General features: G+C 35.0%; 7 protein-coding genes and 2 long non-coding RNA genes across 10 annotated transcripts in view; 4 read left to right on the forward strand and 5 right to left on the reverse strand.

The window, feature by feature from the left end:
* The first annotated feature begins 38091 nt into the window (after window positions 1-38091).
* On the forward strand, window positions 38092-45489 carry LOC120344296 (uncharacterized). Its single transcript, XM_039413437.2, has 3 exons — window positions 38092-38524; window positions 43439-43654; window positions 43766-45489. The coding sequence occupies exons 1-3, from the start codon at window positions 38206-38208 to the stop codon at window positions 44536-44538; spliced, it is 1308 nt and encodes a 435-aa protein (XP_039269371.2). The 5' UTR covers window positions 38092-38205; the 3' UTR covers window positions 44539-45489.
* A 5105-nt stretch (window positions 45490-50594) lies between these two features.
* On the forward strand, window positions 50595-52350 carry LOC120343849 (uncharacterized). Its single transcript, XR_013475310.1, has 2 exons — window positions 50595-50727; window positions 51350-52350. It is a non-coding gene; the product is annotated as an uncharacterized LOC120343849 (long non-coding RNA).
* Window positions 52351-57164: 4814 nt separating this feature from the next.
* Window positions 57165-63592, reverse strand: LOC120344975 (alpha-tectorin-like). The gene is made up of 9 exons (XM_078113086.1): window positions 63440-63592; window positions 63252-63362; window positions 62083-62279; window positions 61180-61328; window positions 60973-61103; window positions 60298-60409; window positions 59579-59761; window positions 58483-58649; window positions 57165-57880 (listed from the first exon to the last, which is right to left on the reverse strand). The coding sequence occupies exons 1-9, from the start codon at window positions 63582-63584 to the stop codon at window positions 57687-57689; spliced, it is 1389 nt and encodes a 462-aa protein (XP_077969212.1). The 5' UTR covers window positions 63585-63592; the 3' UTR covers window positions 57165-57686.
* A 6502-nt stretch (window positions 63593-70094) lies between these two features.
* Window positions 70095-79942, reverse strand: LOC120344499 (uncharacterized). Its single transcript, XM_039413745.2, has 9 exons — window positions 79702-79942; window positions 78645-79029; window positions 77699-77863; window positions 77451-77508; window positions 76552-76784; window positions 75895-75984; window positions 74427-74556; window positions 73987-74047; window positions 70095-72184 (listed from the first exon to the last, which is right to left on the reverse strand). Exons 1-9 carry the CDS (start codon window positions 79764-79766, stop codon window positions 72037-72039), a joined length of 1335 nt encoding a protein of 444 aa, XP_039269679.2. The 5' UTR covers window positions 79767-79942; the 3' UTR covers window positions 70095-72036.
* Window positions 79943-80896: 954 nt separating this feature from the next.
* Window positions 80897-101411, reverse strand: LOC120345080 (uncharacterized). 2 transcript variants are annotated; one of them, XM_039414469.2, is made up of 16 exons: window positions 101389-101411; window positions 98780-98973; window positions 98329-98430; window positions 96959-96985; window positions 96138-96319; window positions 92378-92492; window positions 91415-91568; window positions 90417-90538; window positions 88964-89049; window positions 88425-88551; window positions 87213-87344; window positions 85679-85832; window positions 84524-84648; window positions 83883-83973; window positions 83395-83555; window positions 80897-82182 (listed from the first exon to the last, which is right to left on the reverse strand). In XM_039414469.2, the coding sequence occupies exons 2-16, from the start codon at window positions 98924-98926 to the stop codon at window positions 82126-82128; spliced, it is 1782 nt and encodes a 593-aa protein (XP_039270403.2). In that variant the 5' UTR covers window positions 98927-98973; window positions 101389-101411; the 3' UTR covers window positions 80897-82125. The 2 variants fall into 2 exon arrangements, with proteins under 2 accessions (XP_039270403.2, XP_039270404.2); XM_039414470.2 differs by lacking the exon at window positions 96959-96985.
* Window positions 101412-103189: 1778 nt separating this feature from the next.
* On the reverse strand, window positions 103190-109089 carry LOC120343848 (asialoglycoprotein receptor 2-like). Its single transcript, XM_039412868.2, has 7 exons — window positions 109003-109089; window positions 108151-108328; window positions 107469-107567; window positions 106066-106196; window positions 105388-105553; window positions 104670-104794; window positions 103190-103799 (listed from the first exon to the last, which is right to left on the reverse strand). Exons 1-7 carry the CDS (start codon window positions 109058-109060, stop codon window positions 103777-103779), a joined length of 780 nt encoding a protein of 259 aa, XP_039268802.2. The 5' UTR covers window positions 109061-109089; the 3' UTR covers window positions 103190-103776.
* A 4296-nt stretch (window positions 109090-113385) lies between these two features.
* LOC120344943 (uncharacterized) lies at window positions 113386-118400 on the reverse strand. The gene is made up of 6 exons (XM_039414286.2): window positions 118287-118400; window positions 117801-117859; window positions 117353-117368; window positions 117074-117124; window positions 116468-116691; window positions 113386-115816 (listed from the first exon to the last, which is right to left on the reverse strand). Exons 1-6 carry the CDS (start codon window positions 118351-118353, stop codon window positions 115622-115624), a joined length of 612 nt encoding a protein of 203 aa, XP_039270220.2. The 5' UTR covers window positions 118354-118400; the 3' UTR covers window positions 113386-115621.
* A 16237-nt stretch (window positions 118401-134637) lies between these two features.
* Window positions 134638-136685, forward strand: LOC120345038 (uncharacterized). The gene is made up of 4 exons (XR_005569811.2): window positions 134638-134744; window positions 135234-135369; window positions 135755-135822; window positions 135999-136685. It is a non-coding gene; the product is annotated as an uncharacterized LOC120345038 (long non-coding RNA).
* A 5891-nt stretch (window positions 136686-142576) lies between these two features.
* The window catches only part of LOC144422844 (uncharacterized), a 1672-nt gene continuing 69 nt past the window's right edge, over window positions 142577-144179 (forward strand). Inside the window, exons 1-5 of the mRNA XM_078112726.1 lie at window positions 142577-142677; window positions 143092-143384; window positions 143477-143563; window positions 143635-143864; window positions 144060-144179. The exon at window positions 144060-144179 is cut by the window's right edge and continues 69 nt beyond it. Of these exons, the coding sequence (XP_077968852.1) occupies window positions 142577-142677; window positions 143092-143384; window positions 143477-143563; window positions 143635-143864; window positions 144060-144179 (831 nt within the window). The remainder of the gene's footprint in view (window positions 142678-143091; window positions 143385-143476; window positions 143564-143634; window positions 143865-144059) is intronic.

Consider the following 144179-nt stretch of genomic DNA (forward strand, 5'->3'; position numbering starts at 1 on the left):
AATAGCTGTAGCTGCCACGCCAAAAATCTATCTATACAACTCAGGATGAGTGCTAAAACATGTGTAATGTTATTAACATTCATATATTGAAAAATTTACAAGATTCTTTTAAAAGTGTCCTAAATATTCCTATTTTTGAGCGGTTTAAAAGATTTTGGCATACTAATAGGGCGAGCATATGTTCACCATGTAAATCGAAGCGCACGTTGACGTCATGTGACGTCAGAATACTAGACAGGTATTATCGTAAATTAGGAATGATTCGATGTAACAAATAAAGGTGAAATAACAAATAACAGAATAATAAAGTGAGAAGAATGCCTAATCCTAACCACAAAGAAATACATATTGCATCTCTGGACCATAGTTGAAAGCCTATATAGAACAAATGTCAAGCTTCAATACTAAATCTACGTTGATTTTCTGGTACTCGCGTAGTATGTGCACCAGGTTAGGGTTGGGTCATAATTTCATTCCGATTTTTCTTATTTTAGTTTTATTACGAGTTCGGGGAATGTCAGTCAAGTGAATTTACCCCCGGCCCATAGGTTTCAGTCCCTTCACAGAACTTGATGTAAAGTAGGCGAACAAAATTAGTTACCTCCATATTGGTACACACACTTCTGGAGCGCCGATTTTCTGACTGACGTACCTCCCAAAACGAAGTAATTTTGTCTAACCTCGCTTTGGAGAATTCGTAATACGTAACTTTGTGCAACATGTAGTAAGAACAAAGAAGCTAAAAAACGGAAACCAACATCCAAAAGTTATTTTCTCTAAAATGTCAACTTTACTTCAAAACCAATCGCTGTATTTTTACATTTGTTGACTATTGAAAATGTCTCGAAAAATGTTTAAACAATTTGAAGAGCAATTTGATTATAGCATAATACTAAGATTCTAATTATAAAGACAGAATATCAAAATTTTCTCAACTTTTTGCGGTGAAAATCAATGAATAAAATTGACTTACCAAAAACAACAAATATATAAATATAGAGTGCTTAAAATAATATAAATACTCAAAAGCGGTTTCAGTATTTATGATGTATTTTATCTTGATTAGCTTTCATCAATTCACATATGCTATGTGCAAATCATTTTAATAACAAATTGATGGCCAAGATTTATTTCTGAAATTATAGTTTTAATCAAAACTGTTGGAATACATTGCCATAATCAGGGTGTCCATAAACTTCCTTTACGATTCATATTTTGTTATGAAGTCAGTTCTCAATATATCTTAACCAGGTTTGTTGTTTTTTAATCGGTAATTGTATAGATATTTTTACTGCATTTAATAAATACATCTGTGAGGGCCAAAACAATATATGGTATCGATAAATTCCCTTTGCAATTTTAACATTTTAAGACTTTATGTACACCATATATTATTAGGTTTCGAGAAACCAAATTGGAATAATTATCAAAATACCTTATTCTTTTGAATTTAGAAGTTGTTTCTTCGTAATCCTACGTCATAGGAAGAGATTTTGAGAGGAATTTGATGTTTTTCTACCTTTTTAAAAGTATTAAATGTGAAGTTTGTGTCACATTGTAAGAATACCAATCATAATACAGTTTCCTATAATTCCGGTAAAGCGTACTGATGACGTGTTAGGTGGATATACGGCTTAAATTAAACACAAACCTAGGAGAAGTTATTCCAAAATACATTTCAATATGGTAAAACACATATTTGCTTAAGGAGTTTTGTCATATGTAATCCAAAGTCTCTGGTAATATATTTGGAGAGCGTCAAAACATATTTTCTCGCTTCCAGGTGGGGCCTGTGACGTAATCAATGTAAATATTATGCTCCCAATTAGGGGAATCCGTCCGTCATTGGATTTCAGGTTCACGCTATTTAATTTTCATTTCATGATGGATTACGGAGACCACGCCTTTCATTGTCATGTAATAAACCACTTTTTCTTCGTTGACTGCGTCATAACAAAAACACTGTTTGAATTGTTGGATGAAGTCGGTCAAGCGCATTGAACCATAAACCTAACAAAAACAAATGAACAGTTGATTTATTTTCTCGTTCCTTTTATGGATTCTCTGGAACACGATGAATCATTTTATATTGGAGTTAATTATGGTTTAAGAAAACAAAACATAATAATATTTGGCGTTGTGAATCCAAGCGCAAATTCCATAGAATACTTTAGGTATTTTAAAAAATCAACACGACAAGTAAACAAGTAAACGAAGATACTAGGAAAAAGCGTTTTTGATGCGTCTCGAGTTTTTGCACTGACCTTTGACCCCACATAACATATACGTCGGGTACCTATTCCTGATTTCCGAGGGGTCATACCGCCACTGTTAAATGCGTTACTTCCAAGTAAAGGTTCGGTCATTTGAATATTAGCTTGTTATCAGTTTTATATTTATAGTGGAATCATTTTATTGTTATTGGCACTGTATATTAACTTTTCCGTCTTGGTATAATTTTAATAGGTATTTATGAGAAAGGCGGCACCGTTCTTCGCAGAAACCGGTTATTAGGCATACTGAACTAGTAATTTGATTTTTAATATACACATAAATATATAACGAGCGACTATATCAGGAGTTTAATGTCCACATATGAAAATAGACAGTTATTTTAGTCTCCCTATAGATATAATTATTCTTTTTACCTATTACGGTAATGATGTGATCTAGACTGGATATTAAAACCCCACTGCAGTATTAAATTATGTCATCCATTCTATCAGTGTTAAATATAACAAAGTATTAATTCTTATTCCGGCTATGACTGGATATTTTGGGATAGAATTTCCATATTTATCCTGTAGGAGAGGAGGCCATCTCAGTCGCACGGTGAACTAGGACCTCTCGTCTGATTACCAGTCTATGTCGGGCATGGGATAATAGGCAATGTTCAATCATTTTTTTCAGATGCATGGATTTTATGATGGAGAAAGCCGTCAATGACCATCAGATACGTGACAATGAAGAGCTCAGCAATCTTCTCGCCCAGAATTATGTCCAATGTGATTCGAATCCACAAACCCGCGCAGGATAATCAGAGATGAGCTCGTTTCCTGGCTTAACACGATGCGCCAGCCGACAATACATAACCCCTTCTTAAAGATTTTAAATGTTATTTGTTAAAACCCGACGCTAATTTAAACACGTTTTACTAGAGTTTCTACGCATATTAGCGGGTGCTTCAACTCTGTAGATCACTGTGTCGTGTGTCCATAGAAATTGAAATCGTTATGAATGTGTCTCCAGCAAAGGAGAAAAAACGGTCGAAGTATGGCGTTGTGAATTGATATTTCCAAAAATAGATTCCTTTTCGACTTAATTACCAAACTAAAGCACAACTTTCATCAACACACCCGTGGGTATGGCTGCAATTAGCCTCTGATACACCCAGACTTGAATTACCCCTTTATGTTTCCAATGCCGTTTCAGCGCTTTCATGCTACGAATTTAATGTTGATTAATGGATTGGTTTTTACGCTCCACTTAGTTACATGGAATTTACCAAGACGAATCATCATCAACTAATTAGTTGATTAAATTAAGCACTATAGCAGCAATAAGTTATTCATATATTTGGGTTATGTAAAACAACAACTACTCTGGAATTTTTCGGTCGAGGAAGCCAGTTCAAATAAAACGCTCTGAACGATACTGTAGTGTAGAGTAAACAAAACGGCACTGAGACAAGTTTATCGAGATGAAAAATCGTAATATTACAATATTACAACCTAAATCTGGGAAAACATCTCTCCAAATGTCGGAGACGCGGTAATTTAGTGCGATACACGCGGATAAAAGGTTTTTTGGTCAATGCAATATTTATATTTGGCAAACAAGCCTATATGACCGGAACATATGGAGAGTCAAACTTCCATGTTGGTATAATTTAGTCACGTAGATAGATACGCCCCGTCAGTAAACAAAACACCCACCTTACCGATGACAAGTACTGTTTAAAAGTATCAGCTAATATTAATCGAATATTTTAATCAGTTCCGTCACATACTTCACAATATATGGATTAGATTTTTTTATATTATAGTTGCCCTTCCCCAACAACCAATTTGGATTCACGTTTCACTCCCCACACGATAATTCTATTCCTGACGTGATTTAGACATTGGCGTTTGATTATAATTTAATAACTTCGGCGTGGTGAAAACTACTGACTGTCATTTGCACTGGAAGTAACAGTCTAAATTACCCAAAACATCTTGTAGTGACAAGGATTAGCAATATACCTAACGCGGAATTGATTTTTCGGAGTAATTTTGTTTCTTGTCCCACTAGGGCTACCGATCTTATTTTTGCCCCCAGAGTTAGGCCCCCATCATTTTATTCCGATTTACCTTATTTTAGTTCTATTTCGAGTTCGGGACTGTCTGTGATAGCCAAGTGAATATACCCCATGCCCACAGGCTTCAGTCCCTTTACACACCTTAATAGGCGAACAAAATTAGTTACCTCAATATTGGTGCACACACTTCAGGAGCGCCTTTTTGAACATATTTCCCCAATGTCATTCAGTTCTCGGGATGCAAGGTCAAATAAACAAAATTATAAACGACTAATTGGAATTACTTGGGGAGAATTAGTTACGTGTTAAATCTGTTTATTTGCTTTAAGATTCAATGCCAGACTTCTGAGAATTCAACGCGAGAATGTATACTTTATGACGTCGTCTTGAACAAATATACGCTGATTTATTATTCGTCGGCGTTGCGGGGGTTTATGTATGACCATCGCCTTAGTAATATTACACTGAAATATGAGCTGATGATATTTTTAATGTTACGTTGGTAACTCTAACTTATAAATATTAGAATGTAAGGTATTTGTTTTGACGTGTTCTTGTGTAAACATGACTTGCGCTTTCTTTGAATCGAGGCGCGTCATTCAGCCATTAACATAATGAGGATTGTACAATACAGTTGGCTTACAATATATTTTGTATTAGCTTCACGGCTTTACTATAAATCAGAATCTACGGAGATGGTATATTTATACAACGCCTTGGTTATTTGTTACAGGGTATAACGTATTCATATAAATGCATTGATTGTCCTTTGAAAGAGTTTGAATCATACCTTTATAAATTTTTCAAAGTAAATGTGGTCATTCCACACATAGAAACGATAAATACGTCCCATATTATTTTTCCAAGAACCTTCTTTGTCGATAAACCAAGGCAAATGACAGCTACACAATTTTTGTATAGGTTTTCGTTCTATAGCCATCGCCGAAGTCCCACATGCTCAATGAATAAATTTAATTTTAATATTTATTTTATTTATTTATTGATTTATTATTGAGATCTTAGGAATATTCTTAAGACTTTTGCGTCATCGACAGAAGTTACTTCAAAGATGCCACCATTTTTAAAAAATTGTTTGTTAGAAATGTACAAAAATATTCAAAAATATGAACAAATACATATATAAATATATATCCAGAAATTCTATTTAAAACTCCCGCAGTGATGAAGTAACTTGTGAAATAGCAATATGAATTGTCAAGTCAACATCACCAAGATGAATTTCTTCAAAACAGGGCAACAAGTCATCTTGAACGTCACAGACTGTTATACGAGAATAATATATTTGAAAGAAATGTCTAAAATAGTTTTATCACAAATACTTCGAAAAACAATGCAATTCTTTAAATGAATATACCGCGCCATAAAAACAATGTTATGTTCCGTATGAGTGAGTGCACCGTGCACTATCTAATGGTATCCGGTGAACTTTACAGCCCATCCGAATATTGATATTTGATAAGAAAAGTTTCTTCGGCGCCTCCCTTTCTGTAGATAGTCTTCAGAATCATGTTTCTCACGTGACGTGGCGGTTAGGTTTCTTTTTATGTCTTGGGCGAAGGTTATTTTCATTGTTTGATGATAGGATCGGGGTAAACAATCTATTGTTCAAAATTGGATTTTCTGCGTCTGGTCAAATATTTAACATGATTTTTACGGTGTTTGCCAATCCTCTTAGTCACGTATTTCAGGAATTTTGATATTTTGAAACGCTCCGTGAAAAATTAAAGTCGCGTGATGTCTCGCAAATAAAACTTTTATTTGGAGATTTGAAACGGAAATTCATTTTACGATGCTGTTAAAAATTCAACAAAATCAATAAACATTTACAAGTTATCGTGGCGTTCTAGAAGTATGTGAAGGTATTAAATTTTGTTCGCCTACTTTACATCAAGTTGTGTAAAGGGACTGAAACCTATAGGAGGGATATATTTACTTGGCTAACATAGACAATCCCTGAACTCGTAATAGAACTAAGATGAGGAAAATTGAAATAAAGTTATGGCCTAACTCTAACCTGATACACACACTATGGGAGTACCGTTATCGGACCCGAATGCGTAACTGAATTACTAACCCATTCAAAACACTTTCAATATATGATAGTCAATAAATAATATTTTTGCTGATGTTGAATGCAAAGGTGTGATTCGACCGAATCAAGCCTCTTAAATCAATGGTAATAATCAAAAAATGTCACATGCAACAATTTTTTAATAATGAAAATTATTATGAAGTCGAATCATGTTGTGACAATAAGCTATGTGGAACATAAACAGAAGGTCATATTCCAACATTAATTTAATTCAAAGATTTGCTCGATTCGAGCTCTAGGTAAGCAAAGTGGTCATTCCTCAAGTGGTACAGATCTGCACACTTGAATCAAATAGTATAGTAATCTTTATTCTTGCCTTGCGTTACACGCATATGATTCCACTTCCACAAAGGCATAGAGCAAGAAAAGGTAGTTAGTTAATCTTGCGTAACCTCAACTGATAGTATCTGCACAATACAACATTTATGTTTAGCGAACAAGCCTATATGACCGGAACATATGGAGAGTCGAACTTTCATGTTGATATAATTTCATCACGTAAAATCAATTTTATAAATTGTACACATTCTGCTTTCCTCCTTCTCCAATATTCTGGGAAATTAAATTTCCCATTTGCATTTTAAATCCGCAAAATATGATTTTAAATTAGCCAAATATGTGAGATTAAAAATTTTATTTTGAATTTACATATTATTCACAAACAGAACTAATGAAGGAGGCTTTTTAGATTTATTAATATCACCAATTGGTAGACTTGAATAATTTTAAATAAATTTCCTACGTAAAGGTTAGAAATCTTGCATATATTAAAAATTTTGTGACTGAAATAGAGCAAGTAATATGGTAAGCCTGGTACTCCCGCAGTGTGTGTACCAGGTTAGGGTTAGGTCATAAATTTATTCCGATTTTCCTTATTATAGTCTTATTACGAGTTCGGGGACGCGCCATAAACCTAGCAAACAATGACTAATCATTCCGTTTTTTCAATAACATTTGCCTCGTTTTAATCGCGTGAACAAAACTGAGAATTTGCAATCGAAACTGCCCTGATATTTGTCCAATAGAAGTAAGGACTAAATTAACTGTGAAAAGGCTACTCCCGTATAGTATGTGACCCAAGTTGCCGGACACCGGAACGTAGTATGTGTACCAGGTTAGGGTTAGGTTAAATTGGAATAAAAATATGGCCCAACCCTAACCTGGTACACATAATACGTTCTGGTGCCCGCCATCTTGGTTCACATACTACGGGAGTACCGTGAAAAGCAACTCATATTTAAGCAACTTTTTGAGGTGTATTATCGATTTCACTCGTGGGAACCGCAACATTTACTCCATGTTTTACAAAGACCGCGTCCTTGTTCAAAAACGTGTTTACATGAATAGTGAAAGGAGTGTGACCTTTTATACGATATGTTGTCAAAACTACGATGATCCGATTATACATCCGTATAGAATTAAAAGATATTTGAAAGCCATGAAAGATTTACATAAAAAAAGTAGTTCTTTTAAAAAAATGGAGGTACAAAATGAAAACAGCAGTACGCTGTATGTTGTGATCCGGTCTGACCTCTTATTAAGTTCATCCCGGGTTATGTTCCCCCAAATGCAATGAGTACAACACCATATCCATGCCAGACAGCAGAGAAAATATGGCGGAAATTTGGTTTATTTTCAGACGAATACAAATAGTTGAAACCGCTGCCGAGATATTTCACTCAATACGCAGATATTTTTTATGACGTCTCTCCCCCACACTAACATAAGTAATTACGTGGCCGTGTAACTGAGAATTGAGGACTTTTTTGGGTACTCCCGTAGTGTTTTTACCAGGTTAGGGTCATAATTTTATTCCGATTTTCCTTATTTTATTTCTATTACGAGTTCGAGAACTATCTGTGTTAGAAAAGTGAATATACACCCTGCGCATAGGCTTTAGTCCATTTACACAACTTGATGTGAAGTAGGCGAACAAAATTAGTTACCTTCATATTGGTACACACATTTCTGGAGCGCCATTTTTGTATATAAACGACCCCATTATTTGTGTGGTGCTATAAAATCGCTTAATAATCTTTTCCATATAACGCAACGCCGGTAATATTACAGTAAAGCATTCTAATCGCAGGGTAACGCGGATTTTCGAAATTACAGTCCAGGATTTACAACGTGCAAATTATACCGAGGCGACTATTGTCAAAATTACACTTTTACCTTTTCTAGGTCAATTTTTTTTCCACAATTTCCTCTCATTTTAGATTATTTTCGGGTCAATTGGGACCCAGCCACTCCAATTGATGCGCAAACAATACAATATAACCTATGCAATTTAAATAAAGATCTTGCGCTTTTCCGCACAATTTAGTTAAGTAGGGTTATTCGGAGGGTTATTGTGCGCACAAGGACTTTTACCTCAACCCATTATATTGTCAAAAATCAAAAATTATATCTCAAAATTGTAAATATTAGAAATCCAAATGATTTGATATTATTAAAAGCAATTTTGCGGCCTAAATTTGCATTATTTTAAATTTAAATGTAACGCAAGGGCCACTCGGGCATTTAGTTTAGGCATTTTTATTCTTATCGTAGTATACTTTAACTTGAACCATTGCACATGAATCTACCAACAAAAGGGGTAAATCAATTTGAAACAATCGTCAGGTCAGATGAAACTTTACAGAAAAACATTCGTGTTAATATGAAGACTCTTGAATCTAACTAAAAAAGGACCTTAGTTCTTAGTAATGCATCATTGCATTATACGCTTACGGATTCATTTGCGCAAAGTCATAGAAAGGTAGTTTGTATCGCGGAACCCCAAACGAACACTAATAGGATATATTTATGTATTAATCCAATCGACAGCGCGAAGTTTTACTATTGTAACCTTGTACGATCCGTAAAACAAATTATTTCTTACCAACGGTACTTCTGGGGGATATCTTTCTCAATTTTCCGAATCAACTCTCAGTTAAGATATATATATATTACCGTGCACTATGAGCTTAAAACGTAACTTTCAATGCCAATAAAACTACATACTGAGCATTTAAGCATATTCTGCTCATAGCACGTAGCGAAATGTCAAACTTTTTTTGCAAAATGTGTTTCATAAAACGTATACCTTACACATTGGATATCTTGAATGCTCATATTATGGTAGACTGAATAAACGCATAATACACATTTATTTGTGTTAGTAAAGTGGGCCAATTCTAAACATGGAGAAGAAAATTATTCATTTTCATAGTTCCTGAACAATTATAAATTACGATGACGTTATGTCATTTCAAATGTAAAAGTCTTTACTTTAAGCAGCATATGGGAGTGATTTAACTTAGTGGCTTAACAATTCTCACGCTGTTCATTGTATTGTCTAATGCGCTCTGTGAGTGTAAGCTGGTATTATCTATGGCATTCTCTCTCACCGTCGTTCACTAAGACATTTTGATATAATGCTTACAATATAGACTCCAGATTGAACAGAAAAAGTTGTTCATAGGTTTGTCCCTTACTGTGCTCTACGAATATATGGTCTTACTTATGGTAGTCTGTATTACTTGAACATTTTTTCTACCAAATAAAAACGTTTGTCCTCAATAGACTTGAAATATCCCCTATAGCCATCAGAATTTGCTCAAAAAGATATTTTATTGTCTACTCCTATAGGTATGCGTACAAACCTGAGATTATTTGGTCTTAAAAGTCACGTAATGGAGAATTTTATTTAGTCAGATTGTTCTTATGCCATTCAGTTATTCGCCAAATGTGATGTTTTAAAGTAACCCAATTTTGAGGATAAAAAACGTCTTAATGTTTAAAGAAAATTTAAGTGAGCTCTTTATAATAAGCAAAATATCCTCGTGGAGATTGGGATTGGTTTCTAAATAGTAAACATTATTTATGGACTTGCTTGACCCTTTAACCGATCGACCTTTTCAAACCGGAAACAATGTTTACGAAGGTTGTCATTATGCGTCACAATACTATTTCCCACGCTTCTACAATTGTAACGCAGTGACGTACATCAACGCGATATTATTACAACACAATACTTCACTACACTATAAATCGTGAGAATTCGTTTCTTCGTTCCAAAATACCATGCTCCGTTACCATTGGCCAGAGTTAACGCATGCATAATTTAATACGGCCCACGGTTGATACACTATAATAACACACATTAATGTGTATTTTCTTCTCGATTTATTATCAAGGGAATCCGCCAACTGAATACACAAAATAGAATTAAAATACCTCCCATGCGGCGTTTGCAAAGAACTATTTAAACCTCTTGATGACCTTTCATATAATTTGAAAACCAATTGGCATCGTTGTTTAAGCTCAGACTAAAAATCCCATTTTCAACTCGTGGTTTGCGAGGCAATTATGCCCCTTTCGATCCTATTTCTGAAAACAGCATTTTATATACTGTATAAGTTTATTTATGAGAGTGAAAGTATCATGACGCTCTTCGTTTTTGTCAAGTGTCTCCTTACCCCATAGGTCCCCTAACAGGGGTGTGCAACCTGCGACCCGCGGGTCAAATGCAGCCCGCACGAAAAACTTGTGTGACCCGCGAAGAAGCGCCATTTTTTGAATTGTGCGGCCAGCGAAACGAGTTTTTAATTCAATCTAGTATGTGCGAGTAGATCCAATTTCTTCGCGTTGCAATGTCTATATCTGAGCATGTGAAAGCGAACACACATGTCACAAGATCAATAGTCAAAATTTTTGTGTTTGCAACTACTAGAAAGCTTATGTTAAGTAAAGGTGCGGCCCGCGGTTTCATCCAGTTATTTATATCTGGCCCTCGTTTATTGAAGGTTGCACACTCGTTTGCCATAGGTGGTTGCTGGTTTCCATATCTGTTCGGTGTAAAGCTGAAAAGTGACAAAAAATGCTCAGACAACTTGGCGTCTATTTGATTTTCTGTCATCGGCCCTCTTGCTTTTATAGACATTAGGTCATAATTAGTATACAAAACAAAAAATTGATTCGTTTTCTGTTTGGATCGCTACGTCACTAACTGACAACTTGAAGTAAATTATTACGTAACACTCTTGTCCATGAGCAAAATAAACGCCCGTTTCGACGCCTCAAATTAAATGTCACGAAGTTACTCGTGTTGTTGTTTTTTCGCACATAGGAAGCGATCGAAATAGATGTAATCAGCTCCAATTAACAGGTCAAAATTAAACTAAATGTCAATGTATTGTCTGTTGTGCAAGTCTTGCAAATTGATTAAATAGCCTAACAATTTAGTAGTTGAATCAGTATTCCATTCAACGCGTGTTCGTATTTTAATGGAACCGTAGAATGCGGGTCTATATCGTCAAAAATAGAATTCACAACCGGTATGAATTTTACAATTACAGCCTCTTATTTGTCTGGCTCTTCTATTTCCGTAAAAGGTGAAACATATTTTTAAATGTGTCCTATTTATGACTTGTCAACTGAAGACCACGCGGTGACCTGTCGCAACCTTCTGTCTGTTGTAATCTGTCACTTTCACATGTCTGTGACGTTATAATTTACATTTAAAACGTCTTCTATCCGCGACATCGGGGATTTCAATCAGAAGTTGGATCTTGTTCAATTAGCTGTCATATTGATCGACAAATGGTTACGAACAGTATTTCAGACATATATATGTCATTGTACGTTTACTAGATATCACCTTCATTGAACGTCATGCATATTCGCTGAACTATAGAAAGTAATAGAGCAGAAATGACCTCTCATTACTTGCATGGGACCGTGTCAACAAAGTCAATTGCATTTCATGACTCGTTCACTGACACTTTCCTTTAAGTTCAATAATTTCAGCTCAGTTCATCACATTTTAAATCGAGGCGACCACTATTAACCGTATCCCAAAATTTAATTTAATGTAGTTCAACTAAACTTAAAACCGCATAAACAATTTTGCTCCTCATTTCTGAAACGAAGTTTTGGCAGTTACCCTGGTTTTTATTTCATATCAAGATTAGATCTTCCTTCTCTAGAACAACAATGTATCGTTTAAAATTTAAATAGACCATGAAATTGATGGAACGAGAGCGTATAATTGAACGGAATATAATCTTTAAAATTTTTATTCATTTCTACGATTGGAAATTTTTCTCTGAAACTGAGCTTGATAAACTTGGAATTTTATGAGTCTCATATGAATTCTATATTACCCTTGGCAGTTTTATTCAAAACATTGTGTATATTAAATGAATACGTTTTTCGAACTAGAATTGAAAATACAAGGAATTACATTTTTATATATAAATTTTTAAAATTATGAATTTTGAGGTACTCCCGTTTTTCCTTTTTTTAGTTCGATTACGAGTTCGGGAACTGTTTGTGTTAGCCAAGTGAATATACTCTCTGCCCATAGGCTTCAGACCCTTTACACAACTTGATATAAAGTAGGCGAACGAAATTAGTTACCTCCATATTGGTACACACACTTCTGGAGCGTCGAAAATTTTATCCGACGAGCAGACAAGATTGGTTGATTTACAGCAGCGTTGACATCAAATTACTCGCTATTTATTATTATCAGTGTTGATTCCTAGTCACAGAAGCATCCATAACAAATTGATTATAAACTATGAAATCAGTAGAAAATCAAATTCGATATATCCTTACATTGACCCTAAGCGCGTGGAGAGTTGTTTTGTGAAATTGATTCCTGTAAAAATATACATGTAACCGTATTTTTGGTACTTGTGTCGAAGACCATTGCCATGCTCGTCTTTTAAATGGTGAAATATAATTTGGGCTGGGCTGGCCCAGTTAGATGAGCCGAATTATTTACTTTTATATTGACATGTGTTATTTTCACTACGTGCTCAATACATTTCTTATTTAGGCTAAATATCATTTGTATTTCTTTGTATAAATACTGTTTTAGCTCTTCTGCGTGGGGAGGCCAGGGTTACTGGCGATGTACCGAAATGAAAGTACTCAAAGTCAAAATTAATAGAATACGCGCAGACATATGTCCTTCGCACAACGCTCACCCGAAACACACACAGGTTGTAAGTAAATAGTAATAATTGTAAGATATTGATAGTTGAATTATGTATGTCTGAAGAAGTCTGACCTTGGTCAGACGGAACGTTACAGAAATATATTTGTGTTAGAGTTGACTCGTCTATCACTTGTAAGAGAATTTGTTGTTTGACCAATGACGCAATTAAACATTACTTCAAGAACTTTAGACATGGCATCCAGAAACTGCCTTCAGACAAAAAAAAATTTAAACTGATGTTATGAATTTGAATTCAACTCGAGGTCTGTCATTCCAGTCTGTATTAAATGATATTTTCCTTCTTCTTGCGTATGTTTCACTCGTGACATATTGGATTTTTTTAAAGAGGAACTCCTATCAATATTCAAGAGAGATTTGTATAATCGCACAAATCCCCCTTTCCAGGGGACGCCTGAAAAGTGAATGGAAAAAAAAATTTGTCTCATGGAATATGAGAATGAACAACATAGCATTAACATTGTTCGAAATAAAGTTCAACTTCGAAAACGAAAGTTGCCTCATATCATATCAGTATTAATTTTAATTCTTCATATTAAAATCGACTTGGGCTATTGTTATTAGTGGATATAGAATGATAATTTCCTATATTGTTTCAAATTTATTTCACTTATTCAGGGGAAAATTTAAAAAGGCCAGAACCTATACAAAAACTTGTAAAAATAAAGTCTGAGTTATTACGCTTCACATATTAAGAATAAAATTATATTAAAATTATGGTTTCTTTAATAATGCAAACGCACACGTGTGGCTATAAATTATCAAGACTCCCATGAATCAAAATAATCTAGTATGCAAATATTGTTATTTCTATCGTAATTAAAAACGTTATTCACAGATAAATCACGTGGGAAATATATTTTTAGCTCGTTGCAATCACGATAGACGCACTGTGACAAATATAATCACATTACCTGAAATTTAGGGTACTCCCGTAGTGTGTGTACCAGGTTGGGCTTCGGGTACTGTCTGTGTTAGCCAACTGAATATACCCCCTGTCCATCGGTTTTAATCCCTTTGTACAAATTGGTGCTAAGTAGGCGAACAAAATTTGCTACTTTAATATTGGTACACATACTTCTGAAGCGCCAAATGTAGAGGAAAGAATTCTTACTCTATCTACATTTCTAATCAATCATCAACGAATTTAAACTGCGTTTTTATGTGACTTTTTTTTAGTGTTCGTGAATTCGCTCTGATGTATTTTAATACACACAGAACTGCATTATTTGCCAAATGAAGTTATCCGATTTTTAAATATAGGGTACTCCCGTATTATGTGTACCAGGTTAGGGTCATGCCATAATTTTATTCCGATTTTCATTATTTTAGTTCTAGTACGAGTTCGGATACTGTGTTTGTCAAGTGAATATACCCTCTGCCCATAGGCTTTCGCTCCTTCACACTTGATGTAAAGTGGGCGAACAAAATTGGTTACCTCCATTTTGGCACACATACACATTGGAGCGCCAAATATATTTTTATAAAAATATTTTAAAAAGTAGGACAATGAAACTGTTATTTCCGCATTGACAAAAAAAGACTTCAGGAAGAAATTCTTAGATTTGGTTCGAAAATTCTATAAAGGGTGTCCCAAAATAAACGAAAAACGTAATTAATACAATACCTCCGAAAATCGCAAAATTAAAACTAATCTGAGATGTGCTGATGGTTGGGCCCTATTAACGTAACTTTTGTAGCAAGTAGTAGGAAGTTTCAATATTAGCGTTAGTCGAATTCATACTAAAAAAATGATTGTGATAGTTTAATGTGTTTGGTTTTATAAATCTAATTTTTAATTTTAGGTATTATTTACATCCCGTAGAGAACGAATAATTCTACTTTAATATGGAAAAATAATTAGACAGCATTGGTGGGAGGACATTCTTTAGGCTAATTTGCATACATTCATTTTTAATAAACATTTCTTACGCAAGCTAATATTCATTCTATCTGTCATTGTTTTATAAGCTAGCCGGAAGCTATCTATTACATAAAATTTAAAAAATTTGGTCTTCATATCATAACCAGTTAGTTTAGTTACTCATTTTTTTTTTCACAATTTTCGGATATAACTTACTCAAAAATAAGGCGATTCATGTTGTTCTGCATAACGCACACGTTTACTACACGTAGAAGCTTCAGGTCGCGACGTATTTCGTTGAAGCAATGGCACAAACATTTTTATTCCACCCGGAAAAATTCCCTCCGAAAATACCATATTGCGTGCGTGAAAAATAAACATGTTCCGGTTGTCCGAAACGGGAAAGCTTTTGAAGGCGATACGCATTGTAAAAAGGGTATGTAATGGGCATTTCGATAAAACTTTATAAAATACTGATTAACATAAAACACGTTGCGAAATCTCGTTATTTCACTTTATAATATTTTATTTCAAATTGTAAAGAGACATTATTATATCGACATCACAAAAATGATGGACGCGATTGGATAATACTCATCCTATCTGTGTTGATATGACGAGAAAGAGATCTTCGGCTCAAATTCTGTCAACTCATCCATGTATCTGAACTCGGTATATGCACTCATAGGCAAATGGGTTTAAATAAGCAAAACATGTATACTGTGAATAAATATGGTGGTGAAATAAAAAAAGGTGGTTATATCATATTTGATTTTATGTAGCCGTACAATTTTGGGGTTTTCACCAAATAATGGTAAATTTGGAGTATATTAAACTTTTGGTATAATTAAAATTGGTTATATCAGAAACAAAAGCTTTCTTTGCCTCAAAATTACGTTTATAACAACATTAGTAGCAGTCATTCATTATATCCGACATGTATTACCATAGAGAAAGAACAGTTATATCAAATAAATTTGAATAACATATTATGATTTTGCCCACAAAACGGTCAGGAATCGGGACGGTTATATGGTCACAAGTGACATTTGAATGGCATCCTACGCGAAGGCTGTTGGAATAGATTGTCTTGTTGCAGCTGAACTTTCGGAATCCATTCAACACAAAATCAATTTCACAAAAAATTGATACGTCAGTATATTTTAAAGGTTGGTTCAGGTCAAAAGTGTTTTTAATCTAAAACACTCCATGAATAAACCTATTGTGGTTTATCACTGAAAGGCTATGATCAGAGAAAAATGTTGTATCCTACTAATGACGTATGAGTCAATGAAAATTGCGTTAACTGTCAATTTAAGGTCAGTTTGTCTGATCTATTTTTAGGGGAAAGTATGTTATAGTAACACGGTATGCTATAGAAAGAGTATATACTCTGACGGTTAGACTATGGTAAAACGGTATGTTTCCATAAATGATAATAATAATTCTTTTTTATTTATAATCAACTTTCATATTAACTAAAACATTTATTGATAAATTGAATGAAAAAAATATTCTCTCATCAAATTTTCATCCACTATTCATTCTCTCATGTTCTTCTATAAACTTTTTTAAGATATAATTTAGACTCTTTTCTCTCTAATATATTAATTACTGTTAGACTTTATCATGAGGGTCACTACTCGTTAACCAATATTGGTTTCTCGCGCCACCCTGAAATGCCATATTCAAGTATCTTCTTTCTATCGTTCGCATGAAGTATTTCTTTATAGTGAAAAAATAAATACTGATTAAGTGAAGAATATATTTCTCTCAACACAACTTCCCTTGTTGAAATAAAATAAGGAGATGAAGGATTGCAGAGTTCTGTTATATGTGTTTGCTAGTTAAAGCATCGCATGGATTGAAATAATCAAATGAAACAAATTATATCATTATGGGGTGCTCCCAAAGTATGTGAACTAACATGGTGGACAACGGAACGTAGTAGTGTACCAGGTTAGGATTGGGCCATAAATCCATTACAATTTTCCTTATTTTAGTTCTATTACGAGTTCGGGGACTAGCCAAGTGACTCCCGTAGTATGTGTACCTGGGACTATGAATTTAACCCTAACCTGTTACATATACTACGTACCGGTGTCCGCCATCTTGGTTCACATACTTCGGGAGTACCCATCATGGTATGCAAACAGGGAAAATGGATACGGTATTACGAGCCGGTCACCAAAGCAAGTACTAACCGAGCTCGACGTTGTTTTACCTCTGAGACCAGTCAAGAACGAGTGTTTGTGAATATCAAGTAACCAAATTGCACCCATTTAAAACAGTGTTGAGAAATGTTCAAACCGATACGTAATCACAAAAGGAAACGAATATTACGGACCGCGAAGCTAATTATTTCCTATTTGTATCCATATGGCCTTCAATTGAAGTTTAATCATAAACAGGAAACGCACATATTCTATTCCAATTAGTGAAATATTAAAATGAAAATAGAATTCTTTTGATAGGTGTATAAAGGATGCCACTCCCATACCCCAGCCGTTCAAACCAACGAGGATATCCCTTGTTTTTGTTTCCTCCCCAACACTAAATGGAAATTTTAAGAATTTATAATCAGCAGTGTCTTAGTAATCCTCTCGTACACCGTTGATATCAATATGACTTTCATATGAAATACCACAGATTTCTTGTTTCCTGTTTCAATGGCTTTAGCACCGACATGAGCAAAATATGGCCCGCGGGCCAAATCCGGGCTCTGGGTAATTCAATCTGACCCGCCTGATGCAGCCACAATCAAACTCACACTAAATTATGATGTTTCAGCTAAAAAATAGCTGACGGAATTTGTTGAGATTGCGATTAAATTTAGTTTTGGCACGAGGCTTATTGTTTTCCACTGTTGCTTTTGTAACACTATAAATATTGTTCATAAAATGTAACTTACGTCACAATTACATGGCCCGCCAGTCTAGGACCATGTCCCATGTCCCAAAAACTTTGCCCATCTCTGATGCTTGAGCATAAGAAGATGGCAGACGCGTCACCAAACCCAGAGTAAAGTGCAAATAACGTGAAATTCTAGTTGGTTTGTCGATTTCGACCGGCAATCAACTCGACAAATTTGATAAACAAATTATCAGCATTGACGTAATAAATAATTAGGACAAAGGAAAAACATTCTCCATCCTTACACCCTCAAATATTTGACCTCTAAACGGACGAGTGACCTTGAATATTTCGGTTATTTCCGTATGTCCTGAACTGCCCGGATGTTTTTCAAATTAATATGAACCAATGATAGACTTTGTGACATCCGATGTGTGTTTTGAATGACGTTTAAACCGGAAGAATGTAACATATGTATGAACATTATTTCATTTTCCGTGCGTTTCAAAATATTTTCTGAAAAATTCAAAATGTTGGTACTTTTTAACACTAAAGGTCAACGTATATATGCTCAAAACTGTTTCATTTCAAATAATTCTTTTAAAAATGTTTGTTTTCGGGAAATATGATTTTTCGATCATGTATAATGTCTATAAAATTCAACGAACACGTTGTACTTGGATGGCGTATATATGCTACGAACTATAATAGTATGAGTCATACATGTTTTCCTGTCGGTCATACAGTTCATAGTAGGTTTCCAAGTCAAAAATCATGTTATGCGGCTGTTATTGCACAAAAACACTATTTTTGATACAACTCAACAGATTATTTCATATATCCTGTTTTTCGTTTCTTTTGGCGTCCAATTTTGTCAATTATTTGCGACTTGCGAAAAAAAATGATACATAATGAAATTCACATTATAAAATTGACGTTGGATGAAAATGCTGCGGTAAATCTATTTATATTGTTTTCACTGGAAGACTGTTACTGAATTACAAATTTTCCATTTTTTTCCAGTATTAATCTAAAATTAAACCTCGCCTTTGAACATCATGTAGTGAGGCAAGTTTTAGAAGTGAAGTAAAGGAAACCATTTCAAATAGGCGGGATTTAGGTTATGCGAAACTTGTTTCTATTTCAAAGAATATAGAACAATTATCGTGATACACATTCCAGTTTCGATTTTGATACATATTTTCGAGGCCGATATTCATCTAATGATATTACTTGCTTGAGGAACAATGCACATTTGTATTTTGCCATAAGTCATTCCACCATTATGATATCATAATGTCAATTTTATAAGTAAGCAATGTGTCATCGAACGAACATGCACTTATTGTCTAGTTTGAAACGCTGCCATTGCAAATGCAACTGCACGGAATATAACAATCGAAATGTTTCATAACGAAATGCATAATAAAAATAGAAGGCATGTACAAAGTAAACAACACGTTTATGCCTTTACGCTTTCCAGTTGATTTGAAAAATTCTAAGCCTCTCAAAATAAAACCTACAAACCAAACGAGCAAAGACTAGGATAGGCGTAATTGTGAGCGAATAATATAATATTCTATTTCAGATTTCCTCAAGGTAGGACAGTTTGAAGCAAGAATGACGACTTTTGATTTCCCTTGTTTTGCATTTTTAAGAGTTTGAATGCACCCAAGATTCTAGTTTCCACACTTCATAACAAGTTGAAGCCAACGCCTTTTTCTGTTTCTTTGAATGTTAAGTTAACTTAAACTCGCACTTCGAATGTATCAATGACAAAAGCAAATGTTGAAATTTTGAAAACTATTTGAAAATATGAAAAACGTGATACTTTTTAATTTGGCAAACAATCATAGTTTGAATATCCACCAAAGTATTTCAAACGTTATCTTCATTCTCTTATAAGCTTTTACACTTTCATGAAATAGTTTTGCCCTTTTAGGTTGAAGATCTCGAACTGCGATTGCATATTGTAACACTCGTTGTTAGCAAGTCGTTTGCGATTCAGTGTGACGTATTTAGTTGTTGCACAGTTGTTTGGGAATTTCATTTTACATCAGATAACGATTGTTGCAACTTTGTACGAAACACTACACCGCATTGTGCGCAAATAATACGACATTGGTCTGATAAGTTACCGCGACCTCGATATGATATCATAATGAATTTACTGTCAAAAAAATTGGTAAGTTATTTGCAATTCCAAGTCATTGAAACTTTGTAATGTGAGAATGATAAAAGAAGAATTAACTTACTCTCTACCACACATGTACCACGAATAATTCTAAAGATGATATGGCGTTCGCTATGTTATTGAATGGGTACTCCCGAAGCATGTGAACCATGATGGCGGACACCGGAACGTAGTATGTGTACCAGGTTAGGCCATAATTCCAGGTACTAATACTACGGGAGTCACTTGGCTAGTCCCCGAACTTGCAATAAAGGAGGAAAATTGGAATCTAATTATGGCATAACCCTAACCTGGTACACATACTACGTTCCGGTGTCCGCCATCTCGGTTCACATATTTCGGGAGTACCATTGAATGAAAGTAAACAACCAGCAGTGTGATTAAATTCCTGATCCTACAAAACAGTTTCTTGTATCGCAATCAGCACGTTTTATAAGCTGCATTGCTTGCAAATAATGCTGCATTGCTTTACACGGGAACGGTACCGCGATGAAACTGTCGATGATTCGCCAAGCAACTTAGCGGGCGTGTATCAGATTGTTTTTATTTGCACTATATGATGAAAAGTAATATTTCTATTGTTCGATTGCAAAAGATGGCGATTGACGGCAATAAAGGATTTAAACGCTAGACCAAACGTTTTCTTCGCCAAAAACCCCAGCAATGACATTAACAAACCAAATGCTTTAAAAAAAATTGAAGTTTTATTTTTAGGCTTGGCACATTTTATACTGAACTCAACTATAAGCGTTCTATAGAGCGGTGATTCATTCATCAGACAAGCCCAGGTACAAGTTCCCGATATTTTTTTTCAAAAACATGATGATTTTAATGATTTAAATTCTTTTACTGTGAGATTCATTATGAAATATAAACTCGTTTTTAAGAATGATTCAAAACTTTTGTGTGTAGAGTTAAATTTAAAAGCTAATATCTTAATGATTTTAGTCTAACGTAGCCTTCAAATGACGCTTACGTGGCTCAACGCTAAAGTATTCACTGAGCTTACTTCCAATAGTGTGCTTCAAAAAACACGAAAATTCACTTAAAGGAAATCGTTAAGTGAAATGGTAGGGATCTGATTAGCGGACAATCTTTCGATCAGACGACATTTTCGATTTGGGAGAAATTCAAATCCCTTGGGACGCTTAAAAATTATTGACAAAATGATTTAAAGTCTGAAATTGTTTATAGAAGATTACTGTAAAATCGATATGAAAATACAATTGATTCTTGTAATTATTCAAGAGGTCAATAAACAAGATCATCAATCGCGATTGTTGTAAATGAAAATGCGTAATTAATCTTTGTGGTGTATCTCAGCGGCGTAATCAATTTTTTGTTTTGAACTTTTTGGTATCATACATAGCAATTTCGCTTTAGGATTCTCAAAACTCTTGAATATCTACTTTTCCCGCATCCAGCCGTTTCTGGCAGCTGTTACGACCTAACTTGGCAATTAGAAATTTCAGACCCCACTTGGAAACTCCTGGCTGCGACCCTGGTTTAACTCAGAAAATAACATCTAATACTAAAATATAAACGCGATAAAATAGCTCAATTGACATGTTTGGAGGCGTCATTTTTTTTCAATATACTCGCATTACTCGATTAAACTTTCCTGCTGATTAAAATATCCTGAAAACGATTCTGGTTGCCATGGATATTTCCACTCTAACTGCATTTGATTTCGTCCAAAGTTTGGTCAAATAAGCCTGGGAAATCGTATCTTGTGTTTTGTGACTATGTGTGTGGTAAGATATCTTGTAACACTCTTCCCAAATTCATTCATAAAAAATATCTCAATTCCCATGGGTCATTATATCCAGTCTAGTCTAGACGACTGGATATTTAGAAAGCATTGATCATATCGCAAATGAACAATACTGTAAGGATGCCATAGTATTTGGCTGAAACCAAATTGATTTCAAACAACATTAAATAGAATAATGAAGGTGAATGCCGCATAGGGATCTCTTGCAGAAAGCCTGCCAAAAACACCCCCTTTCCGCCACTCAAAATGAAAAATTAGTAATTATCCATGCAGTTACTATTTTCATTTATTAATAGTATTTAGCTATGCCCGGGTTAGACTTAGAGAGCGAGCAATTACTTTAAACTTGACAAGCACAATCTGCAGTATCTAAAACGTGGCGGGGATTCTTAAATTTCACATTTTTTGCATTCTTAGAAGGGGGTTTTCTACACAAGAGTTGCCAAATTATCCGAAATCAGAAATAGCAGAATGAAATGATATATATATTTTATATAAATCTATTTAAACTCACATCAGTTTTATCCAGTGGTGGCTTTAAAATTTTTTGCCAGCCAGTGCCATTACAAAAGTCATAATTTTCAGCCGGTTCTGTTACAAAAAGTCATATTTTTTAGCAAATAAACTGATTATTTTTAATTACTCCTTACTTAACATGTCAAAATAATGGTTAAGTAAGCACCAATATATCAAAATTCGAAAATCGAAATTTTTGATGATGTTGAGGATTGTCTATATTGCTGTATATATTATGACGCAATAATTAAATTTTCAGACAAACAATCACAAAAGGAAAATTTATACAATGTATAACTGTTACGTGCAAGCTTGATCATTTTACATTTTGAAAAAAACACGTGAGCTATTTGATCCCTAAAAAATGTGTGTTAGATAAGATGCAAAAATCCATTGGCAGTAGCCATTAACCGGTTCGCTGATCTTATAAAATTCCGTGAGACGGTTCTATAGAACCGGTGCGAACCGACTGAATCCCACCACTGGTTTTATTTTGTTCAAAGATATGATCTCCAAAAATTTAAGCAGTATCAAATGTCGAATGAACGATCAAGCGTCCAAATCTTTCCCAGGCTCTTTCTAATTTGGCCCAGATAGTCAGATCAACCAAGCTCTAGAGTTCAACGAAATCCAATTAAGTGAGAAAAATTCATTAGTAACGAATTCCAGCGGACTGTTCCCATTGTTATTCATCTCCCACGGGGACATATGCTTAAAACAAGATCTCTATAATCCCCAGGGAGAAAACGCATTATTGAAATTCAATAAATAGATTCTTTTGACCTTTGCTAAGTTTGTCTGTCCTCACTACGACGTAGGTTTACAAAATCTCTACTAATAAACAAATTCTCTCAAGCAAAATAGCATATCGTTTCCTGATAATCGTTCATAGTTTATATCAAAAAGCTCAGATAGAAACAGAAATTAGCTACATCTCTATGTGTATCTGTATACGCTAAACCCTGCCCAAATTCAATTCTCAATCCACACTTGAATCCACCATACAGAATCACGATGAAGGTATTGTTAATTAAATGTCTTTAAGCTGACTTTTCATTCAAAATAGTACTTTTAGCATTCATTTCCTGCAGCGCTCTCATAATCTCAGACATAAGATACCTCCTACAGGCACTAAAAGCCAGCAGTGGGTGTGTGGTAGGCGTAAGCTCTGATATAATATTAATAGATATATACATAATGGTTAAGATAAATCTCTTGCATCTTGGTTTTCTGTGGTAGTTTATACAAAACCATTTTTGGACATTATTAGATATATATTAGTCTTCGAATCAAATTATAATCTTATCCCTTGTTTGATTTTTGGTCTTTGTCATTAAAAAAGAACTGCATACAATAATAAAACTATTCGTAAGACTGTATCTAGGTTGCATCCCAATACCTAAACCGGAAAGTTGCCATTCACCAGTTCTCAAGAAAGTTTGGTCCTTTTCCATTACCAATTATCATTACCCGGGCCAGAGATTTTGCCCTGCATATAATCTCACTGTTCGCCTATGTAAGTAAACAATTACGAAAAGCACAAACTTTCATTAGTCGCCTCGTTCTCAAATTATTTAGCGACTATACCACGAACTTTCAGTCAACTGGTTAAATCTATACTTATCTCATAAATTACCTACTTTCTTCTGCTGTATGTGAGTTTACATTATAGGATCTCCAACAGTTTATTGCAGTAAAGTTTCCTTTCCTTATCCTGCTCTTTCTGATAGTCCATTATCATAAATACATTACTGATACAAACAATTTTATAACCACAGCTTGGTGTTGATGACATTGCCAGCCATTAGCACTTCGTCAACAAACTGTAAAACATCCTTGATAGTGACGACATAAACGCCCTTGTTAGATCACAGCGGGAAAAGTCAATTTACATGTAGACCAGACAGAATTGCTTTGATTACTTACTTACTTCGAGAACAAGCAATTTGTTCAAATTTAAAAAGTTGAAAGAGGTTTAGGTTGAAGGCAACTATTACTCGAAATGTTTTTTTTAAGTGAGACTGGCTTATACTCATGTTATTTTCGACAGCCAGGAGGGTCATTGTGACGCGCAGTTGGTCAGGAAAATGAGAGGAGGTGGTGTCTATGGTGGGCTTTGGCAATTTGACTTGCACAAATTTCGTAGTATGTTAAACTAGGGATTTATTGTAGAAAGCCCCGCCACTGATTCAAAAATGTGAGATTTGAGAAAAACACCCCCGCCGCATTTTAAAATAAAAAATTAGGTTCGGTTAGGGCGAGGAATTACGGTGCTTGAAAATTTAAATCGTCAGCGCAATTTGTATTCCCAGCCCTAAGTAGAAAATTACTATTTATTTTATTTTGAACTGTGTAGGCTTGTGTTTTTTGTCGTGGCTTTTACAAAAAATGTGGTAAGATGAAAATACCTCGGCAAATTATGAGATTGGTTGAATCACATACATTAAATATCGCGTATTAGAGTAAATGAAGTTGGCTTCTAGACTATCTGAATTCGTGGCCACCTCTGTTAAAAATTAGAGTGAAAAATGAATATATATGCGAAGGATCAAACTCCTAAATTTCTGAAATAATAAGGGATGAGGCACAAGAGACTGCGAAATAACGTTGAACCTAAATAAACAGCTTCATTGTATGTTTGCTCAAGAATTACTTATTGTTGTATTTATACCTTCCTCATTATTATCGAAGTTTTCATTAGAATGCAGCACAACTATATGGCTTTAATCTAGGATGTTAACGCTCCCGTTCACTGTACCATAAGATGTTCTTATAGCATTTGCGATATTGACAGCACATCACATAATCGCACTTGCATGGCACTCAATGTCCATCTGTCTTATTAAGCAAGTTCGCAGAAACGCAGACGAAACATTATTCATTAATCATATCTGTTGGTGTGAATCCATTTAGCACATCAGCGTGCTTATCATTTATTGTGTCGGTATGTTCTAGATTTGGATATATGCGGGCCACGCAAGAGTTGTAACTAATTATACCCGGAAGACTAAATATTCACTTGGGCCACACGTGAAATAGTTGATAATAAGACAGCAATAAACATCAATTCTACAATCTCCGAATGGATTAGGCGCCAAAGTTAACAATAATCAACTATGACGTCATATGACTTGTGTATTGTGATTTTCCTTGTTGTTCAATAATCCGATAATCGCAATGCGATTTTCCCGCGTCTTTTCATTTAATCCGTCAATATCAAATTGCTTTATTTTCCTGTAATTGTAATTACGTTGATAATAAAGCACGGCCTTGCTTGATTTATTGCAACACCAAGTAGTTTTCATAAGATTTATCCATCGCTCATGCTTGCCGATATAATAAGGAACAGCCTACTTTTTTCGGAAGGATAAGACGGTTTTACGACTTTGCAATTTAAGACGTAAGACTGATCGCTTTGTCGGCCATATCAGGATTCTTATTGAATACTAAGCTTTGATATTTGAAAAATGTATTTTGGCTCCGAAGGGATTTACCACCGGGCACGTGATTTAAATAAAACGAAACCAATGTCTTCCGCATGTAAATTCACTCCAACCGTTCGTAAATGAGCTGTCGGTTCTTGTGTATATACAGATTCTTGAGCACAGCTAATGCTTCAATACTTTTTTGCAAAGTGTTCGGTATTTTATCGCCCCACGATTCAAGCAATGACCGCTGTGCTATTTTGGGCACTCTAGAAGTATGTGTACCAATATGTTGGGAACTAACTTTGTTCGCCTACTTTACATCAAGTTGTGTAAAGGGACTGAAACCCATGGGAAGAGGGTATATTCGCTTAGCTAACACAGACAGTCCCCGAACACGTAATAGAACTAAAATAAGGAAAATCGGAATAAAATTATGACCTAACCCTAACCTGATACACACACCACGGGAGTACCATTTTTTGTTTGGGTTGTGGTATTTGTGTGTATTCTTTTTTGCACAAACTGTTTGGTAACTTTACAACCCCGCTATTCAAGTGCTGATATTGTCATTTCTTTTTTGAGCTGTGATTTTATACTAAATCACAAATTTTTGATGTTTTATCAGAATAGCATAGAAAATATTTATTGAATGCCAATTCTTTTTTGGTAGTTCGAGGGCCTCGCGCATATTCCCTGTGCAAACAATGCATACTTGCATCATATAGTGCGCTAGGGGCGTTTCGCAATCGTCGTATTTCATAATAATATTTTGATAACCGAGGTAATTAAGTTTGTATAGCGACAGGAACCTGCTAGGCGACCTTTACCAACAGTTACTTCATTTGGCTGCGAACGCTGCACCCACTGTACGATAAACATTGAGGCATATATTTACGGAAATGACTTCATGCGTGGCTGGAAATGACGCATAGGCAATCTGTTATTGTATAATAAGCGTATGGCGTAGCTATTCGTGAAGCCAGGTGCACGCTTGTTGAATACGGCTACATCAAGCATGGATTGTTGATGCTTTGGGTTAAAATGCGGCTGCGACCCATGCTTGACTTGTATTAGTAAGGTCGGCATGGCTGCATCGTGGAGGTGAATGCAGTTAACTCATTGACTGTATGCATACTATACATTTCGCAAGGTTTCGAGAGGCCATCGTAAAAATTGTGAAATACGTCAACAGTATTGCTCAACAAATTGTAAAGTGGTGCTAGAGTGGTTGTAAAGGTTACAAGGGTCAATCGCTATGATATTTCCGATTCCTACATACTTGACTGTACTAAACGTTTGCAATAAATTTTGAATTATGATTGAATCAACACAATCCTGGTTTGGATATTCTTGTTCTAACCTTTCTCAGGAATTCCAGATTACTTAACTTTTTCCGTGCATGCTTATACAGAGACTTTTTGTCGGTGAAATGTGCCGAATGAAAAGGTCACTTGTAGAGCTTACATCCATGGCTAATGGAAACAATTAATCGTCATATACAGGGGCATAATTGTTTATGTTACCATTTGAAAAATGTGAATGGCTTCTGTTTGCCCTCATTTTGGTCACTAAGGACCCCATAGCGCGGTCTTCTATCCCGGTTCGGACGAAATCACTCATGTATTGATTGTGTACATAGAGCGAATGACACACATCACGAAGGTCGAGTATATTTATAGAACATTACGAAATACTTGATACATATTAAGACAGGAAGCGTATGAAAGAATCAGTAAAATATTAAATTTATGAGTTTTAATGTTTGCCAATCCTCTTTTGTGTGCTAGTATTAGACATATGTGAGTCGTACCGTTGAAGAACGATCCATCACATCCCCATAGATAGTCAAACGTTTTAAATATTGCTATTTCAGTTACGAAGAAACGCATGGAAGGTCGGTTATTATTAGTGTCGAGTGCCAGGTTAAGTAAATAAAGTTGTCATCTGGCAGGCTGGGAGATAGATCTTGTGTGAATCTAAATATAATAGTGCGACTAAAATGAAGGATTATGGCCAAACATGGTGGCAGAGATTGTTCACTTCAGTCCAAAATTGTTCATATTGAAGCATAATTTCATCTCAACGCTTCTTGGGATGTGTATTGATATTTCAACACCATGGTTAACATGTCTATAAGAAATCATCTAACTGAGTTAGAATTGGGAGTTGATATGGTTAGCTGTAAATGGTTGTAAATCATTTTGCATTCCAGTGACACATGCTAGACCCATTTCTTGGGATTTTAAACTTCTGTATTATATCAAATCACTAATGTTATCTCAAAAATAACTTATGATCCATTCATCAAAAACCGTGATTATTCACTACGCCATTCTTCTCATTTGCTAACCTTGTAATGAAACTAAGTATGGTATATAAATACTTTAATCCAAGTTTTGACTACACTCACTACAGCCTTCGATAATCGTTTAAATAAGATTCTGGGCATGCTACTGTAAATCTCGTTTGCTAAAATCTACGTGTTGCAAATAATTAATTAGTAATTTTAATGCTCATCGGCGTGAATACTTGGAGGTGCTAACATTTTTCCAATCAATCTCTTTTTTGTAGTGCTATTTCAAGTAATTGTTGTCTTGCGAAAAATGTTCGTAACTAATAAAATCTTTATTTTCGTTCGAAGGATGACCACATCTCAATACACAATGGTTTTATCATTTATGAATTTCGTTTTCATTTGAGTCTCGACAGAGCATGAATACAATTCTTCTGTACTTTTATTCAAATGTCGAATTACAGCATCAGTAAATACCTCCCATCCTATTCCTTATTGACTTTTACTATCTTTATGCGTGGACGAGGCGAGTTACAATGCTTACTCATCGCCGCCTAGGAAATGTAACGGATTGTATTCCCTGGCGGTTTGCAGGATAGCGTACCGTTTAACGGAATTTCCCGCCTAACAAACCGCGTTCAGTTAGTGCTAATTGATTCAGATTACTGTTGAATAATATGATGGTATGCGGCCAATTTCAAACGGTAAACGATGTCATTTGGGATTTCGATTCTGGAACAATGCTCACAAGTAATACTGTTTGCAATTTTACAAAAAACAATTATGAGAAATTGGTATCTTGGAAACTTCCCAAAAATGAATGTAGTGTTAAAAAATCACGGCCGCTAATGTTTCTGTAAAACGAAGTTTTTTCATCTCGACATATATGAATCAATTTTTCTTCAATTTGCGACTGACGGAAACCCGAGCTTCCCGGAAGTTATTCGTTACACACAACACACCACGCTCTAGTCTAAGGCACTATGCTTTCCCGGGTGTGAATTAGCGCGTGATTTCGAAATAGTTTCTCAAATGCTTCTGGAAGCAATTTTACACACTCGTGTTGGCTATAATTTTTGGTATAACCCTATATCATATATGATTATAATATAGAAGATATGCTAATATCCTAAGATATATTCGTGAAAAGACGAAAATGTTTGTCGACATGTTGTCGAACATAGGAGGCTGAAATAGCTAATGCGCTACTTGTATTCTGATGCTGTTATTTCTTGCCAATATTCTCCAGCTTTGACTTAATTATTAGTTTTGAATATTAGTATGCTGGTTCATACAGAAATTGTAAAATATTGTGATCATTCAGAAAATCCAAGAAAGCTTGTTATATATGTGACAGCTGCTGACAAGGATTTACATATAATTTAAATCAACTGATGTCATTATAGAATCATCGTATTCAAAGAAGTTATCGGATTAGGTTAAATAAAGCAACCACCATAAAAGCAAGTTATAATGAGTTATATTGTTACAGTTGTGCGATCTATCTTTCACCACATTCTAAATTGTTTTTGTTAATAAAAAATATGGTTACTATTCAACATTTCAAGAATACATTCGTCTTTCTATTACTATATAAAACTATTTCAAAAATTTCCGTAATACCAAAATTTCATTAACGAAAAACCAAACAAAGGATCCGGCATTCGACCAAAATACTTAAAATTATGCTTGTTGGGTGGAGGGCATCGCTTTCACTTTGATCAATATTTGTACCTATTTGTTAAGGCCACTTTCCTATAATTTGTTTAATTTAGAATTCAGTGATGTACTATATAACGCGAGATTTAGAAAGAGGTCAATTCGGTGTACCAAATCGCATAGTACTTTGTTTCGAAATTTAATAAAACTCTCTCGTCAAGTAGGACAGCGACATCTCGGATGATTTCTCGTTGGCTACCGTTGTGATAAACTATTATTTATGACATCACAAACATTTCGTAATAATCCGGTCACAAAGGCACTCGGGACACAATAGAAATTATAGCCGTAATCCGCTGTCGTCGTCAGCGAAAAATAACAATCTGATAACATCATTCAACCAAGCAAAAAAAGGCGGAATTTCGTGATTAAATTACACAAATTATATACTTTCATGCTTGGCCTCAAATATTATTATCGACATGGTTATCGGCAGTTGTAAATTGATAGAATAAAACGTATGTTTGTCGTTTCTAGATTACACCGCAGCCAATGTTTACAGAGCAAATTAAAAAGGGTTCTTTGAATTCTCATTGTGTACATTAAAAAGATAAAAGCCCTTCTATTCTGCCATTGTGTTTGTAAGAGATAGATAAAACCAACAATGCCAGGAACCGTCACAAAAGGTCACTGAGCTAGGAAAAACAAATATATCTCTTCGTCACGTCACAGCATTGTCAACGAATATCGGTTTCAAGGCCTGTGTACGCTGTAACCTTTGTATTTTTGCAAACAATTTATTCAGTCTATTATTATAATAATTGGAATGGAATAAATAGTCAAAATAATGACAGAAAATTTGTTCAGAACGAAACGCTCGACACATTACATCGATATTATTTTTGTATTTAATTCGTGATTGTAAGAACAGCTTTATTTATAAATTTCAAAACCTTTGCAGCCATATTTGAATTTGTTTCAAATTGGCAAAATTATACATCCATATAGTGGAAATAATATATACATATAAATGTAGAATGCAATTCTTGACACAGTTGATTTCAAAGAGGTTCTACGTTACCAAGTTATCTCAGTGCCATGCTCCCAGAATTTACTATTTGGTACATATATAATGGAAATCTACTTTCGTTACCCATACTATTTGAGTGCTTCTGTTATTAAGTGGACAAGTTTTTTGGCCTACGTCAGTTCCACATTAATAACCCGCTATGTATGTCAATGGTCGAGGTCGATTTCAATCAGATGGTGGTTACACCCTACATATTTCAAATCTAACTTTCTACGTCCTAGTGTGTACATTTGAATGTCTACAATTTACAAATGGTATTTGAGTCGTTATAATAAATCTTAGAAAGATCTCATTGTAAGTTGCAATTCAAGATGTGTGATTTTTCTTGTGTGCTAAATTAAATGAAGATTTCCAGTGTGGGTAACAGGTAATTGATTCTTGTTACGAGCCTAGAAATCAATAATCGTCAAATTTTTATTCAAACAGATGTCGCAAAACCAATATATTTGCGGCGGGAACCATGGTAACCTACCCCAGCGCTGATGATTTATAAGTCAATGACAAAAAGCTATTATGAATGTCGGTTAGTTGAAGAGTCGAAAAACCGTTTACCGCGTTTTATTATGATGTTATTTTTGGCTTAACTGTTATTGATGAGGGCTGTGACCTTCGGCTATCAACCATTGAAGTATATAATCTGCTGACGGTTTCAGTGGAAGCACAAATTGAAATTTTAAATGATGCTTGATTGTTGAAATTAGGAAAGTAAGCATAATGGTACCACTGTTGGGTTATATGAATAAATAGTGTTTAGTTGTGATTCAAATATGCTCGTGATGCGTACTTCAAGGTTTGATATCGCTTGTGTCTGTATCCTGATCAATGTAAATACAAGTATAAACTGCTAGTCGTTTCTAGTGACTATAAGTCATACCAGATACAATGATCGGTACTCTCATAGTGTGTGTACCAGGTTAGGCCATAATTTTATTCCGATTTTCTTTATTTTAGTTCTATTACAAGTTCGGTGACAGTCTGTGTTATCCAAGTGAATATACCGCCAGCATAGGTTTCAGTCCCTTTACACAACTTGATGTAAAGTAGGCGAACAAAATTAGTAACCTCCATATTGGTACACACACTTCTGGAGCGCCCAATGATCAATAAGTGAAGTTAAAAGTCAAGACTTCACTTATTTCACATTCTTATAGACATAGAAACCCAACATAGTTCACATTCACAAAGAGGCTTATTTAGCATGGTATATACAGGATAATCGTTTCTTGTGACTCAAGCCTTCTGTATCCTGTGCAATTTAAAAGAATTGGCGTCTTCCCACTGATTCAGCCTACTGCTTTGCGTTAATCATCATATTTCACAGTATATTGCGGTAAGAATGAATTTGACACCTCATATCTTCGGCTTCCCTCCAATTTCCCGTTATATAATCATTGCATTAATTTTTCTGACGTTAAAATAGGAAGAGGTAATATGTCACTAATGGAAACTTGCGACAGGCAGATTGTTGTGAGTAATTATGTAACGTTTTTTAGGTTTCAAATAACGTTGGGAGGGAGATGGAGAATTTTTATCGAAATTTCGTTTATTATATTTGTAATAACGTCCAACTCTGATTTGAAGTGTTTTTTTACGATTTTATTTGGTACATTAAAAAAAAATAATCTTGTATTGAGAACTACCAAAATGATTTGTTACATTAACTTGCAAGTTTTATGTCCAAGTAGTTAAGAACTACTAAGTAGCATTGTAGACGGCATAGTTGACGCTTGATTTAAACCTGCGATTATTTTCGTATTTTGTGAAGGTGATCGAGTTCAATAAGCTCTATTGCGGCGGCTCTTAAACTTTTTAAGTCGTGCCCCCTTTTTAGAATTTTTCAAGTATCGCGCCCCACCTCAAACATAACTAGCTAACAATAAGGTACAAATCACATATAGTAAGGCGAAAGTATGTTATTAAAAAACGCTTCGAAAATACGTGGATGGATGGTAAATATCCAAAATGAACAAATGTAAATATCCAACATAAGGCGGCCAAGATCAATTCTAACAAATATTTTATATTTTCAATTAGCTTCACGCCTATCAGGGGTGCGCTCCGCCGTTTGAGACTGCTTTATTGAGACTGAGATTTCATAAATTTTTCATCCAGAATTTAATGAGAATCGTCTATAAAGAAATCTAAATTTGATTCGACCGTGTGTCGTTAATATTTTCGTTATGCTGTTCACTCCTGTAAGCGTCCTGCAGTATGTTTATGCCAATTCCAAGCAATCCTATATATCACCATTGTGATTCATAATCTTAAATCAATTCAATATTAGGATACTGTTCATGTGACCTCTAGTACGAATTCACATAACATGACATATGCTTTCAAAAATAGATTACCTATTTATACTCCCGTTGATTTCCAAATGAGGTTATTTTTGTAGCCACGCGCGCAATCTATCGATTAATTGTTATATTCTATCAATATCTTGTTTGTTTTACTTTTTATGCTCGATTTTATTTGTTTGTTTAGAAAGAGAAAGAGAAATTGGCAAATATTGGAAGTAGATAACTTGTCACTTCACGATAATTTTATTAAATTAATCACGTTTTCCTTCAAATCTAATCTATTAATCATATCTATCTATAAAGATTGTATAAAATGTATTGTATATCAATATACAATCCAGTCATGATATGATAATGAAACGTTATCTTGAGCAGGAAATCAAAATACGCGATATTCTATCATTTCTTAAAAAATTCGTGACTTAGAAAGTTAGGTATTGACAAATCTAGACCAATTACACATCACCAAACGTAAAAACCATCATCATAAGATTTATTAGAAAGATCTCACTGTGAGTTGCAATGCAAGATAAGATGATTTGGCGTTCCAGGAGTGCCTGTACCAATATGGAGGTAAATAATTTTGTTCGTCTACTTTACATTGAGTTGTGTAAACTGTAAAGGGACTGGAACCTATGGGCAGGGGGATATTCACTTGGATAACACAGACAGTCCCCGGACTCGTAATAGAACTCAAATAAGAAAAGCGGAATAAATTATGGCCTAATCCCAACCTGGTATACATACTACAGTACACAAAAATTTGATTCAATTAGGTAGAAGAAGAAAGCTTATTGGCATATTTTTTAAAATTTGACATGGTGCAATTATTACGATACTCACAAACTTCTCAGGTAATTATTCGCTTCTAAATTCACACTTCCCGTTAACGGACGCCACCTGCTTTTGAAGAAGCTTTTATCCGCTATAATCCCTCTCAAGGATCGACGGATTAATCCAAGGGATACAAATTGAATCTCGCCCTGTTGTCATTATCAAAACCTATTATTACACGCATGGTTGAGCATCCATCCGGCCACATTCGATCATTCCTAATCTCTATTGAACGGCTGTTTTTTTTTTTCAAATGGTAATCAAAATCTGGATACTTTTATAGTCTGTAACTATGGCCAATATGTTCAATTCTTCAAAGCACTCTATTTATTCGCCAGCAGATCTATTTGTCATCTGTGAATGGTCGCCGATGTCACGAAAACGTGATTTATTAAATTATTTATCATAAACAATAATAATTTTCCAAATAGATATTTGTATAAAGAATGTACATTTCGAGATATGTAATTTTAAAACGGCGATGCGAAGTAGGTATTATCGAACATTTTGTCTGATCGAACAGTCATTTTCATTTCCAATATTAAATCGAAATCATCCAAACAGAAAATTAGTATAATTTAATATTGACCAGACCCTGTTCGAATCCACATAAATCATTCAAAATATAATTAAATACCGTGATCAACCTAATTACTATGTAGTCAGACGCACTGACACGGAAAGATCGATTTTCACTTCTATTTACGGCGCTTAGTAATGGCCACATCCCATCTCTTTCAATACTCATATTATAATAATCCCCTCTAATCCTCGCTCCAAATGCACACCCCCGCTGCACAGAGTAGACTAATTTACATCGCACTGACTCTAATTAGCGTAAAATACGCTTCCTGATATCCTTTGTCAGCTGTCCTTGAGAATTTAATCCGTAATTAAAAATAATCAAATCTGTCTTGGAATACGAAACAATGAGATATTCCCACTTCAACGCATTCTAGTAATTTACTAGAAATTTATTAGCGTTTTGAAACTTTATTCAGAAGCAATCATGAATCAGGCATTTATAACGTCAAACAGTAAATGCTGAGAGGCGACATAGTTTGTCAGAATTCTAGACAAGCAAAATCATAAAAGGAATCACAGTTATCATAAATGAATAACTGTACAATGCAAGTTGATTTTACCACACTGTGACCAGTGAGAATTACCCCCTTTCAAGCATTTACGTAAACACTTATAAATAACCCTCAAATCTCGTTTGAAACAACACCGCCCATAAGTGTTTATGATTAAATCATCACGGTGGTAAAACAATTACGAATAGTTCATTTGTGCGATCTAGTTTATTGCATAGCTGTGAACCATTTTTGGTCAGTTGGAACGTTTGGTCTTCCTGCTGTGATGCGAGATTAGCAGTTCTTATACTACCTTCCGTGTTGACTTATATAGGGAAGTATGCCAGAGTTATTATTGAATCAAATGTTATGAATCATACTTGAATATGAAGCTCTCTTTGTACATGTATGCTGTCTGTTTGCTTTGTCCTATATACTCTATTTATATTTTAGAATGGAGATCTAATTCTATATCGGGAATCTTACGTATTCTTATTCAATATTGGAGAATGATGTTGGAAATATTTCTCTGAAAAGTTTGTTAATTACTATGTAAGTCTAAACAAAACTATCTAAAATCAAATTTCAAGAAATACTCTATGACGACATTTTGTTTACAATTAGTAATTATACATTCCCGCTGTAACAATGTCCAACCTCGCCATTTGTCTATTTCGTAATATCCTAGTCCACGCTCGTAAATTCCCCAGTACATCATCTATTGTTGAGTATTGAATAAAAACCGGGCGTCCGATCTAATTCTGATGACTGATCGTAACTTTTGTTACAGTTTAATGACATGAAAAACAATTTCGTTTATGATACAATACGGGTGGCCGTTATAAGTGTTATTGTTATTTTGTCGCCGTGAAATCAGCCCGACGCGGTAATTTATGAAGACGTTACAATGTAGTAAACATATAATTATAGTATTAAAATGAAAGTTACTTTATACTACCAAAGGCGTACAGTGCAGTATCGGCCTACAGATTTCATCCAATTTTACTTTTTTAAATATTCAAATAAATTTATCGTCAATAATAAACTGGTCATACCAATCTCATTTTACCAAATAAGTTTCAATATGATTTAATAACCCATTTTGACTTCAAACTACTTTTATTATTGGCTATTCAGAAACAAATGAGAGCCAGCCAGAATGAAACCTTTACTATTCTGACGCGCATTGCACAATTTACATACATTATTTCCCGTTTATAGCGCTATTTTCATGCCATATTTCTTTGAATTCTCAGCAATAAACTGAATTGAAAGTTATTGTTTCGCGATATTGCATGACTAGAATCGATATTATTTTGGAAATTATTAGAATTATATTCATAAACCAACCGTTGAATGATAATACAGGTTTGCCTGCACATTTACATATAAAATATTCACAATTTGACAACGTTCGGAAACTGGTCGGCTATACTTAACTCAGATTCAATCTCAATTACTTGAATGACTTCAGAGCAACAAAACAGTAAAAGTTGGTTAAATTTACATAATTGTTCATTGTTATTCTAGAACCCTGATTCTCAACCAGTAGACCATGGCAATGAAATTAGGCCACGAAAGAAAAAGGGTTGCGAACCACTATTCTAGAAAGAGTGTCATAGCAAAATCGAATCGGATTTCATCACTCAGCTCTCCCTGTGCCAAAGAATATTGCGAGATATCATATTTGATATCTTATGTATGATTCTCTTTAATTTTAGGGATTATTGATATGTTTTATTACTTCAAGATGTTTTCAACAACTTGGGATTGGGATATTAAATGTCATATTGAATATTTTAGCTAGTTTAACCCGTTTGGACATGCCGAGTGGTAGTTACCAAAGTAATTAATTTAATGTAATACGCTTTAACACTTTTTCGCCATATGTGGTAATGAGTATGTATCTAACAACTGAGCAAAGGCTTTTAATTTCTATAACGTTTTGTTATCTGATTAAGGGTGTTAAAAGGGTTCACATTTCGAAGGCGATGAGAATCTTCCTCGTGGAAGCGTCATATTTGTCGATGTTTCGCAGACGGCGATAAAGTAAAGAACAAAGGGCATGTGTGTCTTAAATAAAGCCGTCAAGATAACCAGAGCAGATGGCTGCAGGGCGGATTTTAATGACAATAGGGAAATAGCGATAAAAATAAACGACAAAAAGACTGGCGTGGCGAAGGATTATCCCTGCTGGGCGATAATACAAAGAGATATAGAGAGAAAAGTGAGATAATGAAAAGAGAGGCATTAACAACCGTGATAAGAGAGAGCAATGGGCGTTTGTTTATTGAAAAGAAAAAAAGAAACGAGAGAATCGAAAATCGATGTTGAATAAAACGAGAGAAAAATACGCGGATGGGAACAGAATCAAATGCCTGCTCTAGCGCGGGCTGCCTGACTGGTACATTTGGCGCAGTTTTATCAGGAAATAACAGCGGGAAATATTATCAGATTGTTCTTTTAGCGGGCTAGACATCATAGAAATTATTAATATATAATGCAGCTTGTACCTACCAAGGCAGTCAAATCCGCTGTTGAGCTTACGCAAGACGTAAATCGAACCTTAAGTACCTTAGAATTACTCCAGAATACTTCATTCGATGGTTATCCATCCTGCAGTGCCATGTACGTACCTTTTATATTTCAGTTGGATATCAACATTTGGTCATTGCAATCGACCGAAGGAACGTCGTGCTCAATTTGTCATTCTCTCGAGCATATTCGTTGGTTCAAAATGGATATAACTCGGGATTGTTTAATGTGATAAAATATCTTGTATTGTTTCATATATACTTAACTTATTTCTTTGTAAATTACAGCATATAAATAATACTCTGATTTATACGATATATAATAGACAGCAACTTCAGCAACAGAAGGATACGATAAACACTCAAAGATGGTTTTAAATATGGACACGGAACTTCAAAGACTTATATGTGTATCGGTCGAGAAAATGACAAGAGATCCGGCGGCAAGCGGATCACGCAAAAGCCGCGGATTGGACTTGAGAAAGGCCCTACTTGTGGCACATGTATTACAGGACATGAGAAGCGCATACATAAGCGATGATTATCAAGTTTTAGCAAACACTGTATGTCCGGATATTGATATTTCATCAGAAAGTGAAATGGACAAAATTAAAAGGACAATATCAAGAAGGGAATATGATAATGAAGATGATTTAACGAGTTATCAGAAACGAAGATTTATATCAGGTGAGAATTTAAGTTATAATATGTCAGATATACAGAACGTCAACATAGAACACAAAAAACATTCATCGAAACTATTTCCAATTAACAACATTGAATATATCAGGATACCGTACGGAATTACCCGCTATAAAATGTACATTAGCTTGATTGAGAGTAGGCGTGATTAAGTGTCGTGTAGGAACCTGGTTAAACTCGCACCAATACGCAAATTGCGTAGACACATGTTGCTTTTCTATACATTCCATACTTAGAAAATAATAAGATTAGCCATCCCACGAGCCTACTATAATTAGCGCTATTAATTGGATTGTTCTTTGTGACTTACTTCTGCCAACAGAAAGTATAAAATCGCAATTTTCGATTGTATTTAGTAGCTGTATGGTTTTGCGTCACAAAAATTTAAATGCGAACAAATTTAATCTAAGAGCCAAAAGTACTCGATATTGTTATGGCGACTAGGGTGTACACTTGAATGCTCTGGCTCTCTATAGTAATTTTCTCGGACGACAAAAAGCGTCCTTCGAGGGTTATGGAGACTGTCGGTCGATAAAATCGATATGATTATACGCGACACGCAATGCGCAGTACACACAACGATATTTATTAGCACTCTCTGTCCGTCTTAACGATTGCAGTATGCGGAAATAGATCGCATCACGAGATCCGACCCGTACGATGCTATTAAGCTAGTTTGACTGGGCGTTTTCTCATGTTTACTTTTCAACGACGAGTAATGTTTGGCATGTAGTTCCGCCGGCGTATAGCTTGTCAAATAAATATTTTTCCAGTGTGAGTTTATAATGTCTTTTTCTCTGTGTTAGCGAACAATGCGTTTGTTAAAAGCCCGCGAAATGGGCGTGTTCTCCTGGCGCGGTTTTTCAACGGATAAAAAACATCTGCCACCGTTGATAATATGCAGACGGCGGATATTCGTTACATACCCCGCGAAATAGGCTTCAACGCATGGCTGTTGAAATCTCGCGCCTCATGTATGCTAATTACGTTCAGCGTCTCATTTGAAATTCAGACGTCTGTATAATTTATGTTAAGCCACAATGATAATATGTGACGGGTCTTCAAATATACAACAGGAATGTAAAATATTAATGTTAGCTTTCTATGACACGGCGTACATCCGTAAATGATAATGTCGGATAATATATCGATTTTGAAATCTAAATCCCATAAAGGGATCGACTTTTCATATAAACATAGAAGCTGCCATAAAACAGAAATTCCTACTTCCTTCCTTATTTTCAATCAGCATATTTATGTGAAGTGACATTTACAGGCGTCCGGTGTTTGAAAACTGCTCATTAAAGAAACCCTACATTTAGAAGACCTCATGATCGCAATTCTCGTAAAATGTCTGCGCATAAATATAGATTGTATAATTGTACTTTACGTTGACCTCCATGGTTTATATTGCTCGCATTATGTCTCCCATGACCGATGGTTAGTATCCTCGTATTACATTCCCTGAGGCTATATTTTTGAACTCATTTTATTTTGTAATCAGTGTGGCGTTCCGGGCTTTAAATTCTTCCGCCTGGCTTCATGCCCCAAAAAACCTCAACAAAGACTCGGTATCGGAGATTCTATTGTTTTCCTATCCAGGGTGGCCGCTTAATATTACATTGGAAATCCAATAGCAAAATGTCACGCAAAGTAACGCTACAGTTCTATTTCAAATGAACCAATCAAGCGAAAAGCCTAACCCTACTCAAAATAAACACAGCCTTTTTGAGAGCAAATACCAAAATAAAACACCGTGGAAAATTTTAGGGTCAATAAAGGACTTCTTGTGGAATAAATGTAAACGCTCAATTGCTTATGCTTAGTAAAGTCATTTTTAAAATGAAATCACTGATTAAAAAGCGCTTTTGGTCCGTGCTTTATATTTTAAACAGCAAAACTTAAAACTCAAGTACGTGTCAGTCACGTCTTTGTTAGATAGGGTATTATTATTTCGACATAATTCGCCGTTATAAGTATTGAATTGTTTAGTTAAAGATTTTTTTTAAATGTTTTGAAAACTATGAAAGTGTATGAACCGGATTAAATGGGCGCGCGTAGGATTTCTAAATCAAAACTAATCGTATTATAAAACTTTAAACGAATTTTAAGAAAAGTTAATAAGATTAAAACTTAAAACATAATTGCATGGTTTAATCTTTCCATCTTTTTAAGCACATACTCCGAACACATAAACAAAGATTCAATCTATAGTTGCAACGTTCTTATCACGTGCAAGATATTTTTATCCGGTCGTGAAAAAATCCCAAACTTTTAAACGTAAATAGAAACTGTGGGAGGATAATACTTTACAATTTTAGTAAACAGCAGTGCTTCAAAATAAGTTCACGTTTCGCAAATTCCGGATGGAAAGGCGTCAATTGTCAAAAATTTCAAGTAGGCCGAACTACTTTGGCGTTACATAATAATACCGTACTTGAAAAGCCTTGTGACGTCATAATGGGATAATTCTGTGTTCAAAAAGCGCGCGAGTTTTAGTTTCTTTATGATGTTAATGCCACTTCTGTTTAAAGCACCTCTTGTTTTGAGTTTCTGAAAATGCGTTTTCTGATAAAGATAAAGAAATTAGGCCGAGTCTGACTAAATCCCCTTCCACTAGAAAAGCTCTCCATGCGCATTAGTAATCTTATTTTCGCTTCATTGGGGCAGAAACGAGGGCATATTATCGATTTACGGTACGTTACCGCGGACTCTAATTGCCCTCTTCGCAGAGCTAGCTCTGTTTGCCTCGTTGCTGGAATGTAGCTTTGAAGGTCAGCGGGGGCTGTTTGTTCTTTCCCGCCGTCAATCAATACGCCCTTTCCCGTGCGCGGTTAACAATGCACCGTCGCTTAGCAGGTTACTATTTAAACTTCAATAATGGAGCAAATAATGTATTTAATGACGATTCGGGCGTAACAGGTTACGCAAGTTTTGTCAACTATAAGAAAGTTTGCAATAATTGCGCACTTAATTCATATTTTCTATTATTAACTCTGAACAAGAATCAGTATTGCCAATTGACGAGTTTTTATTTACAACAAATTTATATCATTTCCCCTTTACGACTTCCACCTACGTCATCAATTTGTAGTTTAATACCATGCACGGATTTGGAATTCCATTTTTGCATGTAATCAAGAATATCAACAAGTAAAATTTGGCATACATTTAGCTGCTAAATTTCGTCTTGTTACCTTCGTTTCAAAATATTTTAAAAAGAACCGATTTAGTTCATTTGAAAAGATTACAACAATTTAAAACTTATACTCTGTAATTAAACTTAAAAAGTAAAGTTCGTTTCGAAATTCAACTAAAATTATTTTTAATTATCGGACAATCGTGATCTACTTTAATTTCCCAGTCCTTATTAGGAACGATTGTAACGCCTTCAATAAGGTGATTCATGTGGCTTTCAAAATTAGTTTTAGAAGAAATCTTCTCCCTACCTGGTAAATGACAATTAATCTATTGGCTATGCGGCAAAACCGAATATCAGTATAATAATTAAGTATTTTATTTTGCCTCAAACACGGATACCGCAAAAGGAAGCCTCGGTGAAATTACTCTTCAATTAGGTTTTAATAGCTTAAATACACCTTTGAATATACCCGAGTTGAATTTAAAAATTCTGACCAAAATTGCGCATCCTAGAAAGTAATACGAATTAACGTATATTTAGATTATAATTAATAGGGATGGTAGCAGATGAATAATAGTTAGAATTCCTGTTTTTAATATGTAATAAAGTCTTTTCTATTCATGTGTATAAGCTCCCATAAGTACAAAACTACCCGCCGGACATGCAAAATATAGATGGCATCTGCTTTGTATCGGTAATAGTTGATTTGTCACACGCTTCCATTGGCAGTAATATTTCGTTTTCGATCGCTACCATTGTGATTCAGATCCCGATATGATGTCACAATGCATCACCAATTGTCGTCGCCATATGGATGAAATACAATATAACGAATACATATGCTTATTATGTCATAAAAGAATGAATTCAAATACAACTGTTTTGTAATAAATATATCACATTGGGTCACATCGCCTTGTATGTGTTATATACTTGTATGTCACCGAATAATACACTGTGTATGTATATGTGTATTGTAAAAAAATACCGCACGGCGAAATTCTCTTTGCTTTTTGTTATCTGGCCTTTGCCTTTAAATTCTCAAAATATCTTTTGATTAAAAATTCCAACTATTGTTTGGAGTCGGAAATTGTTAACAAACGGCAATGCGGGAGTCTTGTATTCCGACATACATCACATACGCGTTGTCAAACGAAACAATGCTTCTCTATTCGGTCATAAAAGTTTTATGTCTTTCATTATTTTCTCATATAAAAGAGGGAGTGCGTCGCAACTGAACAGACTGATTTCATTTTACGACCCACATTAAACGGGGCCAATATAATAAACGGCATACTGCGCATAACAGACAACAGAATATCACGATGACATAATGCGTAATGCCAACTTATTTTACCACAAACTCGGCTATTTAAATACAAATAGTCTTTTAAAGGAAATTTTACGATGTTTAATTTTCAGTTCAAACATGCTTACATAATTCAGTACTACATACCTCGCAAACAGGCGTAGAAATGATGCAAGAGCAATCTAGTAACTTAGTAATTGATTAACTTACTATACAGATAAACGTTTGTGACTTCTATGTCAACAAACCGGTATGTGCGGTAGTTGTACAGTCAGACACGGCGCGGAAGATTGTCTTTCCGCTGATTACACATGTTTACTTTACACTCACGTGCTAATGGCTACGTGGCATTATCGAAAATATCAGCATACACACATTAATACTAAGCTTTTAAATTTTAATGATACTAGTTGGCTGTAAACTAAATGTGTTCTCTTTTTATTTATAGATGATTGGTCGTCAGGAACGATAGAGAGACCTCCACGAAGTGAGGGCAACGATACTCCGTTTCTGACATCACAATACAGATGTCCGTCGGGGACTCAATCTTGTTTAGTGACGTGTAGTGACGCAACAATGTCAAAAATTTCTCAAATGACACACCCAATTCCTGTTTCAATTAATACAACCTATGTATTGTCGCCACATCTAACAAATGAAAAAGGTAATTTTCAATTTATTTTGCTATTTCTAAGCTTTTAACTTACACGCCGAACTTGTGTTTTATTAGCACTTCTTGTTTTCTTGTTGTTCATAATTTATTTTCACTTTTTAGATAATGAAGAAATTATAGATATGGATGAAGACACACCGGCTGTGTCTGAACAAGTAGAAGTCACATCATCAGACATTTCGGACTCAGAGTCCGTAGAAATTGAAGTAGTTCAATGTGATGATCTACTAAACAACCCCCAGAGTCCGGAAACTATCGTGGACAATAAGTCAGAAATCACTGTGAATACGGATTTAACAAAATCTCAGGGAAATAACCGATCATCTATCTCATGTCCCCTTCCTCGGAAAAAACGTCCGCTGCCGAAAGAATTCTTGGAGCCCACAGTGAATGAAAACACGAACATCTCGACATCTCAGCAACCCACCAACAAAAGGACAAAATATGACGTAACTGTGACGTCATCAACTTGTGACGTAGTGGTCACATCGTCGTATTTTGTATTAAACACTACGACTGCAACAACGTTAACCCAATCTACAGCTTTGTCGAAATCACGCCTCTCACCCGCCTCCCAGACAGGAGCTTCTCAAAGCTGCTTAACATTGACATCTAGCGTATGTACCTCCAGTTTATCTTCGACATCGACAGCGAACACACTCGCTAATTCAAACTCAAAACCTAAAGTAGTTGTTGAATTGATGAACAATCAGTCTTCATCGAATGGACATTGGTCTCTTCCAGCCACGTGTACCCAACCCCGATTGTCCCAGTGGATAATGGATGGTGTTTACAGAGCCCAATTAGCAGATATATCTAATATGCGAGACAATAGCATTCATAATGTTGGTATGAGAGGTCTCGTTGCTTATTAGTGCACTGTTTACAAAATCGGTAAAATGAATGTGTATTTGATGGCAATTTGGATGGATATTACTGTCCCGGACTTACCCAAACAAATTCGAAAAAATTGCCAATGAATGCGCATTGATTTCACCGATTTTTTCCTCGCGTGTAATTTTGATGTTTTTCTTAATTTTGACTCTTCGATTAATGCTACATGCGTTTTCGAATTAAAAAGGTTCCGTGTTAGATTTATTTTGTATAAAAAAAAACGAATTTTAATGGAAAAATAATAAATAGAAAAATGTTGTGTAAAATTAGAATTACGTCTAACTTACGTCACAATCGTGACGCGAACCCGAAAAGTTGTTCCCTGTGTCACTCTCTATTTTTTTTCTAAGTTCAGTTTCTTTTTTGTTTTCTTGAGATTTTGCACGATTTTAGTTTTTTTTTCCAGTGATTTTCATCTATTTGTAACTACAAAAATTAAACAAAAATGGAATTTTATCATTGAAATTGCTGCTAAAATTGAAAAAACAAATCTATATAAAGTTATCGAAATTTTAATCTGAGACATGGTAATAATATTGGGGAATCCAAAATCTGATGCCTTTATTCATTCAAATTATAATGCATGAGAAATACAACGATTGTCTGTTCTCTGCGAAGTTATAGATTCGATCTTGCTGCTATTCGGCCCATTATGTTCTCGTTAATTCGGATCAGGCACAAAATTTTATCCGAATATCTTAAAAAATGTGATATATTTTTAATTTTTTTGGGGTGATTTTATCTTCTTTATAAAATGATGTGCAATTTCTTGATTATTTTCTTTGTTTTTTTGCGCTTCACCATCACTGGTGGTTTTTATTATTTTTTGCTCAAAACTTTGAAATTTGTTTCCTTATTATAATTTTTCTTGAATTCTAGTTTTTGATGATTTTTTCTTGAATAAAGAAGATTCTGCACTCAGAGATAAAAAATGTTGTCAAATGTGACTCTTCAAAAGTAGCTAATACAACTGTTAGTAAGAGTAGAAATATGGATAGCGATACAGAATTGGTCACATTGTAGAATCGCTAATGCTGACTCCGTGACAGTTATGCAGTTTCAAGGGAAAGACGAGGTTTACCATTACTACGAAAAAGCGTGAAGTACTCGCAACAATATATGTGCTAATAGTCAATTTTAACGTACTGAATCGAATTGATGTTGAGTCTCTATATCAATTTTTAAAAGAAATAATAGGGATAGAATGAACACTATATAGGGAATACCCTAAAATTGCTGCATCAACGTCTTAATAGTAGAATTATTACAATGTATCGGACGAGTCAATTGGATAGCAAATAAAATGCGTCTTCAAACGTAGCTTATGTGAATGGCGACATGAAATTAGTCATAATGTGATTGGTTTTGTCTAGCACAGATAGGAGCATAGCTTTGCGAGAAAGAGGTTCACCGTTGCAACAAAAATTGTGAAGTACTCTCAACATAATAGTCGATTTTAATGTACTGGCAATCGGATTAACTTTTGTTTTCTACATCAATTTTTAAAAGAAATATTAGGGGTAGAATGAACACTATAGGGAGTAAACTGGAATATGGATAGAGCGTAGACTGAATAAATCACTAAACGAGAATATCGGTCAGAGACCGAAGACTTATCGTTCGAAAATTGGGGGATTCCAAAACAGCGCTCTTACACCATAGTGACACCTTGTCTCCAATAGGCTACTGGTACGAAATATGGTGAATGCACATGCACAATCTGCAGCAGATCCAATCTCACTTTCGTGAGATATCGCGTGCATCTAACAGACAGACAGATAAACAGACAAATACCTATCAACATACTTACCGATTAAAATCGATAAGTAATAATCTATTCGAAACAAGTTGAAGTGTGATCGATATACTCCAATGCGTGGTGTCCACATTTGCAATACGCTAATGCAATGGGCTGGACGAGGCAATTGATTGTCAAATGGAATCTTCAAAACTGAAGATTAGTAAGAGTAGAAATGGGAATTGCGATATGGAATACAGTACTTGCTGTTGGTCTAGCGTAGATAGTCCCGTTCCCGCTTTTCAATTCCAGCAACCTAAAAGAGCTTAGTACTTGCAATATGGGATAATTGTCGATTTCATTGAACTGACAATCGGATTGATTTTGAAGCGCTATATCCATCCTTGAAGTGAATAATAGTAGGGGGTAGCTAAAACGGTTATTGAGCTCATATCAATCCCAGCAATAGTTCATAAACTTCACCTGCGACACCGGTCGTTGGGGGAAAACGTAGAATGAGTAAATCACAAAAGAATTGCGCATGGTTGCCACCAGGTGTATCCATGTCGAAGAGAAACAAAGCACAACGGGTGTTAGCAAAGCGATGTAATTTTCTTACGTAGCAAATTTCTGTGCAGAAATACTTCATCAGGGCTATGGAAATGAAACCATGGCGACCCAAGGCGTAAAAATCTCAAAACGCGATAAAATGATAATAGATCTATGTGATGAATTAGCGCAACTTCAGTTAATGCTAAAGAAAAACTCCATTTCATTGTAAAAACAACACAACAAATCTGTCATCGGAATATATTTTGAGAACTTTAGCGGAAGTTCTTCTTGGCGTCTATGAATGTCGTTTAGGGTTTCAGTGTGTTCAATGGGCCCAATCACCACAATCAAAAGTTGGACAGCTCATATGATTTTTTAAATACTTGCATAAGATTGACTATCGCTAATAAGATATGGTCTATTTCAATAAAATATCATTCATTCCAAAAATTTCATTCCCTCGAGAAACATAAGAATGGTAAAGTCAACTCAACACTGACACTTAGCGGCTGGCGATCACGCAATAAATATAGTATTAAAAAGCTTAAACGTTCAGAGACGTTCCGTATATTCTAATAAAAATTTACCATCTTGGTTAGTTTCCAACCTCATGTTAAAGAATCGGCGATCCAGAAGTATGTGTACCAATATGGAGGTAACTAATTTTGTTCGCCTATTCAACTTGTGTAAACGGAAGGAAGCATATCGGCAGGGGATATATTCACTTGGTCAACATAGACAACTCCCGACTCGTAATAGAACAAAAATAAAGAAAATCGGAACAAAATTATGGTCTAACTCAGGGGTCTCCAACACGCGGCCCGCGGGCAATTTCTTGAGGCCTGCGTAATGGTTGAGATTTCCAGAAAACACTAAATTAGTACGATGTTAACTATGAGTTTCATCGTGTTCATATTTTGTTCTATTGTAAAAATTAAATCGTAAATTCAATAATTTCATTTCGCGTTTTTATTATGACTGACGAAAGAAACAAGTTTCGGTCAGATCATTGAAGTGTGCAGTTACGAATCATTAATTCTGCAAATGTGCGGTTAACGCAAAACTAGATTATTTTAAATTTTTTATAAAGTAGTAAACCTATACGCAATGCACAAGATGTAAAAATGTTCGGAAGAGCACAGAATATTTTAAGAGAAGTGGGTGAATCTTTATTTTGTCTGAAACTATATTATCAAGGTTCAGTGTCTCGTGTATTGTGCAATTATTGCTGTTCAAAAGGAATACAACATCCGGCGATATTACGACACGACTCATTACATAGGGGAAAATACCTCGGCTATACTGGAACAATTCGTCACGAAAAGATATCGCAATTTAAATTTTCACTGATGAAACAGAGAAATCTTTTCTTAGACAAACAAAAATTGTGAAACTTCGGTGAAAACTTTGCCATAAATGAGATGATTGCGAAATCGTTCTTTTGTTGAAGGAAGCTTTAACTAAAGGGTGTATGTTGAAGGCTTGTGAAGTAATAGCAGCATTATTTTTCAATAATGAACGTTAACAAATCAGCCTTTCGCACACGACTAACGGACAAGAGTTTGTATCTTGTCTTAAGACTACCAAACCAACGCTAAATAAGGCCAAACATCGAGTCTCTCACCTCTACAAAACGGTGCCAAATATCCAGCACAAGTAAATGAATATGTTTATGTCTCCTATGGTGAAAGATCCAAGTGCAATTTCAACAAATATATTCAGATTTTCTTTGTTATTTTTTGGGCTCTCCTGTAGCATGTGCACCAAGATGGCGAACACCGGAACGTTGTATGTGTACCAGGTTAGGCTTAAGGCAAAATTTTATTCAAATTTTTTTTATTTTGGTTCCATTACAAGTTTAGGAACTAGCCAAGTGACTCCCGCAGTATTTGTACCTGAAATTATGGTCTAATCCTAAACTGGTACATATACTACGTTCCGGTTTCCGCCATCTTAGTGCACATACTACGGGAATACCATTTTTTGTATATTAATTTTGTACCTAATTTGTTGGTTTGCAGCCCGCGTCGTCAATGAATTTTAAAAAGTGACCCGAGATGAGCTTATGGTCAGTCACGTTCCATAAAACCAAAGCTGCTGATTTAAAATGTTCAACAAAAAATACAGTACCTATTTTCCTCAATCGAACAAACCCAATAGTAATTTCAATGCCGAATGAGTAAAATCTGTGACAATACCCGCTTATGTTTGAGGGCGGGTCGGCTACGAATTTGAGGAATTCGGATGCGATTATTTTTATTAGGATTAGTGAAAGTTTACAACATCAGAGCTGCTTGATATGACAGTAAAAAGTTCGTCTTCTTTCGATAGCAGTGCAGTATTTTGAAACGAAAATCTAGCGAAGACCCAACTCTGGCAAACTGGAAAAGTTAAAGCTGCTCGTTGTTTTTTTGGTACTTCCGTAGTGTGGGTACCAGGTTAGAGTTAGGACAGGGGTGGGCAACTTCTCTAGTCGGCGGGCCAGATGTGGAAAAATGAAGTCCTCGGCGGGTCGGATTATTACAAAAAATACTTCGGTATCCAATCTTTATTAAATCAACATTCTCTGTCAACTTTACGTTTCTTGTGATATTCCATGGAAAACTTAGTATGAAATCTAATTTATAAAATCTATTTATATTTAGAATCTAAATATAAATATAACTGGTAACAGTAGTGGGGAATGTTTACAACGCTCTCTGCTTTGACCTTATATTGTCTGTTTAACGAGTGTGCTAACACAATTGTTTGTTCAGTAAGGCAATTGTTTATTCCACCAGGTCGCACTGTCAGTGCGGTGTAAGTAGAGCGATCGGCAACTTTCAGGAATGATTCGTCGGACCACGTTACAGAGTATGGTTGGATACAGTCGCGGGCCGGACCCGGCCCGCAGGCCGTATGTTGCCCACCCTTGGGTTAGGACATAATTTTATTCGGATTAACCTCATTTTGATTCTATTACGAGTTCGGGGACCGTCTGTGTTAGCCAATATACCCCCTGTCCATTGGTTTCAGTCCCTAAAACAAAACTTGATGTAAGGTGGACAAACAAATTTAGTTACCTCCATATTGGTACACACACTTCTGGAGCGCCGTTAAGCTGGTGATCATTTCTCCGCTACAGTTCCACTAGCGCTGACGAGATTTGTAATGTTAAAATAATAGATTTTAATAGCAGCCTCATATTCTGCCGATACTGTACATCAGTCATCGGACCTCCGTATTCATATATTTGAGCATTGCTGTCATGTTTAGGGGGGTAGTACCTACTTGGTGGAAATAATGCAATAAGGACTTTATAATTTGTAGTGAAAACGAGAATGTTTGGGAAAGTTGGGCGAACACAGCATATATATTAATCATCAATATACACTTCAGTATTTAAAATATATACTTGCACCTTGGAAACAAAATTAACATCAAGTCAAGTTGAATGTTCGGAAATTATGGCCCAGCGCACACATTATAACAATTTGATTGCACTCTTTGTGAGCAAAAATAAACTGTCAAAATTCGTTTAGGTAATTTGAGGATTGACTGCCATAACTTGTCCCGTACCGATGTGTGGAATTGAATACAATTTAAGTAATTTTCAAAGGATGGAAAGATAAATTGCTTTCTCAATGTTTCGGATTGATATAATATAACGGATTGATGGTGAACGTTGTTTGCGAAGCCATGTACTTAAGCATATATAAAGCACGGTTATGAATGCAAAACAAATATTTACTGACTGGCTGGTTATGGGTGTGGAGATAATGTAACGTAACGAACACTGAGATATTGTGACTCGCACAGGTATGCTTGAAGGCTTTGTAACATGTAATAATGGCAAGCGCTTTTAACATGGAAAATAACTTGGAGAATTTGATTCTTGAAGGTTAGTAGAATACCAAACGTTGTTCCTAAGACTTAAATTTAGATGGGTTATTGTAGAAGCATTAGGCATTACTTGAAACGGGGCTTTCCATAAGACATTTTAGGGTGCTTAAAATTAAGAATTGTGAAATTTATGGTTAGTACTGAAAATAGAGTTGATGACAGTGATACTAAGAATTACTTAAGACTGTCTAAGAAGCGTATTTTGATGTTCTAGCTGAGATATTTTAGGTTTATATTGTTCCGCTGTAAATACATAGGTTCGAAATTAATATTTTAGAAGTTGCATCGTTGTATTTCAGGTGAGCGATAAAAAAGTCGCGATATTTTTCCATAATACCCTATTTCCCCCCTATATTTTGCCTATGTGATGGTGTTCCGTCTTTACACGACAAAGCGTTAGAACAATTAGAAAAGATTCGAAAATGCATTTTTATGTTTTTGAGGAATATAAAACGCGGCGAATGGGAAAATTAAGAAAAATACAAACATTTTTTAACAAAAGAATTCAGTAGCAAGTCGCATTCTTTTTCGTTAATCAGTAACAGAAAAATGCAACACAGTGTTTAGAAGAATTATAAATATTATTGTTATCAACAATTTTTGTTTTGTCTTATTTGCAGGTAAAGTACCTGGTTTGCTCAAGTCGTGTCGTTATTCAGAAGCGTTGAAAACTCTTGAAAAAATCAACCTTGACGACACCGATACGTGGAGGAAGATATATTTGCTTTTAATGCGACTCGTCTGTCATATAGAATTGGAAAATAATCACAGTGCTACGAAGACGCTGCTGAGCATTGTTAACAGCACTAAAAGTATACGCAAGTAACAGGAGCAGAGCTGGATAGATGTGTGGACGCATATCTATTGGATGGTGATGTTATACCTGCGTTCGCACTCTCCTATGCAGCGTGTGAATTATATAAATCATCATCGAGTCCCACTGCAATTGAAAAATGTGTTACAAAATTGGCTGAGGCTATCGTCAAACCAAAACCGCCGTCTGAATCTAGAGGCATTGACATCAAGAAAATACGTAAATTTGTCGAAAGTCATCTAGTCCCTGCGTTGCTCGAGGTATCAAACGACCTGTTTACTATGGAATGTATAGAAAACGACGAACGCACAGAATTATTCGGGAGTTGTGTATATAAAATTTCTCAAGTTCTCTATGAACTTCGACAATATGAAAGGGCAATTTCAATTTTAAAAAAATCGATTGAGGCCCTAAAGTCATGTCAAACGTCGGTGGTACTTGGTGATAGCATCATGTTACTTGGCTCTATTTTACAAACGAAATATGGTACTTCGGAGGCCCTTGTTCAGTATTACGAAGCTAGAAGTGCTTTTAAAAGCATGAACCAATCTAATGGATCCGGCGATTCGGAAAATCTCATCAAAGTTGAAACTGCCATATATTACTGCGAATGGTATCCATGGGTCATTTATATAATTATTTTTGCTTGTACAGTTGTCATTGGTATATATGGCAACATATTTATGGTTCTAGCTTGGGGTTTGGTCATATACCTGACAGGTTATGCAATAGCACATGAAGAACACGGAAGTTTATTTACTTTTGTATCAAAACCCCGCGACAAATACCTTTGAAATGTGATTTATTACTCACACTAAACTCACTTATTACTCACTCTCACTAAATAATTTGACAAAATTTCAAAACATTTGTCGTCATATTTAAAATAATTTGAAGTATACGAAAAGTGAAAAGTAATATATATATATATGATGCGATTTTTCGTATTGGCAATGGGCTGAATATGATGTTATAACGGACTCAACGAAAACGCTTTGTGCCCGTGTGTAACTTTACTTAGAATTGTGTATAAACTGAATAATTTTATTTTGTAGCTTAATTGTGTCTGAAATTTATCAATTCCTTGAAGGGACAAATTGTTATCATAATTTTCTAGGGACGGAGGAAGCAAGACAGTGATACCCGGCATTCGTGTGAGCTTAGCACTGATGGAAAAAGTTCCAATATTTGTGATACCAGAATTTCAGACAATATATTCTGGGTTAGATGGGATTGCGAGTGTAAAACCGCCTTTTTCATGATGCCTAATACCTTTCCGTGTATAGGGAAAATCTTACATATTTTAAAAATGAACCAAGATGGCGGACACCAGAACGTAGTATGTATACCAGGTCAGAGTTAGGCCATAATTTTATTCCAATTTTTCATATTTTATTTCTATTAAGAGTAAGCCAAGTGACTCCTGTAATATTTGTACCTAAAAATATGGCCTAACCCTAACCTGGTACACATACTACGTTCTGGTGTCCGCCATCATGGTTTACATACTACGGGAGTACCAGTAATTTATATTTAAAAAAAGGAATAAATCGCAAAAGCTTTTGTCAAAGTATTAATAAAACACGACGTAAATGTCGAGTAGAACTTCGTTATGCAACCCTGTACACCAGGCCTGCACAACTCAAATTACCACGAGGGCCGCAAGCATAAATCTGAAGTCCCGGCGGGCCGCAAACTTTGCCACATATATGTTTCTCAAGATGTACTACAAATCAAAATAATATTGGAAAACAATTAAATTTAATGAAACACTTTCATTGCTGGGGAGCTTAATTAAAAATATGAAGACTCTTATTTTCTTCTATATAAAAAAAAGGTACAGTATTTTTGCATATGAGATGGCAAATATGTATTTAGTGGTTCATCTACCTTGAAAACGCACCCTTCATTTCCAATATTTCTTTTTTATTAGAATTAGGTATTGCGTGTTGCAGTATAAACTGAGTGCAGGAAAATATTTTACTCAGTTTCAGTTTTGTAAAATCGTCCCAAATATATGAATGACAATTTATTTAGTCATATCTACCGTTATTGGATATTTCCATAGTAGGCTAGACAAGTTCTCTTCCGCCGTCATATTGAGACATTGTGGCGACGTCTTTCGCGACATTGTGGCGACGTCTTCCGCAACATCTTGGGGCCGAGTAACCACACTTTTCGCTTTTTCGGCTCCAATTCATTGCGAATGCGCTCAATCGAATCTCGCAAGATTCAGAAAACTAAAAATCGGCACGCATGCTTTTTCTGTTCTGCGTGCTTTTCCTGATTAATATAACCATCTACATAAAACTTTATGCATATATCTTTGTTTGAACCAGAAACTGTCAAGAACAGTATAATATTCCAGTAAGACATGAACTTGTTGCAGCCCTGCAGGTGGTCACGAGACGCGCAAAAATCATGGACCGCAGAGATTTTTCCCAGTTTTTTGAGCAGGCACAGTATGAATTTTGATCCTGGTGCCAAGTTACCGACGACTTATCATTGTAATTTCATTTCGTTTGAGACGTCGATCAACTACAGAAGGATATATATGATAAACCCGATAAAAAAGAAAAAGCTTGATTAATATTTGTGATTCTACTTTACAGTCCAGATTTTAAAAAAATATTCACTGTCACAATTTAGGATATCTTTTGATAACGAATACCCATCGCTAAGTAATCGAGCAATCAAACTATTGTCCATATTTTCAACCAGTTACTGCGTTATGCAAAAAAGCATTTTCATCACTAGCTTTAATTAAAACACAGCGAAGAAATCTGCCGCACGCCGGTGAAGAGCTACGTGTTGCAGAAACTTCTTTGAGGCCTCGTTTGCAATCCTATACTGGAAACGAAACAGCGGCAAAATTATCACTATAGTTAATAATGTTTGTACATGATTTCGCTTGTACATGTTGTTTATGTCAGATGTTTTATGTGTGTCTTTCTTACGCATAATGGGTGCCCAACACTGCATTTCTTTACGCAAATTTATGGGGTTGTTTTCTGTTTCACCCATTTCAATTTTTAGCCAAATTATTTGATAGTTTTCTTTCGTGTGATATGTTTTTAAGTGTGCCTTTTTGTCTAGAAGCATACTCCATTATATTACGCAAATTTATGTTATGCTTTTCTGTTCCGGTCATTTCAATTTTTGCCGGTCCGCGAGTACATTTAATTTTATTCTACCGGTCCGCCAGGGTAGAAAGGTTGGAAACCACTGGGCTAGACGAACAATCCGTTTAGTAGCAATAGATCTTCCTCTGTTGTACTTTTTCGACTGTTAAATTACATTTTTCTACAAAATCTGCCTAATTTATTTGAAATTTTACAGTAAATATCAAAATCTTTTGTGCGAGAATATTTGCACCATTGATAAATGACGGAATTGTTTTTTAAGTTTTAAATTTGAATTAAAAAAAAAACTTCAGTTTCATAAACTGCTAGTAAAAAAAAATGGGGTTATTAAGAGGTTTCTAATATGAACTAATGGGTGTGAGATTGTATACCGATATTGTTTTAAGCGTGATTCAGTCTGAATACTGAAATATCTAAATCAGGGTTTCCCCAACTGGAGGGCCAGAGGTCGAGCGACGAATTTTGGGGGTCGCGAAGGGCACACAAATTTCACACAAAGTTAGACATTTAGTGAAACTAGTGAAAAACATAAATCTCACGATTTCGAATATGATCAGAGTAGCGGCGCACTTGCATAACAATGCCTGCTTTGATTGTTAGACCCGAGAAGTGGCGTGTTTCCGAATCACCCGCGGGCCGCACAGAAGTATCTAGCGGGCCGCATGCGGCCCGCGGGCCGTATGTTGTGCAGGCCTGCTGTACACAGTAGCCCACACATATTATTGTTGAGCGAAGGGGGCATTCTATAATCGAGAGTATGACGTCATGAGGTGACGTCACGTCACTAACAAATAATTTTAGATCTGAAGGTATTATTCACTATAAAGATAAACAACTTAGTGTAGTTAGACGGACTTGAGTTTTTTTTATGCATGTGTTACTATTGTTAGTGAGTTCGATACAAAAGAGAACCTTCCGTTAAAATTTTAAATTATACTACTGGATGTGGCCCACTTCTTTTCTCCCTCCACTCTCCATAACTGACATAGGCGGCTCTCGGGCCAAATCCGTCGCGTTGGGTGATTCAATCGCCGCATCTTATGATGCAATAAATTTCTGCTTTCAACAAATTTTGCATGCACTACTTTTAAACACTCGATTCGACGACGTGCAATTACCCCCTTCCCCTCCGTCTTGCGCGCTTTTGTATTTGTAACTCTTTGGAATGAAATCTTTATTTTAAAATATATACATGACCCACCACATGAGCCTTGCCCACCTCTGCTCTATATTCCCATAAATTTTGAAATATTTATTTCATCAGAATACTTTCGCATATATAGAAAATACAAGAAAATGCTATGAGATAATCATAAAAGAATAAAACAAACACTGGTATCTAAACAAATAAATGTGACAAAAATGTATTTCTTCCATTTTTCTTTCGTAGAGTTCTGCAACACAATTTTTGCTTCATTTGAATATTGAACAGCAGATATATATCGCATGGATATATCGCATACGACAGCAGATTAACTAGAGTATTGCACCAAGCGTACAATATAGGTAAATTAGAACAATGAAGTTAAAACGACACAACTTTCAAATAGCTAGGTCTGGTGATCACACTTTTTTGTAAGTACTCATGTAGTATGTGAACCAAGATGGCGGATACCGGAACGTAGTATGCGTACCAGGTTAGGCCATGATTTTATGGGCGCTCCGAAAGTATTCGTACCAAGATGACGCACAGCCTGAACAACCCTAACCTGGTACACACACTATGTTCAGTTTGTGCGCCATCTTGGTACGAATACTTCGGGAGCACCATTTTATGTACAGGTACTACGGGAGCCACTTGGCTAGTCCCCTAACTCGTAATTGAACTAAAATAAGAAAAAATTGGAATAAAATTATGTTCTAACCCTAACCTGGTACACATACTACGTTCCTGTGTCCGCCATCTTGGTTCACATACTACGGGAGCGCCTTTTTGTGTAACCAGGTTCAACTATTGCTAAGTTATGGAAAAGTATACATAATGTACGATGCCTAAACTTCCCGCAACATACCTTCTCATCGTGGAAATATATGGTAATTAAAAATATGGTATTTTTGTAGTATTAGCAATAATATGACAATGGCTCAGTAACCATGCTTCTTCTGCGTAACGTAGTTTTAACATTGCCAAGATATGAAAAAATGCGTAATGTTCTATATTTGAAACACAATTCACGCATGAATACTTGCTCATCTTAGAAGCGTATATAGGAATTCAGAATATAATATGTTTGTAGGATTAGCAATAGCATAACGACGGTGCTCCCGAAGTATGCGAACCAAGATGGCGGACATCGGAACGTAACATGGGTAATAGGTTAGGGTTAGGCGATAATTTTTTTCCAATTTTCCTTATTTTAGTCCTATTATCAGTTCGAAGACTAGCCAAAAGCTTCCCGTAGTATTTATAACTGAAATTATGGCCTAACCCTAACCTAGTACACATATTACATTCCGATGTCCGCCATCTTGGTTCGCATACTTCGGGAGCCCCACAACGACTCTAATTTTATTATGACATACATAAATGCCTTAAATCGGAAAATAATACGATTTGACCTTCACTACCTGAAAGACATTAATCGCTACATTTTATTATCATTTCTCCCAAGTTGTTTAAAAGCCATAACGTATTCTCTAACCAAAGGAATGATAAAATAATTGTCGCTCTCGTAGTATGTAAACCAAGATGGCGGACACCGGAACAAAGTGTGTGTACCAGGTTAGGGTTAGGCCATAATTTTATTCCAATTTTCCTTATTTCAGTTATATTACGAGTTCGGGGACTAGCCAAGTGACTCCGTAGTATTTGTACCTGGAATTATGGCCTAATCCTAACCTGGTACACATACTACGTTCAGGTGTCCGTCATCTTGGTTCACATACTCTGAGAGTACCAAATAATTTCCTACCGATTTTACTCAAAACATCAAATCAAAAATGAAACTTTTCGCAATAAATAGAAAATATCCACCTTTTTTATAATATTATATTTTAACACTAGTTCATCATTTCGTTATGGATGACTGGGTTTGGTATGACAACAGGTTCCCCTTCACTGCGTAAATGTGTTTTTGGGTCACGTGATCTTCGACGACAATTTATATAAACTGCAACAACAACTCCGAGAAGAATGAGAGCGATTACTAAAACAACTCCAACTGCTATTAATATTGTTGTCTTCGAGTCTGTACCTATGAAATAAGAAAGTTACAAAACTATAAGTGATACTATAACATATAAAATGGTTTGAGCCAAGTTTATTTCACCAATCAGTAAAATATCAATCATGGACAAAAATTGAGAAAATAACTGGGGGAAGGGAAGAACCAAAGCTGATCATTGAACAGTGACAGCCAAGGTTCTAATATCTAATTGGAAAGATTGGGAATCAGGCTTCGCCATAATGTTATAAGTTATTATCGCGAGTTTATAGGTTGTTATTATATATATAGAGGATTTAAACCGCAACATTCACCTAATTTAAAAAGATTTAAATGGAATTTCTACTTGCTAAATTGTCGACAAACTGGTACACAGACAGGCCTCGAACTTGTAATAAATCTGAAATAAGCAATCGGAATAAATATATGGCCTGACCCAAACCTGGTACACATACTACGGGGGTAAACTTTAAAATATGGATGCGATTCAAACCTATTTCACCCATTGGATACACCTTGGAGATAGTGGTTGGCCTTTGAAATAAAACTAAGCACACCTTGGCAATAGATGAATTATATCATCAAAATGAGGGGTAAGCAAAATTTATCAACTCTTCTACAACGAAACTTACGTTCATTGTCACGTTTCCTATCTTCCGGGTTTACGTAAATTTTTTCGTTTCCAAAACTGATGACGTTGTTTTCCAATTCATTATCGTCCCATCCCGCTTCCTTCACATAAACTGGCCCAAATGTGATTCGCGTTCCGTCTTCGTCCATAGAAAGAGATCTGGCAAATCTGTAAGGCAAAAGCAATAAAAGTTTGTAAAGCTATAAATAAATGATACTCTAACTAAGATTGCGGTGTGACTACACTAAAAGTTTGGGCTTATACTGCAGAAAAGCATGATAGTTATTTTAGAACTGTTACAGAGCCTTCCAGTTCGTCATGCGAGCGAAAGCAGCATTTTGGACAGTTACTGTATAATGCAGTCCAGGTGTTTTACATGAAAGTGCACTCGGTTACCCAGTCACTAAACTTCATAAGTTAGAATCGAACATTTCGTTCTATTTTTAGCTATACTAAAACCCACATTAGGAGGTTGTCAGCTGAGATTTCAATTGATTGTGAGTGTGAGTGAAAAGAAATAATGGATTGTAAAGATAGGCTGCAACAGTATATGATGTCCTAACTGTGGTATGATTTGTACTAAAAAAAAATTGAGCGTACACCGCATGAAAGCGAAGTCAAATTGCCCGGCAGTTCGCAATCTGAAAGAAAGAGCCTATACACCAACCGTTTGGTATCTTGCGCAGGGACTGTATAAGTAAGTCAAGGTGTTTTACACGAAAGTACACCCAGTTACATAGTCACTAACTTCATAATTTAGAATCGACGACTTCGCTCTATTTTTAGCTTTACTATACCCAGGCGGTAAGAGACAAACAGACAAAAATTAAGTACCTCACAGACCTTAAAATCATTTTTATTCATCACTAATTAATTTATGGCGAAAAGCAGGATGACCGCCAGTGTTAGCGTAATGAAATAGGGAATAATGGTAGAAATCAGGTTTCAGACAATATTTGATTTCGCTTCTTTTCATGGATTACTGAGCTGCTATATAGATAGCAATCAAGCCGACGACAGCGATGCGTATTGTCAGTCAAGTACGCTGTTGAACGCTTGAGACTGAAATTCAGCCACCCAGCGTTTTAAAATGTTACCTTCCAGTGCCTCCGTTCTCACAGGTGCAGTAATCAGGGTAAGCAGTTGCATTACAAACATTCACGATACAGTGCATGTAAATCTCCTCCATCGAGTCTTTCCACTTGAACATTTGAAAACAAAATCGAGCAAAATCCCCCTCCCCATTGCTGATAATGTCGGTAGTCGGATCGTCTTTACATCTGTGAATAATAGAATGTATTGCGTCAAAAAAGAGGAAAATTTTGTTGAAATTACAAAAATATTGCTTGCTACAATGTCGGGTCGATTTCACACGTAACTAGCACACTTTTCCAGTCAGTTTAATTTTATTTAATTAAAGAATAGTCATATTTGGTCTTGCTACGGCGTCCGTGCATTTTTCGCATACGGATCTACTTGACCAAAGTCAAGTCGGCTTACTAAAAAATGGACACAAAGTCATAGGCATAGAGTAATAAAAGTTATAGTCTCGCATAACCCAACTGATAGTAGTTTAGGTTTACTTGTGCAATGTGCCAAACAATTCAGGGACCTCCTGAAATATGCGCACCAAGATGGCGCACAACCTGAAGTCAGGTTGTGTACCAGGTTAGGGTTCAGGTTGTGCGACATCTTGGTGCGCATTCTTCAGGAGCACCCAATTCAGTAATATAAAATTGATTGATTCTATGTAGGAGCAAAAGAGTTATGTTGTGTGGTTATTGATCGTGTAAACTGAAGCAAAAATAAGTCTTACTTTTCAGAGACCAAGTAATGTGCATCTCCCGATCCATCACGTTTGGTTGAAGCCCAACATTCTTTATTTGTCAAAACTAGGTCCTGCGGCATCACGTTCTGTAGTTCTGTAGCTGAAAACGAAGTATATTTTATCCAGTCAGTAAACATCAATAATACACAAATCACCAAAAAAACAGAATGTAGTTCTCTACTGGGGAAAAGAAACCTCGTGAACCAAAGATTGTTGTCGAGCAGTGGCACCCGATGTTTCAATATCCAATTGAAAGTTAAATGATAGGGAACGAGTATGGTGAGTTTACCAACTAACTTCGCTCATTAGATATTATATTAAAGAGTCTTCAGTCCACCGGGCAATCAATGCTGGAAAGTTTTTAGAAATGATAAACTAATAATACGATCCCCCATTACATACAGGTATGAACTATTTAACCAAAAGTTAGGAATTTTAAGAGTCAATCGAGCTTTTGTTAATGAAGATATAATCAATTTTTTGATGCCGGTTAGGTTCTTCGTCGACTCCCGAGTATGTACATATGTCTAACTTAGAATAAGATTGCTGCAGTATTTGAATTCTTAGGTATCGTACAAGCAACCGGCTGATAAACTTTGTCGAAATTGTATAAAACAACTTTAAAGAGCACTTTCACAATAAATAATTTAAAATTTAACTCACAGACACAAACTTGGTCTTCAATTGCTACCACCGGCCTAGCACCATATCTATCTTCGTCGGCGAAACTAGAAGATTTATACAAGTTCATATCCACTCTGAAGGTCCCATAACTTGTCTCGAAGTCCACAGTGCTATAAGAATATGAAAGCAGAAACGTTAAAATAGGGAATTAGGAAAAAAAGGAAGAGATATATTTGAAAGACTCACGTTACATAAGGTGTTATTTCTCCAAACGAAACAATATATTTGTCTTGGTAAGTACATTTAAAATCGAGCAACACCAGAGGTCGCTCAATAGTTTCGCCAAGCTGATTCCAAACCACTTGTTGCTGGAAGACATAGTCATCGCCTGTATGCTGTGTTTGAAATGATATTTTATGTGAAATCAACTGTCTGGATTGTAATTTTATTTGAGACATATTCAAGAAAAGGCCAATCCTTTGCCCCAAAGAATGTGAATTTCCGTGAGCGAATTTATGTGACACTCACGAAGTACCAAGCTTCATGAAAACAGTCGTAAAATAAGCAGACACGTCCAAGAAGTACCAAGTATCATTATATTAAAGTCTACCGTCCATGTAGAAAAATCAGTTTAGTTGGGAAATAAAAACAATTGATACACATCAAATCCGATTATCACCGCATAGACTAAATTATCTTCAAAACTATTAGGCGAATGAACACGTACCACTTCGTTTTGGAAAAACCTTCCAACCCATTGTCTGTACGCTATATTTTTGTTTGCTCTTCTGATTCCAAAGTCAGTTTTTATTTGTTTGTTTTAGAACTACTTTATCGTCTGTTGCTGATTGCGAAATCAAAATAAACTTATACTTATATACTTTGAAAACTAAGGAATACTGAATTTATACAAGCAAAACAAGTTATTTATTGATACAATATGATAATACAACACAAACTTAATCAACAAAAGTCTTTGGTCACATACATGCATGAAAATCTGTTTAAAAAAGTATAGAAAGTCGAAACGTTCGCCTATGTTTCCATTTATATCTCAATGTCACCTTATTGTCATAGTAACAGAAATAATCAGAAAACAGAAGTTTGCGCTTGTGTTGTAGTAATAGTATATTTTTAAAATATATTTACCGTGATCTCCACACCACATTCCTTGAAAGGTGCATTAATCTTGAGATAGTATCCTCCAGATGTGCTCACAGCTTTACATTCCGGAGCATTCAAAAAATGGATGAAGTCAGGTGAACTCGAAAGTCCTTGTTCCGTAACAATACGCTCATCGATGAAAATGTCGATGGTTTTATTTCTGCATAATACTTCTGGTTGCGCTGTAAGATATTTATGAGAAAGATGAAATTTCAGTGATTTCAGTCAATAACCTGATACTTATAGAATATCGAATCAAAAGGAAGGGTTCAATTTTCATTTCTAGCAACACACGGGTAGCAAAACGGCTAGGTAATTACTGAAAAGTAAGAGTTAAAGAAATTATGAGTGCAGTGCGAAATTGACATCATACTTGCGCACCCCAATTGTGAATCATATTCGTTCGCTCATTCACCAAAAACGAAAAAACTCAATGATATCATTGTGAAGGTATTCTTAAATTGAACAGGACTTTATATAACCCTCCACATATTCTAAGATTTAGATCACAAATACGTTTTCAGAACATCTGCTCAAGACAAAAGTTTAATTACAACATTCCAATAGCTAAACCTCAGAGCAGCCTAACAGTTTCATTCATTAAAATATCTCAGGTTTTCCGATGCCAAAGTAGCCCATGCCAATGACCCTAACCAGTGGTGGCAATCAGGGAGTACGTGAGAATCCGTTCTTGGAATGTAGCAATCCCAGCGATCCCGTTCTTGTACTTTTGTTTTAATTTAGCCTAGTTTTCTGAAATGGAGGAATCTCTTGTTAGGGAGTTCGATGCAAACAGAACCTGTTTTTAAAATTACGAATTCCACAACGGACGATGTACAGTAGTAATTGAAGAGACATTGTGCGTACCATCCTAATATTACTACACACTAGGGGCGTAGCCAGAAATTTTCAAGGGGAGGGGGGGGTTCTAATAAAAAAAATATAATTATCAAGTTGGACCAAATTAGATAGCGGGACCGACCGAAAGCCGGAAGACGTGGGTTTCAAGAGTCTTCATTATTTAGTTTTTTTACATTTTAAAAGGAATCCCCCCTCCGTGGCTACGCCCTGCTACTCACAGTTGCCTCATTTTTTGTGTTTTGAGATGTTAACCTTATAAAAAGTCTCAAAAAGACAAACTACTTAATACATACGTAAGTTACAGTGGATTCCGGTCCAGTTATCATCACAAATGCATTTAGTTGAACTTCCGTCGTCCGTGTCTGTAGTGCATCGCCCATAGACGCAGGGGTTTGGGTCGCAGCCTAAAATTTACAAAGTTATTTTGGGTGGGTTCTGTTTGTGTTCGAAGGCAACTATAAAATTACTCGAAAATACTTACCAAACGAAGACTTTAAGAGAAGAAAAGTAAAAATAATAAATCTAAACATATCTGTTTTAAATCTGTATAGAAGAAAAGCAGAAGTTAATAACCGTTTTTCGTTTCGGTATTTTATTTTATACGCGGATTCTGAATTCAAAATCATTTCCCGTATTTGGAAAGCAAAATCTCACAATTTTTTTTTCTATTTATGGTTGGTTCGTTCATTGTTAAAATTTGAAAATGCATACAATTAACCTTTAAAAATGTCTAAAGACTCAAAAACAGGGAAGCCAGTGAAACAATTTTTTTTTTAAAATTTGATTCTATATTAAAATTCTATTGATGAAGCAGTGTTCAGAGTTTTTGTATTTGACGATCTATAGGCGTAGCAGAGATATAAATTCTTAGGTCTTTCAATGTATTCTTGAACGATTTACTGAAAACAGATTTTCTCTGGCTTGTTAGTCTGTATTGTTGGGTGTCAGCGGCTGCTTCTATCTAACCTTGTTCGGTGAAAAGGGCACGAGTCAGCGTCGTATTCCGACATCATACAAACCACCCCAATATTCAAAATTTTGGCTGGCTCCGTTTTGTGACGGAGCCGTCTACTGCTACATTACCTATCGTCCGGACTACCGGAGTGAAAAAGTTCCTCTTGCCTCCTAGTGAATATTAATCCTTTTTATATTGATACACAGCGCTTAAGTGAAACTTAATTCTCAACCTGTGATTTGGTTCTCGATGGTTTTTGCCCTAATGCAAAGCGCAAATGCATACCGTTACTTCAATACAATAATTGGATACTACATTGTATACATAAGCCGTTAAATGCGGGTAATCTTTCCGAAATATTATAATATTCTCGTATGACGGTAACAATTACAATATTAAATTTTTTCGTCAGAAAATTACCTTCTAATTATATATATATATATATATAATTCAATGGTAGCCTATCAAGTCAATGAATTTACTACTACTTTGGCGTTGGAAACACTCGCAACTGCTTCCAAGACTATAGTCTTGATAAAATGCCCTTTAAGAATTGCTCATTCACTAAACCCAGGGGGTCTCCCTTTTGAAATGTAAAATGAAGCATTTTTTCAGTATAAAACAGAGGAAATCTATAAACTCTTAAAAACCCACGGACCTGCTGATAGATGATAGAAAGATCGATTCAATTCTACGTTCTATGCATTTACAATGCATGATGCCAAAGATTTCAAACAAAGGCCTGAAAGGATTAAGAAAGTTGAAAAAAGCAACTACACCTAAATCTAATGCTATAAATTTTGGACAACACTAACGTAACGGGAACCGTTTCATCTACGAGTAAAGCAAGCTGCTGTATGCACGCACTATGTAATATTTATATTTGCCCCGGAAATGCCACGAAATGTGTAGTTGATATTTGAGCCATAAATTAAACATAAGAAACAATATTCAAATTACGATTCTACGGGGAAATTGTCTCATTTATGTCCTTTCCTAGAGCTGTTAAGATACCTGACGTGTTTACGCGTACATCGGTCTTTAATGTATCCCATAGTAGGCTTTCTAAACGAGTCATATAATATACTGTATCAAATAAATCGTTCAGTTGCTTCCGCGTAAGACGGTTTATAATCTGGCGATTAAAAATAACACATTGTAGCTATATGATTGTTTTTATATTGACAGAGTAGCGGACATACAAACTCAGTGAACAGTAGAAACAGGTTTCGATACCAAATATCAAAATTTGCAAACACTATATATGACATTCTAATGATATTATTTTCGAATTCCTTCTATTATGATTGAAATAAACGGTGACCGTACATTTGAACCCACGTACATTTGAACTATGTACATTTGAACCCATGTGTATATCCGCGGGTTCAATCTATATGCGGGTGCTAAAACCCATGGGTTAGGGTTAGTATGAGTTCAAATATCCTAAAACAAAGAAATTTCCATATAGGAGCAATAATAGTATGTATGCAGGTGCAATTGTCGTGGGTTAAGATGTGCGTGGTTTAAATGTAATGGAACCAAATAAACAAGAGAGTGGTCGGGGTCGTGTCGCTTGGCCGATTGAAGCCGTGTACCCATAAAAAAATAAAAATATAGCAAAATTTTAGATGAAATGTCAGATCTCTTATAGAATTCATAGAAAATATAAAAATAAAAAAAGTGATAGCATTAGTTTCAAAGCAATTGGGCCACTAGTCAATGAGAAAAGTGATTTTTTTTCATAAGGTTTCAAGAGGAAGAACAACAACAACATAACAACAAAATTATTCATAGTTCATTTCGTGCCCAAATGAAACGTAACAAGCTATCATAGTAACAAATTCTGTCCTATTTTTGTTGGAGGCCACATGAAGTTGACGCTAAATGTGTGAGTATCAAGATCCGAGCCTGAATCACTGTGATTGACATACAAACTAAAAATAATTAAATTCGGAAGCTTAATATTCAATGATGCTAGCTCGCGACAAAAAATATTGATCAAATTGGCACCCGACGGTTCTATTCCCGTCGCATTCTTGGATGCTCAAAGTGGTTTTCTATCTTTATCTACAGAAAATCTGACACGAGGACATTGAAGTTATTCCATATTTACAACGACCCCACAACTAGCTCGGGCAGATAGTTGTCGATATTATCCCGGGTGTTCCAGATTTTAAGTACACAAATTTATTCCGCTATTTTCCGTATTGATATATAATCCAAAGCTAAACACCAATTTCCTATGCCATTCGTGTCTCCTAATAAAATCACCCGACTGTGAACGTGGTATTGCATGTTTATAAGAACAATAAAGAATTTTGCAGCAATAAAGATTTCTTTATTGCTCTTTTACGACGTCCTAATCAATCAATATTCGTTACTTGCTACACAATACAGTGATTTATTTTGCGACACACGGTGCAGTTATACTGCGTTTTCGCATCGACTAACCCAGTAGTTCCCAAACTTTTTATTATCGTTTCCCCTGAATCGAATTACCGTAAGCTCAATAACCCCTTTTATAAAAATACAGTAATAATATCGTTATCCCTTTTTTGTCCAAAAATGATGATAATAACAACTTCTGATCCGACTCTAAGATGCTAAACTTGAGCTAGAACAACATTTCAGTCTACAATCTGTACGATGAAGTATTGTTAATATGTCCTTATGAATCATGTGACTAGGCTCACTGACTAAAAGAAAGCATTAGATGCCCAACTTTCGGCAGACTAGTTAATTGTTAAATCAGCGAACGCCTGGATTACCTCCTAAAATTACAAAATCACCCCTTTGGGGGTAATTACCCTTAGTTTGGAACCACCGGACTAATCTAGGGTTTCCCAACCGGGTAAGAATTCCTCCCCTTGGTCCTTTACTTCTATAATACTTAGTTATGCACACATTATAAACTACTTCAACTGCACAAAATCAGAAGTGCGACCTGTGCATAACACTAGCTAAGGAACTATTAAAGGTTGGGAACCACTGCTTGGCCATAGAGGCATTTTCGAGTGGGCCACGAGCGTGTTGAAAATTACTGTAGTTATTGAAAAGTTTAGTTTCATTTGTGTCACAATAATCAAATTTTTATTGTAGTAGCAATGAATGATGCTGCCGCTTTTTATTCTAATTATTAAATTGAAAGTATTAATTTTTGCAGAAAGATTCTCGATTTTCTTGTAGTTTTTCCCTTGCATGAGAAAGTTAGTAGGCTAAGGAATTTTTATGCAACGAAAGAAATTTTTATGGGCCATGAAAGAAAAAAGGTTGAGAACCACTGTGCTAAAGGGTGGGGACCACTGGTCTAATCACAGAACTCAAGATTTCGTTTTCAATACAAACCAATGTGTTATAGCAATCTTCGACAAGCGGAAAGATATAGGACACTGTATCGTATTTTAAAACCTATATTATTATGTTGCTTCAATATCAAATACTGATAGCGCCATGTGCTCTGTAATACAATTAATGGATACTGCGGTATCGCACCGACAAATCACAGAATCGAGATTTTGTTTTCGGCGCAATATAAACCGGCTATGACGTAACAGACTTCGACAAACTAAAAAATATAGTACATTATGTTTCACTTTCGTATGCGATCTCAATCATAAAACTCCACTGGTACGTGATCCACTTGCTTAACTTGATTTCCTGACAACTAATTGTGGTGCATGTGTGATGCTCATATAGAATTCAGTTTCTAGCCCTATCATCGTTGAATTTGGGTTGGTTTAATACTAAATTACCGAGATCACAGAAATGCTGAAATCGCATTCCAAAGTGGCGTCGTAAATTGTGTATGGTGTCCACAAAATCTTAAAAAAATTAAAATTGCAAAGGGAATTTATCGATACCATAATATTGTTTTGGCCCTCACAGATGTATTGAATGAAGTAAAAAAACAATTACTGATTTAAAAAACAACAAACCCGGTTTAGTTATATATATATATATTAATTAGGAACTGACTTCATAACAAAATAGAAATTGTAAAAGGAATTTACGGACACCCTGTATTTCTTAACTTAAGATGTATTATTATACTACTTCATTATTGAATGCTGGTAGCGCTATAAGCTATAAAATACAATTAATGGAACGTCTCTAATCTGAAATGTTATTAACACTGTACAATATGCCTTGTCCTCTTTTGCTTCAAAAACCTATTGGCATAATTATTCAAAATCAAACGTAAGAAAAATTGAACTTCCACACGCAAGAAAACTTTATGATGAAATAGGTGGATGCGACGTCTATAGCAAAATTACGTCATAAACAATATTTATTCCTGATAATAAGCTTTCTTAACCTTTCTATAGTATATATATGTATTGAATATAAGCTTTGAGATATATATTGCGTTACACTCTATTACGAAACTCGCGTATTTAGGATTCTAATGGAGAGTCATTGAACTGACAGATTTTACAAAATGTGTCATATAAAAAATGAGTTTATTGGTAAAAACATAAATATCGTGTGGTGAGACAGTAAAGTTGGTAGTGTAGTGTGTGTACCAGGATAGGATTAGGCCATAATTTTATTTCGATTTTCCTTATTTTAGATATTACGAGTACGAGGACTGTTTGTGTTAGCCAAGTGAATATCCATCCCCCCGCCCATAGTTACCTCCATAGGCATATTGGTACACATACTTTTGAAGCGCCGAAAATTGGAGAATACGCCTCTGATTGAAAGTGGTAAAACGGAATACAAAAACTAGGTCTATAAACTATCTTTTCGATATAGATATGTAAAGTATATTACATATATATATATATCGCGTAAAATTATACTGTGAGACCTATGTCACTAACTAACAATATCTCTAACAATACAATACTCTAACGATATCTTGGAGAATCTCTCCACAGAATTACTTCGTTGTCGAAGTTATCCAAGATAAACATTGTACATGTATATCGACTGGAATCTACTAACCAAATCAGCCGCTATATACATATCAACACACTTTACGTACAAACAACTTGTTCGTCAACTTGATAAGCTCCTTACGGTAAACGTTATTGTCAGCCTGCTACTGCCTATAGGCTTATGACGACTCTTCTCTTTTTGTACATATACACCCCCAGGCTATACGTAACTCGCGATATGAAAAATGACGTGATTAGTCCAGAAAAATCTGGAATATTACTGGAATTATCAAGTTATCCGACACAGGAACTGTGTTACAGGCGATTTGTGACTGCAAGAGCGCAGCAAGCCCAATATTATTGGAGGCAAATGTTTTATTGTATAATAACGTCATACGACGCTTAATCGTGTCTTTTGTTCCGAACAAGGCTAGATAAAGACAGCCACAGATATTTAAGAATATCTTAAACTTAAAGTATCTATCTACAGAACTACTTCGCTGTCAAAGGTATCCAAGAGCGCATTTTCATCTAACTCGGTTGGTTCATTTGATGAAAGGAATTATTGATAACAAACCAGAAAAGTTAGTTTTCAGTGAATCTTCCAAGAATAGAGTAAATGGTGTTAGAAAGGCGTATGGATTTATGCCTCACTGCAAATTGAAATTTCAAAATCGGAAATTTCCATGCAATGGCCTCTGAAAGGGTCACATATGTCGAGGGAAATTTGTGACTTTGGGAGAATGAACGCTGAATTAAAGATGTTTACGGCCTAAATAACACGCTGACAAAACAATCAGCGATTTTAACAAAATGCAATTGCATGTGTGATTATCGACGTTTTAATTCTTCCAAAATTTTTAAAAGGGAGTGGGAGGGGGGACCCCGAAAAACCCCTGGCTGCGCCACTGTATATATATTTATATCTTTCAGATCTGATCAGTAAAGTTTTATAAAAAAAAACAGAATACCGATGTTGAAATTATTTTTGCATGATGGGATCATGTTCGCGGTATCCGCCTCGTTAACTCTAGAGGCATTCCCCCGCGATCAAGGACAGGATTCTGACCTGTATTTGGCTTTTCATCAGTTATCCTATCTCAAACGATTTGGCTATTTTCGCTGCCAAATTTTATATTGACATTTTGTATACATGCCGACTATGAAGAAATATTTCAATCGGTTACTAGTGAATTTCTAATGTGTAAAATACGTAAGACCACATAATATTGGCACAAAATCCAGAGAACTCATTTTCACATGACACAGATAAACACAAAACGAATAAAAACGAGTGCTCAAGTAAAACCTGAAGATATTATTTTATTTTTAAAGAAATTGCTTCGATAAAATTTTACGCAAAAAATGGAATTTTTGTATGTACATAAATTAAAATGGTGGACGAATAATCCAAACTAGTCAAGCCAGACTATATGAATTCTTGCAATTCAGATGTTGTTCTGGTTCGAAAGTTCAGCTATTAGTATGCCTGAAAAATGTCCTGAAAATAATAATAACAGTAATCCGATATTCAAAATATTAGAACTTTGAATGTTTAATTAGATACCCGAACTTTGGGTGTCACTGCAGGATAACCAGTTTTGTTTCCCGGCAGCTCCCTTCCTCAATGAAATTTGTATTTCTTTTAAATTTGCATTTGCAAATAAACTTGACTATGAAATTTGACATGACTTAGATCGGGACACATTAAAAATTTGATTTAAAATTAGTTTTGGATACCACTAACAATAATTCCTCCTGAAGACAATAAACTTAACTCAAAAAACAAAACTTCTTTTTATTTAAAATTACTAAAATAATCAAATTTACAACAGAAATCCCTCCACCACATTGAGATGACAGCTCTACATAGAAAGACAACAGTTCAAAAATACCAGCTAAAGTAGACAGACATCCACTACTCACTAGGCCTAGCATAAAATATCGATTGTAAACAATGCAAGAATGAAATAAATTCAAAGTGAAACCGAGACCTCACAATTAGAAAGATATAAAATTCGAATTATTCACTCTCCTTTTCATGCCATTAAAATTGAATGCATCGGATGTTCCCAGCATCTTACTTAAATGACATCTGAATTCCAAAAGTGTCATGAAAAACTGTAGCTTAGTTCAATGACATCATGCAAAAATTGAAGGATAATATACAATTTCTCAATATGGTATAAAGTAGTTAAGTCAAGAGTGTACCTGCTTATAGAAATTTACTTAGAATAAATAGCAAAATCATTCAAAAACGAAAATTTTATATTTTGAATACACACTTATACAATTATTTTTGGAATATGAAATATTGGATATACAGCTTTACCTCGGTAGTCAAATATGATTCGGTCAGGATTGGTGTTAGAGTACCGATTTGTTGGACTACCGAGGTATCACTTGACATTCTAAATTGTGGCACGATTAACAGCGGACACTTAGACGTCAATGCATATTCAATGTTTTCTTTTGAGAAATGCAGGAAAATTGCAGATAAACTGTAATTGGTTTACCAATATAAATGAAGCTCAGCCATATCATTGAAAACCAAGAGTTTGCTATACTTCTTGAAATAAGTAAATTTGTTATATTGCCAAAAAAACTAAAAACAAAAGAACTTGATACACACAAGGCTCATCAAAATCAATCACCCATCTTTTTGTAAATTCCCCTTTTTAAAAGTTTGGCAAAGCGATATCAAACGTCACGTATCAGTTAAATTCAAGACTGAGTTTGGATATGGCAGGGGTTGTGCAACATTTTTTGTCAGTGGCCCATATAACCAACTTCAGACATTTAGCTGGGTCACACATAAATAGTTTTTTATGTACACAGTGAATCAAACCAGATTAGCAACAACTAGAGCGCCATGGGAAAGGCACGAGAAATATCGCTTAGCTCCTCAATAATAAGGGTAATGGACAGGAAAAACGGCAAAAGGTTTAAAGCAGCGACAAAAGCAAAATACATTATGTATTTTTTACCCATGTGAACGCCTTTTCAAATATAAAGAGTCGAATTAGGATTTTATGCTTGATGGGGAAAATCTGAGTGTTGAAATGGGCCACATTAATGGCTTGGCGGGTCCGATTGTGGCCGACTGTTGCACATCCTTGGTATATGGCATACCAGATACCAATTAATAACGTATCTTATAAATTATTCTCGTTCTTGAGTCCTCCCTCTAAAAATTGCGAAACCGCTTGTTGTCACGCTCTTCAAAATTTGACCCGTCTCTCAAATCTTGACTGTGAAGACAACAGGTCTAGTAGATGTTCCAGTGCTTCCTCCTTTGAATAATGCTTGTTGCAGAACGCCACTGTGTAATTCTGTTACTTCACCGGGCTCCGTGTTTTTCCTGCTGCTCTTGATCTCTTTCATCCAACTGTGTAGGAAATTTCAGAATATCTTTGTTTAACATACAGGGTGTTGGATTTTGAATATTTATGCCCAATGTTCCCTCTAATTTTTTGTAGTATGTGTGCGCAGAAATTTTGGTGTGCGCACTTTTTTGGAAATGACTAATATTTGTGCAAAAACCAATGAAGAAATTTTGGCGTTCTAACCGGGTAATGGGTGGGCCAAAAACAAACTTTCTCAACCTGCCAACCGAGAACATTGTTACATTACATCGAAATACGTCTGTAAATCTATGCGGGTGCGCGGCCTCTGAAAGCTGTGTGCGCGCGCACACAGCACACTGTAGAGGGAACACTGTTTATGCCCTTATGTTTTTGAAGCGAAAAGAGGACGGAAAAGACGCATTGTGCAATGTGGAATAACATTTCAGATTAGAGACGTTCCATTAATTGTATTACATAGCATATCGTGCTACCAGTATTCAATAATGAAGCAGTAATAATATATATACAGCTTATGAAATACAGAGTCACCATGAAGTCCCTTTACAATTTCAATTTTGTTATAAAATCAGTTCTCATCATATCTCAACCAGTTTTGTTGTTTTTTTAATCAGTAATTGTTCAATTATTTTTACTTCATTTATTACAAACATGAAGGCCAAAACAATACATGGTATCAATAAATTCCCTTGCACATTTAAGACTTCATGGACACCCTATATTACAAAACTAAATCATGCTGCTCTAACAGAAATTTCGGTACCTAATTAGTGTAGATATTGCGAGTTCATAATGATTAATGACCTCAATATCAGTCATGATTTAATGAATCATCCAGTGCTGAACTAATCCATTAGAATCATAGTTGAATAGCCACACAACCAACACAAATAAATTTTGCCAGGAAGGAAACTCTTCTTTGGTGTTGCAACACCAACCACATATTTTAAACTTGGTTCGCTCAATATATGAACATCAAATATTTTTTAGCAGTGTTGTTAACTTGATATCTTTCAAATTACTTAACTTTTAGAAGTTTTAGGATAGGGAGGATTTTGATATATGCCGTTATATTTTACCACATTATTTCAATAATGGAAGTTTAACGATGGTACTTTTTATGAGTCAAAGGAAAATCAATGAGACGTCCTAATAATATGGTGAACCACGGCCTTTCATACCGTTACCAGTCCATGTCGGGTATGGGATTAGTTAGGCAATTATTTGTTTCAGATGCATTTACTTGAAAGTAGAGGAAGACGGAACCGACCAGCAGTTACGTGAACCACCCTACGGCGGCACGGAAAGGAGCGATCACCACATGATTATTTCGCATGGGATTCGAACCCCCTCAGGGTAATCAGAGGTGCGGTAATGAGCATATTCCTAATGCTTAGAACAATACGCCACACCACATTAGGCATTCAAAACAGCACCATTGCAATAAAAAACCAAGTAAATTCCGGCCCAAAACAATTATCTGAGGATTATGTAACTATAGCCATAATGAACAAAGGCTACAAACTTGCAAGTTTCAACAGCAAAATAGTCTGACTCAACATCACTAGGTAGATCATGAGGTGTGGTGCTTGCCACAGCACCTCTGATTACCCTGCATGAGTTCGAAGGAACGAATCGTTAATTCTGTGCCAGAGGATTGCTGTACACATGAAACAAATAACTGTCCAACAAATCCCATGGACTGTTAATCGGCCGAGAGGCTGTGGTTGGCCATTCATTTAGGTCATCTTATGGACTTTCGTCTCCCCCACGATAAATATGCAAATATCATCCTATCCCATGATAACATAGCAGAGATATTTACCTGTACATGACTGGCTGTCTTGGTGGATCATTCGTCATCAGTTTGATTTGCATTGGTTGACCTGAGAGAAATATGAAATTATTAAAATAAAAGAAGTCTTCCACCTATTAGTATTTTGATGTTATAGCCTTTACAAGTTTCAGTCATTTTTTTGGTGGATTTTGACAATTTTTCAGGTTTTAGTTGTTTTTGTCACTTTTTGTGTTTTTTTAACAAGTTTTTTGATGGTTATCAACCTCTTTTGTCGAGTTTTTTTGTGTTTTTCGACGATTCTCGCACGTTTTAGCTTATTTTATGAAATACCACTATAATGAACAACAACAGACATAGTCATTGGTTTCATATCATGCAGGCTCTAACAAGGTGTTGGTTTATTTAATCTCATAGTTCCAACACATTTAACAACAGAAAGACAATTATTTCATATCTGCTCAACCAACCATCTAAATCCCTGTTATTGTATTTCTTGTATGCAGTATAAGCATTTTCATGTTTTATATAAACCACTTCTGCTTCTCCTGGCTTAACCAGCCTTGCTCGTCGAACGGCACCAAGGACGCTGAACAATTCCTACAAAACAGAAATGAAGTTGGATAAGATAATTGAAATTAGCACCCTCTTCAGTTATTCAGCTGATTTTCATGAAATTTTTAAATATTGTTTCTTACGGACCATAAGGCACATTCAAAACCATTTTTCTCTCAAAAAACAATCTTACGCCTGCTTTATAGACCACTAAGCCTAATGTTTAGATCAGGTAGTTCTTTCTGCTTTATTGCCTACACTCCAATACTCGGTATTGCTTCAAAACCCACAGTACGTCTTATGGTACATTCTTTTCAAACTAGTTAAAAAATGGATTTATAAAAGTAAAATTATTACAGTTCAGATACATAAAAGACAAAATTACTCATATAATACCAATAAAAAATTAGTTTTAACACGGCAAAAGTACGATTCAAAAGCATCAATTTTAGAGAGGAAGTTGTAACTCTGTAACAAAGTTGTACCAAAATTCCCATTACATCGTACTACATATTCTCGACAATCTGTATTTTTCAAAATTTAACAATTAAACTTCATTACTACAAAGCATTTAAAGGCAGGAATTTTTTGTGAGGGAGTTGTAGCACCACAACATTCTAACTAAATTGAAATACCAGTACATGTGTACATTATACATATTCTTAACAATCTGTATTCTTTAAAATATACTTGATGTGTATTGAATTATTTTATCATTTGTTATGCTGATTATGTAGTCTGAAAAACTCATTATACCTGCTATGTTCTCAATTACCAGTTGGCAATAAGTTCAATAACCCACACCTTCTTTGGTCAATGCCAATTTTCTCACATTGAACAATCACAGCTCTTCTGCACACAAAAGATAACCTAATCCAACCATGATTCATAACCTAATCATCATGAACCCGAGCTCAAATAGTGGTCATTTCAAGTTTCGGACTTGATAAAAAATAGTATTTAAACATAAGCACAAAAAAACTGGTGATGTAAACAGTGACTAAACCTAACCATGTGTCTATCTGATATAAGTCATTTATTTAACAAGAGAAAAAATAATTCAGCAAAAAGTTTCGAGTTGATTCGAAATATTATTTACTCACATTATTTACCGGAATCGAAACATTTTCTTCAATGATTAAATTCCAGTGCCACTTGGTAGAAAGAAAAGCTCGGACAAATATTTGTAAAAAAGTTTGACAAAATTTTTTATCATTTGCGCATCCGAATGCCAGTGCAGTTTGAAAATTTGAAAGAAATATTGGTCAAATTAACAAATGAATGAAATATAGTTTGTCGATTAAGTCCAATATGTGAACAAGAATTATATGTTTCAACCAAGTAGAAAATTCTCGGGTTGCAGAAATATATACAAGTTCTTACCAGAATGTCATCTTCAGTAACAACTGGATGTAAATTAAAAACTTTAAGTTTTGTTCCTTCTATCGGGCTTGGGCCGAGCGGAATGTCATCCTGAAACAAATAGGATACTCTGGTCATGATCAATATTTCAGAAATAATAGGAAATTAGATGTTTAGTTTAATCCTAACTAGGCAATTCAGAGTGTCGTAGATAAACATTGAATTAATGATCTCACCCAAGTAACAGGACTTAAATTTACCAATGAGCAAAATGATCAAGATTTCAGAAAAACAACCTTGATGCCACTCTTAAAAAGATTGTGATGAGATCTACTGAGTTTCTGAAATATTTGGTTGTGAAAAGCGGCAAATGGGAGCCGAAAATACGAGAATTCGATTTCATACGAGGATAGATTTCATTAGGATCAAACAACATCACAAAAAACACGCAATTTTTTTTTTACTATACCTCACAACTAGTCAGTGAGTGCAAACAAATTTCTGAGAAAATTATGAGAATAAATCTACTGCTTCAAATAAGGGTCTGTAAAATGAGCAGCAATCTTACAGCTATCCCCGTGTGACATAATACTATTAACCCTTTTTACTTATATTTCTACTTAGGCTCAAGTTTTTTCCTAGAACCTTGCGTTTAGTACAAAAGAAAATATATCATACATCATTCTGCACTGGTAATTTTGTTCCAGACGTTTGTCTTGAAATCATTGGTCTTAATGTACTGGTATCTGGTTTAGAATGTTGTCTCGGCATCGGGGGTGGCGAAGGATGATAGATTTCTTCTTGAGCGGGCTTTGGAGGTACGGGAGCTCTGTGCTGCCTCCTCTGTTTTGAGTACACTGGGCGGTCTTCAAAACTATCGTCAGATTCTGGTGACGGCAAAGACCGCTTTCCTGGTTTATAAAAAAAAATACAGCAATAATTTAGTTTATTTCGAAGACTAAAATTGAGACGAAAAAGTCTCAATATCGAAAATACAGTGGTAACCTTGTAGTCAAACATATTTCATTCAGGATTGATGTCCGACTACCAAACTGTCGACTATCATTGCATAAAATAAGCAAAATATAGGTTTTTTTCTGATTTACGATTTATCCAGAATTTAATTCCGGTAATTTAATTAATAATTAATATCCGGTAATTTAATTCTCAGAGAAAATATCTTGTTCATCAATATCATCACCACAAATATTTTCTTATCAATTAGGAGTGTGAATGAGAAATGAGAGATGTTTTCCAAGACATTGCTGACCACCAGATCGCTGAAATGCAATTGCAGAATCGCCACACAGTGCGCAACTTCCAATTTTGATGACGTCATCTCATCACACAAAATTTTAAAGTGAAAAACGAATCCAATAAAGCCCCCAGAAATTTTTTAAATGAACAAGAGTGATAGCGACAAAAACAATCTTTGACTTTAACCACTGAGAATTTGAAAGCAATTGGTCAATTAGTTTGAAAGAAAAGCGATTTTTTCACAACAAGAAAAATATCAACAACAACAGCAACGTAACAAAACGATCCATGATAGACGCTGATTCTGAGGAAATACTTACTAATTGTAGCAGGTCTTGGTGCCGGTGGTGGTGATGAACGTCTTGGGGGTGGAGATTTCTGGATAAAAGGAATCATTTCAAATAAATTAAAAATGGAGAATTTCTATTAAAAGTTTTAATATGTTATAACAAAGAAATGAATTCTTTGCTTCGAAAGACAAGTTTGACAAAAACATTCTACAATTTCAATTTTACTATTTATGATTTATTTAAAATTTTCCTGAACAGTATAAATAAAAACAACTTACCCTTCTGATTGCGTCTTTATTTACAGTTGTTATTTTCAATTTTTCATATTGTTTTTTCGTTGTTGGCCATGGCGGTACACTTGATCTCGCACTGGATGTTGCAAGTTCATTTATAACCGCAATTTTTATTCCAGCACCTAGTCTCTGATTTACAGTGTTACCATTCTGAAAGAAAACATTATATTATAACTCAAAACTTCTGATTATTATTGTTGTTTTTGTTAACACACAATTAGATGAAGAATTAGCCATTTGATTGTAAATAAAAACTTTGAGGTCCAAAACATTACTAATGAATAGTTTTATCTTCTATTGAAATATTTCAGTTCTACTGGATTCCAGTTTCAAAAATTTGCCTCACAAATATATTTCCAGCGTATAAAAAATTTGTCTGATTCAAACACCATTGAGCATAACTCAATTTATCGAAGGGAAAACAGAATTCAAATGTTGACATTTAATTTGAATATTGTTTTATCTAACACAGCAAAGAATAAGTATCCCTAAGATCATAGCATTCATATAATTCCAATTTCCAGGTACTCAGTGATCTGCTATTATGAGTAAAGGTGTAGGCCATAATGATAGCACAGACATGGGAATATTTATATAACAGTTCCATATTTAATGATTATTGGTTCAATCAAATACTGAATAAAATGAATAAGAAATTTTCTAAGCATGTTGTTATTAAATAACGAAAAAATTAAAAGCGGCAAACTTTTAAACATTCATGATAGTTTTTTTTTTTGTATTGTCATTATACCTAAGATGTACAAAATCATTTTCCAGTTACTTATACTGTTTAACATACCATAACATATAATGTTTACGGTTCCATTACATTTGAACCCACGTACATTTGAACCCATGACAATTGCACCTGTATGCTATTGCACCTATGGAATTTTTTTTGTTTCACGGATAGTTATCGAAAAATACTCACTCTATTATTACTTGAATGACCGAGAGTCGACCTTGTTTTATTTCCTTGAGCAACATGGAAAGTAATGTTGGGCAATTGATGAGGCTTTTGCAAAGCTAGTTCATTTGGAATTGTAACTTTGGGTATTCCCCCGACATGTTTTTGTGGTGCAGGGCGTGCTTGATTGTGTTTAGCTTCTATCTTCTGTCGAGCATCAACAATTTGCTTTGGCTTAATTTTTTGCCGAGCATCAGTTATTGTGTTCTTTGATTTTATAAAGAGTCGTGCATCGACAATTTTTTTTCGGTTTTGTTGCCTCGCAGACTGAAGTCTCTTTTTCTGAAAAGCCAAATTTGGCCTCATTCCTTTATCACTATACATTCCTCTTGCACTGGGTTTCTTGCTTCTGTGGTAAAATAAATACAATGAAATATTTTGGAAGTATTGAACCTGTTAAAGTCATAACTGAGCACGAAGCATTGTAAATATCAAGCAAAGTAACCGAATCACGAATTTAAGGCTTTCAGCAGTTCAGACTCGTCAGTTAGTGCATCAGGCTAACTAACCACTACAGCACTAGGAATCAGGTTGCCAGACTGCCCTTATGCACAGATTAACAAAGGCAATATAACATTAGCCCTACACTCATAAAAGCATATTTCACCATATATTTCAGTGATATCTGGATATCAATCACCCCAAATCAAAAAATATAAACTAGGAAAGAATTGTACATAGTGTAAATAGTTAACAAAGATGAGAGGTAATGATATAATCCACATTGAACCTGTTAAATTATTTTATTACTAATTCTATTGGGTGGCAACTGAATCTGATGACCCCAAAAGGGGGTATCGTTGCCTCCCAGTCATATATATACCTATATACGAAAAGCATGAATCTGTATATTATTTTGATTTGTATGTATTTATATATTGTGTTTTCTTGGTTTGGCAAATGTAATAAATCTCTCTCTCTCTCTACTGTAGTCACAATTTGCAGTTTTATTGGTGGCTAAATTCATTATTACCGTACCGCTGTATCAAGCAAACTTCAAAATTAATGATAATAAACTCACCTTATTTTCTTTGCAGTCTTTCTCTCCTTTATAATTTCATCCAAGGATTGATCTACCAATCCCATCACCTGATCACAGAATACTGGAATAGTCCAATAGGTTTCTGTATTTCAATATTCGTACCTTGAAAATTACGGTATCCAGACACCGGTATCCTTGTTTCAACTGATAAATAGGCCTAGCCTAGTGTAGTAGCCTATAATGGTATATATCTATGCCCTACCCGTGTATCTAGGCTTTACTAAATAGAAAAAAATGAATAAAAACAAAAAGTTCGTCGGTTTTTGTGGTCACATTTACAGTTTTATACGGTACCAACAATGTACGGTACGGGTACTGACTGCTGGACTGGGAAGGCCTTCGGGTCTAATTACAGGATTGAAGAGTTGTCTGTTTGTATATTCTATTATTATAACAATGCTCGTTTTCTTCTGGTTGGCGAAATACCGTATCGCACCGTAATAAATCTTCGCCGCATTTTCTACGGCGACGTTGAGCCTGTCTGTCTTCACTACAGGGCTCCAAATCCAATGGACGTTTCCCTGATCCTTGACCCGAGAAAAATTCTATTTTACTTTACTGCAGTACTGCACAAATTTTTATCTTATAAATAGGTTTACGCGTCCGGAACCTTCAAATGAAATTATTAGACAACCTTCCATTTCTTTGAGGGGTGGCTCATTTTGATAAGAAGAAAAAATAAACTTGACTTTATAATGCGCCGGGAAGGCCAGGGTTTCTGGCAAATGTACTAGCATTTTTTTCGTAGATAAAAAACAAAAACTTGTACACGGTCTCATTCCAAGTGAAAGATGCGATGAACTGTCGTATAAAATACCGTTAAAAGGATCACTTCCGATTAGCAATTAGGAAGAGTGCATTGATTTAAACACCCACAACCCAGGGTTGATCGATATAAAAAGGCAAGAAATTATTTATTCCGATACCTGCCCCTTGTGGGTCATTTCGAGGTAATATGTGAACCTTACCTCATAGAACACAGCGAGCGTTCCTATTTATTTATTTTAGATGACGAGATTGAATGAATGAAATGTCTGTGGTGGGACTCTGAGCTCGCTTGTATAGAAAAGTTACTGCCTGGTACATATATTATATGTTGAGTATTATCACACATTCAACTAAGAACCCATGCATTCAATAAACTAAAAAAAAAACTGACCATACAAAAAACCAGCTTGCTTCAACTAGACATATATATTTCTTTCTATATCTACACAGTGCATCGAATTAAACTACAAAATAATACAAACACAGATTGTCAGTCACTGTTATAACATACATGCATAGGAAAAGATGAAACTTGGGTCTACCAGTCCCATTTTCATAACTGATTTTAAAAAAGAATGAGATATGATGTAGATACATCTTTGCTTCAAAACAATGTTTCCCGACTACACTTGGAAACATTGAATTATCCAAAAACCTGTAACATATACTTTAAGACATGCTGTTGTGGAGGGGAGATAATGTTAAGCTCCAGAATAACTGTTTTTCGTGCCAAGATATTCGAGTGGAATGCACGAGATTATGACACTCCACAAATCTGTACTCGCTAAATCAAAATGGGATTTTATTTGAATCCACCATAAAAATGAAATTACAACGCATGCGAACATGGAACAAAGTAGAAAAAATGGTTATTTCATGGAGCATGGATATGACCATAGGCCAGGAACCCAAATAAAGTTGCATTAAAGTAGAAACCCAAATGGAAGATATTCAAAGCAGTTACAATAATTTATTTCCTCATAATTAAGCACTATGCATTAAGATATATGCATGACAAAAAAGTTCCTATATTTATGTACTATGTTCCATTTGAAGACGTGCCGAGCATGTATGGGGACAAAAAGAATTGCAAAACATAACATAAACAAAGGTAACCAAAAAATCGTAGTATACATTGACAGAGATGGTATTATATAAAATTCCAAGGGAAGACAAAAATGATAGATAGCCATGGAAGACTGTGAACAATAGGTTTAATAAAATTGCTACAAAATCACCATAAAGGCACCTCAGCTACTAACTTCATGAATGCAGTGGTAAAGTAATATTTCTATGCATAAACTTAATAATTTTTTTAAATTTAACATTGAAAAAACACAGTAATAAAAAGCTCTAATTACACATCAAATACTATGCCAAAATCATAATACAATGCATGTGTGTACCAATAATTCAGTATTCTTTTCTCGAATGAATGAGATAGAAATACAAGTTAATAAAACACTCTTAATAAATTTCCCAACAGCTATCTAACACTGGAACATCTTAAAAACTATCTTTTAACCAAAAAGTGCAATCAGGTTTAATTAACAGTGGTTAAAGGCATCACAAATAAACTGCTACAGTGAGTTTCTGTACAAATTATAAAATTGATCATGGACAATGTGTGTATATTTAAGCATCTTGAGGAACTTCAATTGAAGCAGTTGCCTTCTCTTTTTGAGCCAATTCCTGTAATATGAAAGTAAAATATTTTAAAATATTCATAAAATTAAAAATATTCGAAGTGTGTTATGAATTGTCAGTGTTGATAGCCTGTCGATTCTCTTTCAGAAATTGTTCCATTCGCTAGGTATGCCACTGATAAGTGAACTACGTATTTGGTGATATTCTAAATCAGGGGTTCCCATGCTTTTTTCAGGACGATCCCAAAGACAACTTTCAAGTGTCTAGTGCGACCCCAGGTCAATATATATATTTTTCATGAAAGTTTAAGCTTCTTTCACTAGACTTTTTAGATTGGTCATGTGGTGGTATTAAGTAAAATAAGCTAAAACCAACAGTGATGTCACATTAATCACCTAAATTTTCTATAGCATAAGCATAGAGCGATGCCTATGGGCCTGTTTTACAGTAAGTCATGGTACAAACTGCTAAATTTAAGATGGTTCGTCAAATTTCAGATGTTTTGTGTACATTCATCCTCGACCATACCTCAGCGACCCCACCGACCCCATGACCTGTTTGCGACTCTACCTACTTATCATTCTGACCCAATTTGGGGTCGCAACCCCTGTTCTAAATTTACCCTCAAAATACACAGGAAGTATTGTATCCATTTTCAAGACATTCAGACTCAAACAAGGACATTTTAGTAATTTGGCAATATTTTGCATGAAAGTATCATTCACTTTATGGAGGCAAGGTAAAAGGATGAATGTAAAAATTTTGAAGAATTTGAAAATATTACATAGAAGGAGGTAGCCTACTCTGTATGTTGGTATTTAATCATTGTCTGTGTATTCACCAGGATTTTCATAAACTTAAAGGAGTTTAAAAATCAAAATCATATGTTGAGCTCTTTATCTCCTTAATTCAAATGCCCTCAATAGACAAAAGAAAAATGGGAAACCAAGACAAAATTATATTACTTCTGACAACATCTTTTGCTGTTTGAAAAACTTTTTTGTAATAAATGAGGTACATCATATGCCAAATTGAAAGGCAAATGGCGTCTTACTACATCTGTTAAATATTTAAAGGAAGGGCCTGGCCCTAGATCTCAAAATTGAGTGCCATGCACCAAGATGGCGCACAACCTGAACTTAGTATGTTAACCAAGTTAGGGTTATCAGGTTGTGCGCCATCTTGGTGCACATACTTCTGGAGCGCCCAAAATTGATCTTGAGCTTATGACCTTCCCAGATGAAAACAAATACATACATTCAATTCCTGTTCCTGAGCCATCATCCTTCTTTTCCTCGATCTTCTTGCTTTTAATTTCATTTGGAAATCTGCATGTTGTCGGGCTCTGTTTGCTTCCATCTCCTTTGAATATTCTTCTCGTTGTTTGTCATATTCTGCCATCACTACCTCAAGGTTTCCTGAGTAAAAATAATGAAAAGTTAATATAAACAAGAATCGTTATCTGGTCTAATATTCTTTAAACCCAACAGTTGTCTTTTTGTCTGAATGCACTTGATATTAAAAACATGCTCATTGTGATGCTGGACTTCTTAAAGTCAATAGCTGGACCATTTAACTCTTAACAGCTTCCACCATTCATGTACCGTTGTACCAATTTTTAATAACTGTATTGCTACATTGTTTAAAAACATTATGTTAGTTATTAAATTCAAATAAAACAATACCAATAAACAGAAACCATCAAACCATTCAATTACTAAACCAAATTCAATAAGTGACCTCACCAAAAAGTTCGTCTTCTTTAGGCGAAGGTGCCAATTCATCCAAAGGTAGCGCCATAGGTTTGTCATCTTCAACTGAAGCTGTTTCATTAGCCTGTATAACAATAGTTTGTTATTATAGAATACAGTTAACTTGGAGCATAAAATATTTCCAAAAAATAAGTTCGAGGTGACCCAAAACAAAACCCAGGGGATTATTTGGAACGAATTCTAGAGAGAAAACATAACTTTCGTACAGATTGTCCCAGATTACTAAAACATTTGGTTACAATCATACGCAAACAGAAGTTGAAAAGTTAAATAAATTGAGCTTCATTTCCATACGAGCAATTACAAAATTTATGGGTTTTGTTTTGGGGGTCATCCTTGTATTATACTGAAAAATTACAGATTGCTATTCTTTTTAAAAATGCTCAGGCATACTGGCTTCAGAATAAATTATATTGGCTATTATTGGATGATCACAATAAACTCCAGCACATCTGATGTTCATGTTAGAATTAGAAACAACAGCATTAGTTATTGATTTGACAAAACAATTGAAAAACAAGTTCAAATTTCTGTTCGCGCCACGCTTATCCCTATTCAGCATTTCCTGAAGTTTTCACAGAACACTAAATTGTATACCATCATCAGTGACTTACCTCCCCTTCCGCACTTTCCTCTTGTGCTTCTTTGATCTGTTTGTCAAGATCCTGGGATTCTGGAATATTTTCTGCCTCTGCAGCGACATCCGATGGTTCTGCGTCATCACTTTCAATCCCAGAATCTGATTTTTATTTCATTTAATCAAGGTTAAATGATTAGAAAGAGATTTTCGTATTTATCAAAAGACAGATAGCTAATAGTTGCTGATAGTCTAATGCAGGGCTACTCAACTATTTTTACTGAAAATCCCCATACAAAACTTACAAACAACCAAAAATTATTTGGGTCCGGTGTTTCCAGAAATTTTATTTCAGCATCCTTAAACGCGCACTTCCTCGACCGGCTAATGATTATCAGCTAATCAAGATTATAGTTATTTTCATATATATTCAAAACAATAAAAGTCATTTTATGAAATGAAACTTGTAAAGTGTGGCTAATGACCCAAAATAAAGAATTAGGTTCGGTCTGAATCAAATACTCGGAAGGTCCAAATTCGGACCGCGGTCTGCCAGTTGAGTAGCCCTGGCCTAGTGTTGGAAGAGACGGACTTTGAATATGTTTGCAGATTGAAATTCTCAGGTTCAAATCCCATGCCCAGCATCTCACCAGGCTTATACTGAATTGTGTAGGCAATACAGAATAAAAAAGATTCGACCCAAAATATTTTATCAGAGGAGGCTTGTGCAGAGCATTGTTCAGAGTGAAAGATGGGTGCTCCCGAAGTATTCTTACCAAGATGGCGCACAACCTGAACATAGTGTGTGTACCAGGTCAGGGTTGTTCAGGTTGTGTGTCATATTCATACCAAGATGGCACACAACCTGAACATAGTATGTGTACCAGGTCAGGGTTGTTCAGGTTTTGCGTCATTTTCGTACCAAGATGGCGCACAACCTGAACATAGTGTGTGTACCAAGTTAGGGTTGTTCAGGTTGTGCGTCATCTTGGTATGAATACTTCCGGAGCGCCGAAAGATGTGTGAGGAGAGATGAAGGAAATGTGAAAAAAAAAGCCTCCTAATCTGCTATCAGTTATGCTCTCGCACAAAGTAATCAACTAGAATAATTACATTACTTTATATCTGTGAGTATGTTCATATTGAATAGTTTTTTAAATCCAATTAATTATCTCCAGAAAAAAAATCTCACCAGCTGTGGGTTCTTCCCAAGTGATTGTCTCTCCAGTCTCTTCTTCAATTTTCTCTTTCATTAGTCGAGTCCTTTCCACTCTTAGCTGAGATTGGAGATCAGCACATCTAGTACGCGAGTTTGACAAGTCTCCTTGTATTCCGGTAGTCAAAACCTAAAATAGCAAATATAAATACAAACTTTGTGTTAATTCTCAGTCCTTAGTGGAAATAGATATCAGTAGTTTATCTTTTTTGTGTTATCAATAATTCCACTAAAATTTCCTAATAATTCGTATGTCATGAATAACCAAGATAAGGTAATATTGTAAAATACCAGACAATAATACTAAAGCATATCACAAGTGTTCAAAACATTTCGACATTATTTTTTGAATTTAAAATAGCATTATAATTGGTTAGTTTTGAGACAAAATTTATCCTGACAAACAAAATTGCAAATGATTCAGAATTGAAAACTCTGAACAGCACAATATAGTAAAAATATTTTAAACATGCATCACTTTTTAAAATTGAACAGATCATTCCTATTTCAACAGTGTACATCTCAATATTCCTATTATTTAACCTTTTTTTGTCTTTGTACAAATGTATTTTGTATTTTTCAGAAACTTGTGGAAGGAAATGTGATTAAAAATGTAAATCAGTCATGGAGAAGAAATTTGAAGGCAAAACCACAATCTTATATACTTTTTGGGCTAGTTTCCTGAGAATGCCGGCCAATACTGCTTGTAATCATAGACATCAAATTTGAAAGCAAAACTACAATCTTATATACTTCTTGGGCTAGTTTCCTGAAAATGCCCGGCAATACTGCTTGTAAACATAGACATCAAACAATTGCTGAGAAAGAACATATGTTGAATTCACCACCACAGCTATTTTCCCGACCATATTGACTGCTACAAATCTCATGTCAACTAGCATTTACTCGTATCTAATACACCACCAAAAATATATATAGTCTTTGTTGCTCTCGGCAATTTCTTGGAGTTTTGTTCTGTTTTCTTTAAGTCAAAACTGCTTATAATTAGAAAACTAATTATAGCCAAAGAGGAACATCAGTTGTGTGGAATGCACTACCTCATTGCTGTTTCGGACCTCCTGAAGTATGCACACCAAGATGGCGCACAACCTGAACTCAGGCTGTGTACCAGGTTAGGGTTCAGGTTGTGCGACATCTTGGTGCGCATACTTCAGGAGTACCGCTGTTTCTTTGATCCTATTGACTTGGACTACTTCGAATCTCACTACAACAAGAATTTACTATTGTCTAATGCGCTACTATAATCTTGTATAATTTAAGTAATAAGTTCTTGTCACTTAAATACTGTCCATAACTTTGCTCAGATATGATTCCCATTTACTTCCGAGTAAATGTGGGTGACATTTATCTTGAGAAAACTCTCGTAAAAAAAACCCATGTCCCGAAGATTACCTTTCCGATGGGCTGTAGACTTGATTTTTGCAGCGCTTATGAGTTCACTAAAACATCAAGAAAACAAAATAATAATCCAAAGTTGTTCTCAACTCACTTTGTTGATCCATTGGCCAAGAACATGGCTTCTATCTCTGGTTGTCCTGTACACATTTCCTGCGTGACTATGTCGTGAATTGTCTTGCACATCAATGAATATATAAGTGATGGCTTTGTTCAATGTTGCAACCTAGAAGGTTTGATAAAATAAATTCATCAGAGTAAAACAAGGTCCAAAAATATATTGATAATTTCAAATAATAAACTTAAACTGAAGGAGAACAGGTTAATAGCAAAAATAATAATAATTGGATTAACAAGGTATTCATCCAAGATTAAGCACTAATAAATTTTATATAGCACAGACAGGGTGCTTCCGACTATATAGTATACAGACAGCACAGACTTCCAACTCTTTGGTATACAATCAATAATCAGCGATGGCAAATTGCCCAAATGCTACAAGAACTGTGCGTCAACCACAGAGTCATTAGTAAATGATCAAAACATTGGAAAATAATAATTTATGATTGATAGAAAGATTTTATGTTGATGAATTAGCCATGGACCCAAGATTGTTTTCCAATGTGTAGCTCACATATTTCTATTTGTACTAAATTGCAACAGCAGAAGTGACTTAGCCTATGTCACTTCAAAAAAATGAATAAAAAAATGGTTTGAAAAAATGTCTCATTTGTAATAGTTAGGTTCCAATAACCAATCCTGAAAATTGACATGGGCGCTACCTAAAATCTAAACTAAAACAGGTATAACTTAATCCTGGACAAAAATATGGCCCCTAGTCCATAATCACAGAAGATCATAAAAAGTCTATTCCTGAGAAGTGTGACATCACCTACTTTGGTTTGGCTGCGGCATATGGCCGATCACTGTGCACTGACTGAAGAACAGATATTGAATATTCAAAAAGTTTGACAAAACATACACTGCACCATTTAGATCTTATCAGTTATAGGCGTTGGCGCTGCGATGTGGCTCATCGTGCTAAGCGTTAGGACTCGCCACGGCACCTGACATGGAATGGTAACCGAACGAGAGGCCGTTGTTCGCCATATGATTAAGCCGTCTTATCTCCTTTCCACTCCCACAGGATAAATATGTAAATCCTATCCTATCCTCCTACTCACTGATGCATGTAGTTACAGAAACTGTTAAAATGCTTTCAGGTATATTCTTAATTTTAACCAAAACTCTTGAGAGGATAGAGTTTTCAAATTTGAACTGTAAAAGCTCCAGACTATTAATTTACCTCATTCCTGTCACAATATGGAAACTTGACTTTACTCAGCAATCTCTGTGAATTCGAAAGATTCTGCGACGCAGCTATCAAATAACTTCGAGTTTCTGCTGCAATTTGAACACGTAGCATCTTGTGTCTAAAAATTCACAAACACATTCATATAAACAATAGATAGCAAAACTCCATAAATATTTGAACAGATATATATTTATAAAAAACTCATGGAATTATTCTAAGTCTTACTGCACACACACCTTCTTTAAGTTCAAAATGATATTTCAACATAGACATTACCATTTCCTTAACACAATGCTTGGTGTATCGAAAAGTGTTCTTAAGGCTACTGGAAGTGCCACCTTGAAGAAGACCTTGGACAAGCTGCTATGTGAGAGGGTATTAGTTTGCCCAAGACCAGCGTTTAATGTAAGGTGTCAGGCTCGAGTTTTTTTTTATCTTTCCAGTATAATGCAACCTTGAGGTCCCATGTTACACAATCTATATATTATGGTTTCTCCCCACTATGAATTGACCTATGACTAATTTCTCACCCTGCAGAGTTGTTGGGAATCCTCAGTATACTCTGCCATCTTGCATATGCGTAATTAAGTTGATTTGTAGCACTTTGCACGTAGATCTGAAATGAAACATGAGCGTTTTATATATTGTAGGTTTGAATCAAAAAGTGTGGATTGGTGAGGATAAGACCAGCATAGATTTGAATATAGATTAATAAGACAGTGGTTCCCAACCTTTCAGGGCTTGTGGCCCCCTTGTTACTTGTCGATTTCAATCGGTAAGTATGTTGATAGGTATTTGTCTGTCTGTCTGTTAGATGCACGCGATATCTCACGAAAGCGAGATTGAATCTGCTCCAGATTTTGCATGTGCATTCATCATATGTCGGACCAGAAGCCTATTGATTTTAGATGAATTATGTCGTATAATTAGCGAGTTATTAATTAATTAGTGATGGGACACAGGGTGTCACTATAGAGTAAGAGCGCTGTTTTGGGGGATCCCCTAACTTTCGATCGATAAGTCTTCGGTCTCTGACCGATATTCTCTTTTATAATTCCATTGGTATTTATAGTGCTTTTTGATTGATAGATTCCAAATCCCATTATGTTTAAACAATTCATGCTCAACAACAAGGGTGAACCTTATCAAGAAATGAAACTAAGGTAGTTGTAAATGGAAATGCAAAATCAGTTTTGCATCTAGCATTGGGGCCGCTTAAACTGCTCTGTGGCCCCCTTGGAGGCTCCTGGTTGGGAACCACTATAATAAGATATTCTGGAACAGAACACGGAACACAGGAGCTTGCCCTATTAAAAGAAGCAAATCATAGGGCGAACTCTATCAAGACAGATAAATAATGAGTTTGTCATCCTCACCGAAAGCACTGTGATGATGTTTGATAACCTTACCATTTCTCAATCAGTTCCAAGCTTGAAGGTGTCAACTACACCATGTAATTCAAACTCAATATGGGCTTTAAATGCATTCAGAAAGTATTACTTAAAAGTAAAATTTAATGCATATGGTTTCAGTATGTGCAAATGTTACTCAAGTTGAGTATTTATAAATGTATAAACTAATCGGGTTTGTAATATAGCAATTGCTCCAATCTCACTGTAAAAAGAGTCACTAATGCAATGACACTAAGGTACCACTAAGGACTAAGTCTACCTAATATATTAAACCTAGGCAGAGCACGGGGCAGAAATCTGTAACCTATAATGCCAACATTACATCTGGTTTAGTTCCGTTTACAAAACCAGCCACACAATCATTCGTGAAGTTTAACTGCTGTGGAAAATGATTAAATTATAGAAAACATTTGCAAAGTTAATCATTAAGTTTACTGTATGTTTTGAAAACTACTTTCCAAGAACTAGGTACTCAGTAACAAGGAGTGTTGGATTATCATATGAAAACCTACTAATGCCTATTTAATTAATTTGTTATCAAAAATTACGAACAACAGAATATTTGTTGTACCTGGGCGTTACTCCATGAGTTCATTGAAGCCTGAATTCTTTGTTTTCTATCTTGTTCTTTATCTAGATCGGCTTCCAATTTCTCTTCTAACTCACTTCCATAAGATCCACCAAATATTGATTCTATGTTTTTGAAAAATACCAAATATACTTTATGTCGTATAGAATTACCGTAGGTTTTCAAAACCAAAAATTTTTAAGCAGCAAGTCAACAGAGAAAACTTGAACTATTCAGAACAGTATTTCATGTAAAGAATTTCGAAACCTTCTGAAATGTAAAAATCGCATTTTTCTGTATCATAGATTCATACTCTGCAATTTTTCGCATTTTGAGACGCTTTTTGGAACTCTTGAAAGCCCATGTTTTCAGCTAGCTGTTACTGCCAACTTGATACTTAGAAATTGAATTGCTGGATATACCTCGAGAGTTCTCATCTACTTCAAATTAGACATCTACAAATACTGTATATGTACTGTATATACAGTAACTAACTCGACCCCCAAGCCTTAATTACATAGGCTATTAATGAAAAAAATTATAAAATAATTTTTATTTTCAACAAAATTTTTTTTACATGTATTTCATTCCGAAAAAAATTTACAGAAGGACTAGAATTGACATGAGCAAACTACAGTCCACAGACCAACTTAAATCAACATTTAATATTTTAACTAAAGAATTCATTGAGATTGTAATTAAATTTAGTTTTGGCACGAGGCTTATTGTTTTCCACCGTTGCTTTTGTAACACTTCAAATATTGTTGTTGTTATTATTGTTCCTAAAATTAACTTTTTATGCCACACTTAGATGGCCCCCCAGTCTAGGTGGGCAACATTTTTGGCCCCCGGTATAAAAACCTTACCCACCCCTGGACTAATAGGACCCACTAATATGTGAAAGTTACTAATTTTGAAATGTAAGTTTCTTTCAAGTTCAAAGCTGCTACCGGGTCAAACATCTAAACCTAACAAGACCAATAGCTGGATGTGCAACATACCCAGAATGTCATCCTGTTCTTTGTAATGCTTGTTAAGTTCAGTATGATCAACTTGTAATTCCTTGATCTCAGATTCCATCTTGGATTGTCTGATTTGTAATGCCAAGAGTCTCTTGTAACAATCTTCCATCTCTGTCTTAGCTTGAATGTATTCCTAATGAAAAAAATGAAATATCTTGAACATAAAAATATTCCATAGTTTGAAATAGGAGTTTCATATTTGTCCTGTGGAGAGGAAAGCGGGAAAACCGGTTTCCTGTCAAGTCAATGTTGGGTATGGGAAAATTTAACCTGTTTTGTTACAGACACATGTACCTGATGATAAGTAAGTTGTAACCGACCATCAGTTACGAGAATTATCCTGCGGCGATGAGGAGTTCAGTAATGCTCTCACACATAAAATTAACCTGACAGTTTGTAAACCTGCGTGGGGTAACCATATTCCTACAGTATAGCTCGTTGCGGAATACCACCCAGAATAAGTTATTGTTCCTAACTTTGAGATAATATTATCCTGCTGGTACATGTTCACCACTTATTAAGAAATTATTGCCACAATGCAACGAATCCATGTTGGAGCTTCAGAGGAAAATTTTTGAGATTTGTAATTCTGAAGAGTCATTTCATTAATAAAATATTGCTTAAATTCAGTAGCAAGTTAATAATTTAAATCCCAAGATCAGAAATGACTCGAGGTCACTAAATTTCCTGTATGTAAATCGGATTGGCCGAAACTGACTTATCAGCACTCTCATTTACTACTACTAAGAATATGTTCTTGGTTATCCTATTTTGAATCACTGCTCAGTAGGTCCTGCCATGTAACTGATAGTTATGAACTTTCTTCAAAAAGAGTTTCCATCACTTTTGAGTTAGTTCATGTGACCTTACTTGGAGCAAATCCCCGTAATAAGATATCAATGAATTATCTGGAAAGCATTATATTGCTGAGTGAACACTGACCTCTTGTTCTTTGGACATCTGAGAATCAAATTGTACTTGAGACTGGAAATAATCCAGCATGTTTTGTGCTTTAGCAAGAGATTCAAGGTTTTGAACATCACGAAGTTCTTTCTGCCTGTAAGAAAAGATTAGGAAACAGCTATTATTTCTAACACATTGGTTGTGACTTGTGAGAATGTTATGCCTACGGAAGTTTGTAATATAGTGAATATCCACTTGTGTTGAATAAATTCTGATTCTAAGGAAAAGAAAAAGGCAGGAAAAAAGATTTCCTAAAGAGCTTGAATGAAAGTATGAAGAAATTTTTCATCATAGGTAAAAAAATTTCACCATGAAATCGACACCTTCCCTCAAAAAAAAAAGGAAATACAAGGCTTTACACAAGCTACAAGGTGAGCTAACACCTAGTAAAGATTGTAATCTCTTCTGGGTACTGGGTAGTATGTGAACCAAGATGGCGAACACCGGAACATAGTATGTGTAACAGGTTAGGGTTAGGTCATAATTTCAGGTACATATACTACGTGAGTTACTTGCCTAGTCCACGAACTAGAACTAAAATAAGCAAAATCGGAATAAAATTATGGCCTAACCCTAACCTGGTACACATACTACGTTTCGGTGTCCGCCAACTTGGTTCACATACTACAGGAGTACCCTTTTCTGTGCGTCATTTCCTACACTATTCCAATGACACTGGGTGAGATATTGACCATGGCATTTGAAATGAACCCAAGTTCTTTAACTTTTGGCGCAGTATAGATAGAACAAACACATAGTTCCCTAACAATATGGTATTCTGCAAACTAAATTAAAAATGAGGGCCAAAGTGGACAAATATCATACACACCTTTGTTAAAAAATATTGAGCTGCACCTTGAACAAAATCTCAAACAAAAGTGTCATCTTGTTTCTTACTATTTGAATAGTGTTTTTTATCTAGTATTACAATATTAGGACAATATTTGTAAGAATTTAAAAGATAAAGAAAGAAAAAGTTATTGATCATGGACATACTTTGCTAATGTTTGGCAAAGGCAGAACTATAGGGCAATATTTATGAAATCTATTGCATGATACAATCCAACAAAATTCATTTTATTGTGTGTAATTAATTGTAGCAAATATCTCAGAAAAATCTTTTTGCTTGGTATGGAAATTGTTACTTTTGTTTTGCACTTTAACCTGTGAGATGCGAGACCTGAGAAGTAAAATTATCAAATATAAGGACAACCTAGACAAAAAAATTTTTAATTATAATAATAAACAGTAACAATCCGAACTATGTTCGTGCCTCTTCTCCCTTGTAATGTTAATAGTTTAGTTTTTGTTTTGTTTTTTGCGGTTGCGAGTGAAAACACCCCATACAAGGTTTCGCTCAATCCCAAGAGTCTCTTTTTAATTTTGTGCAAAACAATCGATTCTTCAAAATAAATTATGAATAACATAGTCGAAAATTGGGCCATCTCAATTTTGCATTTGACAGATGCATGGACATGATGGAAAGAAGAAACTACATTCTGTCATATTCACACTGATAGCATTCAAACAAATTCATGAGCACTTTTGTGAGTACTTGCACTTTTAGAAAGTAGCAAAGGCCTCTAAACTTGATGACGGCTGATATAAATAGATAGAAAAAACCAAGGCGACACTAAAACAAACAAGGAAAAACAAATGATCACACACATCACTTTCTATGTAAAATCAAACATTCTTCACAACAATCCATAGAGAAAATAATTATTTACTTGTTTCCATGATACCAGACACCTTCAGCCAACAATCAAACAATAGAATCATACTTACAATAGATCAGGCAAACAAAAGCTTTGTGATATCATAATTCCTATTGATTCAGACAATTATGAGCAAAGAATGGTGGAGGCAGGTTAATTTTCATGTCACATGTTATTAACAATGCTTTATTTTCAAATGTTCTTCAATTCAAAGTGCACTCTGTACATACTATCCAAGCGCATAAACCCTTACAGTTATGGTTTGACACATCTGGTTTTCTAGGGCGACTGATTTTGTAATAGGGTTCCATCGCTCTGAAAAATGTTATATAAATGCAGGAGCAACTGATACTTGTATGCCATATGTATTTGGAGAGACTTAAATCTTTCCAGCTTGATAATATCTATTCAATTTATTAAGATGATGATCGTGGAAGCTGAAACCAGAATCTTTAATCGGTTATTAACTAACATTTGATTTTCCTATTTATCCCGAGGTGGAAGAATATGATAACTTTTTCAATTGGTATTGTTGACTCAATAATAGAGAAATATGTCCCCAATTCTGGACTTCGAAAATGATATATCATGATATATGAAAATAAAATTCCTCAAACTTCCTACCCTTCCTGCCTCTTACCCTAGTGTGGGTCGTCTTCCGTGCTTCAATGCAGCTTTCTTTTTCTCAATAGCATTTTCCAATCCTGAAAACCTGATTTCAAAAAAATTGACTGTATAGAATTACACACGCTAAAGTCTTGAACATTCCTTTCAAATTACGCCTGAGTAAAAACTGATGTTTAATATGTAACTAAAAGATCTGAAACTGTATGTAACTTTGATTTATATCTCATAAGTAATATTTTTTTACAGCCTAGTGTAAAATATACTTTCTAATAGTCAATCCTTTACATAATACATCCTGAATCAAAATAAAATAACTCAACTCAAGCTTCAAACTTCAATGACTAGTCCTACCATAATTACTGCATAACCATCAACTTCTTCCCCAAAAAAATGTTTACTACAGTAGTTCTTTGACATCTTTGTTGCCAACAGGGCTTCAGAAATGCAGTACATAATACATGATGAAATATTATTATTTATATGGAACTTCAAACTCCAAAACTTTCTCCAAAATTTAAGTCAAAACTTAAGTTACAGTAAACGAAAGAATAACTTCATTTGTGTTTCATATTGGCCGGAAGACTTCCTTTATGATTCAAATAAGATGTCAAAAATTAAACTTAATAACTTTCAGCAAAATGAAATAAAGGTATATTGTAGTTCACACTCGCATTATATGATTAAAAGTTATTAAGAATCAGAATAAAATGTAAGTGGTGAAATTACTAACACTCACGCTTGATAGTTTGATATATTTCTAATTCTGCTTTTGGTCACATAATACACTTCAAACTATTTTGAATGCTTTAAAAATTATTACTTTTTTAGACCATCGTCTTGAAGAATGATAACGTGTCAGTGATCCTAAGTACTCAGTTGTTATAAAACTTATTTAAATGTACAATAACACATCAACCAAATCAATCTAACAATTCAAATGTCTTGGAACTCAAATGAAAAAAATATAAAACAAGTGTATAAAGCAAATAAGGAGGACTGTATTCTGATTGAACTTTGACACAATCATACATATATTGTTTTGATGATATGCATCTCATAACATATCATATTCTCTGAATAAAATTGCTTATTGGCTACATTTGATAACACAAAAGCCCTTTAAATTTCATTCAACATACGTTTTCTAGCTGAATTTGTTTGTACCTAGTATTGCGCTGTAAAGCTTGGTTATAAAAATTCCAAAGCAGTAGCAAAGCAAATATGGAAGACTCGATTTTGACCTATCGTCACATGAATAAGCTTTATTATTATAACATATTATATATATTCTCTGATATTATTAAATATATATTTTCAGATTGAAAAAAAATTACTCCTTAGCTACATTAGATACCACACACTGTTTTATTGAGTTTAAGTTTTATTGAACTTACGTTTTTAGCTGAAGTTGTTTGTACTCAATATTGAGCTGCATGGCTTGGTTTTTCAACTCAATGCTCAGTCTCATCTTCTCTTCCAGTTTCTGAACAACATTCTTGCGTTCCAGTTGTAGAATCACGATCGACAGCGAATGATATTGACGCAAAATGTCAACAGAAAGCACAACTTTTTTCTCCTGGAAAATTTATTTTGAAAGATGATCACTCATGGTCATACTCTTTTCTTGAAATAGGTTTGGTAGTTTTGCTCTTACTAAACTTTAATATTATTTTGAAATGCCAGGTTTCAATATAGTATGAGGCAAAAAATGAATAAAACCGAATATTCCGGATAATAAACTTGAGGACTTAATGTTTTTCAGTGAAGACTGAATGCTATAATAAATTCGTATCTCAACGTTGCTCTTTGCCTAAATAAATTCCTTGATTTATGTATGGCTGTCCTGTACATAATTATTTAATAATTGCATCTCATTTATTATAATTTCACATATAATGGGACCTTATAAGAAGCACAAAGTTTATTCATGACATGAATAAACATTACTACAAATGAAACAGGACTGACTAAAATTATTATTTCTGCAGCAATCACTAGCAAAGCTCAGTGATGACCGGCCAGCTTCAGTTTGATATTCAATGCATAGGATTCAGATCAATTTTAAAGCAATATTCAGCAAACATATCAGCCAGTACTAATTTAAATTATAAATGAAACTCTCTTTCTCTTATATTCATGAGAGTTTGCTAAAGAATCATTAAGAAAAATTCTATAAAATCCATGTTCTACTCAAAAGAACACTATTTCAAATTACCTTAGTAGCAGCTGCCATTGCCGAAGCCTGAAATTATTTTGAAATAAATTTTGAATCAAGACAAGCCGACACAGCATGCAAGAGTGGTCATTAAATTCGAAACATAATTTCTTCAATCAGAAAAATGTCAAAATTCATTAGATTTCTCATGCATTCATTTTCTCAATTATACAATCATAATAGACTATCTAATACAACAAGCATCATTAGACCTAACTGATTTCAAACAGAATATGTTATGAAATAAATTTTGATATATAAATTATATTGAATACAGCAAAACACCTTTATTAAATAGAAGTTATATTCAGTGAAAAAGGGGAAACATTGCTTTTCATAAATTGAGATAATATAATTAAAATCCTTTTTATATGAAGTCACAGCAATTTTGCATCAACCAAAATTGAAATAAATTCCAAGCAAACCTCTTAGTTTATAGACAACCTTGATATCATTTTCAAATTGTAGGCTTACATTCATACCCATATACCCTAGGTATGCATAGACAGTATATTAAGTCTAATTTACGGCAACAATGCATTAAGTCAAATAATATAATTAATTTTTTTTTCATATCAAGTCACAGCAATTTCACACTGATCAAAATTGTAATAAATTCAACAGAGATATCCATATAGAAAACCCTGATATATTTATCATATTGCAAACTTCCACACACAGATATGCATGTGTGATAATTAATATAATTAAATTTTTATTATTAATTCACAGCAATTTTGCTGAATATTGAATTAATCAATATTGCATTTTCTTTCCGAAGTTGAAATATACATCTTTTAATTCTTCCCTTGCATGTATTTTGCAATTAATAAAGACTTATAAACACAAATATGCATCCTACTCATTAACACACGTTAGCTTGTTTGTACAAGTTCGTTTAGGTCAGGGCTCTAAAACTCAATTTACCTATGGGCCACTAGTGGCAGGGTCTGGGCCGCATCAGGTTTCCACAATGAAAGCTTAGTTTAAAAATCAAAATCTTTTATTTTTTCAATCAAGCATTTTGCCAATGGACCAAGATGTCTCACCACATGGAAAACATGGTTACAACGTATCAATATAAATCTAAGCGTTAGTGATTGTGACGTCAAAAATCCGAGAACTTATAACTTATATTAAATGTTTTAATCATTGATCGTGTGAACTAAATTAAGTGACTTGCGGCCCGGGCCACACTAACATCAAACTTTCATACTGGGGCAAGGGCCACAAACTATCGTACTGCGGGCCGTAATTGGCCCCTGGGCTGTGAGTTTGAGACCCCTGGTTCAAGTGTTTGTAGAGTGTAAACTTATTTGCAGGAAACATAGCATTCGGAATATTCTCCTATTATCTAAATAAAAACTAACCTGTTTCAGTTCATTCCTCTTCTTATTTAAATCCACAGAATCTGAACTAGATGAAGATGATGATGATTTTCTACTATGAGACTTGGGTGCATTCGGGATTCCCTACAAAAAAAAGGATAAATATCGTACCTTTTCAAGTAATCCCCCCCACTAATATACGAATAATCGGTGCTCCTGAAGTATGTGAACCAAAATGGCGGACAGTGGAGCGCAGTATATGAACCAGGTTAGAATTAGGCCATAAAAGTTGGTAATGAAAGCTGCTTGCTTAATACAACTTTCAGATATCCCTAACTTGTAATAGAAAAAAATTCAAATAAAATTACGGCCTAACCCTAATCTGGCACGCATACTACGTTCCGGTGTCCGCCATCTTGCTTCACATACTTCGGATTAAAAATCAAATGGCTACACAGTTTAACAATATGAACCATTAGAAGAAAAGTATTACCTTGATTACAACAGTGGTGGCATTTGTTGAATAATTATACTGTTGCTGTTGTTGTTGTTGTTGTGTAGTATAAACATGGGTTTGCCCGACGGGATAACGAGCTGTTGTGGTTGTCACTGTCGCTGAACTACTTGCAGCACAACCCATGATTATGTATTAAACAGCAGATAATGCTTATTAAAAATTTACAAGTTCTGAAACATAATATATCAATCTAAACAACTCAGTCCTTGATTCGATGAAAAATGAGCAATTATGGTGAAGTGAAACATATTGAATATGATTGGTAAGGATTGTTGGAAACAATGAAAAACTTTCTTGTACATCGATATTTGATTTCGTCTGAGGAGAATGTAACTGTCAGCTCATATAACATTTTTATATGACGCTTAATCACAGCTTTTGCTCTGAACAAGGTCCTATACAAGTAGCCAGTGACATCCAACAATATTTAGGGAGCTACTTATTATTTGGAAGAACCAAAATCATTCTGGTTCAGCCTTTCCTACTCAATTTATCACAGCCTGGGTAAGGTTGGGGGCATGAGATTTAAAAATGTATAACCTGTGACACTAACACAGTGAAGTCTAAAGTTTTAATCACGAGGCAATCGGGCGGCCCAAACAATTTTTTACATAATCATGAAATCCTGCCCAAATGAAAGAATTTATTTTTGACCTGGCCACGACCTCTCCTCCCATTACCAGTTCATGTCGGGTATGGGATTAGATAGCCAGTTAGGCTAGTTATTCGTTTTCGGAAGCATGGGCTTGATGGTGGAGGAAGCCGTAACCGACCAGCGGTTACATGAACCACCCTCTTTTGTCGCACATAACCATCCTTGCATGGGATTCGAACCTGCAAACCCACCGTAAAAGCGCCTAACTTCGGACAAAATTACTATATTTTCGTCAATTACTCGGCCATTTATTGTCCAAACGGTGCCAAAATTGCTCGGTAAAACATTCGTGCGGTACTTTACATTCCCTGCAAATTTCGGTTCAATTGGACTATTTTTACTATTGAAATAATCGATATTTCTTGCCATCTGACCGTTATCCTTCACTGCCCTAACTTCGGACAGTCATTTTCTTCACTGCGTAACCGCGACGCACAGAGAGAAAGAGGCTTCCGATGCGGATGACGTAATCACGTCGTTGCGTGAAGATAAGACGCTCGATCGTCGTCGTAACGTAACATTGACGTCACGACGAAAATGCATTATTTGAAACTTCCGTCGTCCTATGTTTACATCTTTCGTTCGTTATTTTCGAAACTTCAGATGAGTATAATAACACGTTAGTCATTTTAATTAGGAAATGCATACGTAAATATATCTGATGCAAACCGTTTCAATCCACAATGAAGTATTTTAACGGGCTTCTATCGAAGTCTTTGAAGTATTAATATTCTCGACGGATAGCTTTTTTTTATTCTGCGCGGTTATCTTTATAAATGATAATTTATATCAAACACACGGTAAATCCGATTGTAAAGTTTAATTTAAAATTCAACTTAATCTTGTAAACATGTAGGTCCCGTTTATTTGTTGGAGATCAAATTTATTTTTAATTTCGAGTGAATAAAATTCACCCAGGCCGTATTCAATAACTGTCATTTCGACTACTAATCATAAAATAATGGTTAAGTCAGTGCACTGTGCCATATGGACGTTGGAATTATCATAGTTTTATATATTCGATTTTTAACGTCATCGATTAAGTGTGACATGTATTTTCATTAATGTTATTTTGGCATATATTCATACATGACCGAACAAAATACAAAAATATTACATTGGTACGCCGTCTTTATCTTAACGGAAATTGTCATATTGGCTCCGTTGTGTCTGGCGTCAAAATTCATTTCCGAGACGCAGTGTGACGTCGTGTCGGAAGTGAGCGAAAAATAATCTACGTGAGGTTGACGTAATTTTTGACGCTGCGTGAAATCTTAATATTCTTACGGAATTTATAATTCAGAATTTTAGGTTTTATTTGAATCTCGTACGACATCTTGCGATCACTCAAATAAATTATATACATTGTTGTCGCCCTCTACCGAATGATGGTATTTTGACGATGATAGCTTCAGTAGGAGCGACGCTCTGCGCCGTTGAATGCCGGGCAGTCAATTTTCGGCAAAATATTTATGCAACATTAAAAAAGATGAGAATAGATGTAGATATAACAGCGCAACCTATAATAATTAAAATTAGCAATATACGGCGCGTTTTAGCCAAGATATGGCTGTTCAAAAATTTTGTCCGAAGTTAGGAACTGTCCGAAGTTAGGCGCTTTTACGGCACGCAGGGTAATCGGAGGTGCGGTGGCGAAAGTATTCCTAACGCTTGTTAGCACATTCTGACGATGCGCCACACTGCCGCAAATTATCGCTTTCTAGTATTTCCGTACTATGAGTTGTCATTTTTGTACCATGGCCAGTTAAAAATCAATTATCATATCCAACTTGGTACCGGTACCGTTGTATTTGTATTCAATGTACTGATTTAATTTATGCAGGGTAATTCTGAAATTAACTTACTCGTATCTTACTACCGGTAACTGATTACTGAATTGCCATTAAGTTATGACATTTATCTAACTTACCCAGTTAACAGTCACGGTAACTTTTTAATCTGTTTGAATCTGCTTTAGTACTGTAGGTATCCACAAAATAGGTGGCGGTAATTCTCAATCTCACACACAAGCAGAATGTTGGATGTTTACATGTGACGTCAAATTCACCATGGCAAAGTTAAAGCTGAAACGCGACACATAGCGGACTATAGACCTTTCCCCGAGCATCGTTTTCCTTGTTTACTTCGAGACATTGGCCAATCAGCAAGATGCAAAAAGTGACGTTCAATGCCCCCTTTTCGCATCCGCTCAGACACTTTTCTCACTCAGACAGATTTTCAAGCGTGGTTGTAAACAATACCTCGTTTTCGCGTTTTTGAACTCCATTTGTTAGTTTTCAGTTGTGTTTCAGAAACTTAAATATAAATCAGATAATTCAATGATCACTCTGTCTTCCTAGGAGTTTCAATTTAATTGCAGTAATAAAAATTAATGTAGAAATAGCTGTGATAGATTAGCATGAAATTCTTTACCGGTATTTTTAAAAAACAGATTGTTGTATGCGATGAATCATAATGATGGTTTGAAACATATACCCCATTTTACAGGCGCCAACTCGCGAAAGCACTCTTAAAATAGCCCCGAAAATTTTGCAATGGTAAAGTATAGAAAGAATTTTCCGGGGGTCAAAGGTCGGGGAAAGGTCTATAAGTTATCAAAGTGCAGTAGGGGCAGAGAAATTCTGCTGTTCTGCGATTGTATTCATTGTATAGTAATTCAAACTTTATACCATGATTATAGCACAGTAGTAAGAATTTAGATTTTCCCAGGCCCTGCGGAAGTACTAGTACTATAATTTTTTTTAATTACCTTGTATCCATTCAGTCCCTCATCCTAGGACTGTAAGATACTGGACTTGGTGGACTATAATCAGCTTTAAAAAAAGATAGGACTTTTTCAGCTCAGAACTGCCAGGAAATTTATTTGGCTACTTCCTGGCCGGATATTCATATCAGTTTATAATTTGTGTGGCTCAACGGGCTAAGCGTTAGGAATACGCTCGCCACCGCACCTCTAACTACTCTGCGTGGGTTCGCAGGTTCGAATCCCATGCAGGGATGGTTATGTGCGAGAGGATTGCTGGACTCCTCGCCGTCGTTGGGTGGTTCACGTAACCGCTGGTCGGTTACGGCTTCCTCCACCACCAAGTCCATGCTTCCGAAAACAAACAATACAGTAAATCTAATCCCATACCCGACTTGGAATGGTAACCGGACGAGAGGCCGTGGTTCGCCATATGGATAAGCCGTCTTATCGGCTTTCCTCTCCCCCGGGATAAATATGTAAATACTATCATACTATCCTATCCTACTATATCGTGAAGCTGCCTTGCGGGTACATGGAACCAATTTATTCGCCACCGAAAATGTACATGACATTTATTTATTAAGATACTTACGTGTCAATAAGTGAAATGAAGCAGAAATATAATGAATGGTAATTAGTGAATGAATGAAGTGAGAGCCAATGGGCAGGTGTCCGCTTGTGTTAGCACCAGTGGTGGAATTCAAATTTTTTGTCCGCCGGTTTCATCACAAAAGTCCTATTTTTCAGCCGGTTCTGTTACAGGAAGTCATGATTTTTTGGCACATAAACCGGTAATGCTAACCGGTTCGCTGATCACATAAAATTCCGTGAGACAGTTCTATAGAACCGGTGCGAACCGGCTGAATCCTACCACTGGTTAGCACCCCACAACTGGTATAGTGTTGAATGTACTCATATAAGTGATAGTTGCTTAGTTGTTTTTTTTTTAATAAAAATTCAACAAATTACGATGGAATATAAAAGACCAAGTTGAAACAGGACAATGCATCATAGCCACATATAACATATTGACACCTCATGAGAAAGTTGCACGTTGTCATGAAACCTTATAAACTATTTTCGGTACTGCCAAAGTATGTGAACCAAGATGCCGGACACCGGTACGTAGTTTGTGTACCAGGTTAGGGTTAGGCAATATTTTGATTCCAATTTTACCTCATTTCGGTTCTATTACGAGTTCGGAGACTAGCCAAGTAATTTCTGTAGTATTTGTACCTGAAATTATGGCCTAACCTGGTACACATACTACGTTCCAGTGTCCGCCATCTTGGTTCACACACTTCGGGAGTACCATATTTTCAAATGTTTCAACAAAACTAATTTAAAAAAAAATAAGTCAAAAACTTCTAAATCTGTTAAAATTACCTATTTACAAGTAACAAAGCTATTATTGATAACTATTGATTAATCGCCAAACAATTATCGAAAATGAAATAAAAATTGAGTGTATATATATATATGATAAATGCTTCAAAATTAAATTTTATACAAGTTTGAACAAGCATCTTCGTTTTTCTTCATTTTAAATTCTCATTCTTGTAGAGTTTCTTCATCTGAAGAGAGAATAAATTCATTATATCAGTGGTGGGCAAGGTTTTTGGACCAGGGCACAAAATTTTTTCCCAATCATACTGGCGGGCCATGTAAGTATGAAGTAAAAAGTTACATTTTATGAACAATATTTATACTGTTACAAAAGTAAAAGTGAAACACAATGAGTCTCGTGCCAGAAATAAATTTAATCGCATTCCCCACAAATTCCTCAAACTGTTTTTTAGGTAAAATATCAAATTTTTTTTGGTTTCAGTTTGATTGTGGCAGCATCAAGCGGGCCAGATTGAATTACCTAGCGGGCAGGATTTGGCCCGCGGGCCTTGGTTAGCCCATGTCAGCATTATATAAATATAGCATAACTCCTTACATATCGTAAGATTTCACTATCAATGGCTGCCTGCGAAGGCCGGTAATGCGTCGTATAGAAAAGACATGATATTTCAGTTCGGAGCAAATTTTATCGTATAAAAAAGGCCTCTAAAGTCAGCTATATAACCAGTATGGTAATTCGACTACTCTCGATAACTAGATCTACATGTGAAACACAATAATTTTAGAGATATTTCTAACGTAAGAAAGAATGATTTATCATAATTCCCAGAGAAAAAGTCGATTACCGTTACTTGCTTCACAGACGTATCCATGCTGTGGCAATGACGCACCGGAAAAGGGGCAGGGCCTCGTTCGGGGCGAATGGCGTCGTATAAAAAGTGTGAAATCTCTGCTAATTACCCGCTAATTTGACCTTTTTCGGAAACAAGGTCTACATGTGAAACTCGATAATTCAGAAGCTTTGTTTTAGCATAAAAGAGTGGGAAAGTAAGGTATGATTTTTTATAATTCCAACAGGAAAAGTCGATGGACGTTACCTGATTCACAGACGAATCCATGTTGTTCACCGTTGCATTCATGTGTTTGCCATCGGTTGTAACTCATCACAGCACATCCGTGCTCAGATGATTCGTCTTTGATCCAGTATTTCGTGCCGTTTTCTCTGAATATTAATAATATTACAGACAAATTAACTATATTAGGTTAATATAGTTGATTGTTCAACTAAACGACCCACACGAAGTTTTTGATTTTCAGGCAGGGAATACCACCTTGTATTCGTTATAAATTTACAAATATTATTGAGTTATTTATTTAGCATTATTACAAAACATATTCAAGGAAATATTATAAACTATTCAATCTGTTTTATTCCAGGGGAGAGGGAAGCAGACGTGGCGGGTTTAAAATTCAAACATATCTAGGCGGCTTCTCGTACGATTACCAGTCCATGTCGGGTATGGGATTATTCAATCAGTTATTTCAGATGCATGGAATTCATGGTGAAGGAAGCTGTAAACGGCCAGTGGACCACTATACAGCGGTGAGGAGCTCAGAAGTTCTGTCGCACATAAGTATCTCCCGTGAGATTCGAACCTGCGAACCCCGCAGAATAATTAGCGGTGCGTTGGCAAGCGTGTTAATGAAGCTCACTTAACAGTTTTGAGTCGTAAAATGATGATACGAATTAGTGCAAACCACAAATTAAACAAAATGTTATTTCTTCGTTTTAAATGGTTATACCCAACGTCTTACTTCGGCAATATTCTTAAAATGTCTTCATAGTGTCCGTTGTACACCCGGGCTAATCTTGCCCCTTTACTTTCACATTCCTTTTGAGCATTTGCCAAAGAAGTCGGGGTGTCCGAATAAGTCAATTTGGTTGTCGATACTGCTGATAACGATCTGGCGGTGCTTATACCTGTGAAATATACAACATATATATTTTCAACATAATCTGTTTGTTGGTCACAAAATAGGTGACAATGAAGGCACGAGTCAGAGCATAATTGAACGCAAAATGATAATATTCTGTACATTGTCATTTTTACTCAAAATACTAACAATTTTTACAAGAGCAATGCTCAAATATATAGTAACGATTATCGCGAACTAGGTTTTGTACGATGAGCCCTAACTGAGCAACAGGTAACGGAAATTGTCGGCGAACATGCATGAGTAAATAAGAGCCATGTATTGGATAAAACAGCAAAATATTGAATGGAATATGGGGTTCTATGAGACTCAGACGGAATTTTAAAAAATCAAGGTAATAGCACTCGAGTGGCTTCAATCTTCCTGAAGTACTAAAATTTGATATCGAATCGTATAGGAGTGGGGAAAAAAGTATACTTAACAACAAGAATAAAATGTAGCAAAACGTTCCACAGACCGACTTCGTGTACAAAAATATGACGTTTAGAAAATATTTACTTCTTTGACAGACGTAACCATAGTCTCCACTACAGGAATAGTCATGCCACATTCCAGCTACGTCCTCAGACGAAGATATACCCGATGCTGCGCAGTTTTCATCAGCACCAGAATTCGGCTGGTTAAAACCCCTGAGTATAAAGGAAATAACAATGTTAACGGTACACGAGGCCCGAGAAATTTTAGATCTTGTGCCTCATCAATTACTGGCGTATTCAAAAATGCCACAATAAATATTTTCTTAACTGGCTGAAATTTTGGTACCCCCGAAGTATGTGAACCAAGATGGCGGACACCGGAACGACGTATATCTACCAGATTAGGGTTAGGCCATAATTTCAGGTACAAATACTACGGGAGTCACTTGGCTAGTCCCCGAACTTGTAATAAAACTAAAATAGGGAAAATTGGAATAAAATTATTGCCTAACTCTATCTAACCTGGTACACATACTACGTTCCGGTGTCCGCCATCTTGGTTCACATACTTCGGCAGTACCGAAATTTTAGCTATTTATTCACTTTTTTTAGATAAGTCTCTTCATTTTTTTTTATATAAAGTAGTTTTTCTGAAGCTCACTCGTTTGAAATATTATACTGTAGTAATTTGTATATCTTTTTAATCGTTGTTCACAGACGTGGAACCTTGAAAGAAGTTTTACACCGAATATTGGTGGCTCTTAACTAAACTGTCCTAATTATTTTAATAATCTGCGCTGAATGGAATAGAGGGGGAATCCGAAAGAAGGATATAAGCGACCGAAACAAAATAATATTAATGGCAAGGCAGTACTCAATAAAGCATCAATTGCGTAATGTGAAAGATATATATTTTCTTACATACACAAAAACCGTTGGTGGGATTCAAAATTGTAAGTATCGAACTCACTAATGACAGGTTTCCTCAACTGAAAACATAGGATAATATGATAATATCCAGGGGGAGAAAAAAAACGATAAGATAGCTTAATCATATGGAAAACCCCGGCCTTTCGTCTGGCCACCAGACCATATCAGGTAATGGATAAATTAGCCAGTTATTTGTTTTCGGGAGCATGGACCTAATGGTGGAGGAAGCCGTAACCGACCAGCGATTACGTGGACCACCCTAAAGCGGCGAGGAGTCTAGCAATTCTTTCGCATATAACATTTATGTCATTACGTAAGCTGCATAAACATGACATGCTTTACATAAATCTAATACGCAAATTTTTAAAGTCAGATATACCGTTAGCTGTGGACTGTGGTGTACTTAAAACTGCTGTTGATATTCAAAGTCTAAAACAAAAACGGGTTGACTGATAACCGCGGAATTCTAGAAACCGGTTAGCACGAACCTCTGCGAAACTGGTGAATCCCACTACTGAATAAAACCCCTTCGTAAAACTCTTATCCATGACTTACCAATTTGTATAACCGTATCTGAAAGATGTTCCGTCCACCCAATACCAAAGTCCTTCCGATCGCATATCAGTGGCGCCAATCCAAACTAGGGGATGACCCCTAAAAATAATATTCAGCGATAATTAATCGATGTTTCTATTTGACGTTAGAGCAACGTTTCTTAACCGATTGGGAATTTCTTCCCAGGGACGAATTAGATGAAATAAAGAAATGTTAGCTAATATTCTTCGTAGTTTCACTAATAATGTTTAGTAATTTAGTATTATTACAAAAGGACCTCCTAAAGTATGCGCACCAATATGGCGCACAACCTGAACTCAAGTTGTGTACCAGGTTAGGGTCAGGTTGTGCGACATCTTGGTGCGCATACTTCAGGAGTACCTTACAAAACATATTCATGAACACATTATAAACTGTCCCAAACTATGCAAAAGTCGAAGTGGAAATTGTGCGAAGCACTAGCTAATGATTCTAAAATACAGAGTGTTTATGTAAAGTGAGGGAGGGAAAAAAGGAATGGAATATATCAAATAAATTAAAGAATGAAGCCGCATATTAGTAGCGCCAATCCAAACTTGGGGATAAACCCTGAAAATATACTGGCCTTGGTTGAAGTAATAGTAATCGTTGTTCTAGTTTAACCTGAAATATTGAGTACAAGGTGAAAAGAAAAACATATTACCAATACTCGAGCATCAAATTCATTTGAGTCTGGGTATCTTCCTCGTTGATCTTAACAAGCCTTGATCCTGCGCCAAGTTCCGAACAAGCTACAAGTGCTTCACAAAATGATACAGAATCATCTCCATCATTGTAGTAAGTTAGCTGGTATTTATCCGTGTAGATTGAATCAATTTTACCTGAAATATGAGAGTTTGACTCGAAATCAGGTGTTTGATGAATGACGTCCTTAAGCCAAAGCGTAACTGTCGGTTTGTTGACGACATGCTTGCATCGAACATGTTCTTCGAGTCTGAAAATCAAACTCGAGACGAATCAATTTCTCGAATCTCATCTTAACATTGAATGAATTGATAGTAAAACCAAATACCAATACTATATTATTGCAATATTTCCCATCGATTATTGCTGTGTAGTCTTGTCACTTTACAAAACGAAAATTTTGGGAGATCTTGAAGTATGTTCAACAAGATGGCGCACAACCTGAACATAGTTTGTGTACAACGTTAGGGTTCAGGTTGTGCGCCATCTTGGTGCACATACTACGGGATCGCAAAATTTTGTCACAAAATTGATCAGAAAACGAATTCAAATGTCACTTGAATAATTATATAGAGCAGTGGTTCTCAAACGCACCCACAATAAGAGCGTTGAAAATATTTTTAAGACGGCGTAAAGCTAATTTAAAATGAAAAATATTTGTTATAGATTGATTTCGCCTTATTATCTGTTATTTGAAGCTTATTGTTAGCTATTTATTTTTGAGGTGGGGCGCAATATTTGACAAATTTTAAAAAGGGGGCGCGGCTTAAAAAGTTTGAGAATCACTGATAGACTATTAAATAACACTCACGACTTTCTCCAATTGACACCAATAATGTCACGAAAATCAATGCAGGTATGCCCGTCATATTTTGGCTGGTATTAGGTGTTTATACTAAAAAAGCAAAAAAAAAAAACCATCTAAACAAAATGGTTACTTTAAAAGGCATTAAGTACATATTATCGATCACAAAATTAAGTTTTATTGGCGCCGCATAAACAAAAAGTTTGGGAACCTCCGCCGTAAAAGATTAGTTCTGTCAACATGAAAATAATTTTTTGATTTAGCCATTCATTCATTGGAAGCTTCTGAAAAAATAAAGCCTCAAAAACCGAGGGAGTGATTCTTTTTACATTTTATTCAACAGCTGTCATATACTTGGGTCGCATCGACAGGTTCTCTTCGTTGCCGTCGGTTTGGGGGTTCACGTAACCGCTGGATGGTTACGGCTTCCTCCAACACCAAGTTCATGCGTCTGAATCAAATAACTAGCTAACTACTCCAATAGCCCGACATGAACTGGAAACCAAATGAGAGTCCGTTAGTTGTCATATGATTATATCATATAATCGCCCCCCAAATTCCCCCCGGAATAAATATGAAAATACTATCATATCCTAATACTGCAATTATTTGTGCATCAAACGACTTCGAAAAAGGTTTAAGCCGCGTTTGTGGTGTATATAAAAGTTCCATTCTCATGTCGCTTCCATACTTCGTGCAGTCTTTTCTGGTGTTATAATAAAGCCTTATATACTCTTGATGGACAATTTATTTTAAAAAAATCCACATCACACACGAATTGAAATGTTATTATTGACACAAAAATAGTAATAATAAAAGCTTTTTCGATTGATGTATAAAATTTCCCATTTGGAGTAAACATTCCAAGATAGATAAAACTTGTAAGCAAACATTTACAGATCTATAAAATTAGTGTATGATCATTTGATGTTTTACACCCGAGTATAGTTTTAGTATCTGTAGGTTGATCTCACTTTGATGTTAACTACTAACGATAAAGTTTGGGAATTTTAGACGCACGAAAAATATACATTTGGATAGAATGCGGTTTGTAAATATTATGAATTCTATGAATATTTTTGAACACTCCCACCGCTAGATATGCGATAAAAAAAATAACAGCGTTATATTTAAATTTGTTCAGGTGGATATTTGTGAATTTTACATAACAAAAGAATAAATATTTGACGAAGAAGGTGGTTCGCAAATATCGTAAATTCTAAAGCTCATTTAATGCAAATTATTAGTGTGAATGGTACCTGTTTGGATGTTTTAAAAGCATATAAAAGTATTCGGAGTTATTGATCAGAATAACCATCTGAACAAACGTAGGGTCACTGGAATGACCCAATATTAAACAAGAGATAGTTTGGCATTTCACAAAAGACGATCAATCCTATTTGCAATATCAACAACTTTATGCTTCAAGCGAGACAATTAGTTGGTCAGTCCAATAAGGTTTTACAGTTGTGTTTCATTCTTTATGTATTATTAACGAAATTTTCTCAATTCTTCCGAAGCAGTGTATACTATGTCGTTGAAAAAGGATAAAATAGTGTCTCTTTGATATTTTTTGAAAAATAAAATAGGTTCACGATTCTATTATGCTGTAATATTAAAAAAGACGTAATTTATAAATATTATAAATTAGGTTATTGTTACTTGAAAAATACTTATTTTTGCTTCGAATCATGGTAATTCAAAAAATCCGAGTCCAACTTACTGTAATAGTTTGCTACTTTGCAACAAAATAAACGTATTCATTTAAATTCAAATTATACTGAACTATGGAAAAATTAAATATGATGAATTATGTAAAACCTTTACAATAACATCGTCGTTCTAGCATCTATATTTTTTCCCTAAAAGGTACCCAAAATATATCTTGTTTGTTGAAGTCTTTTCGAAGTGCCGATCATATAATTTTACAATTTCATCGAAATTCGTCTTCCTTCGACCATTCCCCACACTGTAAATATTTTTAATGTTAATTGTAAAAGCTTCAGGAAAGTGTGTTAGTTGAGACTATTTGTTCTAACCGGTATTGTCGCACACAACAAAATGTCAAATATCTGTGTATATATTTTTATAAAGTAAAGCCAATCCCGTTTCTAAATATAACATCTAAAGTGAATAAAAGTCAACGCCACTTTAATGGCCATAGATGACGCCAAGATGGTGACATACATACTTTCTAAATGGGTAGTCTCGTGGTGTGTGTACCAGGTTGGAAATAACCACTAACGATAGAAGTTGGGAATTTTTGAGAATTTTAGACGCACGAAAAATATATATTTGGAATAGAATGCGGTTTGTAATTATTATGAATTCCATAAATATTCTTAAACACTCCCACCGCTAGATATGCGATAAAAAAAATAACAGCGTTATATTTAAATTTGTTCAGGTGGATATTTGTGAATTTTACATAACAAAAGAATAAATATTTGACGAAGAAGGTGGTTCGCAAATATCGTAAATTCTAAAGCACATTTAATGCAAATTATTAGTGTGAATGGTACCTGTTTGGGTGTTTTAAAAGCATATAAAAGTATTCGGAGTTATTGATCAGAATAACCATCTGAACAAACGTAGGGTCACTGGAATGACCCAATAATAAACAAGAGATAGTTTGGCATTTCACAAAAGACGATCAATCCTATTTGCAATATCAACAACTTTATGCTTCAAGCGAGACAATTAGTTGGTCAGCCCGATAAGGTTTTTCAGTTGTGTTTCATTCTTTATGTATTATTAACGAAATTTTCTCAATTCTTCCGAAGCAGTGTATACTATGTCGTTGAAAAAGGATGAAAAAGTGTCTCTTTGATATTTTTTGAAAAATAATATAAGTTCACGATTCTATTATGCTTTAATATTAAAAAAGACGTAATTTATAAATATTATAAATTAGGTTATTGTTACTTGAAAAATACTTATTTTTGCTTCGAATCATGGTAATTCAAAAAATCCGAGTCCAACTTACTGCAATAGTTTGCTACTTTGCAACAAAATAAACGTATTCATTTAAATTCAAATTATACTGAAATATGGAAACATTTAATATGATGAATTATGTAAAACCTTTACAATAACATCGTCGTTCTAGCATCCATATTCTTTCCCTAAAAGGTACTTAAAATATATCTTGTTTCTCGAAGTGCCGATGATATAATTTTACAATTTCATCGAAATTCGACTTCCTTCGACCATTCCCCACTCTGTAAATATTTATAATGTATATTGTAAAAGCTTCAGGAAAGTGTGTTAGTTGAGACTATTTGTTCTAACCGGTATTGTCGCACACAAAAAATGTCAAATATCTGTGTACATATTTTTATAATGTAAAGCCAATCCCGTTTCTAAATATAACATCTAAAGTGAATAAAGGTCAACGCCACTCTAATGGCCATAGATGACGCCAAGATGGTGACATACATACCTTCAAAATGGGTAGTTTCGTTGTGTGTGTACCAGGTTCTAGTAAGGCCATAATTTATTCCGATGTTCCTTATTTTAGTTCTATTACGAGTTCGCGGACTGTCTGTGTTAGCCAAGTGAATATACCCCCTGCCCATAGGCTCCAGTCCCTTTACACAACTTGATGTGAAATAGCCGAACAAAATTAGTTACCTCCATATTGGTACACACATTTCTGGAGCGCACCTAAATGTTTGTTTAACTGTGAAACTCTTGATAGAGTCCATCCTTATACAATGTAGAGATGTTGAGCCTGCGAATCTCTGCCCATACCAATAAATTTTAATGCGTTGGGCCCGACATCATTCATCGTTAATTGCACGTAGGTGCATTATTCACAATAAAATATAAAAACATCAACAATTATTTGAAATAATAAAAAGAATCGGAATAAACAGAAAATAGGCATTTTTCGGCACATCAAAAGAACTTAAACAAGCTTTATTTGATTGTAAATTTTTGATTTTCAAATTTCTGAGTGTTTTTGAATTTTTTTTTAATACGCACCATATATATAGTGTTAAACAATGTTGATTGAGCTATTTCTGTAAATGCATTCCCATACAAATGAATTTGGCGCTCCAGAAGTATGTGCACCAAGATGGCACACAACCTGAACCCTAACCTGGTACACATACCATGTTCAGGTTGAGGGCCATCTTGGTGCACATACTTCGGAGCTCCATGAATTTTAATCCTTTTGATCACCTTTAACTGCACGTATGTACAGTATTCACGCTAAATATATATGCAACAATATTTGCCTCTGACTGAAGGTATTTTCATTATTGAAAACAACTATTCAAAAACATCAATAGATTCAGAATCAGAACTTTATTCAGTCACGAAAGAAGCAATAGAAAGCAGAAAAAATACATAGTAAACTAAAAAACAGGAAACATTGATTCACAGAAATTGATGCGAGGTCGTGAAAGACTCAAGGAGTCATCCAGTCAGCGAGACCTTGTTGCTGTATTAAAGTAGCAAATATAGCAACGGAGCAATAAGATAAAAAATTATATTTAAAATACACAAATCATAGAAAAATGACAATAGATTCGAAATAAACTAGACTACAAGAACAGTCATTACGATTCATTGGGAAGTAGATAGCTTATTAACGACACCTGGTGATTGAGATACGCATCAATGAATTCAAACACATCAAATTAATGCTGAGTCGTATGAACGAGCACTAAAAAAACTGAAGTAGCGTCTCAAGCAACGGGGTTGTTATTTGATAGCTACTTTTTGTGAAAAGTCTACGACGGAAGATTACCGAAGGTTACCCATAATTGATTAAACAAATCACTTAAAACTTACAGCATGTTCAAAATATTGAAAACAATTTACTAATATAAAAATGGAAATTTCATATAAACAGAAAATATGCAATATATAACACATACAAAAACTCGCTTTTGATCCGCTTGAAACAAGCTTTTGATCCTTGAATTGATCATGAAAGTTTTTGTGTTTTTTCAAATGTTCTTGGAATATAAAATGTAGTTTGAGCAATTCGTGTAAATGTGTATTCGAACACAAAACATTCTTATCTTAATATTTTTTTGCTTATTCAATTACGAATTTTGATCTTTTATGAAGTCTTGTAGTAATTATGTTTTCTGTCTTTCCAGAGCAATTGTTATACTCACACGCAACTCATATGTTTCTTGGGAAAAATTACTTTGGACGTTTACATCATCGATCCGATAACACGCAATATTCGGTGAGATACCGAATTTGGAATGTTCGTTGGTTTAGGTGGTTGTGATTGAGAGATTGATTATTCTGTCGTTAAAGCGAAGCTTCTATCCATGATGCCAACAAAACGTACAAACCACTAGAACACTAGATAGTGTCAAATGAACTAAGCTTATTCTGTGGATTGTCTCACCAACAAAAATGCACTAACCCATGAATAATTACCATTAGTGAATGGGTATATATATTTTTTAACAATCCATTTAATTTTCTGTTTGATTTCTATATACTGATCAAACACTGAAAAGAAAACTACAAATAATCGAGTCAATATGTGTTAGTATGTTGGGTTTTATAATGAAATCACAAGAACGAGGCATCTATGAATTTTGCTGCTGTTCAAAATTGTCCAATTGATAACCTGCCAAATGAAGACGTGAGTCATACCACGAATGGCAAGTCACTAACCCATGGGTCACAAAGTGACCCACCAATTTTTTTCGGTACTTTCCAAGACACAAACGTGAATATCGGTCGGAGACCGAAGACTTATCGATCGGAGGTTAGGGGATCCCCCAAAACAGCGCTCTTACTCCATAGTGAAACCGTGTGTCCCATCACTAATTAATTAATAACTCGCTAATTATACTACATAATTCATCGAAAATCAATAGGCTTCTGTTCCGAACTATGATGAATGCACATGCAAAATTTGGACAACAACAATAACAAACAAACAAAAAAACAGACAGATACTTATCAACATACTTACCGATCTTAAGATCGATAAGTAATTAATGCAAAAACATACAAATCATAGCAGTGATAAAAATTGACGATAGAACAGCCACAATTTAATTTAACAAAAAGTTTTATAGTATGTAGTACAGCAGGGATGGTGAACATTTTTGACACGTTTATCAATAAAGGTTCACAATCACTGTGTATACGATTTTTAATAGTATAAGAATAATACGAACAAGTAATAATAAGTGAAAGTTTCAGTTATTTTGAAAAATACGGGTGGGGTCTTCTATTTTGCCTACCTTTAAGAACAGGCATTTCATTGGTGAATAAAAAGATTGAATAAATACGATGAGAATGAAAATATTATTAATGTGAGCTTTTGATTTTTGATGCTTAGAAAGTCACTATTGCAAAAATATGAGGATTATCATAAAAAGAAGAATTTAAGTTTAGGTTATGCACGTGACAAAATCGAATCTTTGCCAGGAAAATATGGACTGCCAATAAATCGAATATATAAAATACATGCAAGAATAAAAGCATAGGACAATGACAAGCAAATAACAATTTCGATTTAAACTTTAATCAGAGTAAGTTTATCTACTCAAATTTAAGAATTTTATCTTATTCAACTGGTTTTGTTTTTAATATAAATCAATCCAACGATGAGGTGCTGCCTAGGTTTGAGCTGGTTCTATATTTCACAGATGACACCGAACCTTAAGAAAGATGGTGGTTCATTAAAAATTCCCTGATTTGACTCGTCTGCAACTTTGTCGACATGAATACCAACATTTGTTAGAGTAGGATTACCAACCCGGTTGGAGTGCGGAAAACCAGGATACCACATTTCTGTTGGTCCTTCGAATGGCAGCGAAAGCGTTACATTCTGTAATGATCAATTAAACAGTTTTTAAATTCTCTCACTCGAAATGCAATTAATACTCCGGGTACTTGAAAAGATTACAGGGGGTCCCCGAGTAAACTGAGAATTGTACAGACTGTGCAATTATTGATATTCGTGTTTCGATGCCAGACGCCCGCTTGATTGGGTTATAATGAGATTTAATCGTCCCATATTGAAATTGATCAATTCCGGTCATTGTAACTTTTTTCATCTACACGCGACTTATAGTCTGTATCGAACTTTGTATCGACGTCATCTAAGCACGCAACTTATAGTCTGTATCGAACTTCTGATTGAGCTGTACAGTGTTTTTATTGAATTCTTTTCGGGACAGGAAAGTGTGGGATATAATTTATGCAACAGCAAGCTAACACCGAGACGGGTGATTTACTGGTATATTTACTTTAGAACTTCTAAAGAACACCAGGGTTCGTGACGATCGACAATATTAAAAGTTGCCAATTTTCTAAAAATGTACAAAGCATCGTTAATATGACGTTACTTATTGACTTTACCTAAATACGATGAACAAACGGGTCTTCTACCTTCTCCGAGTCAATATTCGGCAGAGTTCACAAATTGATTCGAAATTTGATGAATACTGGGATTGAGATTTTAAACCCATTAACTAACCTTATACTCCACCCCTGTCCATACTGCTGTCGTCACTTCGCCGGTAGGTATCATTGAGCGTAGATAAATCAACAACAGCTGATAGTGTGTGAGATCGTAAATATTCGATGGTTTACTGTTGTCCATTGATTTGCAAATTGATTCAGCGTCGCTGAAGGTGATGTTTTTTGTAGCATAGGTCACTGCAACGTAGCATTTCGATTTGTATTCAACACCACAATTGCCTAGGGATAATATATTGTGGTTAAAAATATATATATATAGTCGAAACAACAATCGCGCATTTAACAATTGACTGAATCGAATCTGCAATCATGTTTATGAGATTAGATCTTACGTAGAAAATATTTTCTTATTTGTTTACCCCAGTGCCACGAAGTAATCATATGCGAATGGTGGAGCAGAATTCGTTTCATCTTTGAAAATAGTAAGCGAGCCATATACACGATGGGTACCGGATTAGTAAATACTAATCACTCGGCGCGATTTATTAACCCAATTCTAGGAATCTTTTGCAAATCGAAGCTGGATGTCGAACTACATCCCAGGTGATTCTGTTGTCGGATGTTATAAGCCAGATCAATCATAAAACATAATAAAAGTTACTTTGAATTAGTTTCTTCTCGTCAAGGCTCTTTTTGATCAATTTAACGATATCTGTAAATGTACAACGTATATTTTTATTGTAGGTTGCTTTAAATCAGTTTTCACTTTAGTAGGATATCTAGCACTATCTTAAATAGTCGATGCAACGATTAGTTATCACGCCATGAAAAATTTTCGAATTATTGTTTACTCATGTTTCTGAAGTTATTTATCGGGATACGGTTACAGAAATAAATATATTTTGCTTTCACAATGTACATCATAGAGAAGGGAACTCACCGGATCCGTCGTTTTTCTATGAAATGAAAATAATAAAATACAGATGGTTAGCAAAGCGATCATGAAACGATTATTGTTTTGGATTGGACTTTTGACTAGTGTGTGAAATGCCATGTAAGCAGGCCAAGCATCCCAGTTCATCTGAATGTGAAAAGAGACACCAAATTATAAATGTATAGTCAGGATGACTTTGACCATTTAAAAATACAAGCTTATTACATATCAGTGGTCGTTTTATTTAAGCTTCAGTGATGTTAAGGTATGAGACACATCATTGAAGAGTTCTTGACATCGATTTTGGGGTGAAATATCGGTAGTAAATTGTAAATTTACGGGTGCCGTGACCCGGCACAATACACTAGCTTTTGCGTATTAGTGGCTGCTTTTCTGAAGATTTAAGTGAAATGAAGGTGCAAAACACCTGATAGAACAACAGTTTTAATGTTACCTCGCAATCTCCAAAGCGGACGAGTTTACCGTCCTTAATCTTGGATATGCAGACTCCTCCTGTAAAATAGAAACAGTGTTATTTGAGTTTCCATTCAATAAAATAGGACACCTTGTCCTATATAGGGTGTCCATAAGGTTTTGAAAAATATTTAAAATTGCAAATGGAATTTATCGATGCCATATATTGTTTTTACCCTCACAGATGTATTAAAAATGAAGTAAAAATAATTGAACATTTAACTACTGATTAAAAAACAACGAACCTGGTTTAAGATATATTGAGAACTAACTCCATAACAAAGCTGAAATCGTAAAAGGACTTTATGAACACCCTATAGATTCTAAAGGCGTGAAACATTTCCGGCATGATCCGAAATTTTTTATTCTAGTGGTCTGGATGCAAAACGCCAAAATGGATGTAAAGATCAATTACAAACCAGAATTTCAAAATTTTGCACGTAATTTGGTACTATGCAATTCTTACCGGTTACTTTTTCCGCAAACAAGCCGCAGATAAGAAAGATGGAAAACAATATTCTGACGAAATTCATATTCGCTTCTATGAAGATTCACAAACAAAACAAAATGCTTAGCTGAAAAGTTAATATCTGTAAAAATACGCAAAGTTATTATAGATTAAACATGTCGTAGTTAGATGTTTATATGTTTTGTATATAAAAGACTTTTGATTAAATTTATTCGAATAACAGTTTTGAGTATTACTCAAGTCGACATAAAGGCTCCAAAGTGAACAAACCCACTTATGCGAAAATTAGCAAACAAAAATACTTTGACGAGAATATCGGTTAGAGACCGAAGACTTATCGATCGAAAGTTAGGGATCTAACTTTAGATCCCCAGAACAGCGCTCTGACTCAATAGCGAAACCGCGTGTCCCATCACTAATTAATTGACGACTCGCTAATTATACGACATAATTCATCCAAAATCAATTGGCTTCTGGTCCGACATATGATGAATGCACATGCCGATTAAAATCGATAAGTAACAAGGAAATGGCGTTGCGGTAAATAATATTCTGAAAAAGGTTATAAGACCACGTTTCCTTATCAGGTAGGAATTTTGATTTGTATTTTCAGCTGTATTACTATTTTATTATTATTCTTTAGTTCTTTATTATTCTCACTACAAAACTTATTTACGCATACATTATAAACTACAGTACTTAAAGTGTACAAAAGCGGGAATACGACACGTGCGAGGATCCATTAATAAAGCCTTGAGTGAATAAAGTATTTTTCATTCTACTGATGGCCGGACATACAGTTTCAAAATAGGCTAAAGGAAGAATTTAACTCTGCAAATTGATTAAAATAACCAAAAGAAGTCGATTCCAGTCATACGTTTCTGATTAAAAAATCTTTCTAACATGAAGAAACCTCGCACAGAAATATATTAGGGAAATATGGCTAGGACTCGTCGCACCAAAGAGCAGTAACACCATTTGCAAAGCGCCGTCTCTTATCTCACCGAGAATGGAATGAAAATAATCAGTAATGTCGTGTTTAATGTTCGAAAATTCAACTTGTTTAACCTATAATATTATATAATTTCGAATGAGTGCAATTTTCCTTATTCTTAAATTGTTTGTTCTGATCCGAACAATTCCAGTACAGCGGCACAATCTTACCACTGAAACAATTTTTCGCTAAGCATCTGGCGCGAAAGTACACTGTAAAAATATACATTATAGTTATACCAACAACATGACAGCAGCAGTAGAACACTCGTGCTTGGAATCTGATTGAGAATAATATTATTTGATCGTATTGCAAGAGTTTTTGAACAATAATTCACTTCCGTGGCGAGCAATTCTGCGACTGTGGGTTTGTTTGCACAAGCTGTTAGCCTGATAATTAACGTCTATAAATTATGATGCCAGTTTTTTTGAGTTTGGCAGGTTAAACACAGGCGTATTAATTTATTTGTGGAAGCAGGAGGCATAAACGGTAATCACGTAGTGTTTGTACCTGGTTATGGTTAGGGCATAACTTTAATTAGACTCCGAGACTATATATGTATTACCAAGTGGAAATACCCGCTGCCCATAGGTTTAACTCCCTTTACACAACAACTTGATGAAAAGTAGACGAACAAAATTTATTACCATATTGGTACACACAATTCTAGAGCGCCGGATAACCTGTCTCTACTTTTAATTTTGAATATCAATCTTTGCGAAGATCACATAATTATTTGCAAAACAAATTTTGCTGCTGCTACTGAAAACTAGTAATTTTTCAAAGTATGTCATTTGCGCTTTCTTTGCCCCGGCGTAAGAACAGTGAAAACGCTTCTTCTACGCCGCGGAAAACTTTGAATGATCAGTAGTGATACATTTACTATCTAAGTACGGAATTTTTGATATTTCATTTTTTTGATATTTCCGTGTGCTATATTTAAAATTTTGTTTCAAACATTCGTTTCACGTCAGTTTTACTTACCATATCTTTAAATGTAGAAAAAGTTAAACGCGTTCATCACGCTCTAAATAAACTTGCTTCACCCATTAGAAAAGTTTAGTTGAGGCTAATTTTGTTTATTTTTTAAAGTTTTGTTGCACTCCCTTGCTCTTTACTATATTGATAAATATAAAATGAATAATAAATACGAGCGAATTACTAAATAACCGAACTTAAATTGCCTGTCGTCATCTAAAGATGATTTTGGTTATCTTCTTGCTTGTTCAGCAGCAACAATGGCTTAACAATTAAAGGACTTTGAAAAACTTTGAATTAATATTGACAACTACGTGCTGTAAAGGTAGCAACGGTGAATCTAAGATTCTAAACCACACTGCGCTTATTGATATTCTCTAGAGCATAGGTTCTCAAAGGAGCGTAAACATGTTTTTGATGGGGCATTAAGTTGATTATTGTTGGCTAGTTATTTTTGAGGTGGTGTGCGAGACACTGCTCTAGAGCAGGGCTACTCAACTATTTTCATCAAAGGTCCGTACACAAAATTTAAAAATTATCGGGGTCCGGTCATTCTAAGAATATTTTTTTTAAGTCATGGAACAAAATTACAAATGCATCTTTTGACAAAACACAAGAGCAATGCTTAATATCACGTTTCGGTGTCGGTATGACAAGGCTTCAGTTGTAAAGCCGAGCGTGTGAAATATATATCGAATATTTGTGAGCTACAAAAACAAGATGTTTACCACCATGTCTAAACATCTGCGAAAAATGTATCCAAGAAGTCACTAAAACTTCAGTTTTTACGTCGGAATTGACATCTTCTTGATCAGTCACAAATGTTACCAAACTTATATTACAATGACAATTTTTCCACAGTGGTTTAGCGAAAAATGCGAAAAATCTGATCATCACGATTGTGAAATAAAAAGAGACGATGCATTCAAACTTCGAAGTCAAGAAGCAGCTGCGGTCCAAATTTAGAACTCGAAAGGTCCGGATTCGGACCGCGGTCCGCCAGTTGAGTAGCTCTAGAGCAGGGGTTCACGAGAAGATTTCCAGGGGTACTTGGATGACAGTCGAGTTTTTGTATGTTGCTGTTTTTTTATATATATCCTTTATTACTACCATGAGAAAATGCGTGCCCATTGAAACTAGACGCCAATTGAAACGTAGATTTTCCCTGATCTTGCGTTGTTGTGATTGTGATGCAACAATGTGGAATTCAAGGCTTTACGTACACACTGTGAAATCTCTAAATACAGTGTGCTGCGAGCATTGGAGAAGTGATTATGCTTATTGAACCTTGGGAAAGATTTTAAGAATTCATTAGTTAGGAAGACGACAAGGGTAATAATATCAACAAGACGATTCAATTTAGTTACATATGGTCATTAAATTGGTGTTGCAACAAATTGTTAGTCAATATATCGGTATATCACAACTTTGTTCGGTGTCTGATTACCGGGGGTTCGCATTGATTGTTTCGTGACTCGGGGGGTACTTGACAGGGGGTAAGTCAAACGCATTTTTAATTAATGTCTACACTTGAAAATGCCGTCGCAAATTTAATGCATTGAAGTACTACTCGCTCTGTTATCTGGTATGAAACTGCTTTCTTTTTATCACTCATCGAACTCGATCGGTAAGTATGTTGATAAGCATTTGTCTGTTTGTTTGTTTGTTTGTTGGACACTTTTGTATGTTACGCGTCTAGCGGTATGAGGGTTAACTTGTGGGATATCGTTCAAATTCAACTCATACCTAAACGTATTTAATTCGTGATCTCGTCGGACTTCAAATTTTCTGCTTTTTCTTGCGATCGCCCTGTACTTCCAAAATTTAGACAAATCACCATATAAACGACATAACACCCATACTAAATAAATTATGATAATATATAAAAATGCTGTAAAGCAGTTAAGTAGATTAACTTACTAGTAATTTTTGTAAATAACCAACAGAGTGTAATTCTTGTGCGCTATAATATATATTCCCTATTTATCATTATTAGGTGTAATTATCGACCTATCAGTTGATGTAGGAAACTTGTACAAAATAATGCCCATTTACGCTTTAGAATCGATTCACACAAATTTTTTAATCAATCGCGCGAATCGCGAATCAATACTTACTGAAGGTGAATGCGTTCGTTTCCCGCTGATTCCCATTGATGGCAGACGTATCGCATGTAAAACCAATACTAAATAGTCTAAATTCGAATTATTTGTACTGATTTTGTTAACGTCAATTCCTTCCTATTTTTCGAACTGAACCCGATATTTTGACAGAGAATATGCGCATGAAATTTCGATAACAATATGGTCAATAAAGACAGCCGAGACAGCTTTAAATGTAGGAATGTAGGCCTATGTAGTAAAATCGGAAAATTTGAAGTTATAAAATCACAGTTAAGGGGTGGTTGTCTTTCGAGGCGTCCCGATTTGAAGTCACAAAAATATGGTAACCCTACTTATAGTTATACCAACACATGACAGCAGTAGCAGAACATCCTTGCGTGGAATCTGGTTGAGAATAATATTATTTGATCGTATTGTAAAAAGAGTTTTTGAACAATAATTCACTTCCGTGGCGAGCAATTCTGGGACTGTGGGTTCATTTGCACATGCTGTTAGCCTGATAATCGACGTCTATAAATTATGAATCCAGTTTTTTTGAGTTTGGCAGGTTAAACACGGGCGTATTAATTTATTTGTGGAAGCAGGAGGCATAAACGGTAATCACGTAGTGTTTGTACCTGGTTATGGTTAGGGCATAACTTTAATTAGACTTCGAGACTATATATGTATTACCAAGTGAAAATACCCGCTGCCCATATGTTTACCTCCCTTTACACAACAACTTGATGAAAAGTAGACGAACAAAATTAGTTACCTCCATATTGGTACACAAATTTTAATTTTGAATATTATTCTTTGCGAAGATCACATATTTATTTGCGAAACAAATTTTGCTGCTGCTACTGAAAACAAGTAATTTTTCAAATTATGTCATTTTCGATTTCCTTCCTCCGGCGTAAGAACAGTGAAAACTCTACTTCTACGCAGCGGAAAACTTTGAATGATTAGTGGTGATACATTTACTATCTATGTACGGGATTTTTGACATTTCATTTTTGATATTTCCGTGTGCTATATTTAGAATTTTGTTTCAAACATTCGTTTCACGTCAGTTTTACTTACCATATCTTTAAATGTAGAAAAAGTTAAACGCGTTCATCACGCTCTAAATAAACTTGCTTCACCAATTAGAAAAGTTTAGTTGAGGTTAATTTTGAATATTTTATAAAGTTTTGTTGCACTCCCTTGCTCTTTACTATATTGATAAATATAAAATGAATAATAAATACGAGCGCATTACTAAATAACCGAACTTAAATCGCCTGTTGTCATCTAAAAATGATTTTGGTTATTTTCTTGCTTGTTCAGCAGCAACAATGGCTTAACAATTAAAGGACTTTGAAAAACTTTGAATTAATATTGACAACTACGTGCTGTAAAGGTAGCAACGGTGAATCGTTAATCGTTAGTTATTTTTGAGGTGGTGTGCGAGACACTGCTCTAGAGCAGATCTACTCAACTATTTTCATCAAGGTCCGTACACAAAATTTAAAAATTATCGGGGTCCGGTCATTCCAAGAATATTTTTTTTAAGTCATGGAACAAAATTACAAATGCACCTTTTGACAAAACACAAGAGCAATGCTTAATATCACGTTTCGGTGTCGGTATGACAACGCTTCAGTTGTAAAGCTGAGCGTGTGAAATATATATCGAATATTTGTGAGCTACAAAAACAAGATGTTTACCACCATGTCTAAACATCTGCGAAAAATGTATCCAAGAAGTCACTAAAACTTCAGTTTTTACGTCGGAATTGACATCTTCTTGATCAGTCACAAATGTTACCAAACTTATATTACAATGACAATTTTTCCACGGTGGTTTAGCGAAAAATGCGAAAAATCTGATCATCACGATTGTGAAATAAAAAGAGACGATGCATTCGAACTTCGAAGTCAAGAAGCAGCTGCGGTCCAAATTTAGCACTCGAAAGGTCCGGATTCGGACCGCGGTCCGCCAGTTGAGCTCTAGAGCAGGGGTTCACGAGAAGATTTCCAGGGGTACTTGGATGACAGTCGAGTTTTTGTATGTTGCTGTTTTTTTTTATATATATCCTTTATTACTACCATGAGAAAATGCGTGCCCTTTGAAACTAGACGCCAATTGAAAAGTAGATTTTCCCTGATCTTGCGTTGTTGTGATTGTGATGCAACAATGTAGAATTCAAGGCTTTACGTACAAACTGTGAAATCTTTAAATACAGTGTGCTGCGAGCATTGGAGAAGTGATTGTGCTTATTGAAACTCGGGAAAGATTTTAAGAATTCATTAGTTAGGCAGACGACAAGGGCAATAATATCAACAAGACGATTTAATTTAGTTACATATGGTCATTAAATTGGTGTTGCAACAAATTGTTAGTCAATATATCAGTATATCACAACTTTGTTCGGTGTCTGATTACCGGGGGTTCGCATTGATTGTTTCGTGACTCGGGGGTACTTGACAAAAAAAGGTTGAGAACCCCTGCTCTAGAGTGTGGTATTTTCCGGGTTTGTTGCAGCATCAGCGAAAAAACCTCACACTAATATCAATTAATGCACGACAAAGCCAGATAATGCTACCTTTCATGTGATTCGTAGTGGAACATAAACTCAAACCTATCTGGAGGAGTCAAACGCATTTTCAATTAATGTCTACACTTGAGAATGCCGTCGCAAATTTAATGCATTGAAGTACTACTCGCTCTGTTACCTGGTATGAAACTGCTTTCTTTCTATCACTCATCGATCTCGATCGGTAAGTATGTTGATAAGCATTTGTCTATTTGATTGTTTGTCTGTTAGACACTTTTGTATGTTACGCGTCTAGCTGTATGAGGGTTAACTTGTGGGATATCGTTCAAATTCAACTCATACCTATACGTATTTAATTCGTGATCTCGTCGGACCTTCCAATTTTCTACTTTTTCTTGCAATCGCCTTGTACTTCCAAAATTTAGACAAATCACCATATAAACGACATAACACCCATACTAAATAAATTATGATAATATATAAAAATGCTTTAATTAAAGCAATTAAGTAGATATTAACTTACTAGTAATTTTAGTAAATGACCAACAGAATGTATTTCTTGAGCGCTATAATATATATTTCCTATTTATCATAAGCCAGATGTAATTATCGACCTATCAGTTGATGTAGGAAACTCGTACAAAATAATGCCCTTTTACGCTTTAGAATAAATTCACACAAAATTTTTAATCAATCGCGAGCTCAATGCAAAATTCAGTGGTAAACATATGAATTTAACCATTAGGGTGGCAGAATTTGCAAATGGTTGTGGAAAAAGATACAAAGAGATCAAAAGCATATTTCTATCATTAGAGTTCTACCTGCCCACTCTCCACTAATGCGCTTTTTTGTCCCATCCAACACACCTACACTTAACTTTTCACCAAAAATAATATATACTCATCTATAGTAGTTTTATTGAATCAAAAATACAAAACGAGGGTAACAATCAGATACAATTGCTGTGCTACGTAAACAGAACTGAGTCTTCAATAGTTTCCTTTAAAAGTCTAAAAACAATTGGGAACGATTTTTGGGAATAAATCAGGCAATCGAGCAAGCTTATATAATTCTTCAAAGTTAAATTTTATCAGAAATGCCCAAAAACATTCTTTCGAGTAGTGAAAATTTAACCAAAAATATTATTATATCAATGTTTTAATATTGAAAAGGGAAATTTCGTGTCTTGAGTAATGAACCTTGAAGGATCTTGAAAACGGTATACATTTTAGTCGGTTAACAAAAATAATAAATCTTCCAAAAAAGAGGCAGCACAGAATATGACAAAACTATACGACTGAATATCACTAATATCTATTTATGCCAGAGGTGGGCAACTCCTCGCACGCGTGCCAAACTTGCACATTTATTGGGCACGCGAGCGAGGCCTCGGAAATGAGATCATTCTTCTTCAGATAAAAAGTTTCAAGACTCTGAATTATCTGATGAAACTATAGGTGTTCGTTTATTCATTATCGTTTGTTAACAATTCGTTATTTATTTAAACTCTTTTTGTCCTTTAATGAGATATGGCTACAAATAAATAAATTATGATGTAACAAATGATTAAGCACGAGAATAGCGCAGCATTTATTTGGCTACATTCTTACATAATAAAGTTCGGCTGTTCCACCATTTTTCTCCATTTTGCTTGATTTTTGGAGTTGTACAGCTCATGTGGGTTATAGCTACCTGCTAACTCACTGTTATAAATTGATTTCGAAAAAATATATAAGCGATTAGGGAAGGAAATACAAGAGAGAAGTGCAGAAAACGAACAATTGCGTGATTGGTATACCATTTCCGAAAATTTTTCGTGTCTCAAAAATTTGCAAATGCACTAGGCTTCTATCCATGTTTTCATCTACATATGCTTGGGAATCCCTGTTCTCAGTTATGAACTTTATTCAGTTTCGTAACAAGAGTAGCCTGAAAGATGAAAGCAATAGTTCGTGTATTTCTTTGAAAGTTACAAAATATCAACCCAATGTAAAATCGCAATCAGCTGTAATGCAGCAGCAGAAGACTCACTGATACAGAATAAAAAAAGAAATCAAGTCTATTTGTCGGACTGATATTTTATTGGAAAGTGAATCTGTCTGTACATGTTTAAAAGGTTTATTATTGTGTATTTTTGCTTTGAAAGTAGCAAAGCATTGTTTTTAATTTTGGTCGGCACGCAGAAGAATTTTGTCCTTAAATTTAGCCGATTTTAGCACGCGAGCTGTAAAAGGTTGCCCACCCCTGATTTATGCTATGTAAATTTAGCCTATTGACTTTGGGTAATCTGGATGGTATTTCACATTATTTGCTGAATTCCCGCCGGAAAACCGAACCGCTCCTGACTTAAATGAATACAAAATTGTTTATTAAATTTCCATCGAATCGAATAAAATCTTAATCCATGTTCCGAGCAGCATTAAAATAGTAAAAAAACAGTATTTGCCAAAATAGCATAGAATTCACCAAATTGGCGTGTTTGTTTTGTATCTATGTTGTATTTAACTAAGATACTGCCGTAGTATTTGTACCCAGTCATAGTTAGTCTATAGTTTTATTCCGATTTCCCTCATTTTAATTCTATGGATGTTTCCCCGAGAATCGACTTCTTCATTTACTTCGTAACATTAGCCAATCAGCAAGATGCAAAAAATGACGTAAGAATGGGTCTTTTTACATTCGCTTAGAAACTTTTGTCACTCAGATTGATCTTCAGGCGTGGTCGTAAACATTACCTCGTTAGTTTTCAGTTGTGTTTCGGAAATTTAAATATAAATCATATAATTCAATGATCACTCTATCTTCTTAGGAGTTTTAATTCAATTGCAGTAATAAAAAATTAGTGTAGAAATAGCTGTGATAAGCTGGGCTAAAATTCCTTACCGGTACTTTTAAATAACAGATTGTTGTATGCGATGAATCACAATGATGGTTTGAAACACATACACCATTTTAGAAGCACCAACTCGCGAAACCACTCTTAAAATAAGCCCCAATAATTTTGCAATGGTGAGGTATAGGAAGAATTTTTCGAGGGTCAAAGGCCGGGGAAAGTTCCATAGGTTTTCGCCCATGCACACAACTTGATGCAAAGTAGGCGAACAAAATTAGTCACCATCAAATTGGTTTACATACTTTTGGAGCGTATTTAATGCTAGTTATTGAATAATAAATTCTGTACATACCGATGGATTTATCGTCATAGATAACCATGCGTTAACGTATGACACCGAGGAAGGCATGTTCAATCGAATGTGGTTATTCACAAGTTGGTAATGTCGGGAATTGACAATATCTGCTGGTTTTCCCGAATTTCTCGAGCATATTGTCTTGGCTTCTGCATAGTTTATATCTCTAATTGAATGTATCTTGACCCAGTAACAATATTCGGTATAAATGAATCCAGTGCAGGATTCTGTAAAAAATATGGACTTTGTTCGCGAAAACACTTATTTTAAAATGCACAAGCGACATAATGTATACCTGCTTTTACAGCGCTCCTGGTTTCGTATATTTGTACAAATAAACGTTCTTCTAATGATTTGAATTCCGCAGCCACAGCGGCTTCGACTACAAAATAAATCTCAGATAAATGGAAATTTGTAATAATTTTTTTTTTTTGAAATTCCATTATATGTAATTAAACAATTTACTCACCAAAATGATTTATTGTGGCATTCACCCTCTCATAATCGACGATGGCTGCAATTCCTGGTTCGCCTTTTGCCCCTGGTTGACCACGGTCCCCTTTGTCTCCTTTTGCGCCTCCTCTTCTGCATGGAGACCCTCGGTGATGTCGTCGGGTCAGAGGGTTACCAACAGCCTCGGTTTCGTCGTTGAAAACGTCATCCTAATGACCGCTGGTGTTCCTGGGTCATTTTGAAACCCCTCTATAATTTTTTTAATATTTCACCAACCAAAAATACCAAAGACATCATTAATGTGTCCCTAAAATGCTTATTTTTTTCGCTTTCCACTTAAACGCGCCCAAATTACGTAGCGCAAATGCGTCCGACCATATGCCGGTAAGAAGGGAGAAATTTCAAAAAATTTCGAGAAAAAGTTTCTCACTTTTAACGCTGTGGTCAACACGTGATTGATATGCGAGAGAAAAAGTTTTCCTTTGGACGGGTTTTAAGTCATCTTCAAAATAAAACAAAGTTGGGATTTGTAAGTGAAGTGATATTCGTTTTATCGGAGAGCATTTGATCGCGTGCTGTCTGGTATCTTTGTTTGTTTATTATGAGCCGGAGAACGTTGCTCGCGCGTTCAAAATACTTGGTTTTCAATTAACAACAGATTCTTTGTTTATTTTTAAGCTTTGAAATACTTATACAAATAAAATTGAACTTGTTGCAAAATAAAAATTATACATAAAAAAAATGTGATGACGTCACCGTAATTAAGAACACTCGGATCAAGCATGGATAATTTGAACTCAAACATTTTGAGTTTTGAAATTGGTTTTGTTCACATGCAGACCACTATGAAATACTATTGACCCCCCAAAATACATTTAATTCAGCCATAATTCCAAATTATGACACAGATCAGCCATTTGTAACCGGGCCGATCCTATTGGGTTTTAACCGATTTGCAAATCATGTGTTTGCTGTTGGCGTTTGCGAATTCTAACTTCATGAATATAACGCTGATGACAACCATTGCAATAGAAATCTTCATGTCGAGACTGTAGTTCGTAAAACGTAATTTGCATTCGTCCAAAAAAAAATTGTATGTTAAAAAAAAATGCCTAAAAAATTGTAATTTTATGAGAGTATAACTACTTATTTCTACGACGTTTCACAAATTGTCGTCAAAGACTCACTTGTCACGAGTTGATTATCGGGCTCGAAGTTTTAGCCAACTTTGTCACGAATCCACGAAATGCATATTTCTTCATGTCCGTCAAATATTTTGAAGAAAATGAATTTGTATTCCAATCTTCAGGATAAATATCTCTTAACCAACGTATCTTCAATTGGAAAGAACTATGAAAATTTTACAATACCCAAAGAATATATGAATAGGGAACTCCTGTAGTATGCGAACCAAAATAGCGGACACCGGAACGTAGTATGTGTACCAGGTTAGGGTTAGGTCATAATTTCAGGTACAAATACTACGGGTGTCACTTGGATAGTCCCCGAGCTCGTTATAGAACTAAAATAATGAAAATTGGAATTAACTTATTGCCTAACCTGATACACATACTACGTTCCGTTGTGTGTCATCTTGGTTCACATACTACAGGAGTACCCATAATAGTAATATTTTATTCATATCTTACCTCGTATAGACGTATCTTTGTTGAAACAACTTAGATGGTTTCTTCTTTGACCACCTTTACTGTTTGCTCTCCACACAATTTTCATTCTGATCTCTATCTTCATATTTATATATATCAACAAATTCACAGAAATATTACTTTTTTGTCATGTTCATCATTGAATAAAAAATAGGAAACGCATCCATTTAAAATAAGTTTTCCATTCTGAATGTGTGTTTTGTTTAATATTATCGAATACGTAATTTGTGTAGCTATTAACATTTACGTCACATTGCTCCAGGGCCAACAAACCTTATACTTGATAATGGTTGACGTATTGAATTTTTGTTTCCACTTTTACAAAATCGCTCGTTCTGTAATTTTTCAAAAAATATTACAATCTTTCGATTTGAACGAGAATAATGCCTTTTGTCTTTATTGAAGAATGGATTTGATTTATTAGAACAGCTTTCCATATTGGTTTAGAACACTACCACGTTGAGGTATACGTTGTTGAATGTACTCGAAACGATGGATGCTTGATATAAAATAAGTTTGTAATCTGTGTGCAGCAAACACAAAATTCATAAGCCATCTGAAACCAATAATTTAAGAACAATCGACATCAGTCATAAATTTTTATGCCGCATTATTACATATCAAGCATGCTTTGTTTAATGTACAGTCAACAACGTATACCTTAACGCATAGGTTCTCAAAGTGCTCCGTACGGAGCCTCAGGGCTCCGCGAGGGAAACCTAGGGGCTCCGCGAGCTATTCGTTTACTTTTCAAAATACTGACTTGGCTAATTTTGTAACTGTCGGACGAAGCAATAACAGCTTTAATAAAATTAAACAACCATAATGGCCTCGAAATATGGCAAAGAGGCGGAATTAAAAAATGACATTATTTATAGGCAGGAGCGCAGCCAGGATTCTTAGGAGGGAGGGGGTTCAAAATTGGAATAGGAAATTTCCGCGCAACTTTCTTCGCGATTAAAAAGGATAACGAGATTTCTGTTGTGTAAAATATTCAATCCATGACCGATGCGAGCATTTAAAGTGTCTTGTCGTTATAATTTATTTGTGCTCATCGTTACTCACGTTTGATTCGAGATTACTATTAGGATTACTAAAATGAAAGAATACTATTTTAAAATAACCTAAAATACGTGATAAACTGCCAACTATAAACAAAACTGGAGTCGTATTTATGCGATCTTGGGATTTGTCAAACTTGATTTGTTCTTTCGTACTCGAGATTATTTTTAAGCAAGATATCGCGTTTAAAAAATCACAAGGTCTGGGCAAAATACGAATGATTGAAATTTATTTTAATGCATGCGGCTCCGTCGGTAGTTTCAGAATGAAAATAGGTAGCCTACATCGCGCGCACAATTGACTGTGTTTCAATTTCGCAGTTACTACGATGAATAACCAAAGAAAACCTAACATAACACCAAATTTTGTGAATAACAATGTTTATAAAAGCGTTTTGAGGTCTGCTGAAACCAAACTTATAGTGTGATCTTTCATTTTAAGTTTTAGTTTCAATATTTTAGAATGCCGCTTTTCAATCAAGAAATTTGAGTTGCGGATTTACCTCTTAATTAATTATTATCTTTAGCATTTATTCGCCGATGATCATAACATGTTTTTCACGTTGAACACATAATTTCCCACGAGAACAAAAAAACAATTATCGTCGTCATTGTGGAACGATACATGTAGGCTATATATATGCCAAAGGAAATTTTCGATTTAGGGAGAATAGACACCGGCGTAAAGATCTTTAAGGTTTAAAAACACGCCATGCTGACGAAAACAATCGGCAATTGTAACAAAATGCAATCGCGAACATTATTAGCGGCCCTTTAAGTCTTCCAAAAATATCAAAAGGGAAAAGATTCGACCCTTAATTATTAATATGTTTGCCAAGTGTCAAGTTTACAGCTTTAGTATATATAATTTATCTTTGAAATTTAGATTTATTTATGACTTGTATTAACCCTGATAAAAAAAGGTTTAGCGTTTAAATTGAGTAAAGTACTTTCAACTTACTCAGGAATATTAATCGGAAAACAACAATTTTAACATTTATTTTGGGGCTCCGTTAATAATAGTCAACCTTTTCAAAGGCTCCGCAACACGAAAAGTTTGAGAACCCCTGCTTAACGTGATAGTGTTTCAAAACCAGATAATGCCACAATAAAACGTTCTGGTGAGTTAATTGGTTAATTATATATAATAAAATTTAACAAAAAAAATTAGAAATTGTTACAAATTCCCTTCCATCTGAAATTTATTTCTTAGTTGAAGCCGCTGTGGCTGCGGAATATAAATCATTAGAAGAACGTTTGAACAAATAAATGAAACCAGGAGCTCTGTAAAAGCATTATGGGATACATTATGTCGCTTGTCCAATATTTAAAATAAGTGTTTTCGCAAACAAATTCCTTATTTTTTCTCAGAATCCTGCACTGCATTCGATTGAACATGCCTTCCTCAGTGTCATACGTCAACGCGTGGTTATCTATGACCATAAATCCATCGGTATGTACAGAATTTATTAAATATTAACTAGCATTAAATACAACACAAATATAAAACAAATCAACAAATTTGGACAATTCAATGCTATTTCTGCGAATGCAGTTTTTTGTTGAACTATTTTAATGCTTCTCGGAACATGGATTAGGATGTATTCGTTCCGATAAGAAGTGAATGAACATATTTGTATTAATTTGAGTCAGGAGCGGTTCGATTTTCCGGCGGGAATTTAGCAAGAAATGTGAACTACTTTCCATCATATCCAAAATCTACCGCTTCTCGCACACAAATGGCAATTGGATTTCGTAAAGATTTTTCCCATTCCAGCCAAGGAATGTTCAATAATCCTCTAAATGGTAACCTCATGGGAGTTGTTTGCCAGAAATGAAGTATCAAAATTATTTGAATGATATTTTTTAATAATGTAGAAACAGTGTATGTTGTGTAATGCCTATCTTTGTAATATTTCTGTAATAACTTTATCTTTCTCCTTGAATGACAATGATAATAAGTATCAGAATGTACATCGATCAAATCGTCTTGTTGGATACACATAGATATTCAGCCAAATCAATATTTGCTTACTAAGCTGTACTATTTTCATGCAATACAAGACTTATGGTTCTTAAGATTTTGACAAATATGCGAGAGAGTGATTATATGATTGCAGAGTCGGAATACCCGGATTACAGAATTAGCGCGGTAACACATCTACTCGTACTTAATAACCGTCTAACACAGACAGTTCACTCGGGAAGTACAGAACATTTGATGCAAACATGATCTGGTATTTCGATATCGATTAGATGCTGTCAAATTTGAACAAACATTTTATTATTCAAAAATATCCATTTTGTTCAATTTATATATGTATATATAGATATATTAATTACACTGCAGGACCGAATTTCGGATTATTGCCACTTACAACAAATATACAGGTCCTATGTATCTGAAACAAATAAGTGGCTAATTAATTTCATACCCGGCATGGACTGGTATGAAACCGGACAAGAGGCGTGGTTCGCCATATGATTGACTCGTCTTCTCGGTTTTTTCTCCTCGGGATAAATATGTAAATGATGATCCTACTCATTGAAAAATAAACAGAAACATCACTTTGCTTGTTTAAACAACTAAAACAAATTTCCAAGTAGAATCGTTTTATTTTACAAAATTTGTGTGGTTCATATGGACCCAAGATGTGCCAAGATATTTATTAAACAGCAAAAACCAATTTGTTAGATCAGGAGGTGCCGGTTCACCGACTCTGAAACACCCCATGCCCATGTCTAGTAACCTATATGAAAGAGTATATGAAAAATATTTGTTATTAAACAGTTTGTACTCATTTATGTATAAAGAGTAGTAGTATAGACTTATCAAACGCACCATACAAAAAGCTTCAATCAACATTGTCACATGAACTAGTAAAGCTAGGGCAGTTCGGGTACTGGTGCTAGTAAGTTACGATGGTCCGCAGTGTTAGCTTCGTCCAGAACATGTTTTTTGCGCAATTTTGTGTAAAATATTTCGTTTTTAGTCGCTTTCAGATATTTGACCATTGCTCTCTGGTTCACTATTGCATTTCGTCATTGATACACCACGGTATACGGTTTGAAATGTTGTGTAAAGATACTATAAGATTTATAAAAAATCGAGTATATGTCCTCGTTGCGTACTGTGGCTTTCAAGATATAAACTTGAAAATAAGAATCATCCCCGATAGAACATGATTTATAGATCCTACAATTATATCCTTCCCATCCCTTACTTCACAATAAAGTACGTGACTCTTTGATCCGGACATCTCGGCGTATGAAAACAAAAACCACACCATGCATAAAAAAACGTGATTGAAAAGAAACTTTCAGTCAAAAAAATAACAAAATCAGACACGAGAAACGTGATTAAGAGAAAAGTTCAGGCATAAATGATTTGCTCTAAACGACATTCGCATCAATCAGTAGAACAGGTCTTGGTGTAAGCTTCGAATTTTTCTGCTCTACAGAAATATCTTCGGGTGAGTGAAGCCGATCTACAGTTTTGTATAATAGACCTTAATTATTTAAAACATATCCTATGATAACAAATAAAATTAGCAAAAACGAAACAATTTTACCAATGGCTTTTGTGATAAACGTGATCACCCAGAACAAATTTGCAAAATTGCAGTTTTCGGGTTATTGTTCATTTTTATTAGTAGGAACAATATTTTCATCATAATAAACATGGTCAATCGTTTTGCTAAATGTTTTTAGAAACTCTAATCGACGCGATGTTTCTGACGACTATAAGACTGATCTTGTGTGCGTTTTCTATAATCTGAATTAGCCATTCAAATGTTATTAATTTTATGTCCAAATTTTTTTCCATTTACGCGAAAGATTGAAATAGCAATTTTAAATAACTAATTTTTGCATTTGCAAGTTTAATAAAACAGGCTCATGGCTGCCTCTGGTTGATTTATTATATTCATATTTCTTGAGGTAAGTTATAATATTTTTTTTAGGTAAAACTCTCGGTCAGAAATAACTCAACAATGACAGGGACAATCTACGCTCACATTATGATGGCACTGATGATATTTGCACTTTTCTTCTTCGTGCAAGCCAATGCTATTACTCAGGAGGCAGGGCCTCCAGCCCGTGAGTTACTTAAGGCAATAGAACATCAGAGAATAAAATTAGTAAATTCATTACCAAACAAATATAATAAAATGAATTTTTATAAGATTGAGAAATACATTGTGTGCTTTAGTCGGCATTTTTTGCATTATTCAGACATTGATACTATTCCACCATTTCACTGAATGATTCAATGACACGAACCGCATAGGCTATAGCAGTATATCACAAATAATTCTGTTTAGACAGGTACTTCTGAAAGTATGCGCATCAAGATGTCGCACACTGAACCCTAACCTGGTACCAGGTACACAACCTGAGTTCAGGTTGTGCGCCATCTTAGTGTGCATTCTTCAGAAAGTCCCATTTTTCAGTAAATTCAGTAAATTTATAAATCTTATTTCAGCAAATGTTGCCCCTCAATGGTTCCGCTCTGAAGAACAGCAAGAACGATGACTAAATATTGACGAACACGTAAGCACATTTTGTCCTAATATCATTCCAGTGTTTCACAAATTGGTAATTTTAAAAAGCGCAATTGCCTTATCGCGAATTGAACGAAGGCAATTATAAAAGACTGTCGCGATTAATTTTCTCTGATTACTGATGGATGAGGGAATCAACTTACCTACCTATTTTTTTTATTTCAGATAAAGATCGATCGTTAATATATTATATCAATATTTCTATATTATTATATAAACTTGAAGTTAAAAGAATATATTATACAAGATTTAAAAAACGTTGGAAAGATTTATAATTTTTTTATGTTTGATGTTAATAAACAGCAATTGTTTCAAAAAAAATTACACATGGTATTTTGTTCAATACTTTTGTTATCCTGTTTTGTTAAGTTAATGTATAATCTGAATTGGTAGGAAAAGATTGAGGACATTCCCACGGTAATCAGAAGATGCTGGTGAAATGGTATGCATAGCAATAAAATATAAAGGAAAGGTAGTAATGAAAAAATGGCCGGGTTTTCGAAAGGCTCACAGTCGAACTTGTATATCATATTCCTCGGACGATTCAGTCATAACTGATGTTGTTTCAAAAAATTCGATTTATACAGCAGCTAGATATTAACAAATTGAAGTGCAACAATTATAATATTTGTTGGTTAAAATAGACACAATGAGTCAGGCTGTGGTAACCCGAAGGCCCGATAACCGGAGAATAAGTTATTTTGAAATACAACGAAGTAATTAGCAACAATGAAGAGTCATTTTTCGGATCTTCATATGATTTAGCCTGGATTGGAGGATCTGACTTGACCAATGACCAAACCTGACTTAACGCGGGAGAGAATTTTCATATGATATAGCCCTTTAAAGAATTTTTATGTGATACATTGGGCGCATCTTTATATTATCCCATTTTCCCATTTCCCATTTCCCATTTCTAGGTAATAAAAAGCTTTATATTTGTGCTTCATATTTCTTTACAACGACATTAAAAGCCTAGCAGTGACTTTTTTGGATTTACGAACTACGAACCACCATATGCCCACACACATTCAGCTTCACTCCAGCTTAGCGTTATATATTTCATTAGTACCAGCCATTTTGTGGATAACAGAACGGAGGATCATCTGATAGACTTCTTGTACAAGAATGAGATTCGCTTGCAAGCAGACTTATCTTTTCATACGCCTGGGTTGTCCAGTTTTGATCCTTGCTTACGTTTGGAAAAGTTTCAATTTTACCGCACTCGTTTATTTGGTTCTAGGTAAATTCGCCGCAGGGAATTTCGCCGCATAGAAAAAATCGCCGCATGAAAAATCACAGCAAGAGTATTTTGCTGTAAAACAAAATATCACAAATCACGTGCACAGCTACATAAGTTATTTTAATTTTTGTTATTTTATTTATACTCTAGAATATATCTTATTTATTTCAGCTATAAGACATTACAAGAACATTGATATTCTTCTAATAGTTTGTCACAAAACTGCATTTTTATAATATAAACTCAACCTTAATTTGAATTATATAATTTTTCTTTTATAAGAACACTCCATGAAAATCGTCAAAGCTTACTTCGGCTTAAGCTTTTTAGCTTAAACAGAAAAAATCAAATCGAAAAAACTACCTTCCGAATTCGAACGCCAGCTCACTACTGATTGTCAGAATTTTAGATAAATTACCTAGAATATTGCATTAATATAATAGAGTATAAGACACATAGTTTAATGCGGAGAATATGTATAGTTGATATAGAATGACTCCGCAGATAGAATGAAATAATTAACACATAGGTAAAGTAGAAGTTTTGACGATTTCAACAAATGATAAGTAAATCGAGTATTTCAATAGTTGGTAAATTTTTCGTTGGAAACATTTTCTAGTGAAACTTCCTGAAAAAGCAAACCAGTTATATATATAAGTTTAGTGTGCGCTGGAGAATGTGGCAGCCAAAAAAGACATCCTTACTTTAGACCAGTACAAGTTTAACCGTTTATATTACATCTCATGAACATATTGGCATGCAGCTGAATGCTAGTGTTTTGTGAGTGTTTTGTGACTTTGAATGTGTGCTTCAATGTGAAATCGAACATCGTGTTAAACTCCATGATATGAATCGACATTGGCCATGAATGAAAAGTATTTTCGATCTTTTGCAATCATAGGTAGCGTTTATCTCATTTTAGTCAAATTCTTGATTTTGAAGTACATTTGGCCCAAACACTCGGAAGCGAAAAACGTCAATATAAAGCCGGGAATCGAGTTAAAGCGTGATCAAGAATAAACGTTCTATAGATGAATTGTTTTCTCATAAACTATGAAAATTTAAATGAAAGATACCATTTCTATATTGAATTTTTTTCAAAATATAATATAATATCAGATACAAAAGCCCCTTTATTAGTTATTGATAATCGTGAATTATTGACCCATTCGTAACGGTTGAAATGTTGCGACATTCACATTAGTACTATAATATCATATTGTAATTGAATTACCGTAAAATGTTGGTATTGTGCTATAAATTTACGCTATATGCTATACGCAAGATATTGGATGCATTCCCGTCATTCAGATGAGAACCTCTTGCCGAAAGCTTTGAATACGACACGTTTCGCATTGTAGTATTTGGAAGTGAGTAACCTTTGGTGGTCTGTCGTTTTAGTCCTGAGTCCTAATTAATACAGAAGTCATAAATTACCTTCAGATACAAGATTTCTTAACTTCTGAAAAGAAAAATATCCAAAAAAACGTAGCGCATATATATAGAGAATAACACGAAAGAATATTCCAACTTAATTATTTGCTGAAAATTCTCGGCATAAACCTTACATTCAACTACACATCAATATTTTAGTGAATAACAGACACGGTGGAAAAGGTATTGGCCCAAAATGCGGGTACGTTTGTAACTAACTTCCCCAGAGCTAGGCTTAAACAGCCACGCACCTTTCAGGCCCAAACAACAGCAGATGATTTTCGAATAACAATTTCAGACTTCAAACAGTAATTAACGCTTCATCTTAGTTATTTTATAGGTTTTCGGGAACTGCAGTCCCAAACTTGAATCAAATTTAAGTTTGTATCCATTTATATTGAAAAATAAATAAAATGCTCGTATGTGATGGGAGATTTTCATAAATTATTGACAACAATTTTACCATCTATTTTTCATCGCTATGCTTTTCAATGATAAAAAAAGAAGAAACTCAAATAGTGTTTGAAGTTGGATGAAAAATCAGAATGTTTTCTAGTAAACAATGTATTAAAGTTAATGGACGAGTTCCGTCGTTTCGGCGGCATACTTTGTGCAAATATTCATAATGCCTTAACTATTATACTGATGTGTTAGTCAGGTTAACAAAACATCGAGAATGATTTAAAGTGAAACTTCAACCAGACTTCCAACTTTAGTTTAGATGTTAGTTTTGTTTGTAGGAATAATCGTGACTGTGAGAATAGTATGCTGAGGGGAGAAGAAAATTGAGGTTTTGCATTAAATACTTTTCACTCACATGAACTTCATGATTTAATAATGTGGCATTAAAATTTATACATGATGTCGGTTGTTGTTGAACTTTTGGTTTCAGGTGGTTTATGAACTTTGTGTTTGCTGCCCACAGATTACAAACTTACTTTTTATCAAGCATCCATTGTTTTAAGTACAGTCAACAACGTATACCTCAAAGTGGTAGTGTTACAAAACCAATGTGGAAATCCGTTTTAATAAATTAAATCAATTGTTCATTCAGGACTGAATATTATTGGTTAAACCAAAGAATTGTAATCTTACTTAAAAAACGAGGGCACGCGAGTTTTTGTAAATATGGAACAATAGTTTTCAACAACAATTCAATACTTCAACTATGTTTTTAGAAATGACAAAAGCAGCACAACTTACTATAAAGAGCATTTTAGTTAAAAAAATGTAAATAAACATTAATATCTGGGAATAAGATTTGTTTGTCCTGGAGCGATGTGACGTAAATATGGAAAGCTACAAAAATTATGTATTCGAGATTATTAAACAAAGCATGTATTCAGAATGCACAATAATTTTCCTTGTCACACTTTATAACAGCATGTCTAATTTAAAAATTAGCCATACTTATGACTTGTATAATCTATCTATCCTTATTACATAAATAAACATTGATTTAACTAGCTCTCTTTCTAATATATGTTTCAATACTCGTTTCAGCTCCCGGATCCTCCGAATTCACCAGCTCTGAGAGATTTGATGAAGAGTACGTATATTAGCAATTTATTCAATTTTCGATCATCATGTGACATCGACGTTCTTGTTATTTTATACTCTAGAAATAGTAACTAATAAAATTCAAACTTCAAAACAGAGCGTAACATGTGTTTTAGACGATTTTTCCAAAATTTTGAGATGACGTAGTGCTGGACCGTATAAATTAATGCTAATTATATTATTATTTCACTATTGTCCTATGAAAGCATTACGAGCCAATTCACCATTTCCATCCTCTTATCTTTGTTAAATCTTTCATAGTGTTTGAAGTTGAATAAAAAAAAAGAACAATTTCTACAAAACAATAAATTAAAGTGAATGAACGAGTTTCGTCGTTTCATAGCATTAACCAATCCAGAAGATCTGGAAGTGATCTACACCGTTGTGGCTCAGCTGCTTCGGCGTGTTGCTCGAGAAATCGCTGTGGTCACGTTGATCTGAGCAGTGGCTTCATACCGGTGGAAAATTTTCCACTAGTGGGAAATTTGGGGGTTGCTGGTGGGAAAAGGAATGCTTCTCCAAAAATATACGCGCAATAACCCAATTAATAAATATTTCACAATGAAAATCACAATATATGCCATGAAGCGGAAAAGGTTCCTATTCAGACAATTGAAATTTGGTGAAATGTCACGCTGTTGGCCATGATATTCTGATACTGATACTGTGTTTGCACAATAAAAGTTTTTTTTTGTCTTGCACTGTTTACCTATTCTTGGCACTATTGTTGGCCGCGAACAATGCGAAAATAATTTTGTGGCCCACGAAGCCGACAGCCTTGGACCACCCTGCTCTAGAGGTTGGGCAAGAAGTTTTTCCTTGCAGAGCCGCTTAGATTCTAAGGTGTACGGAAGTTGTTTTCTTTCGTGTTTCTCGTAAGTGAGTTGATTTTTCAACAAATAAAATATAGTTATAGCATGGTAAATTCAATTCAAACCACTCACACATCTATTGTGTTGCTGTTTTACACAATTTGGATTACCCATACTGATAGGCGTAATGACATGATAGGTTGTTGTTTCGAAACATTAAACTAAAGCGCCTTCTGAATGCGTGCTTTGTTTAATATTCCCGAATACGTATTTTTTGTAGCTTTTCATATTTACGTCACATTGCTCCAGGGCAAACAAATTTTGTGCTGGATAATATTTTTCTTGTTCACTTTTTTAACAAAAATGATTTTTATAGCAAGTTGTGTTGCTTTTGTCATTTCTAAATACATAGTTGACGTATTGAATTTTAGCTTCGATTTTTACAAAATAGCTCGTTCAGTCATTTTTCAAATAAGAATACAATCTTTTGATTTAACCGATAATATTGCCATTAGTATTGAATAAACAATTGATTTAATTTATTAAAACAGCTTTTCATATTGGTTTTAAAACACTACCATGTTGAGGTATACGTTGTTGACTGTACTAAACACAATGGAAGCTTGATAATAAAATAAGTTTGTAATCTGTGTGCAGCAAACACAAAGTTTATAAGCCATCTGAAACCAATAATTTAATAACAACCGACATCAGTCATAAATTTTTCTGTCACAATATTACATCACTACATCACGGAGTGCATGTAAGTGAAAAGTAATTAATGCAAAACATTCTATTTCTGTTATTATCAGCATATAATTCTAACAATCACCACTGTTCATACGAACAAAACAAACATCTGAAAAAAATTGAAATTCTCGCCGATGTTTCAATTTAAATCATTCTCTATGTTTGGGTAATCTGACTAACACATCAGCATACCAGTTATAGCATTATAAATATTTGCACAAAATATGCCGCATCGAATTTTAACGTTTGTTTAGATGTGAGTTTGATTAATGGAGATTGTATGAAGTGTCTGCTCGGAATAACCTAAATAGAAGAATTCCATTCAGTACTTTTCACTTACATGCTATCTGTGATGTAGTGATGTAATAATGTAGGTTTGTAGATGGTTTGTGGACTTTCTGTTTGCTGCCCACAGATTACAAACTTATTTCTTCATCAAACATGCTTTGTTTAAAGTACAGTCCACAACGTATACCTTAACGTGATAGTGTTCCAAAACCAGTATGTAAAGCGGTTTTAATAAATTAGATCAATTGTTTATTCACGACTAAAATCATTCTCATTGGTTAAGTCAAAACATTGTAATCTCATCTAAAAAATGACGGAACGCGAGATTTTATAAAACTGAAACAATAGTTTTAAACAAAAATTTAATACGTCAAATATGTTTTTAGAAATGACGAAATAATCACAACTTTCTATAATAAGCAATTTTATTAAAAATGTAAACAAGAATTATTATCGAGTATAAGATTTGTTTTTCCTGGAGCTACGTGACGTAAATATGATAAGCTACACAAATTACGTATTCAAGATTATTGAACAAAAAACACATTCAGAATGGAAAACTTATTTTTAAATAGATGCCTTTCATAAATGTTAATGATTATACAATGAGGAATATCGGAAAAAGGGATTATTTTTTATAAAGTTGTTATATAAATATGAAGAAAAAATCAGAATGGATATTGTGTGGAGAGCAAATAGCAAAGGTTCTTGAAGAAAAATCATCCAAGTTGTTTCAACCAAGATACAGCTATACGGGGTGAGATATTAATAAAATATTGCTATTATGATATTCTAAGGGTATTGCAAAATTGTCATGGTTCTTTACCATTAAAGAGACAGTGATTAAAAGATACTTTTACTAACGAAAGGATTACAAATATATTTTGTTTAAAAAGTTCAACTCACAAAAATACTGTGCTTATTTGGACTACATGGCAAAGTCATATTGCTGTGGATAGGCTGAAAGAATGTTTGGCAGCCAATGATAAAACCTCGAGGCCGCCAATTAACACGAGGTATGAAATTGGATGGGTCTAAGCAGAAAGATTTGAATTGTGCCCTATACTTATGAGAGCTCTTTGTGGACAAGTGAATCAAGTAGTTACACTCTCAAAAAATTTAAAAAAATTTGGACGATGTAAAAAATTATCTTTTGTTTTACAAACTACAGTCTCGACATGAAGATTTCTACTGCAATAGTTTTCATCAGCGTTATATCGATGATGTTAGACTTCGCGAATGCCAACAGCAAACACATGATTTGTAAATCGGTTGATGAAGTTTTCAACGAAGAAACCGAGGCTGTTGGTAACCAACTCACCCGACGACATCACCGAGGTATTCCAGGCAAAAGAGGCGCAAAAGGAGAGAAAGGGGACCGTGGTCAACCAGGGGTAAAAGGCGAACCAGGAATCGCAGCCATTGTCGATTATGACACAGTTAATGCCACAATAAAACGTTTTGGTGAGTTAATTGTTTAATTATATATAATAAAATTTAACAAAAAAAATTAAAAATTGTTACAAATTCCCTTCCATCTGAAATTTATATTTTAGTCGGAGCCGCTGTGGCTGCGGAATTGAAAGCATTAGAAGAACGTTTATTTGAACAAATAAATGAAACCAAGAGCCCTGTAAAAGCAGGTATACATTATGTCGCTTGTTCAATATTTAAAATAAGTGTTTTCGCAAACAAAATCCTTATTTTTTCTCAGAATCCTGCACTGGATTCATTTATACCGAATATTGTTACTGGGTCGAGATACATTCAAAAAGCGACACAAACTATGCTGAAGCCAAGACAATATGTTTGCAAAATTCGGGAAAACCAGCAGATATTGTTGATTCTCAGCATTACCAACTTGTGAATAACCACATTCGATTGAACATGCCTTCCTCAGTGTCATACGTCAACGCGTGGTTATCTATGACCATAAATCCATCGGTATGTACAGAATTTATTAAATATTAACTAGCATTAAATACAACATAATTATAAAACAAATCAACAAATTTGGACAATTCAGTGCTATTTCTGCGAATGCTGTTTTTGTTGAACTATTTTAATGCTTCTCGGAACATGGATTAGGATGTATTCGTTCCGATGAGAAGAGAATGAACAAATTTGTATTAATTTAAGTCAGGAGCGGTTCGATTTTCCAGCGGGAATTCAGCGAGAAATGTGAACTACTTTCCATCATATCCAAAATCTACCGCTTCTCGCACACAAATGGCAATTGGAGTTCAAAAAGATCCTTCC

The sequence above is a fragment of the Styela clava genome, chromosome 5, assembly GCF_964204865.1.
Source record: "Styela clava chromosome 5, kaStyClav1.hap1.2, whole genome shotgun sequence".
Taxonomy (NCBI): Eukaryota; Metazoa; Chordata; class Ascidiacea; order Stolidobranchia; family Styelidae; genus Styela; species Styela clava.

Excerpts from the sequence above, each read along its gene's own strand:
- LOC120344296 (XM_039413437.2), top strand. The coding sequence starts at position 38,206 with ATGGTTTTAAATATGGACACGGAACTTCAAAGACTTATATGTGTATCG. Across the intron at positions 38,525-43,438 it reads GAAACGAAGATTTATATCAG|ATGATTGGTCGTCAGGAACG; the intron begins GTGAGAATTTAA and ends TTTTATTTATAG. Across the intron at positions 43,655-43,765 it reads ACATCTAACAAATGAAAAAG|ATAATGAAGAAATTATAGAT; the intron begins GTAATTTTCAAT and ends TTCACTTTTTAG.
- LOC120344975 (XM_078113086.1), bottom strand. The coding sequence starts at position 63,584 with ATGATTTTGAATTCAGAATCCGCGTATAAAATAAAATACCGAAACGAA. Across the intron at positions 62,280-63,251 it reads CGGAATCCACTGTAACTTAC|CGCAACCAGAAGTATTATGC; the intron begins GTATGTATTAAG and ends AATATCTTACAG. Across the intron at positions 57,881-58,482 it reads TAGGAAACGTGACAATGAAC|GTACAGACTCGAAGACAACA; the intron begins GTAAGTTTCGTT and ends CTTATTTCATAG.
- LOC120344499 (XM_039413745.2), bottom strand. The coding sequence starts at position 79,766 with ATGGGATTGGTAGATCAATCCTTGGATGAAATTATAAAGGAGAGAAAG. Across the intron at positions 79,030-79,701 it reads AAGACTGCAAAGAAAATAAG|AAGCAAGAAACCCAGTGCAA; the intron begins GTGAGTTTATTA and ends ATTTTACCACAG. Across the intron at positions 74,048-74,426 it reads CAATAACAGGGATTTAGATG|GTCAACCAATGCAAATCAAA; the intron begins GTTGGTTGAGCA and ends TATTTCTCTCAG.
- LOC120345080 (XM_039414469.2), bottom strand. The coding sequence starts at position 98,926 with ATGGGTTGTGCTGCAAGTAGTTCAGCGACAGTGACAACCACAACAGCT. Across the intron at positions 96,320-96,958 it reads CAATGGCAGCTGCTACTAAG|GAGAAAAAAGTTGTGCTTTC; the intron begins GTAATTTGAAAT and ends TAAATTTTCCAG. Across the intron at positions 82,183-83,394 it reads CTCAGGAACAGGAATTGAAT|GAATTGGCTCAAAAAGAGAA; the intron begins GTATGTATTTGT and ends TTCATATTACAG.
- LOC120343848 (XM_039412868.2), bottom strand. The coding sequence starts at position 109,060 with ATGACGGGCATACCTGCATTGATTTTCGTGACATTATTGGTGTCAATT. Across the intron at positions 108,329-109,002 it reads GGTGTCAATTGGAGAAAGTC|GTAAAATTGATTCAATCTAC; the intron begins GTGAGTGTTATT and ends CTCATATTTCAG. Across the intron at positions 105,554-106,065 it reads TGGTTACGTCTGTCAAAGAA|GTATAAGCACCGCCAGATCG; the intron begins GTAAATATTTTC and ends TATATTTCACAG.
- LOC120344943 (XM_039414286.2), bottom strand. The coding sequence starts at position 118,353 with ATGAATTTCGTCAGAATATTGTTTTCCATCTTTCTTATCTGCGGCTTG. Across the intron at positions 117,860-118,286 it reads GTTTGCGGAAAAAGTAACCG|GAGGAGTCTGCATATCCAAG; the intron begins GTAAGAATTGCA and ends TCTATTTTACAG. Across the intron at positions 116,692-117,073 it reads CGAGAAGAAACTAATTCAAA|GCAATTGTGGTGTTGAATAC; the intron begins GTAACTTTTATT and ends TATTATCCCTAG.